Source organism: Chironomus tepperi, unplaced genomic scaffold (assembly GCF_022539635.2).
Source record: "Chironomus tepperi strain 1889 unplaced genomic scaffold, CSIRO-AGI_Ctep_v1 contig_137, whole genome shotgun sequence".
In the NCBI taxonomy this organism is placed as follows: domain Eukaryota; kingdom Metazoa; phylum Arthropoda; class Insecta; order Diptera; family Chironomidae; genus Chironomus; species Chironomus tepperi.
Window position 1 is genome coordinate 1,815,238 of NW_027226259.1, and position 144,179 is coordinate 1,959,416.

The 144,179-nt window shown below is 30.0% G+C and overlaps 6 protein-coding genes across 8 annotated transcripts; 3 read left to right on the forward strand and 3 right to left on the reverse strand.

Moving 5' to 3' along the window:
- Positions 1-209: 209 nt before the first annotated feature.
- LOC139087736 (putative uncharacterized protein DDB_G0282133) lies at positions 210-21,710 on the reverse strand. The gene is made up of 11 exons (XM_070636639.1): positions 21,595-21,710; positions 20,936-21,109; positions 19,432-20,492; positions 18,188-19,011; positions 15,479-16,742; positions 14,391-14,712; positions 13,415-14,190; positions 11,190-11,311; positions 9,279-10,121; positions 9,016-9,156; positions 210-7,938 (listed from the first exon to the last, which is right to left on the reverse strand). The coding sequence occupies exons 2-11, from the start codon at positions 20,965-20,967 to the stop codon at positions 7,867-7,869; spliced, it is 5,457 nt and encodes a 1,818-aa protein (XP_070492740.1). The 5' UTR covers positions 20,968-21,109; positions 21,595-21,710; the 3' UTR covers positions 210-7,866.
- A 7,447-nt stretch (positions 21,711-29,157) lies between these two features.
- On the reverse strand, positions 29,158-32,580 carry LOC139087918 (dynein regulatory complex subunit 3-like). Its single transcript, XM_070636887.1, has 6 exons — positions 32,391-32,580; positions 31,055-31,338; positions 30,592-30,983; positions 30,266-30,406; positions 29,407-29,994; positions 29,158-29,353 (listed from the first exon to the last, which is right to left on the reverse strand). The coding sequence occupies exons 1-6, from the start codon at positions 32,578-32,580 to the stop codon at positions 29,158-29,160; spliced, it is 1,791 nt and encodes a 596-aa protein (XP_070492988.1).
- Positions 32,581-39,287: 6,707 nt separating this feature from the next.
- On the forward strand, positions 39,288-41,967 carry LOC139087889 (paramyosin-like). The gene is made up of 6 exons (XM_070636855.1): positions 39,288-39,697; positions 40,481-40,628; positions 40,913-40,982; positions 41,114-41,166; positions 41,483-41,581; positions 41,674-41,967. The coding sequence occupies exons 1-6, from the start codon at positions 39,444-39,446 to the stop codon at positions 41,770-41,772; spliced, it is 723 nt and encodes a 240-aa protein (XP_070492956.1). The 5' UTR covers positions 39,288-39,443; the 3' UTR covers positions 41,773-41,967.
- Positions 41,968-56,757: 14,790 nt separating this feature from the next.
- On the reverse strand, positions 56,758-64,928 carry LOC139087926 (toll-like receptor Tollo). Its single transcript, XM_070636897.1, has one exon. The coding sequence runs from the start codon at positions 64,319-64,321 to the stop codon at positions 59,873-59,875; it is 4,449 nt and encodes a 1,482-aa protein (XP_070492998.1). The 5' UTR covers positions 64,322-64,928; the 3' UTR covers positions 56,758-59,872.
- A 42,157-nt stretch (positions 64,929-107,085) lies between these two features.
- LOC139087919 (hydroxysteroid dehydrogenase-like protein 1) lies at positions 107,086-108,461 on the forward strand. Its single transcript, XM_070636889.1, has 5 exons — positions 107,086-107,284; positions 107,353-107,475; positions 107,545-107,901; positions 107,957-108,159; positions 108,215-108,461. The coding sequence occupies exons 1-5, from the start codon at positions 107,086-107,088 to the stop codon at positions 108,326-108,328; spliced, it is 996 nt and encodes a 331-aa protein (XP_070492990.1). The 3' UTR covers positions 108,329-108,461.
- A 334-nt stretch (positions 108,462-108,795) lies between these two features.
- LOC139087930 (hydroxysteroid dehydrogenase-like protein 1) lies at positions 108,796-111,461 on the forward strand. 3 transcript variants are annotated; one of them, XM_070636903.1, is made up of 6 exons: positions 108,796-109,091; positions 110,312-110,434; positions 110,496-110,852; positions 110,908-111,110; positions 111,172-111,310; positions 111,370-111,461. In XM_070636903.1, the coding sequence occupies exons 1-5, from the start codon at positions 108,914-108,916 to the stop codon at positions 111,292-111,294; spliced, it is 984 nt and encodes a 327-aa protein (XP_070493004.1). In that variant the 5' UTR covers positions 108,796-108,913; the 3' UTR covers positions 111,295-111,310; positions 111,370-111,461. The 3 variants fall into 3 exon arrangements, with proteins under 3 accessions (XP_070493004.1, XP_070493002.1, XP_070493005.1); XM_070636901.1 differs by lacking the exon at positions 111,370-111,461 and having other exon boundaries at positions 111,172-111,363; XM_070636904.1 differs by lacking the exons at positions 110,496-110,852; positions 110,908-111,110; positions 111,172-111,310; positions 111,370-111,461 and adding exons at positions 109,257-109,379; positions 109,434-109,784; positions 109,849-110,051 and having other exon boundaries at positions 110,112-110,434.
- The last annotated feature ends 32,718 nt before the right edge of the window (positions 111,462-144,179 follow it).

The window sequence follows — 144,179 nt, forward strand, 5'->3', positions numbered from 1 at the left end:
ATGCTGCATAGATCTCATATCATCCTGTAAAAGCTGCAATAAATGTGTCATGTAAGGAACAAAAGGAAATGTGACAAATTAATATGAAAGGGGGCGAAAGTAAACTTCATATTCAGATGTCTAAGACAAATGAATATAAAGCTTAAGGATATATAGTCGTAGGTTGGGATGTTAGTAATAATTCAATAGACATACAAAAATCATTTCTTATACATCACAAAATTATATTTTTATTTTCATCTTCATGTATTTTTTCTGTCATTAAATATCATCATTTATCAGCGTCATTGAAGTGTTTCATCGCTTTTTTGCTCAATTTCCTGCCTTAACGTGCAATTTATTATGCTTGAGTTATTTTTTTATCATTAATTCATTTTTTCATTTTGTTTATTTTGAAGTGAAAATTATTAATTAAATCCCTTTCTCTTATACTTGTTTTCGTAGTTATTTTAATAGTTTTTTCATCTTTTTCTTCATTCATGCTTGATTCATAGGGACTAAGTGGTAGTAGATAATCTTACAATTGTAGCTCTTAATGCTATTTAAAGTGACAGCAAATGATGACTTTTATAATCCTCATTTTTTATATATATCTATATATATATATTGTATTCATTATGCAAAAATCTTTAGGAATGGGTACTAAATAGGGAATGGAGAGTGAGATTAAGAAGAAAGGGAAATTACATGAGTCGGGACAATCAAAAAACGTCGCAATGGTAATGTGTCACTTTATTTGTCTGTCGACAAAATTGTTCAAGCAATAAAATTAAGCAGTAAAAATTGTCGCAGTTTGAAGCTGTATTATCCTTCATGTTTAATGCTCAAACTGCTTTATCGACCTTCTTTCCTAATAAATTCTTCATTGTTTTCATAATTTTATCTCATGAACAATCAAATTAATTCGCTATGCTTGGAGACATCCAAAAACTCTTGTCTACAGTTTTGACGATGTAATTTGCATCTGTTCTTCTTAGTTTCATATATGCATTTTGTGTATATAATTTTTTTTATCTTATAATTGTTTTATCCTTAAGATTTAGTAGTAAATAAGTGTTTTCATACGCATGCAAAATATATGCAAAAATCTAAACAAAAAATATCGTTTTCCTAACTTTTTTTCTTTGTTAAACATTGATTTTTCTATAATTCAGTACTCTTCAATGGATGGACGTGTAGGTGAGAATTCATAATATTCTTTTGTATCAAATAAATTCGCTGTTAGCTACATTAAATAACATATTTCTTTGAGTTATGGATGAAATTCTATGCACTCATGGAATGATTTTCGATTGGAATGAACAATAATTTAAAATATTTACAGGGACAGCTAGACTATTGCTGATATCCTAGATGTAACATAAGCATTTTTGTAATGTAAGCATGGAATAGACCGACTTGTTCCTGTTGTATTAGTATTTTATGTGCTTTGAAATTCTAGCCAACAATGAGCTAGATCAATCTCAGATCTAGACATTTGGGGAAATTATAAATTGACATACGTTTCTCTAGTCTTCTAATTACTAGGAACTGTGCCAATACTTAAGAAGGTCTTTGAAAAATATCCATTTTAATTGGAAGATTAAAGCAATTAGATTCGATTAGAAATTATTTGATAAATCCTGAACTTGTCCTGAACATTTCATGAAACTTTAGCAATCAGTTGATGTGCCTATAAGCGAATTTAATCACTTTAATAATATTCATGTCAGCATAAAATAGTAGAGGATTAAAAAAGTAATTTAGCAATCACTGTTACTGTTCCTGTTTTTAACAATCATTGTATATCCGTCGACATAAAAGCTTCCTTATTTGCTCACGCGTTCGTCGAGGACAATAGATCATAAAACAATTTTATGGACAGAAAATGAATTTTTTGGTGAAAAATAATATTGACATAAAAAATATGACAAAAATGAGAAGCTCAAAGCATGATGTGACACACGAAGAAAAAAAAATCCTCATTTATTGAATTCACATCCAATTTTTTCTATTATTCTCTTATCTCAGGAAGTCGTGAATATATTTTTTAATATAAAAGTTCATTAAAATCGATAATATTTTAACCCCTTTGTGTCAATAGCTTTAGCTCCATTGAAGAGAATTTCCATTTAATTTTTGTTCCATTAAGTGATTGAGTACACAGTATAACTTTTTTTTTTGTTATTTTTTCATTAAGTTTAATTGAAAGCAGATTTTTTGTTGTTTTATTTTCAAATATATTTTTTGTTGTGTCTTATCATTTTAAGTAGATTTTGGGATCGTTCGTAAATAAGAGTCCAAAACAACTCAAATGACATATAAATATTGCAATTGGATAAATTCAATTAGAATATTTTTATGTCATTTAAGCAGAGTTGCGAAACGGCCTGATTTTATCGGCCGGCCAAAAACGGCGAGCGATAAAAACGGCGGGCCGATTGTTTTTTTAAAACGGCGGCCGATAAAAAACGGCGGCCGATAAAAACGGCGAGCGATAAAAACGGTGAGCCGTTTATTTTTTCAAAATGGCGGCCGATAAAAAACGGCGGCCGATAAAAACGGCGAACGATAAAAACGGCGGGCCGTTTATTTTTTCAAAACTGCGGCCGATAAAAAACGGCGTTTAAAAGTTTCAAATCAACGCATATATGCTATAATTAACAATTTTTCATTTTCATAAACAACAACAAACAAAAACAATAACACGAATTTTCATTGTTTTTCAGTGTTTTTCAATGTTTTCGATGTTTTTACAGTGTTTACTGATCAAAGTTTGAAGTGACTTAAATCTTACTGGATCTTGTTATTTAGGTCTGAAAGTGTACTGGATCCTACTGGATCATGTTTTTAAGGGTCTGGATGTTATATGGATCCTACTGGATCTTGGTTTTAGGTTTGAAAGTAAACTGGATCTTATATTTTAAGTCTGGAAGTGATCTGATTCCTACAGGATCTTGTTTTTAAGAATTGGAAGCTACCTGGATCCTACTGAATCTCGTTTTGTGGACCGGAAAGTGAACTGGATTTTACTGGATCTCGTTTTGTGAGTTAGGAAGTGACTTTGATCCTACTGAATCTCGTTTTGTAGATTTTAAAGTAACTTATTAATCAATTACTGATTGCTGGGATAAAAATGCGTTTAAGTCGCTCGATCAATAACACTAGGACTTTTGTAATTTTTAAAAACGTTAGCCAATAAAAAATGGTGAGCGATAAGAATGGCGGGCCGTTTATTTTTTCAAAACGGCGAGCGATAAAAACGGCGGGCCGTTTATTTTTTCAAAACGGCGGCCGATAAAAAACGGCGGCCGATAAAAACGGCGAGCGATAAAAACGGCGGGCCGTTTATTTTTTCAAAATGGCGGCCGATAAAAAACGGCGAGCGATAAAAAACGATGGCCGATAAAAACGGCGAACGACTGGCCGATTCTCTCGGCCGCCGACATCGGCCTTCGCAACTCTGCATTTAAGTGTAAAAGCAATTTTCATCTCAAAAAATTTGTAAGCTTAACGAATGAATAAATTTTGATTATCAGGCAAAAAGCATGTCAATAAAATAGAAGCTTTGATTTTTCATTTTTTCTTTACAATATAATTTTTTTTCGATTTTGATTAGATATATAAAATAGAAATTTATCTGCGTGTCGTCTGTTCTTTGTGTTATCATCATTTTTCTTAACTTTGATCATAAATTCATCATTCCAATAAATGTATGTGTGTGTGTGTATATATAATAAGAGTCAATGTTCATAATACTTGATTTTTTCGTCTTCATAGAATATCATTAATTAAATCTCAAGCTGGCTATTAGGGTAATAAGCCAGTAGCATCAATAAATATAAATAAATTAGCAATAAATATATATAATAATTAGAGGGAATGCAGTAGATTGTTGCTGATGAAGAGAAGACGAGCAATTAACAGATACACATATTAGAATAGGAATACTTGGAGATATTGAGCAATGAATGGGATTTTAATTAACAACATAATTGCAATTAATCAGGAACTGCTAATTAAATCATCTATCATAGACATTTCTATAAAGTCAGCTTTAAAACTATCAGATAGTTTTAAGAGCTAACAAGGTAATTAGCTATGAAGTAAGACTCGTGTAGAGTCACTAAAAATATAATTTCACAGATGTTTACATAATTACTTATTTATACATTGTATTTATTTTATGTTTTCCAGTAAAGGTCATCAGATGTTAAGGTAATTAATTAAATATTCAAAAGAAATTCCAGACTCCTTTTCATCAGCATCCTTCGACTACTTCCATACTCTATTTTTGCATATAATTTTTCCATCGTTAATAATAAAATAAATACTGCGCAACCTTTCACTCCTTTTTAATCTTAAGTTTTTCACAGGATGATAGCAACTTTCATTTGAGAAGTTAATACATCGGTATTTGCCAGCCATATCATTTATGCATGAGAAAGAGTGAATTTCCTAATTTATTTTTGCTGCTGTTTCTTCTCTAATTTGCAAAAGTTAAGAGAAGAAATCAATTAACAACATGATTTTTTTTTCACAAACATTTAAATTAGTTTTTAGCGCATTTTTGAAACTTGTTTTCAAAAAGGTAGCTTAATAAGACACTTTGTTCGTTCGGGCGTTCGTTCGTTCGTCTGTTCGTCTGTTCGTTCGTTCGGGCTAAGTTCTTATCTCAGCAATTAGACATCGTAGAGAGCTCAGGTTTGTTTTATTAGCTCCGTGTTATTGTTTTATTGCGGGCAAATGCATTTAAAAGTTTCAAATCAAACCATAAATACTATAATTAACAACTTTTCATTTTCATATACAAAAACAACAACACGTTTTTTCATTGTTTTACAGTGTTTTTCAATGTTTGTCGATGTTTTTACAGAGTTTACTGAACAATGTTTGAATTTTTTTTTGACCGTTATGAGGTTTGAATTATGAAAATCCGTTAAATGATGAAGTTCTTAAATTTGTGGAAGTTTTTTATGGATCATGTTTTCAAGATCTGAAATTGACCTGGATCTTACTGGATCTTGGTTTTTAGGTCTGGAAGTGACCTGGATCTTACTGGATCTTGTGTTTTAGGTCTGGAAGTGACCTGGATCTTACTGGATCTTGGTTTTTAGGTCTGGAAGTGAACTGGATCTTACTGGATCTTGTGTTTTAGTTCTGGAAGTGAACTGGATCTTACTGGATCTTGTGTTTTAGTTCTGGAAGTGAACTGGATCTTACTGGATCTCGTTTTGTAGATCTAGAAGTGACTATGTTATTAATCAATTACTGATCGCTGGGACAAAAATGCGCTTAAGTCCCTCGATCAATAACACGAGGACTTTTGTAATTTTTTTTTGTTTCTCGTTATATGTCCAGAACTGCCTATACAATTTCTTAGTTAGCATCTACACACAAATATTTTCACTTTTGACCATTTTTATTACCTAATTTATTTATATAATTTTTATCATTTTTTTTTCTTTCATATAGAAACAGTCTCGAGAAATTTTCTTACTTTCGTACACGCCTTTTCACTTTGGTTGTTGTTTCTAGAGATAAATAAATTAATTTTATCATATATATAATTCAATTAATATAATGACTAAGTTAATTAAAAATATAATATTTAATTCCTTATTCTCTTTCTTTTGTTATGCTCAATTCTCTATTCAGCAATTATCACACATCAGTTGTGAATTATTAAATCATTCAACTTAAATAAATTATATTGTGTACGTATATTATAGTTTCAATGAGAAGTAATTTTGAAGGAAATTGTTCAGCAGTGACGAAAATTTTATTGTTTTATTCGCATTAAATGGGTCAGAAATTTTAAACATCACTTAATACCCAATAGTGTCATCGTCATCACTACCGAACAATAGTCTCCAAAATTGAAAATCACTGAGAAACAAAATGACATTAAACAAGCATTTTGGTGAAATTATTTTTATAATAGGAAATTAGAGAAGATCCTTACACATATGTCTCAAATTAATTATCAATAAATTTCTCCAATAAATCATCAGAAAATAATTTTTTTTACCTCTCTTAAATTAATTAATTTATCAATTTTTCCCTCATCTTCAACACTTAACTAACTCATATCATGTCATTTTTTTCATGTTGTGCCATATAATGTATTAAAAATTAATTATTAGACATTGATTCATCACATTTCTTGTTCGAAAATGAGATAAATTTAGATGAAATTTTGGTATGGGATAAAGTAGGTGTGGAAAAAATTATCTCATTGATGCTCTCATCTGGAATAATAATTGAGTTCAATCGATGTGATTAAAACAGCGAGAATCTTGAAGCTTTAAGGATCTGGATCATGTATAGAGTTTTAGATTGTTTGCAAACTAACAAACACCAACTCTGACTCATGCATCATCATTGCTACCGCAAAATAGCGCAATCAAAACTTTAAGAATAAACCAAATGAATCTTTAATTCCGATTTCAATTTGTTTGACTATGAAAAACTTTTTTTACCCAGCATGAGAAGTTATTTCAATTAATCAATCGATCCAATAGCAAGAAGTCTTTTATGAAACTTTCGAGACGAAGAAATGAAAAACCTCAAGCTGTATTGAAATGAAATCCATAGCTTTAAAAGCGAGTTTGAAACAATTAAGGATCTCAAATGAAGCAAAATTTGTTCCATATTTCTAGAGTAATTTATATCTTGTGAGAACATCAACTACACTCGAGAGAGAGATAAGAGGAAAGTCATGTGAGAAGGATATAGATAGAGATAGATAGACGAACATAATTAAAAGCTTAAAATTTATTCAAAAAAGCGATATGTGAATGAATATAATGTTGTGGTGTTATTCTTTATAGTATCATCTTATATACTTGTTTTTTCTTATGCACTGTATTATGTTGATGAATATGACAGCATTACTTTTCATTAGTTTTAATGAGATATGCAAGCGTTTTTTTTATCATTTTTTTAATATTAAATTAAAATATTTTCGAGAATAGTGTAAGTGGCTGGCAACAATATCTTAAAAATTGTTTTATGGTTTTCATCATCGTCGTACAAAAAAGAATGTATCATTATTTTGCATTTTTTGTGCTTTTACTATTCAAAAAGTATAGTTTGATGAGAATTCTTTTTGAGAAACAACACTGAGCAATAAGTAGTAAAATAATTAACACACGTAATTTTTTTTTAATAGACATCAATCATATAATTAATCTTCATTTCATTTATATCTTCGTCATTACTTTTTATGTAAGGGAAAGGGGCATAAACAATTTTTATATCATTTTTTTAGATAAGTTTTTCACATTCTAATGTTCATTAATTCTTATTATACTTATTTAATTTAGTGAAAAAAATAATTTTTCATACTTTTTTTGTGTTATATTTCAGTGGAGAAAGGGCAATAATAAAAGTTTCATTCTTCTTCAAGTATCTATAAATGGATGTAATGCAAGGCCAAGGCGTGAATAATGTAAAGAACTTTCTCCTCTCTTTTTTTTTCATTCTACTACTTTTTTTTGGTTTAGCATCTTTCTTTCCTCATCATCATTGCTATTACTCCTTATTATTATCAACAACAACACAGTAATAATGGTAATATCAGCTTAAGTAACTTCACTTCACATCACTTTATTCGAATAAGGATTTTTTTATCATCTCTCTTATGTAAACTTAATAATATTAGTTCATTTCGAAATATAAAGACATGATTATTACCTAACATCTTAGTACTTAAATACTTGTGTCTGTAACATATTTATTACTATATCTTGTGTCTGTTTTGTGTGTACATCCTTCATGACAATGAGGAGAGTAAGATGCTCATCATTATTTCATATAAATAACATCCATCCTCATTTATTTATTTTTCTTTTTTTTCTTATGTTTTCACTACCACTAGCTTGTTTATATATAGATTGGATTCTCTTGTCCAGTCAGTAATCGAAACATTGAAGTAGGCATTGTCTTCATTAGTATCTAAAAATATTAAGAAATGAAGTAATAGAAAGGAAATATTAATAAGATTTCAAAATAAACAATTTAAGTAAGTAAAGTTAAATGTCATTGCATGTAGGCTTAAATTCCTAAGAATTTATTAAATTTATAAAAGCATTAACAGTTCCATGAAAATAATATTTTATTCCCGATCGACACAAATGAAGAAGGCTCCGCGATGGAGGCTCTGCATAAGGATCCGCATAAAACCAAATGGCAGCCTCCTATTTTTGAACTTAAAAGCTCGGTGACGGAGTCCTGATAATTTGTGTCGCTCGGGATGGAAACTGCGAGAATGATGACAAAATTTGAATGTTTTTTTAAATTATTTTCATACAGAATAAAGAAATCATATAAAAAATATGGTAAACTTCGAGATGAGAAAAATAATTTCAGGCAACAGCTTTCTACATTCTTATGAAACTCACAGGATTTTTATTATTACGCAGTTAATATTTCAGACTTTGAAAGTTATTCAATCATATCTTGAGAATGAGTCGAAAAAAAAGTAAATCATTTTTCGTTTATCAAACCCCATCTGAACATTTTGTCATTGATACAGCTTCTATCTTGTAGATAATAAATTGCATAGACATTAAAAATTTCTAAGAACATGTAAAGAATAAGGCTTAATTAACATCAGTCAATGACATCGAAAGGAATTAAAATTTTTATCTCAATTATAGTAAATCCTTTAAGCCCACAAATAAAATAAATAACGATAATAACAAGAATGATAAGATTTATATAAATAAATCATAATACCAATGTAGGTAGATGTTGAAACAACTGTGAAGATAAATGAGAATAAAATTCATAGCTTCGAATTAAAAGGTAATCATTCAAAATACAGATTCTCCCTTTTCAAGAGCGACGACAGACAAGAGAAAACCGAAAAAAGAAGTTGGATTCAACAATTGTCATCATAAATATTTCAAATAGAGTGAGATGTAAAAAATATGTATCTAGACATCTTTTTTTCAAGTCTTTTCCATTCAATTTGTTGTCTACCTTAGTATATATTACTTATACATGTCTATATAAATATCATTTATTTACCTCACCAACAGACGTTGCAAGTAAATTTACAATTTTCTCATGTGGAACGGCAACGACACTTTGATTATTGATTTCAATGATTCGATGACCGACACGAACGCCTCCACGTTCAGCAATGCCGCCACGTAAGAGACTGCATATCTATCATTATGAAATTATGAATGAAGGAAGCAAGAGAGAAAGAAAGAAAGAAGGTTGAAGAATATTAAAGTTATGAAGAATGTTTATTAAGTAACAGATTGCATGCAATTTATGCTACTTACCACACCATTTTGAACACTAAAACCTAATTGATACTTTGTGTTTGGTCGCTTAATTTTAACTTCAACAACGGGAGCACATGGAACGACAGTGAATTTTACAACAGTTTGATTTTTTGTGTTCTTAATGTACTGTTGACATTGAGAAAGAGGAAGTCCGACAAGACTTAGTCCGTTTATAGCTATAATTTGATCGCCAATATTAAGTTGACCGCATCGTGCGGCGGCACCATTTGAAGCGAGATTTGCTATTACAACTGTTGGAAGCATTGAGCCCCAACCTGATTCAACTATAACCACGCCTAAAATTTCACCTTTTGCTTTAGGTACAACAACTTCCTTTTGAAGTTCTTTCTTAGCGAATATTTCAAGTTCATCACCGAAAATTTCTTGACTATTAAGAACTTCCTGATAATCCATTTCCTTCATAAAACTATGATCCTCAATTCCATTTGCTTTTAGGAATTCCATGTAAGCAACTTGAAAAGCTTGTCCAATTGATTGGGCAATAAATTGTGCTTCTTCACTTTCAAATACATGACAAATCATTTTTGGTGTTCGATTAATCTTTCCACTTGTTGGAGGCGTTGGACCTCCACTGCCTCCGCTGACATTTCCACTACCACCAGTTCCTGTACCAGAATCACTATTTGCCTCATGATCCTGTGGAACAAATCTTCGTCTAGCCATCAGCACAACCAAATCTCCAATATCAGCAATATACGATATCGTTCTCAATGCATGATCCATCATAATTTCCTTTAAATCTGTATTCAACACCATAATTTTTTCAGTCGATATAAATAAGTCAACTTCTGTGCTTGGCTGATTTTCACCATCTGGAGCCTAAATATTATTAATTTATTTTTATGAAAAAAACATAAGTACCCATTTTGTAATACTTTCTCTACGTGCTACTGCTATTTTTTTGTTTAGCGTATTAAAAATTTATAAAGATAGCCAAACAATGGTCTCTATTCACATGACGTAATAGAATGAAAAATTGGAAAATTCTTGAATTGAGGACTACAGTTTAAATTAAAATGTATTAAACCTGGTTTTTAATAACAATAAAATGCTGCAGTGCATCTCAAAACACTTGTGAGTCGTTAATAAATCAAGAGACTTTTATGTCTAAAATTAGAATTCTTCATAAAAATTCATTTCACTTCTAATGAAGAATGATACTTGAATTACTGTGGAATAAATTATCTTAAACTTTGTTAATGGACTTAGACTTATGCTGATTGTGTGAATGACTTTACATTTCTTCATTTTTTCTTATCATTACTGCACTTAAATTTAATGTTTACACAACTGTTGAAAACAGCAAAAGTCTTGAAAAATCATTGAAAATTTTCCATTCATTAACAATTTATGATGCTGGAAAAACTTGCAATTATTAAAGTTTGAAGATTTAAGTTTGTTTAGCATTAAATCATTATAAAGGAAAGAAAACTTTAAATCCAGCATAATCTCATGAAAGCAAACGTCTTTAATGGAGTTTTAAGATTTATTTCCCTCCTTATTTCATTAAATTGCTATAAGGCAATTTTAAGAAGGTATAGAAATAGAATTTTAATCAACATAGAACAATTTGTAACTTATTAAATTAAGCATAATATAGGAAGCAATAATAGAATATAAAAACAAGCCTGTTAGATAAATTGCAGTAGATTTTCGTCGATAAGGAAATGTGCTGGGATAAGGACACATGAATGTATGTATAAAAAGATGAAAACTTACCAATGCCTACAATGTATTGTGAGAAAATTGAAAATTTGGGTAAAAAGAAAAAGAAAGAGAAAGAAGAGATAGATACAAATATTAGATTCGTCTAGCGATAAGGTTAAAGCAAGAAACTTTCTTATAAATTTTTTGTTTCTTCATTTTTTCAATTTTTCGCTCTTTTACCTTAATCCTTGAGACAGCTTCTTCAGCCTGCATCATTCTCGTTGATTTTGTTGGTTGACCTTCGCAAACCAACTGAGTTGATCCAAGATATCGCGCTCGAAATAGCACTCCTTCAATAAGCACTATATGTGTTCGTCTAAACAAGAATTTATAGGCGACAAGGGATGAATGAAAGAATATAGAGATAAAGAAATAAAAGGGTGAGTAAGTGAATAAGAGACATAAAAGTAGCATGAAAATTGCACGAAAGAATTAATTTTCGAGTCGTACAAAAATATAAAAATAGAAGAAAATTATATGGAAGGATAATGTGAATGGCATAAAAGAAAATTGAATGTCGATAAAGAAAAGAGTGTTTGTTGCTTGTTATGAAATTACTGTAGCATCAAGACTGAGGTTGATGTAAAAATCATTTGGGAATTGCTTAGAAAAAAGGCAATAAAAATTTTACGTGCGTTATTTGATTCTTTGGAGAATTTAACGCAAACATTGTAAATCCTATAAAATTCGACAGAGCTAACTTAATTAAGGATGAGATTGACTTGATGTTTGGACCCGATAATTAATATTTCGTTTAAATGAAACATTGATGAATTTATTACAAAAACGCATTTGCCATGACCTGATTATGTCAATTTTAAGTTTCATGACATTTAGATCAGGAATTAAGTTTTGTGTAAAGTTATTCAAAATGTAATTAACTTGAAAATATATATTTTTTACAAAATTATGGACAAGTTGACAGCAAATGGACACAATCACTCTTCGTTATTGAGTTAATGCGAGCAAAAAAGATTGAAGTGGAAACTTGAGATAAAATCGGTTGAATCGAATTTCATGTTATTGGAAAAATTAATTTATGCTATATATATTGAAAATTAAGATTGATTTACACATTTATGGGGAGCAATTAAAAATTTTCAAGCTGCGGATGTTGAAAATCCATTATCTCTTTTCTACCACGTGGTTTGTGTAATTTTAATTAAATTTATGACGCATTTTCGTATTTAATTATGGCTAAATTTCTCATATTAAATAAGAATATTATGGAATGACACCATAAATATTTTTATGTTCTAGAAATTATACTTATTGCTGATTGCCGTAATTGTAATTTACAGAAATTTTCTTTGTTTCAGAACTAATTACCGCATGCAGACATATTCGCCATGAAATATGTTCTATAATAAAATATTAAGCTCCTAATGATGTGTTTGTAATTTCTAAAAACTTATCGTCTGTATCTTTTTTTCGGTATAAAGTTTCCAATTACCAATCCCATTATGTAGTTCAAAGGTAACGATAAAGTTTGGACATTCAACTTAATTCTAATTGATAATTTATTTCATTAAATTCTCCCGGTAAGGTTATTCTCAGAGGATTGAAAACATGTCAAATGAAAATTAAATGAGATTCAATCGATAAAGTCATTAAACAATAAGAAAACCCATTTGCATCTTCAACTTGATTAGAATAAAAAATCCCAAAGCACGATGGAATAAAAACTTTATAAATAGTCAAGAGAGACACTCGACAAATTGCTGAGTAATTGAGAGAAGGGGTGAATAGTAGATGTAAAATTAAGTCGAAATTTTTCACGAGAATTTTTCTTGCTTCCTTTTCATTAAAAATTATCAAAAATGACATCGATGAACAATCTTTACGCTCTTGAATTTAAGGAAGAAGAAAGGTCAATTAAGAATGATTTGTCAATCTCACCCCATTTTAACATGGTCTTACTGGAAGTACTTTTTACGTCTTTAATTAAATTAATCAGCAACAAGTCATTCTCGGTGACAAATTTTCATTTTCAAGTGCGATTCATAATGATTTACAATTATAATTAAATTCCTTTGTAATCCATTACTTAAATTCTTTCAAAATCGTTTTTATTTTCATCACTTGCGTAATCAAATTACTTTTTTTTGGGGCCCATTAATTTCATTCATCCATTCCATTAATCCATCTACTTCAATAATTCAATTTTCATCAAAAAAACGACGACAAAACAAAAAATGAGGAACAACGACTGAGAAGCAATCGATTTGAATTTGTTAAATGGAATGAAAGAGAAACTTACTTGCAATTGTTGTATCCATAAGTAAATAATGTTTGTTGTGGAAGTATTTTTAATTATTGTTTGGGGATGAGAAGGAGAAAAAAATTATTAGAACCGTCAAGAAAATTTCAAGATATCACTGGCAATAGCAACTTTAATGACTTACCCTCTTTGTTTTTATTTTTCTTTTTCTTATCACCAGTTGACGTCATGTCCTTTGTTTTGGATTTATCGGAACTACTTCCGCCTGGACTGTCGACAAGTTCACTATCAAGATTACACAAGTCATTTGTTTCAGCAATATTACTATTGTTGCTATTATTAATATTCATGCTATTATTTTTGCTTTGTTGTGTATCTTCATGTTGCTCTGGCAAATCCTCTAATTTCCGTGGCGATGGATCATCACATCTTCGATCTGGTGATGTACCACTTTTCGAGTGAATTAAATTCATCATGTTATTTGCATTCAACGTCGATGGTGAAGTTTTGAGCGAATGTGACGATGATTGATGCTGTGACGTTGATGGTGCAAGTGATGCGGGACTATTGCTATTGTTTACACAACAATCAGATGAACTAGATGTAGGAAGCAATGTATTCAGTCCGTGTCGTAATAATGTCGATGAATTTGATTTTTGAATTGCCGAGTTTGATGATGTCGTTGAATTTTGATTAACCTTTGGTGATAATTTTGAAGCTAAACTCGAGCTCAATAACGTTGATGTTCTATGTTGTTGTTGTTGCTGCTGCTGCGGCTGTTGTTTCCTTTCCGTCCACGTTTTATCATCATAAAAGCCGTCATCTAACATTTGATGACCTAATAATCGATCGGTTTCCAAGTCTGTATCAATTTCTTCTTCATCCTCATCGTCACTATTTTTATGTTTTGACAATAACGACCCAGTTTCATTAGGTGAATGAGCATTTTTATCACGTGATCTGTTAAATAGTGTTGTGTCAATTTCAATAGATGCATAATAGAAAATGTAGGCGAGTGAGAAAGAGTTAAGAAATATAAGACATTAATTAGTTCGCATGCAGTCGTAGGATATGAAAAAATAATTGGAAAAATGTCTCATCGATTGAATAAATCGAGTAAAATGTAAGAAGTAAGGAACAAAAATTCGGAAAAAAATTACCTTGGAATCCAAACAGGCGAAAGCGACATAGCAGGTGATTCAATTTTCTCAGGTATAACTGGAGTCCTATCATAATAGCTATTATTATTGTTCATCATATTGCTAACATTATTTGTATTATAAAGCGGTGACGGTGAATTATTGGCAGTCATCACTTTGCTACGCTGAAGAGACGTTCGGATATCTTTAAGTGCCGCTTGTATTTCCGACTCTTGTTTCGACTGCTGCTGTTGTTGTGTTTGTGATGATGAAAATTGAGCATCATTTAGTATTTGCCTATGGGCTACAGGAGCTGGTGGTGGCGGTGTGAGCTGAATTGTATCTGTAATTGAATTAATTAAAAAAACACGTTTCATTCCTATCTGTCGTCTCATTTCTACAAAAATGTGAAAATTCTTGCCATTGCTGCCTCATATTCTTCTTCATTAGTATCTGTTATTCTATTAATAGGACTTTTATTTTCATTGGAAAAATGGGCAATCATTGAAAGGAGAAAAATGAAACGAGTAAGATAGAGAATATGGAGACTGAAAGATAGAGGGTGAAAGGCAATTACATGAAAGATTTGTTTATGTCATGACATGAAAAATAAAATGACAATTCCTTTACTTTCTCACATATAGTTTCATTTCTAATGATTAAGGGTATTTAGGTTCAGTTCTTTTTCATAAAGTGGCATAAAGTGGTGAGCTTTAATGGCGAGGAAATGGGGAAAAAATCTTTATCCGTAACGGAAATGATTTTAAATTTTGAACGAGAAACTTTCTTTTTGTTCCTTTTTCTCTTCATTTTTTTGATGTATCGATTTTCATTTTGGTATTGATTGCATCAAAAATAACTTTTGTATACAATGAAACAATTCTTTGTTCACATTGTCATTGATGATTTTTATGCATAAGAATAGGCGAAATGGACGAAAGTTTTTGATTGATTGGTGATTTGTAAGTTCTTTTCTTGGAATCAATCAATCCGTGTCTCTATCAAATATTTGATTTAAAGTTTTCTTTGACCTTCATTAGCAAAAGGCAATTCCGGCAAAATTCACATTAACTGCGTAATAAATTAAAAAAATATGGCGCAATACTCACTAATAGTATAAAGCGATTCGAGATCAGGATCACGATTCTTGAATATTTTATTACTATTCATTAATGACGTATGTGATGAATTCATCAGTGGCTCTTTAGTATCATATCGATTAATCATTTCCTTACTACCATTATCATATCTCAATGTCTCTTTGCTGCTGCTACTGTCATATCGCGTCATAGAATCCTTTGATGTGTTATCATATCGCATTGCATAATAGGGATGATAGTTGGGCGGTGATTGTGCAGATCGTACCTTTGTATCATGGATATCTCCATTATTTAATAAATGAGTATTGTTGCTATTGTTGTTATTAGTGAGATTTTTAGTTCCATTTAAGGTGGATGTTGTTGTTGTTGTTGTTGTATTATTTCCGCTACTACTATTGTTATTATTGTTACCGTTGTAAAAAATATTATTATTAGCATGTGTTTGTACTAGATTCTCTTGGTATTGTTTCTGTATGGTACTTATTGATGATGCAATGCTACTGCTATTACGCTTGTTTAAGTAAGTATTTAAATCATTAGATAATGAAACCGGATTATTAGTATTATTGTTTTCATTATCGGATGCGTGTCCACTTGACAGGCCATCTTCTAATACAGGCATACTTGTGCAATATCTAGTGTAATTAGTTGTAATAGGTCCCCCGCTCATTTCAACCGTAGCTGATGATGCATTAATTGTCGGAATGCTTGGATAATCAGATGATATAAAGCGCATTGAGCTTTCACTATCATAATCTGTCGTATCTGGTGAATAATTAAAGTTCTTTGATTGCCTACGTTGAAAACTAGTGCTATTACTATTACTATTGTTGTTGCTTAAATTATTACAGCTATTATTATTATCATTTTCTTTCGATGTCGATCTACTCATCCTACGTAGATTATTATGAGTATTATTTAAATTATCGAGGTCATTCTCTTGATCCATTGTGTCATCGCCGATACTACTGCGACTAACTGCATCAAGATAATAGTCAAAAGACTTTTGATTATCCTTGAAATCATTTGAATGATGATGATTTTGCTGTTGTTGCTGCATAAATCCATTCTGTTTTGCCTTCACATACGCTTCTTCCTCTTTATCATCTTCTTTATCATCTCTATTGTCATCATCAATATCCTCTTCAAGTTGCTGTGAATCGTCATCAAGTTGCTGCTTTAATGTCGGTGATAGGGATGCGGCTTGTTTGCTATTACCATATAGGCTTACCATTTCCTTTTCAATTTGTCCACGATAGTCGTATTGAATATCCTGTTGAGTTGAATAAGAGTGAGAGAAAAGACAATGAAAATAACAATAAGAATACCAATAATAAGCATAAGGAAAAAAGTGTAGAACACGAGAAGGAGGGAAGAATGATGAGAAGAGATGAATCAAAAAACTGAGAGTGGATGGAGTGATAGGAAGAAGCGACAAAGAGAGATGAAAACAACAAATCGTAAATGGATGGGAAGAAAGCGATAAAAGAAAATTGAAATGCATAAAGAATGGAGAAAATTGTTGTCGAGGGACATGCTTGTAGTAGTTGTATGGACACTTGCTGATGATTACTCGAATGAGATTTGCGGTTTTCTTTATTGAGGATGTAGATTATGATTTAAATTTTAAAAATGCTACTTTAAATGGGAAATCTGTGCTGGAAGTTAATTGAAAATCAATTTCTTATAGCTGCTGTGGATGTGCATGACTTTAAAATTCTGTCAATAATCTTCATCAGTAATTTCATTTTTAAGTCAAATCCGATTTTTGTGAATACGCAATGAATTTTTAATCGAGATATGTCTTCGTGCATGATACTCAATGAACATATAATCCAGAATTTAAATCATCACGGTTGCTTCATCTTGCGATTTTTCTTTTATATATTTTACTCATGAGTCATGTAGAAAATCTAAATTCATGATTTATTTAACAGAAAAAGACTCTAACGAAACCTTAAAATTTCATTTATTTGCTTTGTTCAGCAGATATTAAACAGAAGCGATTTCGTGAATGAATTCTCAAGTGAGAGACGCAGTTGCTACAATAAAACTAAATCAAAATGGATAAAATGTGTTCTAGATGGTCATGTTATTTGTAAACAAAGTCATTTGAAGATTATCTCGAAACTTTTGGGAATGTATCCTGAAAATGACACTTGGGATTTAAATCATTATTCTGAGTGTACTCCTACATACATACTAGGTAGGTGTCTTAAGAAAAATGATAAAATTCAAAGTAAGTGAATGTAGCATCCTGGAATGGATGATACGCTTGAGAACATATTCTCGGTAATGAGTCATTACTTAGTAATAAAATGTTTTATATCATGTCTAGTCTGGTTGTATAAGTAATGAGTCATTCGCTAATAAACATTCATTTTTTCTGTAGAACTTCTAAGTTGGTGAACATTTTGTTTACTCACGAAAAAAATGGAACTTTCTAAGACATGTCAATCGAATTAATACGTCTGGATCTACTAATTTTTTAGTATCAACTTATTGTAAAATCAATTCTCAACCAAAATATCTTCCAGTCTACACAAAAGTTTTATAATTCACATTTGAAGCCAGAAAAAAACGAAACATTGAGGAAGAAGAAGCAAAAACATTTCCTGTCTATTCATTCTTCGCTATTCCAACTTCCCCAATTATAGAATTGACAATAAATTAAATAAAAACATTAAAAGGGATGAAATAAAGAAATGTTAAACTTACCAAACTATCATCCGACTCATTAAAGTCACTGAACTTTTCAAATTCCTTAATCTTATCATCCGGACACTTGAAAAATTCTTCAAGAACTTTTCTCGTCTCGGAAAACTCGTACAAATAGTCGAATGTTGATGTAGGAAGATTCTCTGTCGGTGAAGTTATATCAAATGTGTTGCTGGTTGTATTATTAATCATATTAGAGGCATCAGTATGCATCTGCGGCTTATCCTCGTCATCATTGTCATCTACACAATCAACAGCAGTGGCAGTATTTGTAACTGTAATTGTATTGTTCATACTACATGTTGCAATTGTAGCTTCTGGCAAAACCATAATCATATTTGCACTTCCTTCCAATTCGTCGTCATCTTGTGGATCAACGATTATCTCAGGCTCTTCCTCAACAATTGTTGCTTGTTGAGTTTTCTCTTGCGAAGCTAAAAGCTCATATGCACTCATACTATTTTTGATGAATGTCGTTGGTATTAATGTTGACGTAGTTGTGAGATTTTGTTGCTGCTGTGGCTGCTGCTGACTACCATAAGACGATGATGTCAAAAGACTTTGGTGGTCGTCAAATGAGTAAGATTTTGGAATTTGCACAGCATTAGCGGCACTGGTGGAAGCTGAATGTGATAAAATTCTTTGCGGAAAGCCAGGACGTGGAGGTGATGATGATGAATAATTAATCAATGTCCCATTTGATGGAGCAGGAGGTGGTGGTGAATTTAATGGACCTCCATATTTGTAGCTAGATTGACTCGTCGTGTAATAATCGACATCATCATTTGATGCCATACCGAATCGTCTTGGACTACCATCGTACTCTACAGTTGTTCCAATTTTGTTGTTTTTGTTTTTGTTCATATATGAAAAATAGATTGGGAGGAGAGAATGTAATAAAGAATAAATTAGAAGACAATGGAACACTTCACATCCAAACACATTCACTCGTATACAATATATGTAATTGTTAGCACATTTTTCTCAATTATGCCTGAGAGCTTTATGTGTCCATTAACCTGATAATTTGCTTTTACCTTCAATTTCCTTTCATATCACCAAAAAAAGGATATAATTCTAATTTTTATGGGCAATAGCTTCAGCTACCTTACCAAAAAAAGTAAAATGCCAAGCCCGAAATCTATTTAATTTATTAAGCTATCAAGCAAGATAAAAATGCGCTATTGTAACTCACAGGCACACATACAATCACTATTTTAACTCATTTTCATTGTATGACTTACCCATTATTCCCGACCCAGATTTTGATTTTACCATTTTGTTGCTACTACGATGTTCATCCTTGCATCTATCCTTTCTCACTTCTGCATATATAACGTCACTAGTATCCGAATGTTTCATTTTAGATTTGCTAAAATACGATGATCTCGGTTTAATTTTTTCTGTTTCATGAATATCATTAAATGTCGCCGGCTCATTTGCTGAATCGCTATCAGTTTGTGGTGCCTGATAATATGGCTTTTTATTATTGTAATAATAATGTCCTGTTTCGAGATCCTCTTCAATTGGAACAGGCGATGCCAAAAGTTTTTTATACGATCCCCTATGTGGTCTCGAATAAATTGTCTGCGATGGCGATTGTGATTTAATTCTTGTCGGCGTTGTGCTTTTAATTGGTGACAAGTCCCATAAATTACGGCTACTGCCTAATGGCGACGAATCAACGGGAGTTGTGCATGGCTGCAGAGCTGGCGGAGTATCTGGTGGCGTTGTCTTTAATATTGACGATGGAATCGTGTTGGGAATTGATGTCGATGATGATTGTTGTGTTGTAGATTGCACCATATCAACCATGTATGGATTATGTTCAATCTCATCAGGCTCGAGGAAATAATTATGTCGTTCGAGTGATGGATAATAACCACCCGTAGCTGTAGAACCTGAGGCTGATCCTGTAGCTGACGAAGATGTTGTATTATAGTGATAATGATGCATCATTGAATTGTTTGAGGACGATGCAGTATTTGATGCTGTTGCCATTGCACTATTATTGTTATTATTATTAAAGAGTAATGAATCAGTTGTTTGATTTTGTTGTGCATAGAAATATCGATTATTACTGCCAATGCGAAATGGATTTGTCTCTACATAATTATTCTCATTATTCTGTTCATGTTTGCTATTGTTACTTATATTATTATTATTATTATTATTCAGTTTTGATAATTTTGCCTGCTCACTATTAATAAACGGATGATGCTGTTGTTTTTTATTATTATGATCGGGTGATGTTAATAATGGTGATTGTAATTTCATTTGTTTACTATTGTTGATGCTATTATTACTATTTAAATTTATTAAATTATTAATATTATTATTATTTTTATTATTTGATGCTTGTTGTGTTATATTGTTTGAATTATGTTGTAGCTGTTGTTGATGTATAATTGTATTAGATGATAATTTTGATTGTGATGAATTTGATGATGAGGAATCAATCGAAATAAGATCTGTTGTAAGAGTATCTTGTTGTAGTTGTGATGTTAATTGTCCGTGATGATAGTCCGAGCGCGGTCTACATTTTGGAAATAATAATTGAATTTTATCATCGGACGCCAGTGGAGAGTCTTTCTTATAATTCACCCCACCACCACTACTACTGTTTAAATTTAGATTATTATGACTACTATTGTTCACATTTATTGCACTTCCCGACTCATTTGGACTACCAGACGATGGGTCCTTTGCAAGTGCCTTTTTTATGCTCTTATCCAATGATGAACTCACCATATTCTACGAATCTCTTCTCTCGACTTCATTCACATAAATATTTAATAATTTTTTTCTCTTTTTTTTTACTTTTTTTTTCTTTGTAACTTATTCTTTTTTTTGCAATCTTTTCTCTTTTTTTCTTATATTTTTTGAACGTTGCACACGACAAAATTAAATAAAAAATCTATCCTGTAAAGTACACACACATATAGTATAAAATAGGAAGAAAAAGAATAAAATAAAAAATTTTTGTAGAAAAAATCACACAATAAATTATGGTCGGTGTTGCAATATTCCCAAAAAAAAAAATATTGAAAATTTTTTCTCCTTCGCAAATTTTTTTTTCTTTCTTCTTCCTTTTTTCACAACATTAAAGTTTCCCGATTTTATTCTTTTTATTCTTCTTTTTTTTTTTTTTGTTTCAATCTCACGCGAAAAAATATAGAAAAATTCTAAAAAATCCCACTTTACAGCGGAAAAAATACACGAAATAAAGGCAATACGGTGGCGAGCAGTGAGTGAGAGAGGAAAAACTTGTGGTTGAAAGGAAGAAGGGAATGTATGAAAAATCGATATTTGAACTTTTTAATTGAGTTCATTTTAGTTGCACAGAAAAGTTCGATTTTTAACACATTTCACAGACTATTTTATAGTAATTCGTATTGCACTCTCACCTCACGATAGTATTTCACATTTTTCAACAACTTTCTTCGTGAAACTTTGCTGAAATTCTTGATAAAATTAATTTTTTAGTTTTCACATACGAGGAAAAACACTTTTTATGTCGCAGAGAATTTTTCACAATGACTCAATTGCTGACACTCACCCTCTATATGACCGAGGCGTAGGAAATTTCGATATCGAATTTTCGTGGGTGTAAGGATAAAAGAGGGTTGAATTTCAATGTTCTGTTATGGTTGTAGTTGTTATGGTGAGCTTACAAATTCTTATTGGAATCAAGTTTTTGGCTCAAATTTATTCACTTTTTGAATTTTCAGAAGGAATCAATATTTATTCAAATTATTTTGAAATTCATTTTTAAGAAAATTCGCTATGTTTACTTAATTTTATTTTTTGTGCAAATAAAATACTCAAAATGTTCATAATGTTTTGTGAAAACATTTCTAATGTTTAAATGTTTCACTACAGCATTTGCAATGTTTTGAATGTTGAACTTCAACATTTCTAATGTTTTGAATGTTTTACTCGGACATTTGTAATGTTTTGAATGCTTAAACTCAACATCTGCCTAGTTTGAATGTTTGCATGAATCCTTATTATTGTTTTCAATGTTTTGTGCAAACATTTGTAAATCTTTAAATAATTTATCATTGCATGCTTCAGTAGAAACATTTGAAATGCTTTGAAAATATCTTGAGAAATTTGTTTTGGATCTTTTATTAATCACATGTAGCACAGAGAGGTGAATGAAATTCATTTCAACCTTATCTTAAGCTGTTAAAAGCAGCTTCACATCTGGGATGTTAAGAGATTATTTCATATTTTTAAATATAAAAGTTTTACAAAAGATGGAAGTTGTAGATTAATTTGTAGATAAAAACTCTTTTAAAATGAACTTCTTTTTATAACCTCTGAAATCCTTTGATATGAATCTTTGCTCTCAAAAACCACAGTGAAATAACATGCAAAAGCTCTAAACCACTACCTTCAAAACTTTTCTCTTTTCATTCTTGAACTTAATAAATTTTTAATTTCTTCTTTTATTATTAAATCTCGCTACTCCGCTAAATATGTTTGTGTGTTCCTTCATAACAAAAAGTGCTTGTAATGCTATTTACATGTGCATGCATGTAAAACTTTTTTTCCTTCTTCTCTCCCTTTATCCTTCATGAACAGAATAAGACGGAAGAAGAAGGAAAAAACATGAAACGAAAAAGAAAACTTTTTTAATTAAAAAACGCAACGGAATGAAGGCAGTTCTTATTTTTTAGTTTTGCTTATATTAAAAAAAAGACAGAAAATGGAGATGCAGGATGTGAATTTTTTTAAGTTTATATTCTTTTGTTCCTATCCAAAAAAATCATCATAAAGGAAGAAAAGGGAGCAAAAGTGATTTTCATTTCGTTATCATGACACGACTGATGATATTAAGATGCGAACATATACACATGTGATGCTCGCATAAGGCACATTACATATCCCGGCAATTTCTTCCTTCTTTTTCTTCTCTTTATTGCACATTATTCTTTTTTGTCTTCTTTTACTAAAAACCCATTCGATATGGTCTCTCCCATGGGAATAAAATGAAAGTAAATGTGTTTGAATTATGTTAGCTTACAGTAAATAACAATAAAATGATTTCTTTTTTTCATTTCTTTCTTGTGTTTTTTACTCTCTAATAGAAAATAGGAAAATGGAAGGAGATTAAAAGCATACAAAGTCTAGGAATGTAGCTTTAAATTGCGCATATTTGTTTCCATCAAGTACAACTTGACTTAAAGGCTTAGTACTCTTGAGCTATTGACAATCATCAATAATCAGAAAAATTTTATATCAAATCTGAAATTATCACATGACCACAAACATCACATGACTAGTCACTTGCTGACAAGCAGACAAAATAACTGCAAACTGCATGTCCATGGCAAACAAAAAGTCAACTAGTAAAGAGAATTTTGGAAAGCTTTCAATGGCCCTAATAGAGCAAGCTTCCCTCACTCTTTATGTGTGTATGTGTATTTTGTGTTATTTTGTAGGGCAATAAGACATAACATAATCTGTATTCTATTTTCTTACGAGACACATAAAAAAGCACTTTATTTATCTTTCTCTCATTTTTATAACATAAAGCATTTTAATGGCTGTACATTTTTTGTGTGTCTTCTTGTTAGCTTGCCTGGTACTTTACTTTAAATTTTATTTTCGCTTTCACTTTTAATTTCAATGTTTCGGAGTGTTTTTGATATTTAAGAATCTTTTATAAATCTCTTACTCAGCATAAATTTTTCATATCTTTTATGACGGTCTTAATGAAAATTTTCCATTTTATTATTTTTAATATTCATTTCAAATCTGTCTTATAATCTTATTAAAACCGCAAGCACTGCTCTTCTACATCTAGGACAATATTGTGATTTTCGTAAAATGTCATGGAAAAAAGCCAAGAATAAGTCATGTTTTTAGGTGACCTTAGGCATTTACGCTAGATTCATAATCTTCGCATTAATATTAGCTTTAATTGGTAAACAAAGTAATTAGCTTTATTAACAATATTATAATTGGTGTGATGATAAGTTATTGGCCAATACTGATTTGCATCATAAATAAAGTTAATTCTTGTTTATGAGTTTGCTGCCTTGTTAACATTGTCTATATTGAAACGAAATTGATGACTATGAATAAAATTATGTCGGATCAAATTTTTAATATTTTGAGAGCCGACTTCGAACTCTAGCTTGAAGAGCCCGATTAATACCGATTTTTTTCCTTTAAAAGTTAAATACTGTCAATGTTAATCTCTTGACAACAGTTGAAACTATAATGGTTGTTAATAATGTCAAACAGTGAAACCGCAGTTCGATACAAGCGATACAATTTCTGCATGTTAAACACAGGAAGGAAGTGCTTTCTATAGCTCATCGATTGTAAATTATAAAGCCACAGAAGCTAAAAAAAAGTTTGTTACATTTAAAACTAATGCGGCTAAAAGTTTTTGCTTGGTTTTTGCTATGGAAAATTGCGGACTTTTTTTGTGTTATTTAATTTGAATTCTTTTAGATTTTATACAAAAATTGTTTGAAACAATATTAACAGATTCAATAAAAAATAATAGAGTCATGTATGCTTTTAAGCTCTGAATATTGCTGGAATACATAGTTTCTGTTTCAAAAAATGTGGTCAAGTTTGTTTATTTGATTATTTTGTGTGGAATTTTTTCTCGCAAAAATTCACATGCTTTTAATTAAAATGAATATAGGAATTGGGTCAGAAGCTATTTTTAAAATATCTATTCCAGTGTAAAAATTCACCGAAGGAAAAATAAATCCAATTGAAAAGCCCAATTCAACAGAATTAATATCTCAATTTTTGTGTCAATCTATCCAATATACATTTTTCACTCAATTAGGCACACAAAAAAAAATGTTGAGCTGAAAATTTCATCGGATTTTGTCGTCGTTTAAAACTTCCATAAAGCATTCATCCATGCATTCGATCATAAGCTGAAGCATTATTGCATGTCATGTGTATTTTTCGGTTTCAATTATTTTTTGTTGTAATTACGATTCTATAGCATATCTATAGCAAATTTTCACTATTGATTGAGTTTTAATACCTACAAAATTCATATATTAAGCCAATGAAATAAAATTAAAAGCTCGATATATGATATTGATAATTGAAAGCTATCGCAAATGGATTCTACTGAGTGATGACAAAAAAATTTGATTTCATATACAATATTGCATTTTCAATTATTATAAAGTATTTATCACATGTGAGGAATCGGCAGATTATAGAGATTTTCAAATGAGTTTATAATATAAGTTCCAGATGAGACTTATCCGAGCGACATATAGATGTAAGGCTCCGTTAAAAAACCTTTAGCTATTCAGATCTTTAAGATCCAGAGCTGCGCTAGGGCGATTCGCGGCTAATGATTGTTTAACGAGTGAGGGTGCGCCAGACCACTGCACTCAAGGCTCCGTTAAACCTCTTTTATTAACATCACATAGAAGCTGCCTCTGTTTAACGTCCATATGGCTGCATGCATCATAGACAACTTCCATTTACTGCTACTAAAGAGGCATAGCGGAGTCTTCTTCAATTGTGTCTCTCGGGTTATGCATATGGCAATGAGGATTCACACATAAAAATTTTCAAGTCATTTAAAAATTAAAAATTTTCAAGTCATTTAAAAATTAATGTGTAAGCAGAAAAAACAGATACGAATTAAATTATATGAACATAGATTAACGATTACGTTATCACAATTCAAATTACCATTTTCATCTCCATTTATTCATTGTAATTTATATTTTATTTATATTTATTTATTCTTTGTCAATGTATCAATTGTGTATGCCATGAATGTATAAACTCCTGTGCAATATGTGTGTGTGTGTATTTGTGTCTGTTGTGATACGACTGAAAAAATTTGCGAAACATGCTGATATGAATGCGCCATAATAGAGATAAAAATAAATAACCCATATAAATGTTATCATTTCGAATTTTCGGTAATTTATTGTTGGGAAAATTTTTTTTCGTCAATAATACATTTGATTATGATTATCATTTATATTGCTTATTCAGCCATGATTTCGAAATTTCTTTTTCCTTATTCTTTTTGTTGTATTGCTGATGATATATACGCACACATGTCCCTTTCATCACATGCCTGCCTTTAACAAACAACAACAATACATTATAAATAAAGTCAGAGGAATTTTCATTCAGAGACTAGAGGAAAAATAGGAAGATGTGGATGAGAAGAAAAACAAGCTAAAACAGAAGCGTCATTGTGTCTTGTTTGTAAAAATTCTCTTCGCTTTTTTTCTATATGTGTAATTTTTGGGGCGAGGATGAAATTCTTAACACGAAAGACGAAGGAAAGGAGGAAAAGAAAATTTCTCGAGTCGGAAAAGTTATTTGATTTCCTTTTTCATCTTCTGCTCTTATATACATTTCATTAGTTTCTATAGTAACGAGCTACTTATAGAATTGCTTCCTTTATTTCTATCATCTCAACTCAATGCTACGGCTCATACATACGAACTGGTATGGAAGGTAAAAAGTACTTTATCGTTGAAAACTCAACTACATCTAACATTTCTTGAAGGTTTTCCTTATTCTTATACCTTTCTATATTTTTTAAGAACATGCACAAGGCATGAAAACTTTAGAAAATCTTAATTATCGACTACGTAACTGATGAATTTTTTATATTATTAATGAGATGAAAATTGGATCCAAAAAGTATTTATTGTATTTCATGATACAGCATGACTTTAAACATTCTTAAAGAGCCATCTTCCCTTGGCAGAAGCATGCTGTGTAAAGTTGATAAATAAGTCAGTATGAGAATCGTAGGTAGCATACACAGTAAATCTACACACAATTACCGTTGAAAAAAGTCACAGGCAGGTCGTTTGAAGTCACACAGAATAATTTTTGCCTGTACAACTTTATGTACTGTCTTGATGTTGTGAAATTTGATGCATAATTGAAGGAGAAAATTTTTCTTTTGTTTCTTGTCTTCTCCCATCTTAGTGCTTGAGAGTTCCTTTAATATTGTTTACTGAAAGACGACTCTTGTTTATTAAGAACTTTTCTGACAATTTCCTTGTAAATAATTGTTTCCCTTGTCATTACAAGTTCTTTGTACCAATTAATACCCTGTTTTATGCTGAATTTCATTTCCTGATTCTTTTGAGGCATTATTACTGTTTATTAATGAAAATTATTTGGGTTGTTTAAAGTTTAATTAACTTTTAAGAGACCTGACTAATCGGTTCTAAAGGAACAACAACAACATCTTCTCGCTGTCAAAATTTACATGGATAATTTATGTCAAACATACATACATCTCACTTACTTACAGAACCTTTCTTGACATAATAAACCACATGAAACCCCAACATGTTCAGCACCCCAAAATTAACCTTTAGAAAATCTTCTTACAAATTAATTTTCACAAAAGGAGTAGATCTTATTTCACAAACTCATAAAATAACAATTTCAATTAATTTCATCAGTGCTACATAAAGTTACATAAATAGTTTATTATCAATCAACATCTATAAAAGATTTTGGTAGAAAATTTCCTTCGCACTCATCAACACCTCCCTGCATGATATGTCAGAAAGACTACTTAATCTCTTCTAATATTTGATCACAGGTATTATAACGTAATCTCTAATCATTAAAGGTAAAAGCATATTTCATAGATGCACATAATGTATCAAGAACAAATTGTGTAATTCATCAGAAAATATAATCAATTTTCCATACGATTAAAACCGAAAAGAAGGAAAATCAATTTTCTTATGTTCAAACAAAAGGCATGAAAGCATACTTTATTTAGAGCATATTGAGAATGGAATGAGGAAAATAGAAAGCTGATTGTTTTCATTTAATTAAATCTATTGATAATTAATTAGTTTGGAGGCAATATCAATTATAGATTTTTCTCCCTACTTTTTCCTTCTTCCTCCTCCTCTATTAGCATCATTTCGCATTTGTTTGTAGAAAATTCAAAACTTTTTTCCTCATAGCAAGCAGATTTCAGCGCATTTCTTCGAAGCAACAACTTGGTATAGTCAAAATGCCATCAATGAGTGTTGATGTTTGGTTTAATGTTTCGCACTTTTGTATTACTTTAAAACCTTATCGAATGGAATTCCATAATTGGATGGTTGAAAATAATTTGCTTCCCAAACTCAAATTATGGGAGGTTCGGTGAGTTTTTCTTTAGCAAATTAATTAATTAATTAACTTCATTATTTTATTTTCTGACCTTTCTATGGCTCCACTCCTCCAATTTTTCAAATATTTTTTTCATCCTCAAAATATCTGATAAGCTAATCGAGATTAGATGATCCACATTAATATTCATAATCTATGTCTATCTTCATTTGTGCTATGAAGCACAAACAATGTCCTTCATTAAATCATCATCATTATATGTACGTTGAGATATCTCTATAATGTTTAGACTTCGTGTTAGCTTATAAATGGTGCATATCTATTGGATAGAGCTCGTTAATTGATTTTGCTGAAGATTAATTGGCTAAATAATTCAGATGAGATAGGCTAATAAGAAAGCAAGTGATTGAGGAAATGTTGAAAGGGAATAGACGGAACTAATATGAGTTGAGAGATTTTCATAAGTAGATAATGTAAGGACGCTTTTGATTAGAGCATTGCTTAATCATTCATGAAGTGTATGTCTTCAAATTACTCAGATATATGCAGATATTCTGAAATTAATACGATTTTCTGTTTGTCATGCTTTTTGACAAAGTCAAGATGCCTTAAAGACTGTTCTTAAAAGAAGCTAAATATCATGGGAGAGAGAGATAGAGAAATTGTAATTAATTTTGATGAGCATGAATATAGATACTTTCATGCTATGACGCTTTTGATATTTATGGCTCCAGCACAAAATTATAATCAATTAATCAATATTGATTTATTTGAAGTGTTGCGACATTTTTATGGTTAATTAACCATCATAAAAATGATAAAAATACATTTTTTGTTTGTTGCTGTTTATTTTATGTGTCTAGATTTGTTATAGTATAAATTTGTTCATTATAAGTCTCCATTGTTACTCCAGTCATCATTGCTGGGGAGCTGTCAAGATCTTCTTCATGATACAGTGTTTTTATAAGCTCATCAAATTCAGACCGCTTTGCGTCAAGAACATAATTAATTTCCATTACTTTAAGACGATTTCGATCGACTTCGTTTCTGTGAATGAAAATGATTATTATTTTGTTAAAGCTATTGTGTAGTGAACCTACTGTATTAATTTTTCACATAAATCAGCAACCCATTTCTTTCCACGATTAATCAGCATATCCTCACGTCCGTCGATTTTCGAGGTATGCATTTCCCTCATATCTGCTGCAAAATCAAGAATAATATCACGTTCCATAAGACTTTCACGCAATGCTTCTGGTATTTCATCCTCTCTTTCTTCCGATGCCATAGATGTAACATAACTTTGAACAGCTTCAGTCAGTCCATCAATGAAATTTCCTTCAATCTCACGCAACTGTACAAATTGAGTCTTACAGTTTTCTATGAAATCATTCATTATATCTTGTATTATGTGCTCGAATGTTGAATTTGTTTCGTTAATACATTCGTGTAGATGCATTTCATTATCCATTAGACTCTTCCATGTTACGTCATACAGCGAATGAAACTCATTCATCAATGCTGCGATGCGATTATCAATACATTCTCCAGTACTGCTTTCATCATCCATTTCTTTATTTTCATCTCCTTCTTCTGCTTTTTTCGAAGCTTTTTCCTGTATTTCATCACCAATAGCTTGTGTACGCTTAAAAATATCTTCACATTGCTCAAGGAAACTATTGACGGTGCTGAAAATGCCGTAAGAAGAATAATGAAAAGATTTTTCTTCATTTACTCACAATAATGAACATGAAACAATGTGAATATTTCATTGGAACTAACTATAGTAGCGCATTTTCCATTGTACTTATCATGGAATTTTCATAATAAGACTTCAAGTTGAATTACTTCACATGAAGTTGTGGCAAATTTAATTTAAGTATTAGGGTGAGGGATGAGGGAACAATAAGCAGATTGTTAATGAAAAAGGCGCCAAGAAACAATAATAACAACACCTACTTTTGTCCCAACACTTGAATTTTTTTCCTGCCAATAGCAACACAGTGGGCAAATATTTCCTCCTCTATTTTACGCTTTCCATATTCCTCAAGGCCTATATTGTAAATTTTTTGCGTAACTGCGAAGCTTTGCTCTCGGAATCTGTGCATGAAAGATTTTTCAGTCATCATATACACAAAGCATTTAACGAGAAGAAATGAATGAAAAGAAAAATCATAAAAATTGAAGAAATAAGAAGAATTTTCCATGAGGAAATGAAATTTTCATGCATAGTAAGCATTTTCATTTCAATGAAATAAATATCCAAGGGATGATGAATTACTTACTCTGATACTAGAATTTCAGCTTCTTCTCCTATCAGCAATAAAGCTTCGCCTTGTTCATCATTTTCAAATAAGAACAAGGAATCAAAAAGTTGATGATCATCAAGATGCTCAACGAAGCACGCCATATGATGAATGTTATCAGCCTTTGCCTGCTTCAGACGCTCACGTTCTTGCACTTCAAACTTCTCATTGTCCATGATTTCACGCAATTTGAATCTGAATCGGTCTTTTCCTTCCTCTCTTTCCTTCTTACTAATGTGTTTATATTCATAGTATGTTAGGTCAGGCAAAAGTCCAGCAATGTATTGACGAAAGTGTCGGTCATTCTTCTCGATTTCATTGCCTTTCAAATTTAGTGAGCGGAGATTCTTTAAGAATCTTAAACGTTCAAGCTATTCATGGAAATGTTGTTTTGTTAACAATCGAGACTGTTTGTTACACAAAAATATAGTTAAATCCTTACCCCATCTTTTGTATTGATCAAATTATTTCCAGCACTGAATATTATTAAATTTTCAAGGCATTCAATGTTTTCAATTCTCTTGATTTTATTGCCAAAAACATTTAAAATTTCTAAACTTTTAAGACCGTCAAAATTTTCAAGAATTTCAATTGAATTGAATGTTAGATTTAATTCCTTTAATTGTGTAAGAGATTCAAGATTCTCAATTTTATCGATTTTATTGAATGCCAGCGAGAGAATCTTTAAGTTTGGCAGTATCCAAAGATGATCGATTTTCAGTATATCTTTAAGGAGAAAAATAGAAGAAAAAAATTGGAAGCAAGATGAAAAATGATTGTGAGAAGCTTAAGGAAAGGAATGAATGAAGCTTGCAAATTGCGACTGTTACAGATTGATTTTCAACTGAATATGTAAAGATGCTTAGAAGGTTTTTTGTATCGTTCGAGATATTTCTGTACAGACAATTTTCTTGGTAATAAAGAAACGGTGACAATATGTATAATAAGACACCTCAAAATGTCTATTCACGTGACATTTTGTGTGGGTTTTAAAAAGCTACATTTGAATTATTTTCAGCATTAATGTTACAATTTGCATTCATAATTTATTATTTTTTCCCCCATAAGTTACTTTCTTTCTTATGCTATTTTCATGCTTGAACTTTAAATTTCACCTTTCTCTAATGAATTGTTAAGAGCATTAAGGTTTTACTAATTTGCTTGTAGAGTAGAAAAAAAGAAATGAGACAAAAATGTTATTGACGTCAATGCATGTTACACGATAGGCAGTTCAGAGAGGTAAATTAATTTTCGTAACGAAATATGATAATTGATTCCATCGTTGATACAATATCATGACTGGTTATTCAATTATTGATGACGTTTATGTAATTAATAATCAATTTTAATTCTGTTCATTACAGATTTTCGGATATGTAATATAATAGATTTGTGGATGGGTTTTCATACCTAAGCAACAGTGAAAATAATTAATTTGCTTTTGTGGATTTTAGGTAATGTAAAATTTAACATAATTTTTCACTGTAACTGCCAAGGGAACCAATTACATAAATAAATGTAAACAAGTATTGAAATGTATGTAATTTAGCATAAGATGTAGCCCTAAATGTGATTTATTGATTAATCTTGTGTTTTAATACACTGTAGCAATTACCATTAGTTACCTGCATGCACGTTTGCATGTAACATAAATTACACATATTTCGGATGACCTGTATTGAGTCAAGAGTAAATTCATTACAGTCATGGACGAGAATAACTCAATTCAAGTCACTATGCACTTTCAACAAGCATCTACAAATTTTTATTTGACTTACTTAAAAATTCTAGTCGCAACACCGTGACTTTCTCATATTGAACTTCCATTTCTTTAAACAGTCTTCCTGCTTCTCCGACTGGTCCTTGTTCGTAGACAGTTTCTCTGATAATCTCTTCATTTATAACACTTGGATCCAATTCCTTGAAGATTATTTTATTGAAAATTTTTTGAGGATCTAGTTCGTCCATTTTTACTGCAGGACAATCAAATACCACGATTATTGTTTAACTGAAATAATAAATATTCCATGGCAATCTTCGATCAGTATTTTATTTACATACATCCTTTAATTTGAAGTAATCACCATAGATACAAACATGCGATATACTCAAACTCAAGCAATATTCATGGTAACAAATGAATTAATTGAATTATGCATGTTAAAATATTAATCAAGATTATTAATCATTTTCGATTTTCCATTTCAATTGTAGCTTATCGCATGAGTTGATAATAATTTGTCATCATTTCCATTATTAATAACTTTATATATATTTTCTATTTTAGCACTCATAAATTTATTGTTATTATCTTGAGTGCATTAATTTACTTACCCGCAAGTGCTAATTTTATGTTAGCTTTATAATTATTAGTCATGCAAATTTTAACTATTTTTTCATATTGCTAACATAGTAAGGGGGTAACATGCAATCAATTTGTCCTGCTTGGTAATGTGTAGATGTGTTTGCTTAATTTTGATTAGATCAGAAACAATGCCTGTAAATGGATGTGTCAATAGCTTTCAACCATAAAACCCCGAAAATTCCTATTAAAATTTTATGGAGTGTATTGCGCTTTATTTACCCATAGAGAATATATCTAGCTATTCCAAAGTATTAACTCCCAAACGTACATTTTGTATGCCTGTACGCGATGAATGATTTATATTAAAAGCCATTTAAATTGCTAATTAAATTTTTTATGTATATTTTATGTGCTTGGATGTTGGAAAATATTTGCATTAAAATAATGAATTAAAGTGGTGGAATGTTTTACTATTATTATGGGATTATCTATGATATGTTAACTGTTGTAGCTTTTTTTGCGGTGGAATTATAAAACTTTTTATAGCTAATCTAGTTTTCCAAATGAGCATAAACAAAGTGTCAGAGCAATAAGCTTTCAAACTTTTTTTTTTGTTTTTTGGGATATAATGTAGTTCTGTGTGCTGTTAGTAAAATAAATTTGAAGAGGGACTTTGAGCGGTTAATGAATGAAGTGGTTATGTTCTAATCAAAATATTTCAGTCAGCATACCTAAACTGATTTTTGTAATTTTGATAAGGAAAGTCCAACTTTTATTTTCATTATAAATGAAACGATTAAGCATGTCTGTTAATTATAAGTATTATGAATAGTTCCATCAACCTTAGTTCTAGTATCAAAAATTTACAGAAACAGAAGAAATTTGCATAAAGGTTGGCATCGTCATAAAAACTGTAGTAAATTTTTAAGCATATAACCATTTATGTTATGTACAATATGCTTGACCTACCTCTATCTCTATGCTTCCCATTCAACTATCAAGAGTTAAGCTTGTTTTGTTTAATGAAACCAAAAAGACATCATCATTTATTTAAATCCCCCGATTTATCCTTCTAATAAAAGCAACTCATTTGTAAGCAATATGTTTGCTATTGTAATGGACTGTGGTTCTGTGAATTTGTTATTTTGGAGATGAAACAAACGTGCTCAATTGTAAATAATGAAATATTGGTGAATAGAGACGTGCCTTGTTTGCATATTGTATATAAGATGATCAATATGCACAAAACCTGATTAAGAAAGTGAAACTTTCCAAATTGGCACACAATAAATTATGTATCTTGAAATTTATTTCTAACGTCACGCTAAGATCCTATAAAGTCATTTAACAGTCAAAAAAGAGACTTTCTGTCAATCAATTATAAAAGTTCAATCCAATTACCGACCCTCGTTCTAGTACGAAAAGTACAAAACCAAAGTCAAAAGAAGAATGAAAAAATACGTACCAGATAAAAAAGGAGAATCCAAACAGTTTTTAATTGCCATTGGCGATCCTTTTTGCCGCAATTTATTTTAACGATAAAGCCATAAAAAATGGAATTTTAATGATAAAATCATTTTCCACTAAATAAATTTTCATTTAATCGAGAGCTATTTTTTCAGTTCTGTGTAAATTTTCTTCCTGTAATCATTTACGTTAATTTTTAAAGCTTCATCGCTTTTGTGATATTGTTGGTGATTTTGTGCATTTTTGGTGGCTGATTAAGATAATGAAAATAAAGCTTTTTGACGGAAAAATAATTAATTAAAAGTTAATTTACATTTACATTGTTCAATATTTTCATTTGATGTTTAAATACATCCATGCCTCGGTTACAATTGATGATAACCAAAAAATGCGCTGTAATATGATTTTAATTAAAAAAAGTTAATTTTCATACTGAGCTTCAGCTTTTATTTCTGCAATGAAAATTTAAAACAGTCTGAAATATTTCAATTAATCGTAGTAAACTGAACATTTAATTCCTTTATAAAATGGAACATAATATTATTTTTATGTGTTTGTTACAAAAATTACATAAAAAAGATTTGCACTCAAATTAAATGTGAAAAGGAAAGACGAAAAATATTTGGAATGAGTGAGATTTTGTGAGACAGCAGAGGGATAAAGGACGAAGTAAAGTCATTAAACTTAAGCAAAGGAAGAAAAAAAGTTCAAAATTTTTCTTTTTTCTGACATTTTGAAACATTCTGTTGCTTATTGCTGTTGGGTATGTGGAGGATGAGAAAAATATAAAAAAAAAATACTTCAATTTATTTAATTGCTCTTCACAGTTTTTAAGCACTTCCTAATTGCTGGACATTTTATTTTTAATTGCTGTAAAATTGAGTAAGAAATTTTTCCTATTTAAATTCCTTGAAAAATTTTCATTTCCAACATCAAAGATGAGATAACAAAAATTAAATTTACATAATTTTTTTGATGTGCTGGAAACATTTTTTCGACATAGACCTAAACAATTAATAGCATTTTTTAAAAGAGTAGAGCTCACATACCAGAACACACTTCGTTAAGCAGATGAAAAATACATAATCCGATTACACTTTTGCTAAACACTCATAGGTTTTCGTTAAATGGTTTCAATTAGGTTTAACATCAACTCTTGTAATAGATATGTCTGTTGAACATTTATGATGGATGGATTTATCATTTATTTTTTTGCTTTGAACTGACCACAATTCCCTTTCATTCTTTTGTGTACTTTTTCATCAAACGTTTTTAAAATCATTTTTCATCATGCAACTAGTTTGAATTTTTTTTTTGTTTTTGAATGTGATAACATGAACTAAACCCATGCAAAATGTTCATTATTTTCAGCTTTTATGTTCCCGCTAATCGCATTACAATGAAGGATTATTAAGGGAGGAGCATTGAAATAGAAATAAAAGGAAGCAAAAGTTGACCGTTACTGCTTTTAATGTTGTCAAGCTGCATTGTGCTCTTTAATTTTGTTTTTACAACTAGGGATGATGAATACATTTCAAAAAGTCTCATGCCATGGGAAACAGAATTGTTTTGATTATGTCTCATTATACGTGAGTAGTTGTTTGTTCTTTTTTTTATAACAAATATTCTTATTACAAATGGAAATGAGTTGTTCATGCAAGAATTGCATTTACTATAGATTAGCTAATAGATTCTTGTGCATAATAATCATTACATTTTCTTAAAATTTTCTGTTCATTTAAGTATAAATAGAATTAATTACAGAGCAACATCCTTTAAACATTCAATTCTGTAATGGAAAAAATTCTAATCTCAAAAAGTTTCACGAAGAGAAAAAAATCCATTTCCATTTAGTTGGAAAAAATCTGGGAACATCCTTTGTGTTTTTTCTCCTCTTTTTAATTTTTAATATACGTAAGTAAGTGAGGCAAAGTAAAGCGAAAGAAGCAAATCCCATAACCGGTAATTATCTACCCAACATCATTCATTATCTTCCATTATGAGAAATTTTTATTTCGAAATTTAAATTAAAAAAATCCATGCCTCGCACTTCCACCTTATAACAATCCTTTTCTCTCATCATTTTACTGCTGTGTTCTGCTTTTTAATTAGGCAAGCAACGTTTTGGAAACAAAAAAAAGAGGCAGCACAAAAAAAAGTGGATTGAAATGTTAAATTGTAAGCCCCACTCATTCATTTATACGTTAATGCTAATAACACTAGGATTACAGTTAAAAAGGCTTACGCAAATAGCAATTTTTTCTCATCATCCTTGTCTTTTTCATCTTCTCCTTACTCCCTTTTGTTATGTTAAATTCAATCTCAATCTCGTTTTTACACAACTTGTTCGTTTACTCATTCATTTACTTCTTTTTCGTGGTTTTCATTGGGAAGATAAAAGAGTCTGTTGGAGATTGTTAAGAGTATAGTGACTAAGGTGCTTTTGCACTAATTATGGAGAGACCATGACTAGAAGTTGACCCGGGTCGATGCGACCAAATATAAAATTCAAATTCTGGAAGAGACAAAGTGACTGAAATTGAATTTCAAATTTCAATGAAACCCGCAAAAAGCAGTCACTTCTACTATGCTCATTAAAAATGGTATACGCAAATGTCTTATTGTAAAAATTTCCTTCACTTTTTCCATTTACATCATCATGTATTGTATCTTATAATCTCATCACATCTTTCAGCTTCTAACTAACTATTATTGTGGTTTTTATAGTTGTTTAAAGGATGTTATTCCTTTGTTCTTTTTTAAAAAGAGAACGAGACATCAGTTGAATATTGAATGTATGAAAATTTTAGACATACAATAGAGAGAAAAATGGAAGAAAATTTTTTAATTAAATATTTACATAGGAGATTTTTAATTATATCCTCTGAATAAAATATATGTACATGTGCATGCACGAAGCACAAATGGAAATGTAGCGAGGGAGAAATAAAAATTCATGACATCTTCATGGAGTGGAAATTCAACATTTTTCTCGCTTTTATAGATAAGAGTTAGTGGCTGTTATTGTGGAATGGAAAAAGTAGGTTGAAAACTGTGTAATTACTAATTAGATGCCTTGAAACATTGCAACCAGGATTTGTAGTTATTTTTGAAAACTGTCAAGTTGAAATTGTTCCGTACGACGATGGTTTCATCTTTACAAGCACAAGTTGTACAAGATTTTATGTATTCAAAAAACTTTACCTAGTGCAGTAAACGTATGGAATATCTAAAGTTTAGTGATTTTACAAACTCCGACGATGAATTTTAATACTTTATTGTAGCACTTTTCAAATTATCGAGATCCAACGATGCTAGAATCTCTAAAATCATACCTATCCATAACTGAGATAATACTCTTCCTTTTTCATGAAATTTAATGCATTTTTTATTGCCACTATTCTCTTACTTACATTTTTTTATATACATTTGAAGAACCTCAAGCAATACCAGAACATACAATTTTATTTCACCAGAACATAGTCGTATCTACTTCCAAACATAGTAAGAAAAGAATTGAATTTCATTAAAAACTGAATAAACTTTAATCATTCCGGAATTAAATTTGTCTCAATTCACTTAAAGTAAATAAAATGAAATAAGGAAAAGTAAACTATTTGAACACACTGAAAGTTTTTCATTTCCTTTCTCTTTTCGAGCTTCCTTCATACATGCATTTGTGTATGTATGAACATATAGAAGTTACAAAAGAAGGATAAATATGACAAACTTTTTGTACATTCTGTCTTTCTTTCTCTTTGAATGTGGGAAAAAGTTTTTCTTTTTTAACTTAGTACAGTGGTGGTCAAACTGTGTCCCGCGACACACTCCTGTCCATGAAATGTCAGGAACTATACGCCGTGTATAGTTTCGACAGAGACTTACTACCAAGGTGTGTCATGGCTCAAAAATGGTTGTCCACCACTGGATTAGCAAGAAAAATCCTCTTTGAATGCTTTTTTATTTTTTCATGTTTTCTTTTTACGTCTGTAAGAAATCCATATTGCAAGTCAACAGTTTTCATTGCAGAAATTTATTCCCTTATTACAAAAGATTTACGAGTTTAAATTGCATTGACACATTGGATCCGTGTGGTATACGCTGAGTACCAAAAAGATCAACGAAGGAGTTTCTGTTTTCAGAAAATTGAAGCCGATGGGAATTTTGTTGACATTATAAACATATTCAGATTAATTTCATGTAGGAGATTAGCAAGAAGCTATGAAATTGATATTTAGCAACAACAATGACGCTGTTGGAGTTCCTTCTTGAATTTATTATAAGATATATTGCATTTCTAGAAATCAATAAAATTGATTTATTTCGTCATTGGAGAGCATCTCACACTTATTTTATATTAGTATCAATTTATGATGAATAGTTGGTTGTTGATAAGGGATTAAGTTTCACTGGTATGTCTTCACTTGATATCAATCAAAGCAATCTAAAGGTTTAATTTAATCAAATAAGTTTGGTGGAATGAGCGGATGCAGGAGTTCCAAGAAAACTTTATCACTTTGATGTAAATTGATCACGTTTATCAACCCTGAATTAATTTATTTTACATTAAAAAATACTTTTGGCTATTATAATTAAAATGTCTTATTGTACCTAAATTATTATGCTGTACCTTCCTTACATCTTCATTCATAAATTTTTGTCATCCCTTAATTGCATTATTTTTATTCCTGTAATTTTCCCTTGTACTGTCTCATTCATTTTTATTATTTTTCAGGAAGCAACAACAGCATCGTCATGACAACAAAATATTATGGTGTAATATTGCAACTAGGGCAACTTCACTTTGCTGTTGTTTGTTTTATCGAACACGTACGGAAGAAAAAAAAGTTTTTTGTAGTTTGCTTATAGTGAAAATTTTTCAAGAGATTAAAAAAATTCTTTATTGGAGTGGAAAAGAAGAAGAAGGAAGAATTTTGCCAGTTTCTTAGAACAATAACAAGTAGAAGACAGAAAATCTCATAAAGCGTGTAAGAAAAAAGCAAGCAAAAAAAAGTTTTTTAATCTTTGCGACAGTGTACGACAACAAGGAGGAATAAAAATGTCACTCGGCCGGAAGAAGAGCGATTGTAACGTGCAGCAGCAGCAGCATCAACAGCAGCAGCAGCCACAGCAACAACAACATCATCAACAGCATGAGAATCCAAGCGGAAGTAATGAGTGTCTGCTCCAAAAGCGTTCAACAAAACATCGTGACTCGTTATCGAAGAAAAGTGACCAAACTGTGCCGAGAATGTATTCAGGAGATGATGTTGAAGTACTGCGATTGGAATTGGAAAATGAAACGAGAAATCGGTAAGAACGGGTTGCAGAACTGCAATAAAATGAATGGGAAATGGTGAGAGAATGAAGCTCAGCATTTAATGATGCTTTTAAAAAGCAATTTTGTTATAAATGCACAGAGCACTTGCAACGGAGAAGGAAATAAGTTTGCAAAGAGACGGGAAAAAGATGGAAACAGATAAATTGAACACAAGAGATCATTTATATGTCTGGATATCGATACGAATTAAGTACTAAAATCTTATGAAATGAGGAACAAAGTCATATTAAGTGAATGTTGGCAATATGGATAAACTAAATATTGGAGCTAAAATTGCTTCCGTCAAAATTATTGATTATTGAGTCCTTCGGAAATGCCTTCATTGTCTTTCAAATAATTGAAAAATATTTTATAGTCATGCAACTGTTCCTTTTTAAATTTGACTTGTGCTGAAGTTTGTAATCCACAATTTTATTGGTTCATTCAATTTAAAACCCTTAAATCAACCATAATTCACCATTAACAATATTTGTTTATCCATTTCGAGTAATTTTTATGGGACAATCAAACCGAAAAATAACAGCATCCAATAAATAAGCTTTCTGTCCTTCTTCATGGAGATGAAAATCCCATTAAATTTTACCCACCATAACTTTAATCCTATAATTTGAGCCACTAAAGATTACTATTTTAGTATCATAAAACTCATTTACGACTTTCTTTAAATAGCACATCCTCTTCTCCTTTTTATACTTATAAATACAACCTCCTTAACATTTTCATTCATATTTTTTTGAACTCACGTATCACTGCAGCAATGAAGCTCAAAGAAAGTATTCAGAATTGCATCATAAAGTGGAGGCATTTATGCAGCATGTTGAAGAAGCAAAAAAGAATCCGGAATCAAAGTACGATGCATTGATTTACAAGCAAAACTGTGTAAACGATACAGTTGCCACACAGGTAAGTACATAAAACTTACAAGATATATGTAATAGCCTTTCTTTAGTGTAGAGAGTCCTTAGAGCTTCGATAAAACCTTTTTAACCTTTATTGCCATTTTTCTTTACTCCTTCCTCCTATTCCTAACTGCCTTCTTTTTCCTTTTCGCTTTTTTTCCACTTCTTGTATTTTATGGAATTATTGATTTTCCATTTTATTTTATATTATTTTTATTTTCATTCTCTTTTCCCATGTACATACATGTACAAACATACACACAAATTCACATAACATATCACATGCAGTTGAGTGAGGCAAAAGATAAACTCGCAAGCTTAACACATTCATTGAAGAGCGTTCAAGTGTGTGGCAAAGGTAAAATTGAATTATATATCGATTGTGGCCTGTTTGCCTCCTTTGTTTTAAATTTTTAAGATTTTTCCACCTCTTTTCTTCCATTTCCTCCTATACATAATATCGATGAATCTTATTTACTACGATTTTAGATTGTCAATTAACGTCAAAAGATCTTATGTTGAATTATGATTGCATGACTAAGGTTGGTGTATGAGAAAAATAATTTTTATTTTTCATTGCATTTTCCAATAACGTTGTTGATTGTAAATAAGAATCAGGCTTAATTTATAGGCTGAAAAGTCATTTGGATGGAATTTGTAGAATTAGTTCCCCTATTGATCCTCGTGTGATACTTTATAATTTGTTGGAAAATGCAAGTTTTCTTTGTTCCTCAATAAATTAAATCCAGAGCTCGAAGTCGACTTGACTGCACATAAATCTCGAGTCAACTTCAAGCTCTGATTAAATCAAAATTTATTTTCATTTTCTAAATTTCTCCTTTCTTTATCTTTTTAAAGAATGAAATTCTTAAGGAAATTAAAAAATTTGAGCGTATGCAAATTGACTTGAAATCAAATTTGGACCGTGTGCAATACAAAATTGATCATGAATCGAAGGTAAAACAAATTTTTATCACGTCTTTCTTATTTTTTCTTCGTTTCAGATGAAAAATTCTCTTTTTATTTCTTTATTTTTAAAAATACTTTAGGAATATTACAACCTAGTCGATCAATTTCAAAAGCTACAAATTGAACTTTACTACTTACAAAACTTGAATGATAAGCATTCATCGAAGGTTATTTGGTAAAAAAGGAAGACGAATTAATCAAGATGGATGGTGTCTTGAAAGGAATCTGAATGTTTGAAATGAAAAAGTTTTAGTTTCTGATGTGCATGATGGAAGGAAGCATAGCATCCAACTTATATTTTATTTACTTGAGTGAAAATTTATTAATTTAATTAGATTAAAAATGTTCTCGTTGGAGTTGCACAATTCTTTATAAATGAGCTAAGAATTATGTGAAACTTGATAGCATTTCTGTAATTAGCTTATTATGCTCACTATAGCAATACTTGAAAGCTTTTCATTGGAATGAAATGTATACTTTTATTTTGTTTCGATACTTTAAATTCGTTACTTGTTATTTGCAGATGTTGGTAACTATAGTTCATTATACGATACTGTTAGCAATTAGGTTTATAATTGTTGATCAAACATTTGATTGGAAGAGATGGTCGGTCTGCTATCATTAATGCTCTTCTTTTACATTAGTCTATCGGAAATGTGAGAAGTAACTTTCCATTTTTATTAGGAATTGCAAACATTCAGCAAAGTTTTGAGCACAAGCTTTATTGGAATTTCGTTTCTTTGGTCCCTTAAAATATTCATGAAATGCCCAAAATTTTTCTCATTTCTCATTCTTTTAGCTTTTTTTCAATCGAAAAATGTTTAAATATTAATACACTCGGAACTTCCAATTTAGGAAAGCACATTCTAACTTTAATTTATGGCAATTGAATTTTTTATAGTCCAAGAATTGTTTAGCAAATAAATCTAGTATGAATAAAAATTTCGGACATAAATTCATTTATGCACAATTAGCACTAGTATGATACAAAAATTTTCCTACTGGGAAAATGAACAGCAAGTAATACAAAAAAATAAATAAATATTTTCCACCGTAAAACTAAATTTCATTTTAATGTACCAACTGTAGCACTATAATACGATAGTGGAGAAAGAAATAATAATAAAAAAAGCTTTTAAATGAACTTTTAATTTCTCTTAATTCAATTTCATCTCATGAGTGGCTGTTGCTATTGCTGCTATTGTTACAAACAATTGTTGTTGATGATTGGCCAGATGAAATGAAGGGAAGAATAAAAATATTAATAAAAACCTCCTCAAAATCTGATGAACGTAGCGCATATTATCCCAACAAGTTCCAACATAATTGTAGACAAAGCTGACACTCAACTGGCATGCATCTCATCTAATATTGATACTAAAAAATATCAGAAATACAAAAACTATTTAAGTTGAATTGGCAATGTGCTGATAAAAGTCATGAACAATTTTTAATTGCAGGCATTTGCTACTGCTGTTCTGCCATTTTCCCTCCTCATTTACCTCATCTCGCCGCAATTTGTTTTTATGATAAAGCCATAAAAAACGGTATTTTAATGATAAAAATCATTTTCCACTAAATAAATTTTCATTTAATCGAGGGAATGGGAGAGTGAGATGTGGAAAGACTGAACGACCGGCAAAAGTCTTTAACTGAACGAGTCTGAGAATGGAAATTATTTTGTCACTTTTGCTACTGCTAATAGAAAACTTTCTTTCTTCCTGTAATTATTTTAATTTCTGTTGATATTTTTCGATTCTTTCTTCCTTATGTTCTGTTGAAAAAGTCTCGTTGAACAGAACGGAAGTGACTTTTCCATAAAAATTAGAAAACTTCCATTTCTTCATCTTCTATGCAAAAATGAAAAGTTCTAAAATTACTTTCAATTTATATTTAATTGGACTCTTTCAAGTGTATCATTTTAATTGCATAGATAATTTCAGTTCCGGTGTATTTAATGTCAATTGCAGGATCAATTGAAATTCTATCTCGAGTCGACAACTTGACATAACGTCTAGTTAATAACTTGACCTACGGTCGACCATTGACATTTTCTTTGGAATGTTCCATAAAATTTGTCATTGATCAACCTAAGGTCTTGTTAGTAACTAGACATTGTGTCAAGTTGTCCATTCGAGTATCTCCCGAGTTGTCCATTCAAGTATGTCTAGTCAGTGTGTCCTTCAAAATTTCGATGTACTTACTAATCTGAGTCGACTTCGAGATCTGGGTATAAAAATATCCTCAGCAAAATGGTTTTGCTCCATACACAAATATTCTAAAAAGAATTCGAAATTTCAATATCAATTTGCTAATGCAGACAAATAGAAATTTGAGAAGAATTTTAAAATGTCTGCATATGAAAAATTAAATGATAAACATTTTTATCCATGAGAACATGACTGCAAGAGCGTGTGTATCTTCATTAATGTCTGTAAACTGTTAGGCGACAATTTAAGTATTCAACATTCGTAGAGTATCAAAGTAAAGTGAATGTCTCATAACAAGTCATAGGAGTTTTTGCCTGAGAAACAAAAATTTATACTGTAATTATATTTTACGCTTATGTGTTTCGTGTCTTTTCATGATATCTACATTTTCTCTTCTGTATGTTCAACTTGAGATAAAAAGGATTTATTTTTTTTCTCTCTCTTGTTCGCTTTCGATGTAAATTTTTATTCTAGAGAAAAGAAAGTCATTCGCTTTGTGTTCCTTTGAAATTATCCTCACGTTCTTTATATATATTCACGCTATTACTTTTAAGCTATGCACAGCTTGCGATGCGTAATTTTCTTTTCCTGAACTTGAATGTGGCATGACATTACACATTCTTTTTATGCCATTTTTTTTGAAAAGGTTGTGCCTTCTTTACGCCTAAGTGTATATATGTAGAGTATTCTCCCAGTTGGGATTTTTTATGATGACGATGATTATGTGACTTAATATTTTCTTAACAACATGAAGGTTAAAATGGGATTTTGCGAGGAATGTTTATGGCTTATTTCATCCATTCTTCTTTCACGTCTTTTGCTTTATCACCATCAATGAATGGCTCAAATTCTTCTGATGATTTATTAAAATAAATTAAATCTAGCGAGAATGATAATAATTTGCAATTTGTCGAAATTATTTTGGTTCTCATGGCATGAAAAGGTAAATTGCTGTTGATGTCATTGTGAAGATAAATAAGTGGCTAATGAAAATTGAACCAAATAATAAAAAACAGTTTTAATGTTTCATAAACGATGATAAGAGATAAAGCTTTACTGCTGTATATGGTTCATATGCAGAATTGCTGTTTAATATTATTTGAATTTTTTAGTAAAAGATCGTATATTTCTTGTCGCTTCCATTTTATTACACTCAGCAAACTGACATCAGATCCAGTTTACAATTTTTATCACCTGTGCTTCTAATACAGCACCACATCGCATCAAACATTTCCTTCTTTAAATAAAAGTCGAATCATATCAGTTCCATATATGTGTAAGTAAATTGAAAATCTTCCATATTTTTTATTTCCCTCTCTGGGATCATCAAGTTTATTTATTCTTCTTATTCCTGAATGGAAAATATTGAATGTAAAAAAGGAAACGCTTTTTTAAGCTCATAATATTGGTTGTAAGTGCTTTTCATAAATAGCGTCAAATCTAATCAACTTTCAAGATGTTCTAAAATGCCATTTGTGGGATTTGACTAGAATTGTTTATGTATAAATGTAGATTTTCACAAAACACATTATAAACATGCTAGACACATTCGAATGCAGCTATGAACTCTAATATTATCATCATCGTCATCATCACGGATTGCGCTGTAAAGCTGAAAGCAAATAAGAGCAGAAATCCGATTGTTGGGGAAAAAAATAAGAGACGAGATGAAAAATTTCTAAAATTGCTTTCCTTTTTTTTCATTTCCAACCACTCAATGTTGCTACATTTTCAGATTTTTTTCCATCACCCGGCCACATGTACATATATGCAGACTGACAATGTGCATAGTGACGAGAATTGTAATTTTTCATGTTAGCACAATTTTCAATCTGCTTGCTCTCTGTATTAGAATTTAGACAGTTTGGACGTCAAGTTTCAATTAGTATTGAGTTTTTAATTTTCATCTGATAAGCTAATAATTTCGATTAAAGTCTTAAGTACCCAAAATGCGTTTCAACATTCTTCTTATAGAATATTACCTATTGCATGATATCTAGATATATAGTTATATGGAAATTGCAGGAAAAAAATCATATTTGCATAACAAATTGAATTGATTTTTCACATGCAGTTGTTATTATTATGATAAGAAGAAGATGTGCATGAAATAGAAGCGATTTCTTATTTGCACTGATGATGCATTCAGTGTGAGAAAATATGGAAAAGTAGTAAAAAAGGAATAAAATTTACTGACACACTATATGAAAATGAAGTGAGTGGAATTAGATGTAGGAATTGAAAAATTATACTCGTAGTTCTTATGGTTGGAAATTTGAAATAAAAAGTCGACAAATGAAAAGCAGAGATTGCATAAAAATATTCTTGAGATGGCAAAAGAAACTTTATGTCAATATGAGCACTAAGATTGATACTGTTGAAAACTTTTTGATGTGATTTTATGAAAAATTGCAACTTTTTAGTACTTAGTCACGTTGATGATTATTTAACGAATGATTGATATATTGAGAACAACTTGAAATGGATAGTAAATTTGAGGATTATAATCTTTAAAATGCAATAAATAAAGTCAACAATTTTATTACAAACTTCATTAAATTACAAACGATCCAACAGCATGACAATGTATAAATATAATAAAAATTGCGTAGGCATCAAGTGAGATCAGGTTACTTTCATTACATTTATACTATAAAGCTTGTATATTGTAAACAATATCATTACTAAAAAATGGATTGATTGAATATAAAAATATGGATTCATGTAATAATGAAAGCGAGCTCCAATTTCCAATTTTGAAGTGTGTTTTTGAAGTATTTTGACATTGTTCAGTTTGGTATACATGCATTTGAGCCCACATTTTTATATAATTAAAAAGAAGAAAGCATTCATTTTACTTAAAATCGATTTTTTTGAAGCAATGCAAATGCCATTTTACCAGAATTAATGACGATAAATTGAGGAAACTTGATCATACCCGTTTTTATCCCCTTTCATCCTTAAAAACAAAGAAAAAACTTTGATAAAAAATATTTTCATTCTCGACTAACTTCATCAAAACTTTTTTTGCGACTCAGACTTTTTTAATACTATTTAACCCCTTTTGAATGTCCCCAGAAACAATTTCCATTAATCACACCCTTTTAAAATTGCTTAAAGCCACTTTAAATTGCTTTAGAATTGATAATTTTTCTTCTCCATTCTCATTATTTTGTATGCTGTATGACATTACAAAGTAAACAAATTCCAAAATTTATACACTGCTCGTTACTTTTGCTTTTTTATGCTCCTTAAAATAATAAAATTATTCTGATTTATGTTCTTTCAATGTTTTGCTTTCTAGCTGCTATGCATGGCTCTACTCGAGACAGAGATGTAAAATATCGCAATTTAAATATTTTGAAATGCAAATTTTGCTCGTTTCATGTTAATTTTAATAGAAAAACGTTTATGAACAAATAAAAATGTAAAAAAAATTAGTATATATTTCTGCTTCCCTTATTTGTGAATAATTAAAGGAAATAAGTGTAAAATTATAGGGTATCGTAGTCAATCAAGCAACGCATTTTTGCTATTAAAGGATTTTAAATGCTTACAACCCTAGCTGGGAAAATGCGCGCTCTTAAGTGCAGGTTAAGCTGAGTGTTCAAGCTCTAGAGATCATACTCTTTAACTATTAGGACAATAGCTTCATATTTTACATCCAGACAGTCACTAAACATGAAATTAAAAGTCGACATGCTGAAAAATTAAGCTAAAAATTTATTATAATTTAAATTTTTTTGTGCCTTTCCCTATCGAAATTATATTTTACCTTCCATCGATTATATCTCGCTGAATGGATCTTCGAAATAGAATTTTAAAATTTATTCGTTTGTGTTGTGTTTTTATCCATCCACAAAAATTAAATTCAACTGTCTACGTTTATATGCATAGAAAATTAATGTAAAAATTAAAATCATGAGGGTGTATATTCACTACTTAACTTCACTACTATCCATTCATTCGTTTATCTACAATTGTATTGTGTTATATAATCAATGGATGAATGAATAATTTGCCAACAAATAAACAATTGCGTAGTCAAGCGTTAAAATGGAATTTATTTTTTCACTTTTATTTTGTTATCCATAATTTGACTTATGTTTCATAATACGTATATAAAACAGAAAAACCGCTACAATTGCTATAAGCGGTAATGTAATCCTCGAGAATAATTTTTTTTGTTCCTTCTCTCTCTTCATTTCACTATTGTACTTTAAATTATTGTTATTCGGAAGAAAGCATTTCCATTTTTAGAGTTTTAAAAGTCATAACTGCTGTGTACACATTTATGCATCCGCTGTGCTATTGTTATTGAACTGAGGTTTTTATGTGTTTAATTTAATTTTTTTTCAGCGTTGTGACTCGATGATGCAGATGAATGAACTGATGTAGATTAAATATTTGGATAATATATGTATTTCTGACGAATTTTGGTCGATAATGGGAAGTCAAAAATATATATGGATTTATCCATTAAAATTATTACAGAATTTGAAAAATTTATGAAGTATCTCCACAACAAATAAAGTACCCCATACATTCTCTCGACAAATTACACCAGAATGAACTCTTCAAATTCTCAACTAAAGAGCCATAAAACATGGGAAAAATCAGAACTCAATTTTTCATCGTCATAATAAATTGAATGCATATTTACAAAGTTGAATCTTTTATTTCAAACTGATTGCAACAATAACGGGAGTAAAATCCATTTGTAATCGCTCTTTTATATTCACTCATTCAAGTATCCAATAATTTGAATCCGCTCTTTTGATAGAAAAAATTTTCAAATTAAATTGATTTTTTTATCCTTTTTACTCTTAGCTGGTGAAGTCTCTCATAGAAACAACGTGATTGAAATAAAATAATAGCGAACGAGAGATTTACTTTTGTGTTATTTGATCATTCGATAGACATAGAATAACAATCATAATAGAAGAGTATGGAGGGAGTTTCCATTCATTTATCACCGAGCAAGAATAAAAAAATCCTTTTTTGTTGTTGCTTCACAGAATGAATTCGATATGTTTTGAGCTATTTCATTTATGACATTGTATTTTATATGAAAGAAAAATATTCAATCTTTTTTGATGCTTTTTATTTGAAGTTAAAGTCGCAAAGGCAAACAATAACAGTATCATGTTGTGTTAAAATAATAAAGGATTACGAGGAATATTTTTCTCATTTTTTATTTCAATAGTTTTGAAATATTAAGGAAGCACACATGAATTTGGAAATTGGGTTGAATGTAAGCGCATTTCATCTGCTGATTCGATTTTGATTGATATTCCTAGATGCGAGACTAATTTTCCCATCATAATTTATGTATTTTCTGTGGAATAACAAATTTGTAAACTTTTTGTTAGAGAATCAAGAAAGAACCACAATTAGTTGATATAAAGCAATCACACAATAACCAAAATAGTGGTTTTGTTCACAAATTTTCGAAGATTTTTAGAACGACTGTATAAAATTCACAAATGCTCGAAACAATTCAAAAGTTCAACCAAAATTGTAGCTCTGCAGACAAAATAAGGTACAGTCCGAAATTACAGGCTTACATCCCAAAGTGTATAGAAAGACTACAAATTTTAAGGCAACAATCCATTTTAAAATGTGAATAAAATATGATGATCTTCGATATTCCATCCTTTTGTTGACATTATATAATATCAAATTATGTTGGCAAAAGGATTTAAAAATAAAAAAATATGTGATATATATGGTAAACATTTTAGACAATAAAAATATGGAACCGAAACCCCAGCATAATGACATATTATTTTAAATCGTAAGTGATTTCAATAAAAAATTATATGCCACTATTACCATTATTGTTATTATTAGATGGGTTATAGACTATAGAAAGGGAAAATCTTTTTTATTATCCTTTATAAACCTTATGTTGAGGCACCAACAAGATGGTATCTTAACCTCCCATAAGCGATTTATTCTGGTCTTTACATTGTATCCATCTACTCCTCTAAATTTACTCTAGGGCATTCGGTAATAATAAAAAAAAAATGTTTTTTTGTTTCTTTTACTAACCATATGTATTAGATGGAATAGATATATTCTACGTTGTGTATATTTATGGATGTTTAAATGTTCTGTGAAGCGGAGTAAATAGAAAACAATAAAAAATAGTAGAATCCCATAAATTTCTTCAAAACATGCCTTAAACAAATATTGGCTTAAATGAAAACACAAAAAAGAGGAAAAAAATTCTCAGAAATAATTACAGTAAACATTTAGCCAAAAGAAGCAGAAATGTGCGGCACATATAAGTTACTTAACATCACAGGAGAAGAGAGAAAAGGAGAAAAAAAAAATTGAGCAAACAGGCACCGAAAAAATTACTTTGTCAGTGTACACATGGAAAAAAAAATCTCCAGGTTCGGTCTTTGAATGATTCTTAAAGGTAAACAGTTTCATTTTTCGATATTATTCGAAGGCACATATTTGCCTTTTCCGTAGAGTACAAATTGCACTTTAGCTTCTCCTTCATTAAGTATTGGCTGTGGCTGCAATCAGTTTGACTTGTAATTCTATGTTGTCTGTGGATGATTAGATTCCTTTTGTGCCTTGAGTGTTTAAAATTTAATTGCAAGCTATTTTATATAAAGTTTGCATGCCTTGTACTTGCATGTCTTATAGTAATTCATTCACAATATTCATACTAATCATGCCAAATGCGCTTCATTCTCTGAATTGATAGAAGAAGTCAAACTATTTTTTCGTGCAGACTTTTGACTGCCGCAAGTAAAATAATGCCAGGTAGTGGAACCAGCAGTTAGCAAACAATTGGCTTTTGAAAATTAAGGGCAAATTTTTAATTTTTGTTCTTTTCGGCACAAGCGATTCCCGATGTTGCTCATAAAACCACAAGAAAGAACTTTTTTTTTGATTCTTCTTCGATTCATCAACTTTATTCTCCTTACTTAATGTCTTATTGGGTAAAGGTTCAATGTTGTCTTTAGACCTTTTTTTTCTTTCGGTTTTAGCATACCGAAAAAAATTTGTAATTTTTATGTTTTGTTAGCAAAAAAAAGTTTCTTCTGCCTTTTCCTGTTTAACTTTTCGCTTTTATTTCTATTCTTGAATCTTGATGAAGCATTAAGTGAGTGGAATTAGGAATGTTTTAACTTTTTTTATGGTAAATGTTCGCATCAAGTTAAATTAACAAAAGCTTAATCAATAATCATTAAATTTTAGGGGAAACTAGAATCTTTATGTTTGTTATTTCCTCCTAGTTAAGAACTAAATAAGAAACGTAAACGAGATTAATTTAGTAAGACCCGAAATTGACCTTCATGCTGTCAACGGACTCAAAATTTAAATGAGGATTATATTATTACCTACTATGCGTTAGTCGATTGAGGAAGAGGCATAAAATTGATTTGATTTTTAGTTTATATGAGTAGTAAGAACATTTGTTGGTCGATGACTCAAAGTTGTTGTTTGCAGCATCTTTGCCTGTAATAAAAATTGAAATATAATATTCATTTTCACACCAACACCCGTCAGAGTGAGATTAATTTATAATTTTGCGCTCTCTGTCTTTGAAATCTGATGCGTCTTTGAAAGATATTCTATATCCAGAAAAGGAACATTTTTTTTATTTGAAAATGTTTTTAATATTTTTGCTGCAAGCTGTAAGAATGCCTTTGATCTTTATTCTCCTCCTTTAATACATCCAGTGCGAATCTCGGGATGAATATTTGATTTATTTTACTTTGGAACTTGGATTAAGGAAGAAAAAAAAATATTCTGTACAATGCACCCCTCCTATGACTTGATTATGAAAGCAGGAAAAAAGAAATTCCTATTTTTTGAACTTATGGAATTTGATTTATTTTTTAATTTCTTCAAACGTGATCTATTTTGCATAATCACCATGTTGCATATTGTGTGTTTGTTTATCCCCGATATGAGGGGAAGTAACGATAGAAATTCCATTTATCTCATATTTAAATTCAAATTACAAAAGTCCTTCGAGGAAGATTTCTTCTCATCTTCATTTCTATATGCTGTAAATATTTTGAGACTTACGAGATGTTACCAAAGATTTGTGTCTCTTTTCAGCCATCAATTGAATATATTTAAACATTAGAGATTCTCATTGATGTGAAGGGCTACAGGACATGATGATGCAAGATGTATCGTTTTTAAATTGCCTGCTAGGGATTGCTCTTTTTCAATCTATGTATGCGACAGAAAGAAAAATCCACATGAAGTGAATCAATAAGGATAATCATGCACGATCATCATCATCATCATCATGAAGGCATTTGAAGTTGATTCATTGAATGATTCTTATAAGCAGTTGTATCAACAATAGAAAGGATGAATTCCTCTTTTCAGTTCCCTTCTGACTGCGATATTGTATAGTACATGTATTTATATAAATCTCATAATAAGCATCATAATGTACATGAGACATTCAAATATCCATTCGGATTTTTTTCTCATCTTTATATGAGTATGCCTGAGAAATAGCTTAACATAAAAAATGATAAGGGATGACATGAAGAGAAAAGGAAAGAAATCAATCAAAAAATATTTTCTGCCTCGAATGTGTATAGCATGGCGACCCTTTCCGTTGGCAGTGAGTTCATTTTTTTAAGAGAATCTCATTTCAATGTTATTTTTTTTTCAGGACGTAAACGAGGAAAAGATTTAAGTAGCAAAACATTCCTCATTTTTTTTCATAAAAATGTGAGATCAAAAGAAGAAGAATTTGCCTTTGGAAGCACTTGTTGAATATTCTTCAGATTGGATGGATTTTACTCTGATGTTTGCTTTCTTAATCATTCATTGTCGGCTTTATGAGAAGAGGAAAGTAAAATATTTAAATGAAAGAAATTTGCACAAAAATTTTCTTATTATAATTAATTTCATTCCTTCTGCATAGACTCATAGCTCAAATAAATTTGCAATTTTTTTTCAATCTGAAGATGAGAAGCCATAAATAATTGAAGTTAAAAATATATACAGATAAAACCTTTTGAGAGCATAATGGCTCCATTGAATATGCAGTTTCCATTAAGCATGACCACTTCAAGATCTTTTTAATCATAATCTACCGACTTTGAAAATCTTCTTCACTTCCTTTTTGCAATTCTCTCTTTCAATTTCTTTAAGTGTTCACTACCTGCTTATTCCCATCATCATCATTATTATTATAAACTTCGATGCTCTCCATCACATCTTCGGAGATTGCAATCATTTTAATGCAAATTTGCAAATTAATTAGTCTTAATTGAAATGTCAATAGTGACTCTCTTTTGAGATATGAACGAGAATTTTCTTCTTCTATTTGCTTTTATGATTTCAATGCTTTGAATTTTGCTTCCTTTTCCACAGAACGCAATAAAAACTCTTTGATGGTCTTTGATGAGATTTTATTTTTTGAGGACTTTTCTTGACATAAATTCCATTTTCATGGAGGTAAACTATGAATAAATAGTAAACGTTTATTACATCACGTAATTATTAAAATTAGGTTCATTCCTGATGGTATGTGATGTTGCCATAACTACATTGATGTGTATGATGAGCGTTCAATAACTTTATGAAAATGACATGAAATTTATCATAAAATGTCTCGATAAATTTTTATGAAAATGAATACATGAGCTCATTTAAAGGATTTCCATCTCAGTACACAAATGTCTCATGAAAATTCATAAAAAAATTATACTGAAAGGATGAAAATGATTTTTTGTCCGACGAAATGATGGGAAAAAATCAATAAATTAAAGACTAAAAATCATTGCATGAAAAAAAGTTCACTTTTTCAGCTTCAACATTATTTATTGAACGAAATTATTTCAATAATGTTCAAGTATTTTTTATTCGAATTTTTATTTTTTCGTACCACACAAGTACAAGAGTCAGAATGTATACATATATATTTTTTGGATATGTAACATGAACTTAGGATGAAGATAATGTTACGAATTTTAAAGTGTATAAGAAGATGAAACATATGGTTAGTGCTTATATTGAAGATTTCGCATCGTTCACTTGATAGAAATATTGAATCCTTTCCAGTGCTCAATATCTTCCGCTGCCATCATATGTATGCATATATGAGTTTTTTTTTATAATATCGACTATCAATTTTAAGGATGTAAAAGGCATTTTATTATTAATAAAGCCTTCAAGGCATCGAATTTCAAGAGACATTTCATGTGAAAAATGTCTTCTATTTTCTGCTTCTGTCGCTACCGACCTTTCTCGTTCCACATCATCTAACATTGATGGCTGAATGACTTTTTAGTCCAATTAAACAGTCAGCAACTGTGAAAAATGTCCTAAAGTTATATTAATTATGAAGAAGCAAAGGAAAAAAATACTGAAACAGCAGCAGTTGCAGTAACAATGTAGAAATGTGAAAGTCTTAATGGCCATTTATCATGGGAGGATCTGAGCGAGAGCGAGAAAAAATGTGTCAAACATGAAAAAAAGTTAAAAAGTTGAAGTCATTAAATATATTTCCAGAGAAATTTTCAACTAAGTTTCTATAGCTCTTAATTATACTAGAAAATTTTTCGGCTTCCTACTTGACACATCCTGATTCATTCAGTTGATTGCTTATTCAACAGTGGTTGAAGTCTATTCTGATAATTAATGAATGAAATAATTAACATGAAAAATGTTGAAATTTTGTGACAGGACTTCTTTTTTATGTATCTAAATGAAAATGTGAATGGAATTGAAATATTTTAATGAAAAAAGTTTCATGCTGAATGAGAGATTTTTCTTCAATGTTAATGACTGTGCATGCAGTACAATAATGAGGAATTTTCTAGGCATATAAAAAAATCTAAAGCACATTCATAGCATAAAATTTGATTAAATAATTTCAAAAACATGAACAAATTTGATGAATACTTATCTACAAAAACTCCATTTTATCATTTTCAGCACTCTTCATGTATCTATTCAAAAAAAAAAAAATATACAGCACATTCAAGTCATAATAATACAAAAACAGTTGTGTCAGGCAATGTAACTGAAATGAAAAATTTCATCATATTTGTATGAAAAGGAAAGAAAACAATGGTAAAAAAACGGAAGACGAAAATACTCAACGTGTTATCATTATTTCTAGAAAAAATATCATGTGCTACATTGAAAAATTGAGAATTTCAACCTTACATCAAGTCACTTCTGTATGAACACATCAGAGCAAATGAAATTGAAAAACAAAAGATGAAAATATACAAAGGCTGGAAAATTCTTTCTGTCATCATTTGTTTGCCTGGTGACCCAGATTCTTATTTGAAGAGCACTTCATTTGCATCAACTGAAACTTTATTGTGCTTTGAGTGATTTCATTTTTTTTTGATTTGCTTTGCTCAATGTGCAGTGATGACAATTTTTCTGCATTTGCTTTTCTTTATATTCACATGACTTAATTACTGATAATTTATGTTATATCTCTTAAACCTACACGATTGCTTTAAATCTATATCTAAAGATATCTTAATACATTAGCAAAAAAAGAAGGCAGTTTCAGATAGAATAATACTTTAAAAATACCTACCATTAAGATAAATTTGCTACGAGTTTCAAATTCAATTTATTTATTCATCCACCTACTTAGTTCATTGAATCATCAAAATACCAATTTTCTTCTACTTTCTCGATGGAAATCTCAAAAGCTTATTCAGATTGAATTTCATGAATTGTAGCATGAAGAGTAGATAGCAATTTTATAGATGTATTACTGATATTGATCAACATTAGTGCTGAAATCTAAAAAAACTAAAACTTTACTTTAATATCAAATTTTCGTCGATATAAATCCATAGAAATTTCAATCTAAATTGGTTACTGCTTGAGTATAGAAACAGCAAAAAGCTGGCTATAAATTTTTGATGAAATCTCAGTAAAATTACTGACAGAATTGAAAATAAAATTTCATGCATAAAGCGATATTCAATTGTAAAGTCAGAAAACTCATCAACTTCTTAAAATAAATCCGTCTGCAACTGAGAAAAGTACAAAGCAAACTTGACTGTAAACAGCATTATAATTATCTTTAGCATCAGCATCACCAAGCATAAGCTGACATAAAGAAATTTCTTTATTTTTCTTATGAAATTAAATTTTTTCCACATGATTTGTAATCAACTCGACATTATCCGATCCGAGAGAAGAATAGACAAATGAAAAGAATAAAAAAAAAGTGAAATGAAAAGTCTGAAATATAATTTTCATAATCCCGAATTATTAACCTACGTTTGCTGTATAAAATGTAGATGTGAGTAAATCTGTCTCTAAAAAAAATCATCATACGATATATTGTTACAGAAGATGAAGAACTTTTCAGCAACTGAAATAACAAAAGAGAATAAAAAAAAAAGTTTTACGTCATTGTTGATTTTTTTCCGTTGCTGTGATACCCGTGAGCGGGTTAATCCTATTTAGCTAATCTCATTATGAGCACACTGAATGAAATCAAAATAAGAAGATAAAGAGGAAGAAGAGAGAAAAGCAAAGAATTGCTTTTTCATCTTTTTGAACAGCCGCACTATATCCAAGTTGATGAAATCTTAGCGGCGGTAACAAATTAATTAAAAAACACTCTAGAAACTGTCATCTTTTGGCAGCAATTGTGCTTTAACTATACAATTTATTTGCCAAGAATCATGTCTACTGCTTAATTTCTATTGTTAAGATAAGAAACTTTATGTTTAAAAAGTACTGTTGACACATCCAGTTGTGTTTTAAGTTATTAGTATAGTAATGTGCAACCATTTTTGTACCATGGCACATCTGGGTGTTTAGTATGCCATGGCACACAAGGTTGCCGAACACTGGATTACTGATTAGCTGAAACAAATAAGTGCTGAAAGTAAAGGAAGTAAAACTAAAAAAATATTTAATTTTGAAACAATTTTCTGATTTTTTATTTTAAACAAATTTTTTGTCCACTTTTTGTAATGTAGATTTTTTTCTTTATTTCATTTCAATAGGCTTACTATTTAACTTTTTTATTATAGATTTATTTTTTTACTTCATTATTCTTTTTTGGTTTCTTTTCTATTTATTGAAAGTTCTTCTCTTTTCAAATATGAGACTGTATTTACTCTCTATAGAATCTGTATGTTGCTGTATTCTATAATGGATTTAAATTTGTGTATGCCTATGCTAATGAGGTAAAAATTATACAAACTAGCAATAGAAAAAATATTTAAGTGAAGTCAAACAATTTTTACAATCAATATCTTACAAATTTATATTTGCTCAATTTATTCCTCAATTTCAGAAAGAAAAGCTTTTAGCTACTACACATTGCTACTATTTAATTTAACGTGAACAGAAAAGAAGAAATTTTTTCAACATAAATTCCAATTTTCAGTGAAATGAGAAGAAAAATTGCTGACCCGAGCAGTACGAAGATTTGGAATGTCTTCGCATTATGGTAGCTGATTTATAGTCTCTATTAAAACAACAATTTAATGCTACCTTTCTAGAATGAAAAATTGCTGAAACTCATCTCCAAATGTTCATAATGCTCGAGTTTTTGTTGAGCATAATTAAATTTACAAATGAAATTTCATCCTTAAAATTAAAATTATACAAGAACAAATTCTAATATCACGTGAGTCGACTCATTTTAAAATTCTATATCCTTTCTCATATTTCCTTACTTAAAAATTCATGAATTTAATCTTTTTTCATCTGTATTAAAATTATTTTACACGCATAAAGCCTTTTTTTCATTTTCGTACATTTTGTTGAATTTTTTTCATTTTTTCAACGTAATAAAAATTATATTTTTAGGTATGGCATTTTATTTGAACGGAAAATAAGACAAAGCGTATGAAATATTTAGCAAATGGACATGAAAAAAATTTTTCGTAATTTTTTTTTGCTGGCTATGGTAATTGTACCTAACAATTCATTCTGTATGTGAATGCACATTAAAGTAGTTTAAAAATCCCGAGAATAGAAGGAACAAAAAAATTTCCCTACGGCATGAGAAAATGAAATAATTAATAATGAAAATGTTGACTTTTTTAAGCGCTTTTTTAAACACAGCTATTTTTTTAATTATGAAAAACTGTAGTTACAGTCAGAGTTGTTAAACACCGGAGTAGACAAAAATACGTTATAACGAGTCATCAACTAGATATAAAGTATTTTGTTCCACTATGAAATAAACGTTTATGTTCCCTACAGGTCTACAATCTGCAAAATTATTGTTTGATATAATCTGACCAACTATAAATTAAATACTGATATCAACTCTGCTTTTCGGGCAATAAAAAAGTTTTTCCTCTGCTCTCTCTCATGTTTCTTTTAAATGCAATTTTAATATTCATTAAAAAGCGGCACAAACATATGTGTAAGTGGATTTATGTATAATATTTTTTATCAGCATAAATGTCTCTGTTATTGTTGTATGTTATGCATGTTTTTTTACTACTTTATGTACACAGTATTATGTATTTAAATGTATATTTTTTTCGACTATTGAATTACTATCAATGACTGTTCATTGTTACCGATTCTCATGAACTCATTATTCTGGCCTTTATATTTTTTTGAGTGTGATAAGAAGAGAAATGAGGAAGAGGAAGAAGACATACAAATAATATAAAATTTATGTAGATTATTTTTGGAAATATTCTTTTGGATGACATAAAAAATTATTTAAAATTCAAATTTATTTCATGAGACAGAATTTAATGGAAGTAGCGAAGGCTTTTCCTACGCATATTTAAGCTTGAATGATTAAAACATTCTTTCAAGCAGCAAGATTGATATAACATTTTTACGTTTTCCAAGTGTTCTGGCGTACATATTTGCGTCATGTCATTTTATTTTTGAGTTTGTAAACCGCACAAAAATGTGGAATAAACTTGAGAGATATCAAAAAATGAAAATTTAATCAAATAACATGATCTCTAAGGACAACAAAGTCAAATGTCACGAATGTGGGCTGTTCAATGTTTTTTCTTAAATCAAAATAATTCGAAAGTTCTCTGTTTTTTAAAGTTCATCAAACATGAATAATTAAAATATTTGCCCTTCCGGGAATAATTTTTAAAATCCCATCAATTCAAGCCCCAAAAATAAATAAAGAATTAATGAAAACATTAAAATTGCCGATGAAATGTTGTGCCCTATTAATGTTAATTTCCATCCATAAAGTAACTTAATTATAATGGCTCAATTATTTTATATTCCAATTAATAAATTAAATTTGCAATTAAAAGTTTATTTTCATCCTCATTTCCTCACTTCAATACCAATTCATTTTAATTTTCCTCTTCAACTTTGCCATGTCAATGTAAAAAAGAATCTTTTTTTTGGTTACAAAAACAACAACGAAAAAAGTTGGAAACATGAAACTGTAATTCATTTAATGGCATACAATTACATACGCATGAAACATGAAACCATCGAATGAAATTATGTTGAATGTGTAAAAATTTATAGTTGCATTGTTGTCAATTAACAGTTTCAATTTTATGCTGCATGTTTATACATAATTAATTCACAATCACATTGATATAAAGGAAAAAATTTATGTTCACTGGTTTTGCGTCTGTCACTGAACTTCCATAATTCATTAAAGCGCTCGACATCATTCAAAAATTGAAAACCGAAATATGAAAAATAGAATGGAGATGTGTATGTATGTATGTATGTGATAAAATTTATGCTGCCACCCTCTCCACCATCACCGCCATCATCATCATACACGACATAATTTTAAACAGTCATCATTTCATTCACATTTAAATTAATGACATTATACTCTATTTTATCCTATTTACATTATTTACATTAGATTTAAATCATTCATTTTTTCACAGTCTAGGATGATGGGGATGGATGACTTTAATACATACGACTATATTTACATTTAATCATACATGAATAAAATTGTTTGTTTTTTGGCTATCAATCGAATTTAATTTTTTGAGTCTTCTCAATTTTTTGTTTTTTTACTTCTAAAAGTCTTAATTTTTTTACGTTTTTTTAGTTACTCTTCTCACCATGAAGAAGCCTCCTTTCCATCTTAAAAGTTTTTCAATCAGACGAAATGATCGTTGTTGTTTGTTTTTGATAAATCACAGTTTTGCATTTGTTGTTGCTGTTGTTGTTGTTGATGTTCAATCAAACGAACTCCCTTAAGAGTATGGCCGTGCCGGTGTACTCTCTCGTTACCATTGTGTGACAATGTAGGCGATGATGAAGCATTTGATGAAGATGAAAGTGGTGGTGTTTCGGGAATTGTGGAGTAAACAGGCTGTTCATATTCATGACATGGTTCATTCTCATTCTCATACTGATTGATAGGCACAGAGTACCCACTGCAAACGACAGGCGATGAATTATACCAACTGGCAGGTTGATTATTGTATTGTGTCATCATGGGAGCATGTGCTGTTCGTGTCGATTGAAGGGTCGATGTTGGAGCGACAGAATATCGATGCGTCATTGTCCCATCAGCATAACTTGTGTTTATATATTTCTTATCGGATGATACATCCGGCAATGCATATCGTAATTTCGTCCAGAATCGTTTCTCACCCCAACAAATGACCGTGCATGTTCGAATAAGGAGTTGAAGCAGCGAATCCATTTGAATGATTTGTACTGGCACAGTGAGAATGAGAATTATGTTTTTATTTTTTCGTTGACTCATCATCAAATCGATGAGTGCCTGCATTGCACAACGGAAATTATTATCGCACCATTCCGTCTGAAGAAAGTTGAATGACAAGACGATAACAATCTTATGAGAAACATCAGTGCCTGCTTTCAGTGTGTCAATTAAATAATTTGCTACTTGAAAATTTTCTCGTGCCATGATTGGCTTGTTATGATGATTGAATAATGAGATGTTATATCCAAGATTTTGCAGCTCTGGTAATAGAATTTGTGTCAGAAGATCTGTGTCATTTACGCTGTATACAAAATATGCATCATAAACTTTTTCAGCATAATATTCTTCATCCGCAGCTCCATTGTTATATCGATGATGATGTGCTGCTAATGCAGATGTCTGTTTCTTACTACTGCTACTATTCTTTGTAGTTCCATCTCCACCAAATCTTAATCCGTATTTCGAAAATGCCCATAATTTTACATCTTGTCTAAATATGCAGACTAATGCAATTAATAATGCTGATGTGATAACAGTGACAAGAATTGCAGCAAATAATGGAATATAACCACCCGTTCCAATTCCTCCACTACCACCAAAAATATTATGTCTATAAATAGGATTTCCATTACCATTTCCTGCTACAATTGTTGAATGCTCTTGTTGTAATGAGTTTAATGATGATGGTGGTGTGGCGACTTCTCCGAAAATGTTCTTTAATAATTCACAATTATTAAGGACATCTCCGACGATACGATTATCATTACACAACATTCGTTGAACATTGAAATTATTGGAGCGATCTTTTATCCAGTTTATAAGCTGTACGAGAGACTTACAATCGCAATTCCATTTATTATCTCCATCGAGATATACTTGTTGAAGCATTCCGCTTCTACTTGATGTCGCAAGTTGTGTAATAGGATTGAAGTCAACTAATCGATTATCACTGAGATCAATTGTGCGTAAGAATTTCATATGATTGAATGTATTATCGCCAATATGACTGAGACGATTGTGATCAAGGTAAATTTCATTCAAAAGCATAAGTTCCTTGAATTCATTTCCATGAAGACGCTTGAGTTGATTACGATTGAGATGTAAAACTCTCAAACTCTTCAATTCATCAAATGTTCCATTTGCTATTGTATGAATGTTGCTGTCATTCAAATAAAGAACTTCAAGACGGTTTTTGCCAACAAATTGATGGTGTGATAAATGCGTTAAGTTATTTCCGTCGATATACAAAGTTGTTACATCGATGGGTATGCGTTGTGGAAATGATTGGATATTTGCATTACCGCAATCAACAATATTTTTATTCCATGTGTTGTCGTGATAACATGAACATTGATCTGGACATGTCATTTTACATTTGCATTCTGAACTAGGTGAATCATCATCGTCATCATCATCCTCACTACTTCCATTATTTTGATCATTTTGACAACATTGACATAACGTGTGACAGTGATTTTCATATTTGCAGAGAAAATCATTGGAACTTAATTCGTTAAATGACTTTATTGCGACATCATCATTGGAACTTCTTAACATCATAATCTCATGATTATGTTCCATTGTGCATTTGATTTTATTCATGTCTATAAGCTTTGGCAATTGTCGTCTTTGTTCTGATAATTCATTGATATTTCTTAGCCATTCTAAATGACAATCACAATGCAATGCATTTCCAGCAAGATAAATCTCTGGTGCCTCACGCAGAATATCAAATTTTGACACTATCAATGATGTTATTTGCAATTTCTTGATCATATTTCCATTGAGGAAAATTTTTCGAATATGCTTCTTATTCAAAAATGTTCCGGACGGAACGTCATCGATAAGGTTGTTACTCAAATTAATCGTAGTGATATTTTTAGGGATGAGATCATTCTTAATTTTTCTAATCTTGTTATTTGATACATCCAAATAATTTATTTTCAGTTGACTGGTCACGTCAAAGTAATTGCCCAATTCAGTGATGTTATTGTTGTGGATATCCATCCACTCTAATGACGACGGCAAATGACTAAAATCGAACCATTTGATATTATTGTTTGATACATTTAAGAGCACCAATGATGATAATGATGTGAAAGCACTCGAAATATCTTCTAAAGCATTGCTGTCGAGACGTATGGCACGCAATTTCTCATTCGTTAGAAATGATGATTGATCGATATGCTTGATTTTATTCGAAGCAAAATTGAGAACATGAATGGACTTTAGAGCAACAAATGCCCCTTTCGTGATGGTTGTAATTTGATTATCAGTTAACCTAAGACCCGCCAACTGCTCGAGTCCATCAAATGAATCACTCTCAATTTCTGTGATTTGATTCTTTCCTAAGTCGAGTGCTTGTAAATTTTTCAACTTTCTAATTGAATCTGGAATCCTTTTGAGCTTATTATCATTTAAACTCAAATCGACAAGAGCATTTGTAAGATTGTCGAAAGCATTTGGGTGGATATTTGAAATTTCATTTGATTCAAGAATCAACTGATTAAGACTGTAAAGACCAGCAAAATGCTTTGATTCGATGACTTTTAATTGATTATTTGAGAGGAGCAATTGATGAAGATTCCTCAAATCAATAAAAGCATTTTGTGCAATCATTTCAATTTGATTAAATTCTAAGTTCAGTGCTTGTAATTCATAAAGTTCACGGAACACAAATTGATCAACTTTTGTCATTTTATTATTATTTAACTTGAGCACAATTAGTCGATTTAGTCCAAGGAATGTATCACGATTAATCCACGATGATGTTAATTCATTGAAGGATAAATCAAGCACTTCTAATTGATCTAATTTTTCAAATAATCCTGGTGCAAGTACGGCTAATGAATTATTGGCGATGTACAGTCGTTTCAACTCTTTTGTCTTCTCAAATAATTCTGGTGGCAATGCAATCAGTCGATTATTTGTGAGATTCAAGAACTGCAACTTGTCAAGTCCTTGAAATGAATTATCATCTAGAATTGTCAATTGATTGCTATCCAAATGCATGAAATTGAGATTCTTGAGTGCATTGAAGCAATTATTTGGAATACTAATGAGATTATTGTATGACAAATCGAGCTGCTCAACTCCACCATTGCATGATTGTGTACTTGCTGCAGATGGTGGAGTGCCGGTAAATAAATCATTATCATTTCCACCTGATGGAGTTGCAGCATTTTTCAGACTAAAGCCGACTTGTGAGACATCATTTAGATGATTTTTACTCAAATTTAAATATTTGAGTGTAAAAAGTGGACAGAAAATGCCATTTGGCAATGTCCAAATGTTGTTATCAGCCAAGTTAAGTCTCCTTAATTCACTTAATCCACTGAATGTCTCTGAATGTAATTCTAAATTAATTGTCGACCAGTCGGCATTATGTGTCTGAAGTGTGAGACTTTTAAGGTTTTTTAGTGACTTGAATGTCATCGACGGTACATATTTAATTTTACAAAATTGAATTGTTAGCTCCTGCAAATGCTTATTAAAGGCACCATAATCTCCTATTCCATTATTTATATTATTCTCAACAACGAGAGAACTCTCAGCAAATAATACATCACTACATTCTAATTTTAATGCATTCACTATCTGATTTTGACTATTGTAGGTCGTAAGATTTTTTATGAGACCATCCAATCCACTTATCGTTTTCATACGGCACGATAAATATCGACTGTTATCACTACCTTCAATTACATTGTGTTGTGCAGCAGCTGAAGACGATCCTTGCCGCTTCCACATGCATTCAACCTTCTGTTGTTGCTGTGATGAGATTGATTCATATGAGCTATCTAATAATTTATTGGTGCTATTAACATAGCACAAGCAATGCAGTGCAAAATAAATTGTTATCCATTTTTCCATTTTCGCTAAAATTGATTTTTTTCCTTCCTTTTTTTATGTATGATATTATGTATATCTATTTATTTTACGTCGTCTGCGACTTTTATTCCTTTGGAACTTTTTTTTTATCTGCTGCTTCGGTGTTTCTTCGCAGTAACGTCCTCAAGATTTATTCACTCATTTGCGTTTACTGCTCACTAAAATTTTATTTTTATTTATTTTTTTTCTTTCTTTCTCGTTTTGCTCCTTTTTTTCAGACCTTTTTTATTATTCGAAACTTTTCAATTAAATTTTATATTTTTTTCACTTCTCTTATTTTTTTCTTTAACACAAAAAAATTAAATGATTTTTTTTCTTTCACTTTTTCTGTGTATTTTGAATTTTGAACTTTTCCTTCTTTTTCGCTTTGAATAGCCTTTTTTCTTCACAATCATTCTAAATTACTCATTTTGTGTATTTTTTTCATCTTTTTTGTGCTTTCTATACTTTTTCACTTTTTTTTTCTTTCTTATATTCTGAGATTATTCCTCAGGGTGTTTCTGTATAGAATAAATTTCTTTTATTTTCTATTCCTTTATATTTTTTTTACACATAAATAGACCGTTTGGGGTTCTAGGTCTTTACATTACGGAAGATGAACGCGTACTGAGAGAATTTTACAATGTTATTGCCTATACATATCTCAAATTTCTCAATGTTTTACTCACGTTTTATTAAAACATAGTTTAAATGTTACTCAATGTATCATCAGATTTTCTCACTTTACTCAATGTTTCTCTTTAATTTTTAATGTTGCATTATAAATTCTCATTGTGTCTCAATAATTTTGAATGTTTTTTAATGGTTTCCCAATGTTTCAATGCATCTGATGATACTTCCGTTTTGTTCTAACAAACATCTTTAATGTTTTTGAGAATTTGTTCGAGCATTGGCCATTACAACAATGTATGTTAGTCAATAAAAATTTGTGAGAGACAGCAGGGTGAAAAAAAATAGGCAACATTAATGCCGACAGTTCATATTTAGCACTCAATGTCTTAACATCAAAGAGAAATGGAAGGGAAAAAGGCTAAAAGACATAAAGATTAAATTTTATGTATATGAATTTCTCTATCTACATCATATGCCCTACAATATTATTGTTATTGCTACTTGCCATGATACAAATAAGCAACAATAATGGCATGAATGGAAAAAATTACAAATTCCAAAGACGTTGTGAGGTTAAAAAATGTTCCATCTGAAAAAATCGTAAGCATCTCATGCATATATTTCCCCCCTTCGTATAATTTCGCGCCTTGAATGAATTTTCTTCTCTTATCGCAATTATAATAAAAGCACATGCGAGTATAGTAAGATGTTGAAAAGTGTTTGTTTACTGATTGAATGTATTCATCAATATACAATACACAAAACGCATCCATATCATCGTATACAAAAAAAAAATTGGGAAAGAATAAAATTATTGTGAGGAGGAAGAAAAAAAATATTTGATTTGAATACAAAATACTCAATTTTCATATAAAGCGATTGTAACGAGTCCTTCCTTCCTCTTCTTCTCATTTATGCCATTGTTGGTATAGACACATTTTTCGTCTTTTCAGTTCGATGAAAATTTCAACTGACTGACATAAAAAATTTTCTCTCTCCATCCTCTTTTCTGTTTTACTGTGTGTAGAAGGGAGATTTGATGACTTGAATCTCTTTACGTCTTGCAAATATTTATTTTGCTTCTCTTTGCTGTGTCAAAAAATATTTTTTCTTTTTTATTGTGAAAATAAGATGTTCTCCCTTTCCACTTTTTGTCATTAGAGATTCTAAATGAGAGGATTTAGTTTGGTAATTTTTCATATTTTTTGACTTGGATGTCTTAGGGAATTCCAGATTATTATGAAATGATAGAAGTTCTGTATAAGAAAAAAAAATCTATTCACTCAATGGATTGTACGTGATCCATTCATTGTGCATGAAAACCGAATCACGTACAATTTCTTTTTTGCAAAAAAAGGTCAAAAAACGCATAAATCACACGATTTCTCAAAACAGCAAGACTCTTTATTAAGTGATAAATCGCAAAAAAAATTATTTCAAATTTGTATTTTTATTGGTTCATAAAAGACTTATATGCTTATAAGATTCTTTATCATTCTTCATTTCTTTCCGTTAGCTATAAAACTGCGACATTTCAGAACCCCCATTTGACAGCAAAAACCGAAAATAGCGATGATTCATGCACATCTCAATATCTCAACTGCCACATTCAATTACATTAAGTGACGATACTTGATTTCCATTTTATTCATAAAGAGGATGCATTTTGAGGCACTTTAATTTATTTCTTACAAAAACATAGGAAATTGCGAATAATAAAAATTTCTTTTGTTTTGCTGCTCATAAAAGGAAAGAAATAAAAATAAAATAATTTTTATCGGAATTGATTTTGATATTGAAGGGGAACCGACCACTTCGGGTCTATTTTTAATGCATACATGAAAATTACAGTTATTTTGTGTGTGTTCTAAAGAACATTTAATGATATGTATTGAATTAAGGATCAGTATTAATGTGCCATGACACACATTTAATAAGCATAGAGAGATATGTGCAAGTACTGTAAATATTTATGGATAAACATTGGGAATTAGTAATTTTTCATTTAGATGAAGATTTATGGGTCTATATTAGGGGTTGTATATTTCTTTTGTATACTGCATATACATAAGTACACAAATTTAGTATGAATTAGTGATGAAATTTATGGAAATTTTTCTTTATAGTCTTGATTAACATTTAGAATATATTCACTGACAGGAACATAATTTATTACAAGAAGCCGAGAATGCTGAGGTTATTTTATAAAGTTCCTTTGTCGATATTATCGACTTATATGAGCAAACATGAGATAATAATTTTTTTATTCAATACTAATTTTAATAAACAGCCTTTGTATTGGCCAACCCTTTGCTAAGATGAGTGTTCCTTCTCGAAATAATAATTAATGTTACCTGTGAAATCTGAAGACGACAGATTCACATTCATACCCTTAATGCTCAATCTGTATGAGAAATCCATCACAAATTCAGAACAAGGAGTTAATTTTGTTTCAGTTCCATTGTCTAAAATGATAAATGAAGTAAGTAATATTTCTATAATGAGAAATCCTTAACAATTGCATGAGCAAATTTGGAGAAATGTTCACAAAATCTGACAAGAACAAATTAGGATGTTCATTATTGTGATTCTGAAAATATGACAAGCAAACATGTACGTATAAGATTTAGAAATAGAAGTCGGTCACAAGAAATTATGTAACTAAGCTTGAAATTGTCTCTATAATCTATAAATACTGACATCTTCTACTGTCCAAATATAGCCTTCTGTACATTATTTAGAAGATTTAGTTACTTATCAGTAACACAAAAATTTCTGTATGACACTATGTGTATCGATTCTTATATGACATCATAAATTAGAAACTATGGTATACATGCATTGATTTTGAACATTTTCAATCAATTGTCTCTTGTTTTTCATTAGAAATGTTGTTAAATATTTAATTAGTTGATTGCTACTTGAAGAATTCATTACCCATTTCCTGTAAACATAATTAAACATTCTCTTCAAATTTATCAACAATCGTAAACTTAAGAGAGGACCTTAAAATATCAAAAAAAAAACTATTTTATTATCGATTTTTATTGATAGAATGGAAATATCTTATAGGAATAAGAATATTGATTTTTAGACACACTCTTTTTATAAAATACAATGGGTTGAATGCTCATAAAGACAACAAAGTTGAACAAACAAGTCATAAATTAATCATCATTTTGTAGCGTATAGCTATTATAAAATTATATTGAGCTCATGTAGAGTATTTAAAATTGAATATATTTGCCTCGAGTACCCTCAACGGTCCATCTATAGACTCTATACTTTTCCATATAGCAAAAAAACGAAATATTCTGACATTTTTCCATCTGTAAAAACATTACAGTCCATTAGAAGAGCATAATAGAAGATGAGTTGAAGCAAGAGAGTTGAATAACATTGTCTTGGTAATGGAAAACAGATCTCAATAATTTGTTGACCTAAAAATCAATTTCATAAGAAAAATTCTTGAGAAAATTTTCATATTCGATTGCATGGAAAAATTTCACTGCATGAATAAGCTTTAATTTAATTTTAAAGATATGAACTTGGACTTAATGTAAAAATTGCTTAATGGAAAAATATTGAAAATTAGATTTGACTTTTTCAAGTCTTTTCAAATGAATTTTCTAAGAAGATTTTATTAGGCAACTTTTGGGACGATAATTTGCGGGAGATGACTAAATCAATTTCAGAACACGAATTGAATTTTGAGAAGGATGGCAGGACAATTTATGTAACGGAACATTTCTAGAAATGCGTATTAAATGTTAATTGGTAAAAAGCCCATAATAAATTTATTTGTAAGAATTTCGACTTAAGTAATTTTAGGGAGGTCACTTTATAATGTTTTCTATGTCAAGTAATATGGACTAAATCAAAAACATGCTCTTAAAAAAATGCAATTAGCTTACGAAATCACTATTTCCCAAACATTAATCCAAATAATATTAAAAATGAAGAAAACACACAGGCCTATCTGCATAAAATATAGATTAAAATAGACATGTTAATCTAGCATGTAAGGCAGTCGGCTACTTAACAAAGTTAACTGTAAAAATACTAAAAATCAAATCATTTTTATCGTCAATCTGTTGTAAAAATAACAAGGACTATAATTAAAGTTACAAAAAACTTGATTAAGTCATTTAAGTTGTCTTTATACGAAAATTTCACAAAACACACTATAAATATTTCATAGTTCTGTGAAAATTTTCATTTTCATGAATAAATTACGATTGTTTCTTAATACTAGATTGTAAACCAATTCTTTTCTATGTTTGAGATTCAACAAGTCAAGAAACATGTAATTACGTAAATGAATTATTCATACATTTCATTCTTAATTTAAATCAGTCACACATTTTCAGTTTTGTGAATATTTTTTGACTAACAATTTGCTGCTATTTTGTCTATTTTTGTGATGAAAATTTAATCAAAAAGAGATGAAAATTTCCATCAGCACAACATCTCAATTAAAATTTTTTGTGTACTGGTATGACCCAAATACAGGATAATGACAAAGCACATCAAACATGACCTTTAATTTGCTCACTGTTGTCGACTTTGAATCTCAGGTTCCACATTGTATGTTGAAAACAGATTAAAACTATTTACTTGCTCGTTGAGCTCTCAGTAAGCAAATGAAAGGGAAATAAGTGTTGAAAAAATAAGTTAAAAAGTCACTGGATTAAGAGGAATCGCATGATAAATCTATTGAATTGAAAATTTTACTTGCCGTGATATCAAGACAAAATGGGAGTTATCCAACAGTCTCACAAAACGAATGTTCAAGTCGAAAACTTCATCAGACTTATAATAAATTAATTTCCTGAACTTTCTCAATCGATGATGAATTTGTTGAGAAGAAAAAGAAGAAAACAAAAAAATAAGCAGCAAGAGATGGGAGAAAAAAAATCAAACAACAAACAAATCAAAAGTAATCAACATCTATTCACCGAAAATCTTTCTTAATTGCAGGTTTTCGTCTGTGAGAAATAGGGCCTTTTTTCTACGTCACATTCGACATGATAAATATATGTATATCACAAAGTTAACAAACAAGAAGTCTTATGAATAGAAAGTATCTTTACCATGTGAACGTGTTTGCCTGCTATAAACCAAATGATTGTTAACAGCACAACAGTGTTTTTTTACTCAACAAGCATGTAATATTGTAATGTTTGAGTGAATCAAAGACAAGAGAGAGAAATACGAAAAAAAAAGTATAATTATAAGTGCGCACTTCAAAACATTTAATACATACAATTTTTAGAGGAGGCAAAAAAGTTTGTAGGTTAAGTAAATGCTCTCAAAAATCCACTGTCGGTAAATGATAAAAAATTTCATTTTTGTATAACTAAGATTATAACGATCATCATGATTGATGCTTCAGTTTAAGATGCTGATGTCTTTTTAGTTAAAAAGTGAAACTTAGGACCATTTTGAAATGAATATTAATTCTTTGCTGTTGGCAAATTACAGAATGGATAGGACCCGAATAGACAACATGACATAATGCCTAGTTATTAGCTAGACATACAGTCGACTAATAACATTTTCTCCTAAATGATTCTTAAAATGGGTCATTTGTCGCCCTTAGGTCTAGTTATTAACTAGACATTATGTCAAGTTGTCCACTTGAGGGAACCTCTAGGTAAAACTAACTAGCTAATTTCAAACACTCAAAAATTGTGGATCCTCCTCTTGTCAATTGGATATAAAATATTTGAAACAATTTAAATAATTTAAATTTAAAAGTACATTACTTCCAATTTCTTCTAATGCAAGCTGTCTCGTCTCACACCGTGTTGTTGTTATTATTATGATAAAATAAAATATCTCCCGTCATCATTGTCGTTAACATGTTAAATTCCAATTGTCAAAGAATGTTTTCTTTCTTCCTCATAAAAAGTGAAAAGTAAAATAAATAAATGAATTTTAAAATTTAAAGTCATGTTAATAAGCGACATTAATTTCAATGAGCATATACATCCAACACGACCAAAAACAATTCATTTTATTATATTTATTTCACTTATGCTCGGAACATTCTCTTTTAAGAAGTATTTTTTTGAAATTAAAAAGATGTGACAGAAAACAGCTCTAAGGCATCAAACATTAGTTCCATTTCATTAAGCAATGTCTTTCTTTTTAACTTTATTGTACTGATATTGTCATTCTGTCATATTTCTCGTTTCATGAAGCATGCAGTTTTTCACTTTCTTCCTTCTTTAAACGATCTGGTGTTGGCTGCTGGCTGAGCACATTCTGCAGTTAGATATCGGTAGGGAGAAAGATAGAAGAAGAGAAAAATTAATGACCGCGAGACACGTGTTCATCTTTATGAGTTCTCTATAAAGAAAAATTTTTATTTAAAATAAAAGAATGCGACGGAAAGAAATGTAAAGTAATAAGGAAGGAAAATCATTATGTCTGTTTATTTTTGTTCCCTTCATTTCACTTTCAATGTGTTTGTAAAGTGTCTCTAGCTCATGTGAAGATGGTAAATGAGATGTAATCACTGGAAAAATTTAATCAATTTAGAACTTTCCTTTAAAATTTTTTTCTTTTATGCTCTATGCGGGTCTTATGCAATTTGAAGGGGAATTCCTGAGTGTTTATTCTTGTCTCTTTATTAATTTTGTAATGCAAGGTTGAATGTAGTCTTCAATTGCTAGAGGCACTCTTCAACGAATAAATAAATTGAATCTGTTGCCATTCGAGATATCTTTCTTTATAAATTTCTTGGATTGCTGAGTGATGTTAGGTAGTTATTGAAATGATTTATGCTTCATTTGATAGAAGAGAAAATTCTTAGAAAATTTTAATGAGAACAGGGAATTAGTGGATGCTTTCAGTCTTTTTGTGGGAGTGTAAAGTAATTTCCATATCTTAAGTACACCGGAAACGACGTCAATTAGCAAATGAAATAAATTTCATAAAATAATCAATAAATGTATATTTCCAAGAATAATACTTAATAATTCAGTCATAAATTTCAAGGATTTTTCCCACTTCGTTAGTTAGAGACAAAAGATACGAGTACATGCCCAGTTGGAAGTGACGAATGAATTTTTCCCCCAAACAATAATAAAGTCCTAACGCAATCATCATCCATCCTCACACATAAAAACACGTAAAATCCCACAAGAATTTCATGACTCTTCCATTTCCATCACTTGAATGAGATTAACTGAGGTTATCATTTATCATCGAAATTCCGATGTGCATGAAACCAATCAATCTCAAATTCATAAAAAATGATACGCAAAGTATTAAGTTGATATCGTTATGCAATTTATACCTACAAGCAATCTATTTCACATACAAAGTCATAAAAAACCCTTTTTTCAACATCATCATCATCTTCGTTGAACAGCGATATTAAAATCGTGATAAAATGTCAATCTATTTTATCCTCCCCACCGAAAAGCGTATATTATACATGTCGTTATACATATTTTAAAATGCCAACTCATTCGACTTCATTTTCGTACTATTTTTACTTTTTATAGAACAATTATAGTCTTAGTTTATAAGTAGTTTGTCATTATGTCCATCTTCCTATCTGATTGAGCAAATCGCTGACAGTACCAATCTTCTGTGATCCATGACCTCCCCCAGTTGACGTCCAAAATTGTCTTTATTGCAAATTATCAATATCAAATGCTTTAATATCACTAAAGAGTTCCCCTTTCTTATGGATCGTAAATTAAGAATTTTATTTAGGACTAAAAAGTGCGCCTCTAAGCAATTCTATTATCAATTTGTGACTTGAATACAATTTTTTAATAGAATAAGAAAAGACGAAATAAACTGTACGTCATTGTATGTATTCGATGCGATGAAAAGAAATAAGATAGTGAAGGAGATAGAAGAGGAATGAAAAGAATGACTGCACATCATCGATGCATAACACGTATCGCTCTCTTTTGAAGAAACTTTTTTTCTCCCTTTTATATCGTTCGCTCGTTAGCGACTTTCGAATAAATTTGTAAACTTAATGTGCAATGAGCTGTTTTGCATTTTTTTTCTTTGAAAATTTTTGTACTAAAATTTTTTTTTCTCATAAATGAAGATGAAAATTTATGTGACCATAAATGGGAATCTTGAGCGTGGCAATAATTTGCAATTTTCAAAGTTTTTTTACTTCTTCTTCTATATTGCTGTTGCCGTTGATGTTATATCACTATATGATCTTAAGTATCGTGCAATGCAGAGCATCCGTAATGAAGGAAGAGAAAAAATAAATTTCTGTCGTTATTTGAAGATGAGAATAGAGAGTTTAGAGTAGATTGGAATGGGATAATAAAAGTTTTGTCTTCTTAACTCCTGACTTTTTTTTTCACCGTTCATGATTGCATTAGACCGATAATGCACCTGTTACTTGAATATTTCTGCAAAGACCGATGCTAATGCTGTTGCTGCAACTTCATGAGAAACTTTTCTTCTTTCCTCCTCGTTTTTAATTGCTCAACAAATTATCTACTATCTTGACTGCTAAATGTCGCTTCAACTTTGTCTCTTTCACTGCTTTTTTCCTCATTCTCAGACTCATTTCTTAATATACGTAGGTACACATAATATTAAAATAAAATAAAATTAAGAAAAAAGAAGACGAAGAAAATTGAAATGAATTAAATTAAGTAAGTGACAAAGTATCCTTAACCAGGAGGAAATTGATGTTGGTTAGCAGTACTTTGCACAATGAACATTTCTTGAAGTTTGCAAACTAATTCAAAGTGATAAGTGCTGGAAGTAGAAAAGTTTTGTGTTATAGTTTTAAATTATAGTCATGACTAAAAATTATAATCTAAATAAGGATGCTTGATGTTATGGGTTGGAGTTTGAGAGAACCAGATAAACAGATGATGATTAATGCTATTTTCAATTAGGCCAGTTGTGGGATGAATTAATTTCATTATAAGCTGACAAATATTTAAAAATATGGATATTATGCTTGTCAAGTTGAAATACAACCCCTAGATTGTTTCTCCTATCTCTACCTCAAGTCAATCAATCATTTTTTATCAATCATCTATGAAAGTTTCAGTTACACCTGAACCTGCTTTACTGCTACACTTTAAGATACAATTTCGAGGTAAATCAATAAAAAACTTTACATAAGAAAATTTAAACTTCTGCAGCTATGACACTTTTTATCTTATTTTCATTTCATGCCACAGTCAAGTCAAGTTTAAATTCTTTTAAATCTAGGTATTTACGAATTCATAACACGACAAGGCTGCAAAGAAACAAAAGAATAAAAGTGAAATAAAAGAAAAAAAACTTGTCGTAAAAGGAGAGAAGAAAAAGTCGAGCAACAATTGAATGAGAGTGAGTTTTTAAGTAGACATAGCGAGCTGGTGTAAAGAAATAAGAAGAGGAATGAGCGACTAAGGATGGATGGATGGATAAATGATAATAACAAAAACATCAAAAAACGAAAAGATTTTTTTTTAAAAAGTTTTTTAATCAACTCGAATGGTGATGAAAATACAAGAGAACAGAAAGATAAACAAGATCGAGTGTAACGAGAAAGTGAGATGGAGAGACAAAAATACCATAATATTCAAAGGAGAAAGACACTGTGAAACAGAGGAATGGAAATAAAGCAATAAAAATTAATCAAATTGTCAAATGATTTTCAACGGAGGAAAGAGAAAAAAAAAGAATTCAAGCACGGCACAGGGAAATTTCATGTCTCCAGTGCCATTCATCGTCATTACTGTTTTGTTGTTGTTTACATTTACACAAGCTGAAAATTTCATTCTCTTGTTTTTGTGCGTAGATTTTCTACTTTCTAAAATACTGGGGATACATAATTAATTTATTTCTCCCTTAAGGCATTTAAACATCACAATGTCGAGAGTCGAATGCTACGTTCGCGTATCTGTCTGAGTCTCATGTGAGTTTATATGAGACGGTGTATTACAACGTTCAATAAAATATGAAGTATTAGGCTGTTGACTATGATCACATATATTTCATAGATGGATAGAGATGATGATACTTTAAACGACTAAAAGAGATGAAAGATTTGTTGAGGTAGATTACAATTTTTACTCTTTCGAAGCTATTTACAGCGATGAATGTTTTTTTTTTCTTCTCTTTTTTCCTAGAAGCATAAAAAAAGACAAGATCGATGACATTTTTAAACAGAATCTAAAAGCAGGTTCTTAAAGTTTTGATTGCTTCGGATACATTTTGTCTGGATGTCATTAATATTCTACTTAAAGACTATCTATGCATGCAAACTTGAATATATTTCGAGTATAACAGCACATGGCACAAAGGTTATCCACTACCTTTGAACTTTTAAATCACAATACCTCATTCAAATGCTCCACTTTTCCTTACTACAACCCTGCAGCTGTGCATCAGAAGCGTTTAGTATATCTGAAATGACGAAATGTTTATTTTGTCTTAGAACGTTGAAAATTCAGCGATCAATGGAGTTCTAAAACATAAATTACCACACTTGATAGTCCCATAAAATTAATTAATTGCTTTATATTTTTAGAAACAACTGAAAACTTCTACTAAGCGTTAGTCTACCTAAAATTTATTTCTTCTCATTCTAATTCTCATGTGATCCATATAAAATTAAGAATTTGTGTATCGAGTTACAAATTTTTCATAGAATTAGTGACATTTAAAGTTGAAAAATAATAATAGGAAAAAATTAAAATAGTTTGTTAATTTAAATAAATTTGATTTTAAATGAGAATAAAAATTTAAATTAGTTTCTTTTCCTTTGTCTCTATCGCGTAATATTAGAAGGCTTTTACGTGCTTTTTCAAATTAATTGGTGAAATTTTTCTTTTAATTGTTTGCTTTTATTAAGACAAATGAGTTTGATATTTGATATATTTTCTTAATATAATTTGAGATATTTAAATCTATTTAGTTGAGAATTTTAAACCTAATTTATAGACAATCCTAATATTAATCATGAGAACCTACCTACATAAATAAATTGTTGCGATACAGAATATTCTGAGAGATCGATGAATAAATTATATCCTTTGAGTCTATAAAATATTAATTTATTTCATCCAATGTATACATCCTTTCTCTAGCTCAAGCATGTAATCTTCAAAGGAACCAAAAATCAACTGCGAAATTAGCAAAAAGCAAACAATTCACAGAGGAACTAAAAATAAATTATCGTGAATAATTCAACATCAAATAGAACCAACCAACTTTCAAGCCATTGAACGTGAAATTCATAAAAAAAGGCACAAGTAATTTTATTTCTGTCCTTATAATATTCATCATTTGATTGTTAATTTGTTTATTTTTGTGAAAATTTTTCAATTTTTTGTTTCTGCCTTACAGCATGCTTCAAACATAGCGTAAATAAAAAGTCTGATCGTTATCATTATCATCATCATCAATTTTGCAGAAATTGTAAAGAGGAAAAAGAAACTTTTTACTTTAGAAAAAGAAAAACAAAAGCCGAGCAAAAGTTTTTCCTTTTTATCGCTTCATTTCCTTTTTATTTTCTGCTCGCGTCTTTTTTACTTCCTTTGGAAATCAACAAAGCATTTAAATTGTATCAACTCTACTCTGATGTTATTATATACAGCAATAATAATAATAAATTACCGAGAAATTTTCTCTGTTGGAATCAACGACTTCAAAACCATCGTAAGTGATTGATATGAGCGCATTTTTCTCAGAAATACAAAAACTCATCAAATATTCCTTATATCAACATTGTATGAACAATCATTTCATCTGAAAATGATCATTATCAGACAGTCAGACTTGCTATGTCTCGCATTCCACTTTGCCAAAGATGGAACGCGAATAAAAAAAAATTTCATCAAACTCAATTCGCCAATTTGCGTTTACACGACTCATTGAAATGCTAAATGCGAAAATCAGACAGCTCGTGTAACTGTGGCTGTTTTCGTTATTGCTTTCATACCGTATAAAGTGTGTGTTCAATCGATAAGATAAAATGAATGTGAATTTCAAGCGCACATGTCGATAGCTTGATTGCGATTGAAATAAAATATTTAAAAAAATGTTCTCGATATACAAAAAAGCAAAAAAGAAGAAGAAGAAGCGCGATGAAAACGAGAAGATTGCAGAAAATTTGCATTTAAATGCATTTGCTTGTCTTTCCACTTCTGCTCTTTTGCTACGGCAATTCGGGCAATTTGCAGGCGATGACGATGTCTCAATGTCAAAGCAATAAAGCATGATTGTGGAATGGAATCGCTCCTTCTTATTCTCATTCTTGTTGTCTTCTTTCTATAATTGCCGTTGACATTTCAGACTTCTTTTCTTTTTCCATCCAAGATGAATAGAATTTTCAGAAGGGAAGCAAAAAATCACTAGCCGTAACAGCCTTGAAAAATTTGATCCGATCCCTTTTTCTTCTCTCCATTTCCTCGATGAGCTTTACTCAAATTCTTCTCGTCATTCACAATTTTTCCATTTCGTCCTCACGTAATGCACAATAGATACACATAGATCCATAGATAGAGAGCACATTTTGTCATTTGTAAATATTTGCGAAACGACTTGCACAGATGAAATTTCAAACGCGCCTTTTCACTGAATTCATAAATTGTTCTATTTGAAGGGAAAATCAAGAAAACAAGGAAATTTCCTCTTCATCTTCTTCACCCTATAATGGCATTGTACTTGCTCTTTTATTCACTGTTTGCAAGGTTCTTGTGTTGTATTTGCATTGTCTTCTAATATTAACTACTAGAGTTTGGATGAATGAATGTGCAATTTAAGACTGAGAGCAAGACCGCTGTTCATGCTTTCTTTAAATTGTCGTAATTTAGCCTATCACACGTTGTCTTATCGCAATTTCATCTCAACAAATTCATAAAATGCATATCAAAAACTTAACCACTGAGATTTCTTCTACTCAATTTCTGTTTCCGTTCCTTATCTCGCCTCATACTGTATTCCATAAGAGTACACAATCCTCATCTAGGCATACACATATTGTAATGTAATGTAATGTGCCTAACAGGCTTAAAAACATTTATGCTTCAGTAAATACATTCAAATTCAAACGCATTTTAATTTGCTATGAGTGAAATTTTTTTCGAAATGGGTAACATTGAGGATTGGAACATGTACATGAGAGTTTGAATGTGTACAAATAAGAAAGAGGAATGAAAATTTTATTTTGAAGTTTAGAAATGAAAAGGAGTAAATTGTTGAAAAATTTAATTTTATATTCAAATCAACATCCATGTAGACGAGATGACTGTACCGTATGCAAGCATGAATATTTTTCCGAGTGCAAAGAAGGGAAGAATGGAAACAGAAGCAGAAAATGCAAATAGTCAAATAACATTTCAGTATGTTTAATTGTAATTTATTTAATCGAGTTGCCGCATTCCATTCCATTATGTACATTCTATAAATTCATTTACACATGTGATGATGCTTTATATTCCAAAAACTCCATAAATGCAATTTTCTATAAATTTGCCTATTATTATGTGAGTTTAATTATCAGGAATTTTGAAATTTATTGTTATATGCAAATGGATGAGATGCCTATAAATCGATTTAATAGGAAACATGAAAAAAATTACTGTAATAACATAAAATTAATTGAAAATCCACAATGTCTATAATGCAGTCACATACATTAGTTATGAAATTATAATGATAACAACATCTAATGATCTAAAATCATAGAGGAAACTTTTTGTCATCAAAATGCTGTTGGAGATATTTATGAGGAGCGGAAAAGGCTTAACATATGGAAAATTCATTGCTATTGAATGGGAAACTTCCTTACTTGAGTTTTATTTACTTAAATAATTGAGATGTTTGATGATGTGATGTAATTAATTTATGTTCTATTAGTTTCGGTTTCCTAAACAAATGAATAAATTTGTAATTGATGACAAGATGATTTCGTATTCTCATAAGAATTGGAACCAAAGACATTTTGAAATAATATTATTTAGTGAATTTTATTGTTCGAAATGTCGATTTGCGGGGGTGTGGATAGGGTCAATTAACTTATTACGTAATCAACTTTTTGGCTCTCCTTCCTTCCATAACAAAATTTGTAAGAAAAATTTTCTTCACTGTTTGGATGACCCCCCTTAAATGCGTTACGTAATAAGTGAACGGCCGCCAATAATGTCTTGGAAATATTTGAAACTCCACACCTAGCGACTGAGTCTCCACTAGAGACTTTTGACAAAATAAGAAAACCATAAAATCATAAACATTTTCCAGCAAATAGATTCATTCAGACATAAAAATCAACAAATTCACTGAAGTAGAAGAAAATTTTAGAATTTCCTTGAGCATGTACATAGCTTCTATTGTGTTGTTCTCCTTTTTTTCTTGATTTAACAATTGAATCAAGAATATGAATTTAAATTTTTTTATTCGTTTCATTTTTCATTTTCAAAAAGTTTATTTATAATAAGAAATTGCAAATTTTTTTAGACAAACTTTTGTTCGTTTTGTTGTTTCTTTGATTCTTTTGTTTTATTTTGTTCATCGACTTCATTAAAAGTTTAAAAATTATTTATAAGGAAAACAAGTCAAGGGAAGCTAAACAATATACTTTTTGTGTAGATTTGTTGCTTTCATGCTTGAGATTGCTTCTTTTAAAGTTCTTTGGAAAATAATTTATTTTTCATCAACTAACTTTTAATGTACTTAAGCTACGTATTTTGATTTTGAGAATAATTGAGTTTAGATTCCATTGGAATAGAATGTTAGCTTTGCAGTTTAAACTGAAAACTGTCACAAACCATCTTATAATGTCGTCAAACTTCATAATGTAAAGTTTTTATCATGCAGTCACGATTTCCTAAAACAAAGAACATAAAAAATCTCTTTTCAATATAAAAAAAATCAGAATTAAATTGTTATAGAAAGTGTCAGCACAAACAATGGCAATCAAATGCTCTGTTTTCCAGAGTCAATGTGTGATTTTCTCTCCATTCTTGATTTTTCATAGGAAATTTTCCTATTCTTTAATAAAAGTTAAGCACAAACAATAGAACGACTATTTATAGAGATTCTCCATTGTGTAGCTTAAAGGGAAATGGATATGCAAGGATTCTCAATTGTAAATTCCACATATGTACGAATAGAAAAATGAAAGGCAATGCAGGAAAAAAAAGTTAATAGTAAAGGCCAAGGCATTATGAAAATGGTCAATTGGACAAAAAGAGAGCATGACCGGAAAAGGAACTGGAAGGAAGAGTCCATTGTGTCACATATTGAACATATCCGATTTCTCTCTACGGTTTATTTATACAGTATGGAAAATGCATTAAAAATAGTAAGGGAAGATTTTTATTATAAAAAGGAACAACAGTTGCTGTCGTTCACAGCACAAAATTATTATTAAATTTCTTTTGCTTTTATTTACTTTTCTTTCTATCTTTATTCAATCCTGTCCTCCCGACAACAACTTAATCCTTTTTCATTGCCAAGTAGAGGAAAAAAAATCATGGCATTCGTATCCTCTCATCTGTGATATTTAACAGTAGTTGCTGGAAGCAGATGAAAATTCGTACATAGAATAAAAAGTTTTATCATACGAAAATTCGGAATGGTCTGTGTCATGCTGCATGTATTTAGATATTTTGTTGTTGTTTCAATAGAAAGGGTGATGCGTGCGTTAATGATGGTGTAATGGGATGCGACATTCAATGGAATTATGTTTTAATGTAATTTAATCACATTTTCAAATTACAGCGGGATATGAATAAGAAGACAATAAAGTCACTGAAGTGACAATTAATGGTGAAAATGTGATATTTTGAAGGGAAAAGTGCTAAGGGGTTAAAATGTTGATCCATTATCTGTAAATTGCAAGATGAGATGCACATAAAATTTTTAATTTTGGGTGGTTAAGACTTAATGGCATTTTGTGGTGTCATATCACTCAGATTGACTTTTATTTGTAGACTGACGATTGTGTACACTTGACTATATTTAGTTAGGGAAGAAGATTTTCTTATCAATTTTTCAATTAAGTTTTACTGAATGAAAGTTAATTTTCATAATCCCTAAAGGCCACTATCATCTAGGTTAATGATAATAACATCATTGTCACACAAATCCAAACTAGTCTGTACTTAAAAGTATATACAATTTCATTCATTCAAAAAATGCTTTTCACTCCTCTGCAGTCACTATGGAATAATTTCCACAAAAGCACTTGGCCACAATGACAATTTTCCTCTGTTCTATCTTTAATTTCCTCTCTTTTTCCCCATCTCATTCTTATCATCATACTCATTTCTTTTAACTACCAGTACTGTAGTTGTAAATATACTCTGCAAATGTAACTACTCGTTTCCTGTACAACTTGATGTTATTATTCTCTCTTTGTACCTAAAATGAGAAAATGTAGAAATAAATGAACAGAGTGGAAGTTAATGGAATAAATTGCAATTAAAGGAGACATGACAACAAAATAAAAAAATTTCTTCTATTTTTTGTGTTTTTTTATTTTAACGAAAAAAAAGAAGATTTCATTTGAATTTAATTGAGAAAAATATGAAATCTCAACACAACATTCACTGCTTACTGAAGCATATTTTCATGCTCTGTGCAATATTAGTCAGGGTTGTTAGAGCTGTGTCATTATATTAATTTTTCAAACAGTCATAGGAATCATGTTGTTTCAACCCTGATTCTAAAATCAGACATACATTCACAAAACACAAACATTCCTGTTAAATAGGATGAATAGAAAATTTCTTTTTTGTTGCTATTGCTGTCGGGGGATGAAAAAGTCTTTCAACACTCAAAGAAAAGCTGAGAGAAAGAATTATGGAGACATACATATAAGTGAGAGCTGCATTAAATACAGAATAGACAGCGGAGGAAATTTTCTTTCACTTGTTTAAGTGAAAATTGTCTCTATGTTGACAATGTTAAAGGAGACATAAAATAGAAAAGTTTAAGATGCTTTTGATGAGGGGACACATTAAAAAGAAAGAGAAAAGGGAAAAGAAAAATGGAGTCATTGGAATGCGTAACATGTTTTTAGAATAATGAAATGAAAAGAAATAAAAAATCTCATTTTTGCTTGGTTGCTTTCATAGAAGATGAAGCTGTCCCTTTTTGTGTCTAATGCTATCCAGTAGAAAATTTTTTTATGTTTTGGTTTTTGATTCAAAATTATGTGACTCATACGTAGAGTCACAATCTTATTTTAGAAGCTTTTTGGAGCCCACATTGATATGACCAATAATGACATTCGCTAAAAATATCAAAGCTCTAAAGTTAGGTATATAAAATCGATATTGATTTGAGTGGATACAGTTCTTGAACTTTTCGAATCCATTTATAAAGTTCATCTGTAGGTGTAGGAAGGTGCAATTCTATTTTTATTTTTAACAAAGAATTTTCGCCGAAATGCTTATCGTAAAGGCTTCACGCCTATTTGAAGCAGAACATAAACAAGAAAATAAACATACCACTCAATCCCCAAAATACCTTCGAGCACTTCCAATTTTAGCCTGTTTAGTATGAACAATTTGCGAAAAATGATCAAATATTGATAATAGAATCTTCAAGCATTAAGTGGAATTCATTCTAAGCTTTCTGTTTTTGCTTGGATTTTCTGTAACTCAATTTACACTCCAAAAATACATACATCGTGTTGACATTAATATTTTATCAACAATTCTCCACTGGCTTAAAACCAACGCTTTTGTGTCTAAGAATTTAAATTCTTTTGAAAACTACCTAAAAGGACACTTTTGAAACTCTGAAAAGAGCTTGGAATTGAATTGTCTCAATTCTCTTTCATCCTAATATGTTCAGTATATATCTTTTAAAACCAAAATGAAGTAAGTTCAACAGCTATAACAAAAGAAAAACTTTTCAATTTCAGTAAATGAAAAACTTTTTGTTGCTAGAATCAAAACCACTTATGATCACAAGGATGTGTAAAATAAATGTGAATTTAAAGGAGTAAGAAGTAAACAGAATTTTGCGGTCGAGACATCACGAAGGTTTACAAAATTAAAGAATACATTTTGTCATGCTTATAATTTTGAGAAACTTTAATTGAATTTCTAAAGAAATTTAAAGACATTCAGATAGAGATTATGATTAAATCCATGCAACCATAACACAAATTGTCAATAATTAATTATCACTTCCCCATAAAAATTCCAACATGCTCATTAAACCCACAATCGCAATCAAGGAATCTTAATTCTATTATCTCAGACATAACAGATCATTCACTATACTTACTTTGACCTAAACCATAACCATTTATTCATTATCATAATGGACTTTAATTATCAATCGATTCAAGCAACATCTTCATTATTAGATGTTCAACCTCAACTGGAGAAAATCAATATGAGAGGATATACTGGCTTATACAAAGAATAAAGAGAAAGAGCAATAAAAGTTAATTTCCAAGAACACGCCACATTGTCCCAACATCCAATCATTAACATTGGCAATTTAGCTTATTTTTATCATCATACTCGGCATATAAATTTCAGTTTTGTTTTTCCTTTTGTATTCTAGGGATTTTGACTAAGGAGAAAGTTCTCAATTATTTAAAAATTGCGTCACTTAATACCCGAAATTGTGGCCACATTAAGCAATGAAATTGTGCTCTATCACGCTCAATAAAATCAGTGAAAAATCCTCTTCCCTTTCAACTGTGTAGATTGTGGATTCAGTTCAGTATAATTTGCTCTTAGTTCATGTCATTTTGACGCCATAAGGCAATGAAAAATATCTACTATGAAGCCAAAAAAAAATCTTTTTTTTTCTCTTCTACCGCAGACGACGACCATAATCGTCATTATAATAAAAGATTTTGATGAGGAAGATGGAGATGAGACAAAAAGAAAGAAAATTATTTGTCATAAACACACACATAAAATGTGACTTGATTTTACTTAACAACTGCAACAATTTTCCGCAATAAATCCACACAGAATAACAAAGCCTAATGAATGAATGAATGAAATGAAATGAATAGATGGTTAAATGTGACGTGATGTTTAACATAATGCTTTAAGCAACTGCAATAATTTTGCAATTAAATAAATTTGCATCAGCTTAAGTGGAAAGAATCATTAAAAGAAATTATCTTTATGCAAATTAATTGACTGTGAATTTCTGAGTTAATTGGTCATAAATCATAAGGGAGGGAATATAAACAGCAGCACATTATGTATGTTTGTATAAAAAATTATAAATATGGAGATAAAATATGAGACACTACTGAGAGTTTTCCTCAGAGGAACTTTATGACTTTTTGCACTGATGGAATAACTTTTGTCATAGACATTTTAATGAGCTATTACAATGGCTATTTCAATTTTCTAGAAATTTTGAGGTTATGATTTTATAAAACTTTTACTATCCTACATATGATGAAAAACTGTTAAAAAATCTCCCAAGTGTTCCTAGAAAATCACATCTATTTTCATAATTTCGCCTTAAGAGTATTTTATATCCTATTCCCTCCCCAAAATTTTATATAATTCCATTTTAATGCAGATGATGATGGAATCTTTTCGAATAGCACAGACTGGAGATATTCTTTTTTGTAGCAAATTTTCACAAGGCATTCTATGCTAGATATAATTTTCGTATGATGTATTTACAACAACAACACCACTCGACTCTTAATAATTAATTATGAAAATAATTTTTTGAATGTGTTAGCTGAAGCATAAATTTACGCCTTGCACAAATTTTCATTATTCAGTTATGAGATTCTCTTTATTTTCAAAAAAATTTATTTATGCATTGGGCAAAAAAATAGAAAAGTGATGGCAAACAAAGATGGGAAAAATTCTATTTTAATAGGATGATGATGATGATGAGTCATAAAGGGATATACTGTCTGCAATCAGAAAATACTCTTGGATCTTACAATCAACATTTAACTTATTGTAAAGACTAGGAAATCTTTTTAGGCATTTTCCTGTATTTTTAAAAGAATAAGAAGGAAGTATGGAAAGGAATGAAATTGAAATGCGAGGAGGATGAACAAGAAAGGCAAAAATAATTTAAATTCTCTGTGTAAATAAGCATCAGCATCTACAGTTCTCCAAGTTAAATTATATTAAATATAAGGGTATATAATATTATAATAAAGGCATGCCTTTGCCTCTCTGCACCCCGTGATAAATTCTATAACAAATAATTTTAATAAAATTGCAAGCTCGAAAATGCCAAAAGCAATTTTTCTCTTTTTTAGCGTAATTCTTAGTAAAATGTGGCTTTATATTCGCGTTTTATCTTGTCACGATTTGCCAATAGATGCATGGAATTCAATTTGTTCACAAGCCTTACAGATTAAATTTCAAGTTCATTCATTGCATTGCTGAAGACTTTTTCAGAGCATGTGCAAATATTCATGTTATCATTAAATTATTTTTGTTATTATTTAGATAGATGCATGGAAAATATGTTATTTATATTTTGCGGACATGAAAATATTGTGCGAGCAACCCTAACTGAATCGAATAAATTCATTAAAATTTCAAAATGCATCGCAAAAACATAATTTGGTGGAAAGTATGAGAATATATGTAGTGTTGATGATGATGACGATGATGGGTTGTACATTTTTTAGTAATTTTTGAAGAAAAAAAGTTTTGTGTATGCAATTTACATACTATTCGATGGATATGGCTTCAATACACACATATATAGACTGGGATAACATGCTAATGTTTGTTAAACGATTTCCGTAAAACGTGATGTACTATTATTATGTTACCTATCCATCCATCCATTCACATCATCGTCATTTTTTTCTATACGTGCTGTTACTGCTGCTGCCAGCTACTGCTGTCGTCGTTCAACAAATTGGCAGTTTATGCTGCACTGCATTTTGATATATGTTATTGTGAGTTTTTTTTTTTTTCAAAAAAATATTTTCATACTCATGTTTTACCTCACCCGCTAACACTGTAGAATCACTTTTTTCTCTTCCTTCATACCCTCAACATTATAGACATATGAACATTGCGTGATTAGAATTTTTTGATACAATATTTATGTGCATGTGTAGAAATTTTATTTAGAACAAAAAAGTAGATATAAATTTTAAAGGAAATACTTTTGTATGAATAAAAGTTCAAACGATGAGTTGCGAATGGAGGAACTTTAAACGTGAATTTTTTTAATAATGAATGTATGCATAAATATTTTAAAGTTTCAGTCAAAAGGAATGTGTAAAAATATTCAACCTCAACCATTTGAACTTTATCACTTTGAGGCGTTGAATATTTAATAACTGTAAAGTTCAGGAACGAAAATGTTCATTGAAAATTTAATAAAAAAGCCTTTAGATTTCTAATTATATTTGTTTCCAAGAGTCGTTATAAATAATTTGGGATACATTGAAAACATGTATCCCAAAGCATATTTTATCCAAAGGGTAAACTTTAACAAATCGATTCTTAATTTTTCTTTAAGAAAGTTTAAATTCTTTCCGATAGCAATAAAAATGTTTTACCCAAATTCTATTTTAAAGACATTCGTATCCCTTTTTCCATAAATTATCCAAAAGCAATAAACAATTTTCGCCTTGCAATAGCTTAAATTCTTTCAATTTTTCCTGATCTAAAATTTTCACATTTTTTCTCTGTCAGAAAATCCTTTCGCCTCTAACCAAAATCTGTCCAATAAATTAAAGTCAATATCAATTTCAACATTTTTGTTCCCCTCATTTAAAAATATAATATGCGCAAAAAAATTCGAAATGAAATTCTTTTCTTGTTGTTTAAAGACATCCGAAAAGAAAAAAAAAGGTTTGTAGAAAGAAATTTCGTAAAGAACACAAATAGCAGCACTGAATTGACATCTTTATGATGATATTTACTGTCTCATAAATAAATTCTCTCTCCAATGTTTTCTTTTTATCGCTTAATATGCAACCTACGGTCAATATAAATATTTAGATAAATCAAATTGCCTAATAATCGCTGGAATGTGTGAGAAGAATTTAAAAATGATGATGATGGTCTCACATGCGCTTTAATTTGGTTGTTGTCATTTTGTTGTGTGTGTTTTTTTTGATAAAATTTATTATATGTTTTCCTTTGAGATTTCATCTTGGAAGAATTTTTTTCAATTTTCTCAATGCATACATATTTCATTCCTGAATGTATCCATCTAGCATGTGAGCAATATAAATTCTTCAAGATTGTCATAACATGGGAAGCCGAAGAAGACAAGAAAGATGAAAAAAGTTATTTTATGAAATGAAAAAACAAAACGAAACTGTTGCCATTGCCCTCGCTCGATTTCTGTGGTTCCATTCATTTTCTACAAAACATCCCGATGCAGAAGCTACACCAAACAGCTCATATTGGCTATGTAATTTATTTGGAATAAAAAATTAATGCAATGAATGTTAAAATAAAGCTGCTGCTGGATATGGATATGTTGTAGCCCATAGAATCATACAAAAAATATTCGATTTTGGCATGGATTCAAAAGATGTAATTTCGCTTGATTATCAATAAAAAGACATTCATGTTTTTGTCATGAGCTGCAATCACATTTTTTATTTAGTCCAATATAAGGTTGGCCAGAAATTCGCTCAGATTTCACATCTGAATCCAAATTTTTATACGTTCAGTCACGGAAATGAAAGCTCGTTGCAAGTCATCAAAATAATTTGTTTTTTCAAATTTTGTCAATAAATTTTTATGAATCCTTCCATTTCTTTGTAATCAGTTCTCTTTAATCAAACCATAATTAAAGCAGAAAATCAAATAGAATGCCGGAATAAACATAACACGACATAACATGAAACAACAATAATCAATTGATATAAAAAATAATAAAAATTTGTTGCCAATTCAAATATAATTTTTAGAGCGTAGAAATTGAATGCATGATGCAATTGAAATAATTTTTTATATGCGCTCATGCAGTTTCATTTGAATTTTTATCTCAATAACCTCTCACATGCAGAAAAAAATTTGAAAAAAAAAAATACAAAAACAAATTGAATGAAGCATAAATGCAGCAGAAATGTGTTTGTAGAGAAGGCAAAAAAATCTCGACAGCTACTGATACCATCAATTTCAAAATGTATAATAATAATAAAATAAAAAATCAACTCAATTGAAAAAAGAGCAGCCACGGCAAAGCGAAAAGTAAAACTCGATTCGGAGATGAAAAAAGAAGTTTTATATTTTGAAATTATAAAAAATGAACAAACATGACAAGAGTCTGACACAAAAGTCAATTGATTCAATTGCGGTCTGCCTTTATGTTTGGACATCAACTTGCGTTTAATCATGCGAGACGGGGGTAATTTATTTTTTTATATGGAACATTGTGAAAGAGAGATAGATAGTAGAGTAGCAATCCAATCAATAAAAAACAACATATGAATGTGATTAAATATCTGCGATAATTTGAATGCATGTGAATAATTTTTTATCGCTGCTTTCTCAGGAAGATAACAGATGTTTGTACATCATCGATTTTTGAGTCAACAATTCGACCAAATATGCTTCTGATGAGATTTCATTTACAACCTTATCTACAACTTAATAAAAATATTATTAATCCATATTTAGACTAGATTACTGTACTTATTTCGGTGGCCTCAAAGAAGAAGCTTTACATCCAGAAACCGCAAAAAACAGCGCTAAGAGCTTAAAGAGATTACAAATTTAAACTTGTTCGTTCATGCTGCGCACTTTATGGAAGCCCTTTGGTGAAATGGAAGAAAAAAATATTTGCAAAGAGTGAGCGTAAGCCGACCACAACTTGATACTTGATATTCCTCTTTATGAAAACCACAAGACAGCACGAGAGACAATAAATTGCGCACCACAATCACTTTGCGGCTCACCGCATATAATTTATGTATGACATTTGTTACGCTTTTCCTTGAAATTTTTCTTTCCATTTTTTTTACTTCTACTTTATTTAATTTTTCTCTGTTGATATTTCGTCGTTACTCTTCCGCATGATTGAAAGAAATTGTCACATGGGTATGGAAGAAGTTTGTTATAATTAAATTAAACTAATTAATTATCATGATTGTAAAATTATTCATCAACATTGAGACAAGGCAGCATAGATAATTAATGTGTTTACATATTCTAATGTGTCAAATGTACCTCCTCGAGATAATTTTAAGTTCCATCGTTCCTGCCGCATCCATTAAAACTAAAATATTGTATTTGGAATAATAATAATAATAAGTTAAAATATCACCAACAACTATTTTCAGTGACTTTCTTTCCGTATTTTCCCAAGCGAGGAAAATTTGCCTTAAAATATTTATCAGCTTTGAGAATAGCATTGGTATAATGAGAATGGAGGGTAAATAAACATTAGAAAAATATAAAGTCATGAATGTGGTTAGAAAAACAACAGAAACAGAAACTGTTGAGCATTTTATTTCATTAAAAGAAGAAAGTTTCAACTAAAAATAAATTTTCAGATTAAAAGGAAAATTTTTCTTTAACGACAAACGTAGTTTAACGTTAAGTGGATGTAAAAAATGAAGAAAGAAAAAAAGATTAGAACTGCGAGTAGTTCTTTGTGATAATATTTGATTCAGTGCTATTAGGAACGCAATTTTGAGCTATTAATAATGTTCTATTTATGGAATATGAATTATTTAAATAAATCCAAACGTCCTTTACCTCATAAATGCTTTAAAATGTTTACTTTTAATGATTATGGATGCTAATTACTATCCTTAGTCTCCTTTTCCAAAACTTCCTAGCCCTTTCCATTGAAAATTCAATATTTTCATACTGTTGCGTATGTTTGAAGTACGTAAGGCACAACCAATAATTATATAAGATTGTAATAAGTAAAATTACGTAAATTACCCCCAAAAAATTGTTCATTTTATTCAATTATACTTTTCAAAGTTTTCTATAACATGTCAATATGGAACTTCACGTAAAATTTTCGTTTTCCTTTATTCACCAAAGAAGCCATTCTAATTGTTATTCAACCGAGTTTCACTTCCTCAAAATAAACAGTATTTAAAGTAGAAGAGATGACGAAGAAAATGTTGGTGAAAAAGTTTCAAATGGAAAATCGCTTCGGGGGAGCTTGCGGTTGACTATGAAAAAGAGAAGAAAAGAAGAGAGAAAGGCAATGAAATACAAAGGAAGCTACACAAAAAAAGGGTTTAAGCTTTGTGTGTTTTCCTCTTCCTTTGCGAAAGCCTTTTTTATTCTGACTAAAATTCCTTTACATTGTTCCTCTACCATAAAATATTTCTCATCTTTTACTCGATTATGCAAATGAAATTTTCTTTTTTCTTACGTAAAGTTTGGAGAGGAAAGCGAAGAAGAAATTAAATATTTTCATCACATTTTCGGCAATATTATCATTATCATCATCATGGTGTAGGCAGAGAAAAGAGAGACATTGAGAGATAATGAGTAACATTTTAATTTAATTCCAGAATATTTTTACATATTAACATTCACTTACAGGCATATAAATTCAAAAGAATGAACATTTTAATTATTCATAGAGATGGAATGCTACAATCAATCAACGATGTTTGGTATTTCAATTGTAACTTTTTTTTGTTCATAAAGCACAATTTTTCGTTACAAGTTATGTATTGAGAAAACGACAGCTGATGTCAGTAATGAAATTAATTTGTATTCGGGAATTAATTTACGTGTATTTCTGGTGGTCATTCTTCTTTACCCTTACTCTTACTACAGACCATTTTTTTGTTTTATTCGAATAACTCTACTCGATCACAGTCATAAAAAATTAATGAATTAATCGATGTGTATTGTTGATTGAAAATTCATATTTTGCTCCACTTTTTTGTTGAGTTTATTCTCCCGTACTGGTGTCTAAATGGAAAATAGGGATGGTATGCTGACCGCATGTCTATTTCATGAAACATAAAGTTCAACATTTACTGGATCTCTAAGGAGAAATTGAATTAAGAAAACTCCGATTAGACGCGTTCGTGACAGCGATTTTGTTACTTGTTCCATCACATTGTTGTTCTACAGCACTTGTTATTGAATGCCAGAAGGCTGCTAAATTTATGAAAACTCGATCAAAAACTCTTTTGTATTTATGTACTGCTGGCGTTTGGGAATGAAAACTTGTGTTGTTTTAGAATTTATTTTCATATGTTCATGTTCAATTTTCAATTGTTGAACAAGAAAAAAGAGCTTTGGTTCTTATATCAGCTTATAGCTAAAATGAAGTCAAATGTAAAAAATTGACTTTGCAACAAGTATTGTCGATGAGTTCAATGCATTAAAAGCTTATAAAGTTTTAAAAAAGCACAAAGTTAAATCCCCTTTTTAATAAAAGTTATTGCAAAATTTCGATAAATAAATTAACACATATTCATTTAATCATAGCTGTAAATGGGAATGGAATGGATTTGTTAATCATAAAATCGATCAATTATAATTAATTATGAAAATGGAACTATGATTACCATTTACCATAATCTCTGTATGAATATTTAACAAACTTATGAGGAAATGCTTTTATTTTATCAATTTAAATGTGCTGCAATAAATAATAAATTTATTCGAGTCACTTTTAATTAATTAAGTTTAATTAACACATTGGGGAATAATAAAAACTTTAAAATCTGTATTTACTTTAAATCCTGCTGCTATTATCACAACTACAATTTAAATTTTATTTTAATGAAGATTTAAAAGGGATTTCTCGCTTTACTAAGGAACTACCAACACAAGATTCTTCACTTTTTATATCTACTCTATAAATTGTAATTACTCCCAAGTGATTTACATCCTTGCTTTCCTTTTTTATCACATTTTTATTCCAACTATTTCGAACAATGTTTGCTGTTTTGTCTGTAATGGAGAAGAAACTTGAAATAATATTTTTTTAAAAGTGCGCCAACATCCTTGGTTTAACTTATTTATTATGCTATACTTCATTTTTTTTTGTTAAGAGCTGCATATCTCAGCTCTATTATAATGCTCTTGCTTATGTTTAAATAGTAAAGCTGAAGACAATGGAGCAAGAAAAGAAGAATCAACTAAATACACACAATTGTTATGTGGCACTTTATGTGTTATTTTGTAGATAATTTTAAACAATGCAGGATGATTTAATGCAAGTTTTTTATAGCTCCATTAATTTATTATGAATAAAAGGGAGAATATAGTAGTCCATGTATCATGATGTATTTATGTGGAGGGTATCATCAGGTGATTTAATAAGTCACTAAATTATGTGATAATGAAGATAAAATACTTTACAATATACAGTCTAATCTTATGCTCAGAATAAACAATTTTGAAGCTTTAAAAAAGCTCGAATCTTTAAAGTTAACAAACTTAAGTTAAATATTCATCTGACTTTTCATGTAGTCTGTCAGTATTAGCTTTCACAGTTGGACAGTTGGTAAATTTGTTATAGAAAGTTCTTCTTGTACTAAAATATAATAAAATATTCAATACCTTTCGAAAAGTCAAAACTTTTTCGAGATTAAAATTTAACCAGAATTTTATTCATCTGTTGGTTACTTCAATATTTCATCACATTGTACACAACATACTCACAGCAAATAGCAAAGCTATAGTAACCAAAAGAACCCTTCGGAGAGCAAAAATCAACAAAGACTCTCAACCATAATAAAAAAGGAATTATGTATAGATTTTTATGTGTGGCTCAAAAAGAGGTTTCATCACCCGAAAGGAAATAATTTCGAAGACCATAGAGACATACAGCATAAAACATATTTTTTCTTCTTTTTTTCGACAACAAGAGCAGTATCATTTTGGTCAAATCCAATTTTCAGTTGCTTATGTTTCTTCTTTTCCTTTTTTCGGGGGGGTTTGTGACCTTAATCCTTCCTTCTTTACAGCTCATATAAGGCTCTGCATGTATTTATGCGAATAGTGATGGCATGAAAAGGAGTAACTGGTAAGTGAGTCTTTCATTATAGTCTCCTCGAAATGATTCTCATGAATGGCATTTACAGAATACGAAAGCTCCTTATGTAATGATATTAAAGGCTTTCTTTTGTTTATATCATTCGCATGCTTCCACTGAATAAATGTATTCAGAATTGTATGCAATGAAGTGCCATTATTTCCATTTGCGTTCTCGATGATACTCTAACCACCATAATACAATATTCAGCATATACGATTAACTCTAATAGCATTGTGATCATGGCAGCATCACATTTCCAAATGATGTATGTCATAATTTGCAAATGGCTCCATTACTCCACTTTCGACCTTTTTCATGTTTTCATTGGAACCCCTTTCAATTCTATTGCCTATGCTATTTATTTGCGTTCAGTTTTATTACATGAAGAGTCACTTCCCTTTCCATACAAATTTCGTTCTTGAAATTTTTTGACTTTATGTTGTATAAAGGAACTAACTTAAAGCGCATTTTAATCCAAGCAATTAAATTTTGATCCTAAAGGATTTTAAGTAAAGTCAGAAAGTTTAACTGAATAATCCCGTGCTTTGAGAAAACTCAATTACTACTTATACAGATAGTTAAACAGAAAAATCTGATTGCTACATTCCAGTATACCACGCATAAAGGAAGTCGAAACAAATGCTGCTATTTTATGAGTATGCACAAGTGGAAAATTTTTTTTCTCAAAAACTTCAATAATAGGATTGAATATGAAAAAAAAATCTCAGTAGGAGGGTGTTGCTGTAAAGTGTATCAGCAAGTACTCTTCTGCTGTGTATTATTTAATAAATAAAGTGCAGTTGTTGTTCTTTTGTTTTAAATACATCCCCCTCTATCTCTCTCTTGTATACACATTCACACATATGCTGTTAATTACTCTTAATTACTTTTATGCTCTTTATTTTTAAAGACTCTTGACTATGATGTTATGAAGTCATTGATGGTGTAACATGAATATTTGCAAGTTTAATTGTTTTTTGGTGAAATTTAGGTTAAATTATGTACTTTTGTGTATTTTAATTAAAAATATTAATATTTTGCACGTGTCAGGTAAAGTTGGTATGAAAATATTCCAAAGCTTAATACCGAGATAATATTAAAAGCAATTATTTTTGCAATAAAGCGAATATATTGTCTGTAAACCGAAGCCGAGAACAACGTAAAATGTCATATTCATCAAAATCGAAATTTTCATCAATTAGTTAACGACTCAATTAAGTGAATATGCATCACTATTGTGTACGAAAAGACAGATCATTTAATTGAGCACAATGAAATAATTTCCCGAAAACCTCCCATATAGCTCTTTTAGTTAAATGCCATTATACCAAGAAACAAAAGAATTGCTCATCAAATGATGATCCATAATCGAAGTCATGATTAAACATAATAAGAAGAATGGCAATCCCTCGTTCATTATCATCATCATTATAACATATTATATCATCATCTATAAGCGGAATTAATTTCTTTTAATATGAAAGGGAAGACAAATCAACCGAAAGGAGAAGAAGAAGAAGATGAACACAAAAAAATTCGCTAAGCAAAACATAAATCATAAAGGAAGGCAAAAAAAGACTAAAAGAAATTTGATTAATTTCGGCAAATGTTTTTGAGCATTATGCATTCTCATTTCATTTCCTCGCCTTTTTTGCTCTCTTTCCATCCATTTCGCTCCTTAGCGCGCCTTGAAACTTCATTGAAATTCACAAAAAATATTTTTTCATATATAAAAAACATTCAAGATATGAAATTATATTTCTCATCTGTCTCGTTGAATATCTGTTGTTTGTTGCCTCCACTTATGTCTATAGCTTGAGCATATTATGATTCTATTGTTGTTTGTGTAGACTCTTCTTCCGCACATACAGCAGAATATAATTTTATTACTTAAAGAAATCTTCATCGCTCTTGTAAGAAGAAAGACGGAAAAAGAGCAGAAAAGGTGGAATAATCTCGACGCAATTTAGCCTCGTTGAGTTAATTTACAGATACCTCCCATTTCTCCTTCTCTCTGCCATACTATCTCTCCTTTCGTCACACTGAAATATATGTAAACAATCTTGTTTTAAATTAATAACATTAGCGCATTTTGAATGCAATTTTGGGGAACTTGCGAGAAAAAAATTCACTGACTTAATGTACAGCACGAGAAACTTGATAATAAGATGGTAGTTATATGGACTTATGATGATTATAGGACACAAAATGCTGACAGCAGCACCATTTCAATTCTGAAAAGTCGCTATAAAATGAAATTTAAACTGAAGGTGGGATCATAACATTTATTTTATTTTATGGTACGAAAATTATTATTATATTTTATTTTTTTACTTTTCGCTTCTTTCCTTGAGGCGGTGTTTCATCATGTTATGCTCATTCATTTCACTGATGCTAACGAGATTCTCGTTATGAATGATTTTAATTTTGTTGAGTTTTATTCTTCTCTGCTCTCCATTTATTGGCAAAATCTGCAATTTCTCTGAAAGAAATCAAATTGAATTGAATATATCAAGCATCTCTCTTTTCCTCGTAAAATGGATCAATGCGGGTTTTTGGTGCTTTAAAATTAGAAGTCATCAATATGTTTGTGTGCTCATTTTAAAATGGCTTGTGGCAGATGTGAAATGGCATATATAAAAGAATTTTATTTTCTTATTATTGGCAAAATTCCATAGAATCGAAATCGTTTCTTGCTGCTACTTACTGGAAACAACTTTTGATATGTAAAGACTTGAGTCAAAAGTCAATATATATTGAAATTTTTAAGGATGAAGGAGGAAATTGTAGAGAATGGCTTGTGCTGGAAGCATGAAAATAAATGTATATATGAATTTAATACCTGAAATTTATGTTATTGTGTGAAACCTTGCATCATGTAGAAGATCTTATAATTGTATAAGCACAATATATTGATTCCTTACAGAACAGATTGTAAGCATCAGTTTGACCAAATGCAATGTTTGTTGATAAGAAGAAAAACAAATTTCCGAGAAATTTTTTATCGAAATTCTAAGCCCAGAAATTCCATTGTGTATCTTATCTGAACATATTAATATATTGTAATATGATTCATAAAAAACAAAAGTTTATTACAAAACAGTATCTTCTTTCTAAATGTCAAGTCCAATTTTATCAGCATCGAATAGGTTATTTGATCCTTCAAAGAAAAAGCTCTTGAGGAGACTGAAAAGTGGAGCAGAATGAACAAAATGCTTAATTTATTTTGGGGCTTTATATTGAATAAAGAATTTTGAGATAACGAGTATGTTGAAATGCAAAGTGCTTAACATTTTATTGAATAAAAATTGAGAAGAAGGCTTTCGTATCATGGTGACCTGAAGAATTCACCAAAAGAATAAAATATAAGGTTTATCATCCAAAAGGTTCAAGATCATTCAAGACTTAAATTTTTGAAGCTGATTTTTAATGTTTTCATTATTATTCTCAAGAGGATGTTCAAGCAATAACTCATCTCTTTTCAAATGTCTATTTTGAAATTGAATAGTTCTTTTAGATAATTAATATTTAGCTTCTGGATTTAAAATCTCAAGCGTATTGAAAATATATTTCATTTTATTTTATTATATATTTTTTCCTATATAAATGCAAATGCATTTAACTTTATTACCTTACTCATAAATTTTATTCTATTTTACACAAAAATATTTTTATTTAAATAACAAAAGAAATAGAGAACTCTTGAAAACTTACAATATTGTTCGTCACAGTCGACGGAAAGAAAAGAGAAGTCACAAAAATCTTGACTATTGTGAAAAAAGAGTTTAAAGTCATTTAAATTTGTCATGGTTCTTGTAAAACGAAATAATATTTTTTTTTCTTTCTTTTCAATGCGTACCTAAAGTAGCATATAGCATATTTCTGTTACATTTCCTTTGATCTCATGTCGTCTATTGCAAACGGATCTTCAGAATTTTTTTCTATGCGTATGTTTTCATATTTTTACGCATTATCCGTGAATTCTCAAAAAAGAAACCTTCGATGTTGGAGCGTAGAAAATGAGAAATGCATGAAATTTTAATTTTATGTTTTGAAACTTCAATTTGTCATTGAAAACATATTTTTCATTGTAGACAACAAATCCCTCAACAATATTTTTTCTGGTTCTATTGTGCGGGTGCAAGGGTTTACCTTTAAAAAAAATTAAATTCCAATTCTATTCACATTTCCTAAAGATTTCCTTTTCTGCAATGTCATGATTCTAAGAGCGAGCACTCTGCAGAGCGACAGTAGGATGAAACGGGAAAAAAATCAATACATTGAGCCTGACAGAATAAAAGAGATGAAAAAAAAGTGCAATCAAAAACGAATTGTCAAAGGCAAAGGCGACGTGACATCTGATGGGGTCGACAGCAGCAGCACACAAAAAAAGGAGAAAAAGAAAAGAAAAATGAGAAAATCATCATCAGCTGAGGATTAGGTCTCGTAACATGTTGATGCTCACTTCAAGCCCAGAGACAATCGTTTTGTGACACATACTAAGCTAATTTATTTTTCTCGCTTTGGTCTTTTTACGTTTTTTATTCAATGTTCTGCTCATTTCTGCAACATACATTTCAGATGTAATGTAAAAATTTCATCTACGATTGCTACTGCTGTTTGCTGCTGCTGTTGCTGCTGCTATTCTTTTATAATATTTGATCCTATGCCGACATATATTGTATGGAAGAAATAAAAAAAGTTGTGACAAAGAAATGAAAGAAAAAAGCCGACAAGGATCAACACGCATACAAGCGTAGTAAAATGAAATCTGTCAAAAATCTTTTATACACTTAAATTGCTTTAATATTGTCCGAATGTATTGCAATATTTCTCTAAAAGTGTCATTTCTTCTTAAATAATAAAAGAAGATTTGCAATAAAATTCAAATTGAAGCACAAAAAGGGAAAGGCAGTCAAAACATACACATGCTGGAAGGGAAAGAATGAAGGACAAATGTGAAAGGCAATTTAACGCACAATGTGCATCTTTATAAAGTAACATTACACAAAGCAACATAAAATATTGAAAGATTTTACAAATTCTTTTAAATTTGTTCTAGTTCCTTGCAATTTTTTGTGTGTTTTGCGAAAGGGTTGGAAATAGAATTAAATTTATGGCTTCTCTATAAAGCGATGTAAAAGTTTTATTAGCTAATAAAAATGATAGAGGGAGCAGTAATTTGTTCTGTGTAACTTATGGTATAACACAAACAAACCAGCAGTTTTAAAATAGTTAAATCCTTTCTTCCTTAAAATGACTACAATTGTATATTTTATAGGACTTCCGCCATTTTGTACTGAGTCCATAAAAATTGAAATTTTAAAATGACTAGAATTAAAATCAAAATTTATTGTAGATAAGTAAAATTGCATGAAGATATATTAGGCACTAAAAATTTAACAAGTATATCCAAAAAGAAATCATGATGTCATAAATATTAACGATTTTACACATATTTTTATGATTTTACTGAGCAATAAATTAGAAAGTAATTTTTCCTGTCCTTAAAAAAATGAAGCAAAAAGGAAACCTCGAAAGGAGGCCACATAAGTCCTTCGTTTTTGTGTGTTTTAAAGTCTCATATAGTAATAAACTTCAATTGCCTTCACCATCACCACAATATTTACATTTATGATGTACGTTGAATTTGTTCTTTTTCTATCATAAATCGTTCTTCTGTTTAAAATTATTGCCAATCCCCCTGAGCCATAAAAAAATGTATGTACAATTTTAAAAGAGATTTATTAATGACTTTGAATAGCTTCAACATGTCCCAGCAGAGAAACATTTTCTTTACCTTTTTTTTCTCCTATGGTATGACATTTTTCTCTCTCCTTCTCTTCATCTATCTCCAGTACATCATAAAATTTTATCCTTTTTATAGGGTTCGGAAAAAGACTAACTGATAATCTACAGTTATTAACATGTAGATTATCTACAGAAAATCTACAGTTATCTACAGTTTGCAAACTGTTTGCAAACTGTAGATAATTTTCAAATGAAAAAAATCAGTTGACTAAATTGGAAAATTTTGTAAACAAACAAATTTTTTTATTCTTTTTTTCGCATCAAATACACTAATTTGTTGTAGGTTTTCATCACCAACAGTGTATTTAGGCTATAAATATGGTTTCATATTCCTTTTCTTCTTGATGTTAATTAATTTAATTGGTTTAAATTCTAAAAATGATTTTGTGATTAATTTGTATGAAAAAGAGAGAAAAGGAGCAACAGAAGCTGTTTAAAAGATTGTTTAGCCAGTGTAGAATGATCTCATGCAACAATTGCAAGTCACAAGCAATTCAAAAGACTCAGTAACGAAAAAATCGAAAAATTCATATTAATTAACGAATTTTTTTGATTTTAGAGATTGTTGATACCAACAATAAGATTTGTGATGTGCTTCTCTTTAGTGCTATTAAAATCAATTCATAAGTTGGTAAAATTGATATAAATTCATCAAAATAAATGAATTTTGAACAAAAATTTTAACGATTATTTTTGTTTTGAACAAAAAATCTACAGTTAGTTATCTACAGTTTGTTACTGTAGATAAGTGTAGATAACTGTAGATAACTGTTAATAACTGTAGACTTCCGAACCCTACCTTTTTATCGATAACAACAATAACAAGCAAGAGAGTGAGATGGAAAGATATATATAGAAAGAGCAAATTTTTATGACTTGAGCAATAAATATATTTTTTCCTACCAATATTATGGCATTTTCTTTTACATGATACAAAAAAAATTCCTTTTTCTGTCGTTAGATAAAGGAGATATCCATGAGGGAGTTCTTACTTTCGCATGTACAGATGAACAATATTATGGAACCACAGAGTATAACATAAAAAATTATAGTTTTTTGTCAGCAAATAGAAAATGCCAAAGTTTAAATGTTAAAACTGTCTTTTATGACATATTTTTGTGGATTTAAAGTAAGGAGGAAATGACATTAAATTTTTTGTGTATTTTTTCTCCCATAATAAAATTGATTTAAGTTATGAGGTATTTTTGGATGCATGAAAATTCTTTCTGAATTTTTCGGATCAGAAATTTGTGAAACTGAAATGTGTAAGGAAACTTTTCCTTTCTAAAAGAGTGCTAAAAACAGCCATAAACACAGAAAATGTTCACAAGGGAAAAATTTAGAATTCGTGGCTTAAGGCCATAAGACCATTGTGAAGTTTCTCAAAAAATACTCAAAAATACCTTCAGTACCTACAAAAACATATACATGAAATGGCTTTTATATGCAAATTACTTCATGCGAATGATAAGAGATGAAGGAATAAATGGCAATAAAGTTGAGTAAATGATTGGATCATTTAAATGACTTTTATGTATGCGTATATATTCATTGCACGTGTCTTCTACATCTCTTCGTTCCCATCTCATATACATAAATATTCATTCCTTGCTCCTTCCTGCGGGATTTTTCACTTCATTAAACGAATGTTTATTTTTATATTACATTGAAAAAATATTTTTATTATTTGTAGGATGAGAAAAATTATTATTTTGCATAGAAAAATGTCAACAACATCCTAAACAATTTTTTCCCTATAATATGCATGCATCCCATAGACACATTAGATGTATGTGTGTACATGAACATCAGCATGACATTATAAAATAAAAAAATATATTGTATACATATGTGAATATATGCAAACAGGATGCATGCAGTTATGCACTGCAAAATATGTCACAACAACACAATAACAACAGAATGTTCTGTCGCTATGTCTACGTCTTCCTATTTCTCCATAGTTGATGATTTTATATATGTATAAATAGAGACAAATTCCATATAGAATTACACTGGAGGAATTTTTGATGTTTTCGATGATTAAAGTGCTGCTTTTGTTTAATTTAATTATTTGCTTATTGAATTTAGAAATATTGAATCTAATTTGATATTAATAAGGATATTGTTGACATTACATTACGGAATTTTGAAATGCTTTGTCGGAAAATTTAATTAAATATTTAACAATAATTTTAAGAAAATCGAATTAGCATCTATAATTCATAAATCAATATTACATTAATGTTAGTTATCAGCTTTGCTTGCCATTATTTTATTCAAGCTAGTTAGTTTTGTCATTTTTTTAATCAGTCATATTTCGTTAAAAGTAAACATCACTCACCACCGCTGAATGGCAATGACATGAAAAATTATCCTTTGTGTTTTTCGTGTCCTTTACCTTGACAGTAAAATATGTTAGCCAAACTACCCTGTCACTCTCCTTTCACATGAAATATTCAGAAAATTATTTTTAAAAATTAATAATTCAGATTATTCCCACAAAAATTCCATGTGTTTGTTGAACAAAATCGATTATTCGCTTGTTAGTTTTGTAATTGGACATAGCTAAGGAGAATATTCAAGGACACTATAGTTTGTTTTATATGACGAAACATGTAACGATTCATTTACTATTTTCCCATAACTCAACACGATCTGATTGATCTACATTTTTTTAAATTACTTGATTATAAAATTATATCTAAAAATTTAGGAATAACCGAAAATTTTACCGTAGTATGTCAATGGAACTAGGGGTCCGAAAATTACCGGTAATCGAGATTTGACGGTAACGGATATTTACCGGTAATTACCGGTGTTACCGGTAATATCCGTATATTCCGACTATATATATCCGAATATTTAGGGTACAAAAAAATTTTTTTTTGGTCACTTTTTTTTGGTCATTTTTTAAAAAAAAAGCCATATATAATCGTTTTTAAAGGATGGCTTGTATAGAAGAGTTTTAAAACATCCATAAGCAAAATTTTTTGCATTAAAAACTTTGACTATTGGACTTCGTGCAAATTAAAATTTGAAAAAAAGCGTTTAAAAATGACCCAAATTTGGTCAGTTTTCGATTCTGCCGTTTGCGCTAAATAACTAGTTTTTCATGACCCAATAAGTACCTGAAAAGTTACCTTTCTCATCCCTCTATCATTCCTGATATTACGTTTTCAAATAAATAAAGCACTTTTTCAGGATTCATCATAAAAAATGACTGATTTTTAGATGTGACCAAAAATAACATTTTTTTGACCAAAAATTACATTTAACTTTGATATATATCTTGGAATTGACAAGTCTAAAAATTCTTTTGGAAATTTCCACATTAAAAGTTTTCAAAAATGAAAAATGTCTAAAAATAAAGTTTTTACCCTAAACAAAAAAATAAACTGCGGTCTTAATATTTGAATTTTTGAAAAATTCGTTAAAAATCTGTTACCGATGGATAATCCATAGAAATGAACGGTAACGGTAATGGATATTACCGGTAATTACCGGTAACGGACGGTACGGATATCCGTCATTCGGACCCCTAAATGGAACTCAATAATGAGGGTAGTTCTTGGTATATTAAAAATGTTGACCCAATATTAAAGTCACATTTATTATGTCAAAAGCTTTTCATCAATTTTTAATCTTAAATAAAATGTATGCAATTTAAACTTTACCATTAATCCTCTCAGTTCTTCCATTTTTCTCATTTTCTGCTATCATGCACTTATGCAATTCGTATGTAACATAGAACGTTTTATCACTGTAGCTTATGTTATGCAACAAAGCATATTAAAATAAAATAATGGACATAAAACTAGAGAAGGAGAAAGAGATGGAGAGAAAAATGATAATAAAAAATCGGGGCAGTGGAAAGCATTTAAAATGACACAACAAATTTACAATCTGCAGTTTTGTGGCGACACACAACCAGCAAAGATATTCATAGAAGTCCATAAAGTTGGAAGTTAGATAACAACTTTCGAATAATATAAATTGTATTTTCCTATTTTGTTTGTTGTGCCCTTTTTCTGTATGCTACATATACATATAAAATTTTCTGTATTTTCCCGTAATTTTCATACTTCTTTTTGTTGCAATTGCAACAGCACAAACAAAACTGCTTACACAATTCATTAAAATTAATTTACTTTTTGCTGAAAATTTTGTGCTTCGTTCTCTACTCATTTCAAGCATTAAATTAGTGCTTTTGTTGTTATGTATGACTTATGTTGTTTCAACTGCTGCTGTTGCTGTTTCATGTGGCAAAAAATTAATTCATTATTTTCTTATAAAGGAGGAGGAGATGGGTAGCTTAAAAATTATTTATATGAACACACAAAAAATGAATTTTCTGAATGAGGCAAAAAAGAGAACAAATTAGTTTTGCCATAAATATATGTACATTGTTTTTATTTTGTGGTATGAAATTTTCGTTGTATGATATTAATAAATGTGAAATGCAATTTGTCATGTGATGTAATTATATGTAATGTTCATAAATTATTTTATTTTACTCATTTATGACTACAAGCTTGAAACTTTATCCTTTTCAGGTTTTTTGACAGAAAATAAAATGTTGCTTATCATATTTCCAGAATAAAGTTTTTTCTATTGTTTTAATTGAATTATGTTGAGTTTGTTTAAAGATAATTATGGTATAAAGTTATTCTCTCCATTAATTAACTTAAATAATTTTTCTTACTGAAACATGACAAAAAATAAATGTCAAAAACCTTCATTTTAAATTTTAATTCTCAGCAAAATCTTAAGATTAATGTGCATCCATTTATCCTGAAAAACAGAAATTGATAGCTTTACAGATAAAATTGGCAACATAAAATCTCAATTTTTTATGAAGGGTTAAAAAGAGTTGAAACTTTGCATACATCAGGGCATTAAAAAGGATATCTGTCCCATTGACCTTTTGAGACTCCCTAAAGGATCATTTGTAGTTCATTAAAATACAGGAAATGAACTAAAGTTACAACGATTGGGGAAATGGGCATGGAAAATTGGGTAAAATGTCAAATAAGAGAAAGGTTGGAGGCAAATTTTTAAAGCCCATTTGAATTTTAAAGCTTAAAGATACAGAACAGAAACTCAGGTGATACTAAAATAAATACTAATATGTTTGAAAAGTTTAATTGAGGGAAAGGAGAATAAAAAAGGACTTCCGAGTTTCTATATAATTTCAAAAATATTCAATTTGCTGAATTAAATTTCACATACCTAGTTTTCATATTACGAAGCATTACATCATGTAATCTCTTCCCTCACATGAAAAACTTTACATTTTCCTGAAAAATCATTTAAAATGTTAACTTTTACTGAGCAAGTGCTGTGCATCAATGATTTTTTATATTGAAACTTTTATGCTCCATTTCTAGATTTTGAAAAAGACCAGAAATACCATATCCAATTAAAATTATAAAAATGTCAAGTGACAAAAGAGCAAGGAATAAAAAATATTCCCTAAATCCATCTAAGTCTTAAAATTATAAGTCGACATTACAAATGGGATTCGAAGAAACTTATTTGATTGTCTTATTATCTTCAATGAACGTATGTAAGTCTTTATAAAGTGACAATATGCTTATCAAAAAAGATTTTATTTCCAATTATGCAAAGACATTTTAAAGCAGGAAGGGAAGTGTTTTAATCTTTACAAGAGACATGATTTAATCCTGTAAAATAAATATTTACGAGCGGGAAAAATCATTCCTTTAAATGTGATGGTTAAACGAAATGGAAATAGAAGCTTAAAACTTTAAATCTATTGAGTCATTTCCCCCGAACTAAAAATCTCAGACTTGTATACTCAAAATATTCTAAATGAGTAACATAATATAATTACTGAATACGTCGAAAAGTTTAAAAATTCTGGATGGAGGGCTTAATATAAAATTTCAATTATATATCAAATTCCTCTGACTCATCCTTCATTTCACTTTAAAGTATCTATAGCCAACAATGTAACAATAGCATCAGCAAATTTTCAAAATATTTCAATATTTAGCTTCCGAGAAGTATGCGCGTACACATATATGCAAACGGGCGTCATCACAAAGAGATATAAATTTTAAAATAAATTTACTGGAAGGAAAATTAAGCAAATTGAACATAAATAACACAAAAAATGATATTAAATCCCCTCAAACTCCATTCATGGCTTCATTTTTAGTATATTTTCCCTTTCACATCCCTTAAATATAATTTATGGCAAAAAATTGCTCCTTCTTCTTATTCTTCTTTTGTTGCAAATAAAAAGTTATTTTAGCATTATTATTGTTATTATCATGCGATATGGTGTGAAAGAAGTGGTGTCTATCCATATAAAGGAAAATAAAAGGCTTGAATATGCTGCTCTATGGAATTTTTCATGCATTTTTATTTGAGACGATATCATAAAAGTTGTAATTAATTGCTTTTGTCTGGAGAAATGAGAGCAGTCTTGTTATTGCCTTACAAAAATGTTTTTATCTTGATAATGCTTCCTCATATTTGCTGAGTGTGGATTTCCCAAAACTATTAATTTTGAATAACTGAATTATTACTGCTAATAAGCTTCCTGCAAGCTTAAGTTCATCAGGGGTACTTGCAATATTCAAGTAATTTTCATGTTTTTGAATACTTGATGGAATGTGCTCGCTATTTGAACTCAAGACATTATTTATCAGCTGCACGTTTTAAAATTTATTCTCAACTTATGTCGTTTGGATGGTTTTCTTTATAGGAATATTTATTTCAGCTTTTTTACCCCTCAATGCAAATAAAGAAATTTAAAAAGTAGAAAAGATTATTTAATGCTTCATCTTTTTCATGCTTCCTTTTATCTTTTTTCTTTCGTTCTACACATTACTCTATGCATACCCGAGCGGCACAAATTAATAAGGCTCCGCCATGGAGCTTTTAAGGCACAGCTAAATTCCTTTCATAAATGCCAAATCGAAGCCGACCTTGTTTTGGCAGCACTATGAACGCCAAAATGTAGCCTTAGACGTCAAACGGAGGTGGCTTCGTTTGGTGTCAATAAATAAGGTTAAGCGCAATCTTAAAAGTTCCGTGGCAGAGCCATTTTTAATTGTGTCGCTCGGGATAGAGTATAAAAAGTACAAATAATGAACATGAATAAGAAAATTTTTCATCTTTCTTTACATTTCCATCCATCTCAAATCTCTCGGAAATAATTCGAATGATATTTTTTGGCAGAATAAGAGCGAATAAAAAAATAAATGAAAAGGTGAAAAATTAAAGGATCCATGAAACGAAATATTTCTTCCACTTGATTTCCCTCGAGAGTGCAGAAAGTGCAAAAAATGGGATATTCTTCTTTTTTCCTACTTTTTATTCTCATTCCTTCCATCATCAATTTTTCATGTCGATGAAATTCATGAATAAAAGTTGAAGTGTGATTTAAATTGAGTTGAGTTCAATATTTATTGGATTTTTTCCGTTCGCTGGTTGTGAAAGCAACAAAACAACATACAAAAGCTTTTTTCATGAATTTCATTTTTCGGAATGGAATAAAAAGCTTTGCCTTGCTTTGCATTATGGTATTTTCCATTCCTTTTTCTTCCTGATAAATGTTTAATGCCTCTTATTTTGATATATACTATTTGTATTGTAAATGTGCATCACGAATAATACCAGTAAGTAAGAAAAAGTTTCTAAACTTTGAGTGTCAGAATCCAATGAAAAGTCTGACTTTACCCACTGGCATTGTGAAAAGTGAATAAGATTTTCATGAATTTCTTATTTTTCCAGCTGAAGAATTTTGTATAAAAATAGAGAAGCACTCGAATGCTCAAAAGAATGAGAAAAATAAATAAGGAGATCAAAAAATCTTTTTAGCTTAGATTACGTCCATCGAGAAAAAAGCAGTTAGAAATGAATTCTCTTGCAAAGTTATACAAACCGCAGCCAAATCAACAAACAAACAAATTATAACAGTAGTAATACAAACGAGTTCAAATATATCATTACAAAAGTAAATAAAGAATTAGTTGTGTGTAATTATGAGAAATATATATTCATCATGTTAGCAATAATAACAATTAACTCATGCTTCGTGCAGACGAGAAGAAGTCAAACGAATTCACTCACAAACATGATGATATATTATAAATCTTTATGTATCTCATGACGTATGAAGGTCGCGTTCTTCATTTGTTTTCATTTTCTTGTATTTTTATACTAATATTAAGAACATCACCGGAATCACAATTTTTTTTTGTTATTGTGAAATTCTTGAGCGTACTTGAAATTTATTTTTTATTCTTGACCAGTCGTTCTTATTAGTATGATATAAGTCAATCTCGTTAGACATTTGACAACATTGTATTTAGACCACGAATCAAGTTTATTGCCGATATTTAACAGTAAAGTGATATATTCATTTATAAATAATGGAAAGCTTCGCGGAATCTATCCAGAAAATCGTTTCAATTTCTACAATATTTATTGCGGTCTATGCAATTTTTTGGTGGTGCACAGATCACTTGACATCTCTTTGGGATTATGCAGCAAACATTTCTTCGTGTCTTGATAAAATCTTGAATTCCAAAGCTCCGCAATCATTTCAAGAAAAGTATGGACACTGGGCAGGTAAGATGTTACACTAATCTACAAAGATCTGAAATTACAATAAGCTAGTCAAATTCTTATTATTAAAGTGGTTACTGGTGCAACCGATGGAATTGGGAAACAATATGCTATCGAACTAGCAAAGAAAGGAATGAATATTTGTTTGATATCACGATCGGAGACAAAATTAATTGAAGTTGCAAACTATATTGGTATGAAAATGCGACTCGAGATCAAAATGAAAATTCTGAATTAATTATCCAATGACAATTAATTTCCAGAACAAAATCATCAAGTAATCACAAAGTTCATCGTAGCTGATTTTTCCAAAGGGAAAATAATTTACGATAAGATTAAAATGCATCTTGATAAAATCGATGTTGGGATTTTGGTAAATAATGTTGGCGTCATGCACGAATGTCCAGATGAATTCGATGAACTATCAGAAGATTCAATTTGGGAGATGATCAGTATTAACATTGGAGCTGTTACAATGATGACGAAAATAATCATTTCAAAAATGAAACATAAAAATCGTGGATTAATTTTAAATGTGTCTTCAGGAGCACATTGTCAGCCAATGCCATTAGCAGCTGTTTATGGAGCTACAAAAAGTTATACGAAAACTTTTACAATTGGTAAAATTGAATTAAAAATTCTGAAGTCATAAAAATCATTATTATGCTTTTATAGCTCTTAGACGAGAGCTTGTGGAATATAATGTGAAAGCTCACTTATTAATCCCAATGTTTGTAAGGACTAAAATGACCGATTTTGCTACAACACCCAAAAGTGGAAATATTTTCTTTCCTAATGCCGAAAATTACGTAAAAGCTTCAATAAACACATTGGGATATTATTCTCAAACATGTGGATATTGGAACCATAATATTCAGGTATTTATTGAGCAATCATATTCTATCTAAATAATAAAAATTTATGTTTCTCTAGTACATATTACTTAACTTAATTCCGGAATTTGTTCGAGTATTTATCGCGCACAAAGTCAACAAAATATTTAGGCAACAATACTACAATCAACAGAAGGTGAAGCAAATTATTTAATGTGTGAATAAAGATACAAGTCGATTTGTCTTAATTGTAAGCATGAAATTTAATATTTTTTGTGATATGTCATTAGTTTATTATTGTTTGTTATGGGATGTTTAAACAGAAGCTTGTATGTAAAGTTTGAAGATGCAGGTCTTTTCTGAATATAATTTATTACTTATTATTTAGTTTTTAAGTGTTGGTTATGTAACTTGTTGAATAATTATTATGAACTTAGAGCACAAGTCTTGATGACAATGAACCAAGAGCAAGATGACAATGAAGCTGCTCTTGTGGTATCAATAGAAAAAATAAAAAACTAAAATAACCTGATTTACTGGTTTATGCGAAAATGATACAAATCAGTGTTGGAGAAATGTGTGCCTGCTTTGCATTTTATTGGCAAATGAGATGTAATTTATAAAAAATTTCTATACAACACTGGAAATATTCATTTTAGAAATCAGCAGTTTAGTAAAATTTTGGAAACAGTTATCATTTCTTACAGCTGATGAATAGATCTACATTGTTTTAAGAAAAGAAGCATTTATGTGAAGTTATTGAGTAATTTTATTTTGTGTATCAATCCGTAACTTGACAATGGAATTGTTTAGTGAAAATATTAAACTATTCACGTCTATCATTGGAATTTATGCAATAATTTGGTGGAGCATTGAACATTTCACATCATTATTTGAATTTATTATCAATTCAATTAAGCCTTATATAAAATGCCAATGCAAAAGAACATTACAAAGTCAATATGGACAATGGGCAGGTAAATATGATAAAAACTTGTATTTTAAGATCCATAAGACTATGCAGTGTTTCGAAATTTTACCTTGACCTCGATTATTAAAGAGTCATGATGATTAATTTGCAAATTGAATTAACTTAGTAGTATCAAATATACAAAACATGAACCTTGCTTATCTTACAACAGTCGTGACGGGTGCAACTAGTGGAATCGGAAAGTATTACGCAATTGAACTTGCAAAAAAAGGCATGGATGTTTGTTTAATTTCAAGGTCAGAAGATAATCTGATTTCGCTTGCTCATGATTTAGGTAAATCCTGGTTAATTTAATCAAAATAAATACTTAGAATATTCTGTATCTTAGGAAGATTTGGTGTTTCCACAAAAATCATTGTTGCTGACTTTTCTCAAGGCGAATTAATTTATAACAATATCGAATTACAACTCCGTGACCTTGATATTGGAATATTAGTAAATAATGTTGGTACTCATGAAGATCCGGATCAATTCGATAAATTGTCTCATGAATCTTTATGGAGAATGATCAATGTTAATGTTGGGGCTATAACATTCATGTCTAAAATTGTCATACCAAAAATGAAGATCAAAAATAAAGGATTAATTTTAAATGTCTCATCTGGAAGTCAATATCAGCCAACACCTTTATTGGCCCTTTATGGTGCTACAAAAAGTTATACTAGAAACTTGTCTCTTGGTAATTTTATTTTATATTTTGCACTTTTCTATTGGAATGGTTATATTCACTTTATTGTTCACAGCTTTAAACAGAGAACTTGTTAATTTCAATGTAAAAGTTCATTTGATAATCCCATTCTATGTGAAAACTAACATGACACGCTACTTAAATGTGCCAGATAAAGGAAGTCTATTTTCTCCAAATGCAAAAGTTTATATTAAATCCGCAATCAAAACTCTTGGAAATTGTGCACATACAAGTGGATATTGGTGCCACAGTATTCAGGTAATCTATCTTCTGACTAAAAGAGCGTTAAGTTTTTAAAACTTTATATTTTTTTCACAGTTCACACTATTCACTACACTTCCTGAGTTTGTTAGAGTTTTTTTGACGCAAAATTTTCACAGTAAATTAAGGCGACAAAAGCAAAAACTTTTAAAATCTCAAATAAAATCAAGATTATAATATACACTGCATAGTCCTATATATTTAAGTTACTTAACATTTTTGTACTATGATAATTTTTTTCTATCGAACATATTAAGTGGTGACTGGGGCAACAGATGGTATTGGAAAATCTTACGCACTTGAGCTTGCTAAAAGAGGAATGAATATTTGCCTTGTTTCCAGAACTGAATCTAAATTAGTCGCAGTTGCAAATGAAATCGGTAGCTAAAACAAACCAGATAAAACATCACAAGAATCAAAACATTTTATTTTATTATTTAGAAAAAACACACAAGGTTCTTACAAAATATATAATAGCTGATTTTTCCAAAGGAGAATCAATTTATGAGAATATAGATAGACAGTTAAAAGACATCGATATAGGAATTTTAGTAAATAATGTTGGTGTCTCGAATTATATTCCCGAGAGATTTGAGAAAATATCAGATGAATTTCTATGGGAGATGATCAATGTCAATATTGGTGCTGTTACTTTCATGTCACAAATTGTGATACCAAAGATGAAATTGAATAGACGCGGATTGATTCTAAATGTGTCATCAGGAAGTCAATATCAACCTCAACCGTTAATGGCTGTTTATGCTTCAACAAAAAGCTTTGTGAGAAGCTTATCTGTTGGTATGTTACAAGTATTGCCATTATTATTTCCGTTTAAATATTTTTCATTATTTAGCATTAAGTAAGGAGCTTAGGAGATACAATGTAAAAGTTCATCTTATCATTCCATCATTTGTACGAACAAAGGCATTGCAAAATCCCATGATATGTAAATATGGAGGTAATATCTTTCCGGATGCAGAAACTTATGTAAAGGGAGCAATAAAAACTCTTGGTAAATGCTCACATACAAGTGGATATTTATATCACATGATTCAGGTACAATGTTTGCTATTTGTCTATTAAAGCTTAAATAATGACTTTGTCTTGTGTTTTAAAGTTTACACTTAACGATTTGGTTCCCGAATGTATCAGAATTTATATTTCTCATATGGTTTTCCGCAATGCTAGACAGCAATATCTTAACGAGCAAAAAGCTAAGGAATCTAAGAAAGGAGAATAATTTCTTTAATTATGTGGTATTGAAGTTGTTATATATAAAATTAGATGCTTCAAATAAATGATAATTTATTCCTAGCTTAAGGAATCATTAGCAGTAATAATTATGTCTAGACAGTTTAACAGCCAATTAATTGTGTGAATTAATTTTTGTCTAATGCTTTGAGAAAGGTAAGTTATCATGTGTCTACAGATTTTAAGAGTCATTCTATGATCAGCGTTTTCTAGCATATATGTAGCTTCATCATTCTTCTAAAATTACGAAAGCAAATGTGAGACATTATGTCAACTCACTTTACACTCATCTGAAAAAGACAAAAGTGTATGTAAGGAGTCATCATTACACCACAAGGAAGTAGTTATCATGAATATTCCCATAACATTTATAAAACGTGAGAGAAGTATGAAATATTTTACAAAATATGACTGAAATTAGTTCATGGTAAGAGCGATAACTTGCATGTTAAAAGTTTTTCAACAAAGCTACAAGAGCATAAACTCTGCGATGCATAATTGATATTACTTTCTATTAACTTACACTATATGTGTGTGAACGATGGAACCTTATACAAAATAAAGGAAAAACTTTCTTCAACAAAAGGAAAACTTTTTCCTATAAAAATTGAAACAGATACACTGGATGTAGTCTGAATGAAAAATTAATCATGAAACAGTGAAACAATTAAGTTTCATGTTAAAAGTAATTTTTGTGCTTACACAAGTGAACTATTAATAGTTGATACGGGGAAAAAGTTTAAGCGTACCTAAAATTAAGCGAGCATTGATGTGAAGGATTTGTAGCATCTAATTAAAAGCAAACAGAATGATGAAGAAAAAAATTAATTACTTCTTTGTAATAAATTCTATAACAGCAAAAATCTTCTGTTTAACTTAAAAAAATATGCATTAACATTAAGGATTTCATAAGACACGCTAGAAAATTGGTATAAAGTTTCATCAAAAATTAAGGGAAAACTTTTGGTAATGAGCTTTCATAAATTTTCCAACTCACAAATCTCTATTGAGGTAATAATGTGATTTGATGATTGATATCTCGTACTTAATCTTATTAAGTAAAATTTACATGAATTAAGTTTCTGAATCACAAATTTTCAAAAACAAGTCGAATTTCTGAACCCTTCAATACTGATAAATAAGGAGGTTTAACTCAATTATTCTGAAAAAGTGTGAAGTTTCTTGAAGTATTTAAGACCTTTCTTAATTTTTGGATGCATGAATAAAGTCAAAATTGAATTAACATAAACTCGAAAGTTCCTCTTTTCAGTCACCATTTTCATAAAAAATTATTCGTGCGTATCTTTGAGTTGTTCTCTGATCATCTCATTAAGCAATAAATAATTGAATTATCTACCAAGAGAATATTAATACAGGTGCTATAAATGTCATTGAGGTGTTATTGAACCTATCAAAAATATTACATAATTACTCATCATGTTTCAAGGTCAAATATTCTAACCACATGTATGCAAATATCAAAAAAGCTCTTGGGGTTTGAATGATTTAACTTGCAAATTCATTCGAGCGATTTTTATAAATAAAGATTGAAAGTAAAATGATGCGGGTGTGGCCCATAAAATGCCATTTTAATAACAATAATAGCCGTATATAATATAAACGATCAATATATTTCTTTTGAAGGAAAATAAAACTTTGTTCCGATTGCAGGGCTCATATTTTATTTATTTTATTGAATTGATTGACACTTTCACATTATGTCTCTATTCAGTGTTATCTGAGAGATTTATCATTTGATCGTTATGCAACAAATAGAAATGGAAGAAATCTCATCTTATTAGGAACCACAGTCACCGTATTTTAAATGAAATAAAAATTTGTATAAAGCAGAGTTGGCAGGACTTTGGAGTCCGGACTTTAAAAGTCCCAAAAGTCCCAAAAGTCCGGACTTTGAAAGTCCGGACTCCACTAAAGTCCGGACTTTGAAAGTCCGGACTCCACTAAAGTCCGGACTATGAAAGTCCGGACTTTTGGGACTTTGGGACTTTGACTTTGGGACTTTGGGAATTTTTTGACATTTTTTTCGGTTACACTGCGTAACCCGAGCTAAAAAATTGATTTTTTTGACATTTTTTTTCGGTTACACTGGGTAACCCGAGCTAAAAAATTGATTTTTTTGACATTTTTTTCGGTTACACTGCGTAACCCGAGCTAAAAAATTGAATTTTTTGACATTTTTTTCGGTTACACTGCGTAACCCGAGCTAAAAAATTGATTTTTTTGACATTTTTTTCGGTTACACTGGGTAACCCGAGCTAAAAAATTGATTTTTTTGACATTTTTTTCGGTTACACTGCGTAACCCGTCGCAACAAAGTCCAAAGTCCAAAGTCCAAAGTCCAAAGTCCAAAGTCCAAAGTCCAAAGTCCAAAGTCCAAAGTCCAAAGTCCAAAGTCCAAAGTCCAAAGTCCAAAGTCCAAAGTCCAAAGTCCAAAGTCCAAAATCCAAAGTCCAAAGTCCAAAGTCCAAAGTCCAACCCGTCGCGTAACAAAGTCCAAAAAACCACTTTTTCAAGTCATGTTACGCAGTGTGACCGAAAAAAATGTCAAAAAATTCACTTTTTTAGCTCGGGTTACGCAGTGTAACCGAAAAAAATGTCAAAAAATTCACTTTTTTAGCTCGGGTTACGCAGTGTAACCGAAAAAAATGTCAAAAAATTCACTTTTTTAGCTCGGGTTACGCAGTGTAACCGAAAAAAATGTCAAAAAATTCACTTTTTTAGCTCGGGTTACGCAGTGTAACCGAAAAAAATGTCAAAAAATTCACTTTTTCAAGTCATGTTACGGAGTGTAACCGAAAAAAATGTCAAAAAATTCACTTTTTTAGCTCGGGTTACGCAGTGTAATCGAAAAAAAAAATATTAAAATACTTTAAAAAAAAAAAAAATTTGTATGGGACTTTTCGGACTCCCAAAGTCCCAAAGTCCGGACTTTCAAAGTCCGGACTTTTCTAAAGTCCGGACTCCACTAAAGTCCGGACTTTGAAAGTCCGGACTTCACTTTTTTTTTTCAAAGTCCGGACTTTGAAAGTCCGGACTTTCAAAGTCTGGACTCCACTTTAAAGTCCTGCCAACTCTGGTATAAAGTTTCATGGGAATTAACATGGAACTTGTAGGTGTGGGAAATATACCATAAATCGTTATCATTTCAATAATAAAAATAGACCTCAAATTAGATATGTCTTAATGATTTACTCAAATGTCCATGCATGTCAAAAAATGTTTGAAGCTAAAAATAGCTGTAATGTCGTTCATTATAGACGTAACTGTAGTCGAAACTTGTATTCTACTAATGAACTTGTTTGGCAAAATCGTGAGGACAATTATCGCAATTCTGCCTAAAAAATAGTTAAGCTTCAGAATAGAACATCACAAAGAAGCAATTTACGATTTAAATCAACGTCAGGTGGCACACCTATATAGGAAAAAAGGCAGCAAATGCCATCATAATGGCATCAAATATATTTTCATGTTCTTCAATTTAGTTTGACTATTCAGCTTTGCAGTCATCTGTACACAACACGCATATTAAGTTGTTATAGATTAGTTACGTCTCGCGTCCATTTATAGTCATTTGTAAGACTATTTCGCACTGTATGGCACTACTATTCATCACTAATGAATATTTTTGTAGCTATTATGAACACTCGGCACGTTTACTTCCTCGTTTTCCGTGCTTTAGTATATGCTCTTTGTATGCCATTTTCATTTCTCGTCCTGTGCCAAAATATTCAATGTTTTATTGTCGCTCGTTAACGCGAATGTTTCGGAATATTTTGCGACTGCACAAAAAAATTGCCACAGGTTTTAACTACATTCACAATGTGATATTCCTGCACTCTAAAATTTATGCATTGAATATTTTATGCAGCATGAAATAAAAATGTTAAAGGGTTTTCAGAATATGAAATTTGATATCATTTACCATCACTTGCTGATTAATGTTGCCCGCCGAGTAAAAGAAATAAAATTTTTAAAATTTCAAAGACTCTTTCATGTGTGTGCGTGTCATAATAGAGTTATGGAAAGTCCCTAATGCAATATTACCAACTCAACATCAAAAAATATCATCATAATCGTAATCGTTTCTGTTGTTGTCGCATTTATTCAAAAAAACAAATCCAAAAACCATTTGTGATGGAGAGTTGAGAGGAAAGAAGATGAGAAAATAACGAAATTAATTTTAATCTAATATTTCACATATGTCAAGATCATTAAAAAAGATAAAATCAAAAATGTGAAAATTTTCGGAATATTTCTTTTGATGTTGAGTTTTTGTTTGACTGTACATTTAACGAATAAAATATGTATTCATACCCTTAATCTTTATTTCATTCCCTTTGTTATAACATGAGAAGTTAAATTCTTGTTTTGAATTATTTATTTTGGATGATTCTTTGATCAAATTATGATTCTTCATCTCTGTAAATGACAAATTTTATTTCTTCTATCCTCCTTCACTCGTTATATTTATTATTGAGATAATAAGAACCGAAATGATTAGATGACATGATCAAAATCACATTTCATGTTGTTAAGTTAGATGAATAGAATGGAACAAAATGATTTTAACAAATTGTGACACTTCTATAGGGCAATTAATGTATTATTTGTGCGTTCAATCGTGAAAAATATTTCGGTTTTAATTGTTCTTTTTGAAACTTTTTATATAAATCTAGACAGTTTTAGATAAGAGGAATGTACTTATAACATGATATTCTAAAGCTTGAGCACAATTCTGATCGTATCTGAAATTTTGTTCAGTTTTAGTAGTGCCTTTGAAAACAAAAATCAATATTCAGCGCTTACCAATCCCATCAGATTTGAATTTGATAAGATATGAATATTTTGTTCAACAACCTAAAGATATTTGAATTTTTTAAGAACACCTTAAGTCCCGTTCTCTAATATTTCAACATAAGTGGCTTAAAAGAATTTTTATATAGTTTTGATTATGCAGTTGATTTAAAAATTCAAGGTTTTAATTTTTTTAAATTAATTTTTCATGTATTGTTAAACTTTATTGGTCTCATTATGTTACCGTACCCTTTCAAATATTCTCTTTCATCCTCCTCTATAAAGTTCTCATTTACTTAATTAATTTATATGAGGAATTCATTGTTACATCCAAATATGTCTTATTTATTAAACAGAATATTATTTAGTCAATAAATGTAAATAAAGAACCTTAAAATATGTTCCTAAATTACCAAAACTTTTATAATATCTAATCATTTTTCTTTTATCATCCCATGCACCTATTATCTTCCCATTTTCTTATTTATTTTATCCAAACAAATCACATTTTTAACAGATTTTTTTCTTCTTCTTTATCTTCATTCTTTGTCATTTTAAATACATATTATGCACGAGTATTAAAGAAATAAAATTGATAATAAAATTTCAATAAAACATGAAAATTCGATATCAACTTGAGTTGAGGAGAGAGTAAGCAGAATAGATTGAAAACAGCAAAAAAGATGTTATTTTATATTACTTAAAGAGATGAGATTTCATCTTTTGTTTAGATTGTTTGAAGAGATTCATATCAAGAAGAGAAAAGAAATATTGACGATAAAAAATTTCCATCGAAAAGCTATCGAAGAATCATAAAATTATTAAAGAACAACATAAGTGAAAAAGAAGAGTTAAGAAGAAGATGAGACAACATATTCAAGTATCATTTGCATACACACAATGTATGATAGAAAAACATACATAAATAATCCGTCACAACATGTAAAACTGAAGGAACATTAACTTTTTTCTTTAGAAAAGCTATAAAGGCACAAGATTTTTTAAGATTTTCCAAAGAATTTCAATATTAAAACAAAATTAAATAAATAAATTCATAAGTTAAAATCTAAAGTTTAATGTAAATATTCATTTGATTTTGAAGATGTTTGATACTACTGTACTAAAGTAATTGAAGGTTTCTAAGAATCCTAGAATATCTCGATGAGAAAACTTCTGATTTTATATTTATTTGTTGACCAAATAAAAGATTTAATAAGAATTTACTTAGTTTTTAAGATTATCAGATTTAAGAAGTTGCCGTCTTCATATTCAACGGAACTATTCAGAGGATAACTTTTCACAATCAGAATATTTTAGTAATCGAAAAATTAATATCAAATCATTTGGAAATACTTGTAAATTGCTTCCGCCACATATCAATATTATCTTACATGTAACACTTTGGGTATCATTCTATAACTTCCACATCATGATTTCCGTGTTAACTCATTTTATTCGTTATGAAGCAATTTACAATCCATTTAGAACTTTATGAAATTTATGGCTCAAAATAAGATTTCATGAAATCGATACCTTTATAAAAATCAATGTAAGATTTTGTATAAATTGTCGACTTCGTCTTAAAACATGATAAAGGCAGGAACAATATTTTTCTACAAATTCAATAGTCATCAATAAATGCACGATTTTTCAATAAGGTGTGGTTCCATTGTATATTATTTGTCAACCGCTCGATTGTGATTTGATCTTGCTGTGAGAATTTTAATGAATTTTGCAATATTCTAGAATATTTAATGAGTTTTATAGACAGATTTCACAGTATTGATATAAAATTGTCAAAAATACCTACGAGGTTCTTGAACTTTTTGTTGTTATGAAATATTAAGTATGATTTGAAGTTTTACTGGATTTCGATTTTAAGAGATTTTAAATAATTTCTAGCGTATCTCAAAAAATTTCAAAAATTCTTCTTTCGTTTTATTTTTATGAAATTAAACCATCTTTCCTGAATTAACTGACGTATCCAAACTTAATAAGAAAACTATAAATTTTATATATGTCTCAGAAGGAAGAGATCTAAAATTAGTAGCGATCAGGGCACCTTTATAGCTTTATTGACCTTGAAAATCCAACAATAATAAACTATCTTAAAATAAATGGTGATACATTTTTGAATAGAGCAACTGAAGTGTTTTATTAGTTTTAAGGTGGAGAGGCTAATACCTGATTTTCCAGATTAATACCGGATATAATATTTTTGAGCCAATCCTAAAATCGGATAAAAAAAACATAATTGAAAGCATTTTATATATTATGCATGATCGCTTTTATTCAAATTGTTGTTAATGCCCGTAATTAAATGCCTATTAATTCACATTGATTTGATTATTAATCTCTCACGAACTGTTTTCCCGTGTCATTTTTCTGTCATCAATTTTCATCACAATGAAATTATTTCATCATCATTCTCGACATCGACTTATATTCTTAGTTAAGTCTATCCCGCAAGTGTTTACATTAATGACATCGACATTGTCTCTTATTAATATAATTTTTGTATGGAAAGAGTAAAGTGTTATTAGAAGAACATTTTTGATGTTGAGCTTAGATGACACCTATGCCTCCCTCTACAACATGATACAATAAATTCACATCGTGGGTGTTTTTTTTTATATTTTCGCTTAAATCTCTTAAAAATGTTATGCCGTTATTACCGAATGTGAATATAGAGTAACAGAGAAAGAGCTATACGTTAAGTAAATGTGTGTATGTCATTTTAAGACATTTTAGCTTCCTCCTCTAATGCTTTCTTTCTGTCGAGTCATGTTACGAAGAGATTTTCGTGTCGCTCTCAATACTTTTATATTCTTACAAGTCATTTGTCTTCCGCCGTAGATCTCAGATGCTTTTAAGGCACATATACATACATTGTACATTAGATACAATTTTTCCTTCTCTCCAAGTTATTTTTTTCGACTTCTTCTTCTTCATTCAATGAATTTCAAATTAAATGTTTTGAATCTATCATTATTCCATCACCGTATATTTTATTGTGTCACGATCTTTCACTCAACTTCAGGCTCTTGTTATCATGCTGCGTTGCCAGAACATTATACTCGATGCTTCTGCTCATGGTGATGTCTCATCTATACACTAAGTTCTTCAATTCAATCGATTGAGGTTCTTCCAAAATAGAAGAGAGAATCTATCTATTCATATATTTGATGAAATTACACATTCTCTTTTTCTTGATGTGTCATTATTATTAATGTTCATCGGAATTGAAGTGAAATCTATTAACGAGATCTCGCGCATTTGATGCGGAAAAAGATTGTGTCTGTCTATTTTTATTGTATATTCTTTAATTTTGAGATTCGTTTTTAAAGGTTTGGCTTATGCCAATGGTTGTGTTTATAGAGCATTTTCAATCGATTTTTTTTTATTTCTCTTTCGTTTCAATCATTTTCATTATATCTTATATGATGATTTCGTGAATCTATCAATGCTAATTTTAATATACTTTTGACAAAGCTTTTTGTAATTTGACGTTCGCTTTGTCCAACAAATTTTTTTGTGAATATTTTAACTTAATAAAGCACGTCAAGTATAAAATGCGCTACAAAACAATATGCTAGAATCGATATATTTTCTATAGCTGTTCAGCGATAGATTTTCTTCTCATGGGCTCGCCAAAAGGTAATCAAGATTAGGTTGAAATAGAAGTGTAATCATGAGGTATCAAAAAATGGCATTGAACTGTGAATGCCTTAAATTAGATTGGATTTTGGTGAAGCTTCAAGGAATAATGAAGGAGATTCTTGTGAAATTTCAAGCAACTGAACGATATCAAAGAATAAAAATCATTGAAATGTCACTGAACTCATAAATTACACTTCTAAAAGAATTTTACGTCTCCCCTCCTTCTTGATCTTCGTCGATTACAATGCTTAATTTTATGCATCAAAGTCCCTCATTTTGACAATGATTTCTCCTGCTACCTTCATTATTTATCTCAATATTCTCTCTTTTTGACACTCTTAATCTTCGAGTCAGCCAAAAAAGGTAACTGTCGTAAATTAGTTAATGCATGTGTCTCTGACAGGGCACTGAAAATGTGTCACATAGTGAAATCAATTTGTCAAATAAGTTTATAGCTTAATGACAATGGATATGTCGTGAAGAAATCGTTAGAATATAAACATTCAAAATAAAATAGACGAAAATAATTAGTTTATTGTCTAAATTTTTTACAATCGGATTTAGGCAGAGCTAAAAAGAAATAAGAAATGTAAGTTGTTTAATCCATCGTGGGTTGATGACAACGTTTGTTTGATGCTGAGCAAGAAATTAATTAAAATAATGTTATTTTGGATTATATCCATCTACATTTCGGATGTAGATTGAATTTCACAAAATTAGCTAGTTTGATCATAATTACGAGTATCATAGTCACTCAATTAGAGCGCATTTAAAAAAGAAAAGTTTTGGGCAAGCAAAGCTTAAATTTAAATAAGTTAGATAAAGCCAGCAGCAAAATTGAATGGGAGTCCTGAAAATACTATTTTATGTCAATGCTTAAAAGTAGTTTTTGGCATAATACAATGAACTAGCTATCCCTATTATACAGAACATTGACGCTTATTTTAAACAAAATTTGAAAATAGAAATTTCAACACACAGTGACACCGCAAGCAAGATTGATGTCACATTTGCTCACTCGCGACACAAAAATATAAAATGTGCCAACATAGGAGGAAAAAAGAAAAATATAAAAAAGTGTAAATTAATCTTCGCTACATTAACTTGTTGATTTTGATCGATTTTGTCGCTCTTTCCTCTTATCTTTCATCGTTTCAATGTTCGATACTTACTCAAGGAATATATTAAATGAGAAATGTGTATTATAAAAATATATTTAAGCACATCTTGTATTTATAGTCGATTCGAAAATAATGTTTGAAATCGACAGCTCCGGAAATCTTTCGGCAATCTTTCTTTCTTTTGCATAATTCCAATTTTTGTCCTCGATCGGTTATTTGATATCGAAAATTGGATTTTTTTCTTGCCTTTTTCATATTTTTTTAATAGAACTTGGAAAATTAGATGAAAACGAGCTGAAACAGTCGTAAACAAAAAGGGGTTCTCGATAAGATTCATCTAGCAATTGACAAATACAATTCCGACTCTTAAATTGCTTTGAAGTTTAATTAAACTTTTTCCTTTATCAATTGATTTGTGATGAGAAAAATTGCTTTTGTGATATTAACAATAGATTAAAGAATTGAAACATTGAAGCATTAATAGTCGAATATTATCTATGAAAGAATACTTGTCAGACGTTTAAATGATTTTCGCAAAATTAATTGCTTTTTTTTTGGTAGACACTTTTTTCTAATGAATGAAAATCTGGTCTGTTCAATAAATTTAAGTCACTTAGGAGGAAGGATTCATCTTGTGTCTTTACTTTTTTTTAATGAAAAATAAAATCAACGATATTGGATATCAGAGAAAGTAAACAAGTGAAAATTGATGATTTAAGAGACTTGAGGAGGCAGAATATCCTTAACAAAATGACAAAAATAAAATCCTGTGCCACTTCTTCCACGAATTGTTTGCTAAACTCTCTGATTGATATATTGTGTTGTTAGTTCTCCAAAAATTCATTATAAAGAAGAAAAGACTTGCAAAAAGTATAAAATATGATGAAAATATCACGAGTTATTTACGAGTTTCGTCAAATATATTTATCAAGTTGTGAGAATTTATGATATAGCATTTATTTGCTTGGTATTTTTGTAGTCGTAAATTTGTTCTATTTTTATCGCTTTTGTCAAATTAATCCTTCATAATTTGCATAATAAGTTTCCATTACAAGATTGAAAAAATACCAAAAAGATCTAGCAGCTACTATCCTTGACCTGGGAATTGCAATCTTAAGTAGCATACAATGAAGATAAGATTGTATTTAGTCGTAACTTTCGCAATCGATTTTTTGTTATTTCTCATTTTTTTATGTCTTAAAGGCGTCTCATTGCATGATGGAAAGAACAAGAAGTAATAAAAAAATATCCTCTTACCTTTTTCTATTTTTGTACTTACTCAATGTAAATAAATCTTGTAATTCAATATCCAAAATAGTAACTAGGGCAGTAATATCAAAAGTTGTATATATCTGATTTAATAGTGTCCTTCAATTTTGTTGCCGATTGCCATTTATGCTTTTGATAGCAATTTCACACTACATTAATTCACTTACACGGCAAGTATTTTTTATGATTCTTTCATTTTTTCTGCTTTACAAAAGCGAAGAAAGTTCAGAAAGTAAAATGTGATGGAAAAATAATCGGCTTACTATGTTTTCTTCATAGAAATAAAACTTATTTTGTTGTTAATTTTATTTGGCGGAAGTTGCGAGCGCGTACTCATAAACGATAGAAATAAATTTCTGTATCGCTACAAAAGCATGAAGCAGCTAAAAATGGAAATGAATGAGTGAGGAAAAAGTCGCGTCAATTAAGCTGATTATCAATAATGTTGGACAGAGTTATTATATTGAGATACATATAATAAGCCTTCTATGCTACAAAGCTATAGATGAATTATGTTGCATTTATTACATTAAATATGGAAATAATGTGTGCTTTTTTCAATTCAAGCTTTCCATAATTATATAATTTCTAAATTCAAAAATCACTGACATCAGTAACAATCTCATTTAATTCCATCAATAAATCTTAATATTGACTTACGTAATTATAAGCATCTCCTACCTTTAAATTGACTAAGTTTTTAGACAAATACACAAATAGAATTTCCAAAATTTCTAAGGAGCAATAAGAAAAAATTAATTATAAATGAAGCTTAATTAGTAAGCCTACTATTTATAATTCTACTTGCCTACGTTCAAAAGCTTTTAATTAATTTCTTTTGTTGGTTTTTCAGAATTACAGAATTTTTAGAATTTCAATAGGTGTATTTATAACAATAAATTAATTTTATAGATAAATGAAGCATTAAATGGAAAATGAGAAAAACCAGAAAGCTTTCTAATTATGGAAATTCCATATGAGCAATGCAGTAAAATTACTAAATTTAATTATTTCTGTCCACTTTATGTGCTTTTTTCCTTATTTCGATAATTTTAATTATCTCGGTAAGCTTTTGCTGTATTTTTAGCATTTTTTGGTGAAGCCATTGGATGTTGTGTTTGGTGGTTAGAATGTCCAACGAAATTCAATAAACTGCGCTGTTGATAGTCCTGCTTCAAATCAACTTCAAACTCAGTTATTTGATTATTTTTTAGTAATGGAATTTTACCCGAAAGAAACTAAATTAGGACAGTATTTCATTATTATACAAAAAGGATATGGTAAGTGTCTAAAATACAAAATACAATAGGAATTGGACTGCGAGAAGGCATTTACGAGATGTGAAAATGAGAAGAAATGATAAGGAAAAGCAGTAAACATACGAGAATCGATTTAAAATTCTCTATGAGAGAAGCGAAAAAGGAACAATTGACATTGAATGGGAGGAGAAGGAAGAAGAATTTCCTGCAATTTACACATATTGAGATGGAATGCATAGATAGATAGATAGATGGATAAAGTAGGAGAAATCCAATTTACAATTTTCCTCTTCTTCAGTAAAATGTGAAGCCAGTGTGAAACGTTTTTCGATTAAATCGATTTAATTTCGACATTATTGAGGTAAAAAGAAAGGCAAAAAGTTGTATGCTGTGCTCATTGTGTGGTAACATCACGAAATTCGTATTATCTATTCCTATTGACAATTCAACATACAATTGTCCTGATGACGACGAGGACATTCTCATTATATTTGCGAGATTGCTGTTGATGCTCGTTAGCACTTTTGTTTCTAACCATCTCATGTTCATGCATAGATATATGCATACAGAATATTGTGCAATCGAGTGCATGCAATCTTCGATGGATAACTTTATGATGGTTTATGCATAGATGATCTCGTGTTTTGTTCTATTTACAATCATGATGAAACTTTATTCATCGATATCAATATCCTCAACTAAAGATACTTGTAACACTTGAGATCAATATGAATTGAAGTTTCAATTCCAGAATGAAAATTTCCTTCATTATTATCGCAACTTAGCATTTGAGTACGACAATCATCATATGTAAGACTAACAATTGTTACGAGGTGCATCATCGAAACAATAATGGAAGAAAATGAAAATAATCATTGAGTACAATATGTGGACATTAGTAATGGACGTGATTTTATTACAAATATCGCAAAACAGTAGAACAACAATGAAAATAGATTTGATTTGAACAATATAATTAAAATCCTTTCATTATTTTTACATCGCAATTGAGAGTGCTGCAGGATATTCCTTCTTGCTTTCCAATTATCATCAATCATAGACATCTGCAGCCTGGATAGCTACTGTCTGACTATCCTTTTCCACAAATAATGACAATAGGAAAAATAACTGCTCTCCACTGCACTCGATGTACACATTTTAAACATTTTACAACGACTATGAAAAATTATCGCATTAAATGACATATTGTGACATAGTTTTATACATCCCATACTTAGTCTAGAGGGATTTCTGTGATTTAATCTAGTTTATTAGATTAATTAGAAAGGAAAAACGACAATAAGTCTGACGCTTAGTAGTTTCATAACTCGTGCAATAAGATATGACATGTTTCGATTCACTGTGCTGATTGCGAAGTTGTATAATCATATAAGTTCCGTGATTAAGGAATATGACTTCCATATTTTTATTTAAATTTATCAAATCTAAATCAATTGTTGGTTCATTGATACGAATATCAAGCTCAAAGCTCTGTGAAAGTACTGAATAAATGAATTATTTATGTCCATAAAAAAAGTCACATGAACACATGCAATTGTGTCAACATAAAATCTATGAAATATAAATGTTTGCAATTTAGGAAAGTTCCAGTTGAATAATATTTTCAGAAGTCACCAACCTGTGAAAATTCACATCCCCATCCAGTTTTCCCCTCTAGGCTGTTTCAATATGCATGAGCCCATAAAAATTTCCATTAAATTTTTCTCACATATAAATTGCCTCCAACACTCATCACTGCATGCACAGAGTTGCATGTTGAGGTCATTTTTACTGCCTAACTCATTTGCAAATAAAAATTAAATTTCATAAATCATGTAGTCTTGTTCAAAATTGCCTATTTAGACTAGGCAGTATGCTAGTCAGCATTTACACAGTCATTCATTTTTGCCAACCTCATTCTACTATGATTTTATGCTTCACAACCCCTTCTTTTACCATAGCAATTGGCCATTGTACACTCTATCTCCATCTCTCCTCTTTCTCTATATTCTGTGTGTATCATTTTTCAAAGCCATCGAAATAATCTGCTGCACAAGAAAATTGCCATTTACGATTCCTCATGTTCATGTTTCATATACACATGTGTAAGTGTCTATGAATGTATATGTTTGAATATTTTGGCACATAAAGAGCATGTTATGACAAGCCTTGCTTGTTAAGAGGGACAAAATTGGACATCATCAGGCCATAGTAGGAATGAGGACATATTCACATGTGCACAGAATGTTCATTTTTACATGCTCATACCATTTGACGTATTGTGTACAGAGGTTGGATGAGATGATTTGGTCGTTTGACTGGTTGCTGTGTATGATATCACATTACAATGACAAACAATTTATTGAATTTTGAGAATGTCACATGCTTTGATACTACAAAATGTGTGTGTGTGTGTGTCTGTATAAGTACGGTGGGTTAAGGAAAGGATAATAAAATTTTGAGGAAAATTCTTCAAAATATGTCTAGGAATGGGAGATAATTAATGATGTAATTTCATGATCCTATATATTGCCAACAATTTTTCATTCTATAAATTAATTGAGGAAAATTTTCAAATTCAATTAGAGCATTTTGTGGACATTCTGATAATTTTATCGAGTAAACGTACTCCCTTAAATGCCTATAAAAAGATACATATTCGTGACACACCTATGAACATTGTCTCCAATTTCCACAAAAACCGACAATAAACTCCAATGACAGGTTGGTTAGATTCTTTTTTCTTTTGGTTTACCTTGCTCGTAGCAACCCTCGACCTTTAAACCTTCATATAAAGAAAATTCTTGTAGATTTATATATTTGTGCATGTAATATTACACTAACATAAAGAATGGTCATTTTATAGACCTTATTAGTGATAATCATAGACTTCCGTGTGGGTTCATGCTAAATATTTATAAGAAATAAATAAGACTTTGCCACTTGAATTTTGTTTATTTGAAAGCATAAAATTGCATAGAAGAAGAATCTGAATAATACAAGCACCTACATCATCTCCTAGAAGTTTAGAAAAAGAGTAACAGCAAAAAAATTTATATCTACTATAAAAGCAATATTAAACGATCTTTGTGTGTGCGTTGGCTTACAGTTTTATATACTCAATGTGACCTTTCTGCATAGAATTGCCATATATATTTCCCTATCATTATAACTACTGTGCACAAGCTATTCCATGATAATGAAGTGTGATATTAATGACCAGGATTTGTGATGAAAAGGATAGAAAAAGGAAAAATATAAAAATATACAAAAGGGAGGATTTTTTGCACATTTAAATGGCATCACATTCACTGTCAAACAAATAAATGAAATGATTTTGCTTATTTATTCATAATAATGGTAATAATAGTACAGTAGAGGACCATTGTGACAGTCAATAATTCGCATAACGAATTTGTTTATCATTGCAGTCTTTTAAAGGAGATGAATAGAAATGTGAGAAGGAGAAATACGAATGTTTATGATGCAGATTAATTTAATCCACGTAATTCGCTATGGATCTGTAAATGTTTGTTGATTACTTATTACTGCATGAAATGACAAAATAGACAGTCGTATTAATGACAAATGAAATTTATTTTTTGCATGGATTAATTCGTGCATGTGAAATAGGGTGTGGGAAAAATTGAAATTAGGATAAAATAAAAATTTCATTTGTTGATTTAATTTAATTTATTGGAAGGCAGTCGCATGTGAAAAATAAAAATCACATGCTAAAATTTAAATGTGAAATAAATCTCATTCATCTGCTCTGATTTTCTATGCTCATAAAAATTAACAGTGTCATTAAAATATTCGATTGTTTAAAAAGATTCTTAGCTAATTTCCATACTTTAAGTCGGAAAATTTTCAAATCTAATGAAAATATATTTTATCATCCTAATACAGCGTTCATAATTGAAGTTAATTAGTTTTTCTTTTTCTTCAAAAATATAAACGTGACATATAAATGAAATAGATATAAAGTATTAAAAAGATATTTCAAGGATCCTTATTTCTTATGGTTTAATGCCATAATAATTATAAATAGTCGAAAATATACGCACGTATACAATAGGGGTTGCAACACAAGTAAAATATTCTATATAAATCTGGTAAATTTGTAGGCAATATAATGCAATAATAAATTTTATTTATATAAATATTTCATGATCATCATAAAAGCCATTTTCACAAAGAAGCGACAAGCAAAAAAAAGAAATCAAATGAAATGAAAATTGGGAAAATTTTCTACGCCCATTGAATTTATTTATTTGAAACCACTTCATTGCTAGACAGTAAGCAAACGAGGAGAGGAAGAAAAGGTCACAGCAACGAAAAAAAATTTCCATTTTTTCTCATTTTCACAATACATAATAAATCGTGACTTTGCTTGATGATCTGGAACGAATCAACGACTGCTGCTTTGCTACTATTCTTATTTTTCCCAGTCAAGGCAAATGAACATAATAAGAGAGAAGCATGAAAAGCGTAAAAAATGGAATTTACTGTAAGAATTTTCCCAAATCTCCGTTTTCTCTATTTTACGTATCATTCCTTATTTTTAGCCATAGCAAGCGCATTTTTGGCATTCAAATGAAATGTCTTTATGAATTATTTATACGCATATGCTAGCTAGGATAAGTGAGTTAGTTTATCCAATTCACTAGTGGGTTGAATTGATACCCTGATTTAACTTATGAATGAATTTATGATATAGAATAGACACAATACTTATAATATCTAACAAAATATATCAGTTAGCATTAAAGATTCATAAAATCAAGAAGTCATTAATGCATTTGCTCTGCTGAAGTTATTGGAATCAAAGAAACATATTAAGTCTAGATTTGGACAATTTTTTTTTTTGACTACATTTGAACTATATTTAGAATTTTTGACTATAAGACATTATTCTCGTCATCCTCAAGTGAATTTTGCTACTCATTGTGCATCCTGTTGAATATTTTATACACAAACTAAATTTCATTCTATTAATTTTTCATGCAGTCTCTAATGCACATTCGTCTATATGGAATATTAATTAAAGAGGCTGTAAGACACGAATGAACCAAGTTGAGTCGTCGTTAACTTTATTTATTTCATTATGAAAAAGTAGTAAGTTATGTTTATAATCTAAGAATGTAGTGAGAAGAAGATGAAACCCTTCATCATCCTCGAATGAAGATCCATAAATCTTCTCGCACATCCTTTTTCATGATTTATGCTTTATTCGTAAACCTAATTCTCATGTTCCTCTCACTCACTATGTTCATGTTTTTAGTACAATTTCTCGGAAAATGAGGAATTTATTGGCATTTTGTCTTATGATGATGCTAAATCAAGGACTGAATCATAAAATATAATAATAAGCTATTGACAGTAGTTTAACTTTAAACTATTTACTATGATTCTGGTGTGCAAAGTAAGCATTAATTCAATTATCTGCTTATTTTTGCTTCGTTCGCTTCTTCAATTGTTCATTGCACCTTTCCTACTTAATACTTTTAGCTTCATTCCTTCTTTGTACACAATATTATGGAAATGAAAATGAAATGACTGTTGACGAAGGGATTAACTACAAATTATGCAATGCAGACAACAACAGTGCAAGCATGGAAGGGCAAGAGTGGATACAAATTGAAAATGAGATGAGTTTTAATGAAGCGTCAACGGATGCCGTCAGTGAGGCTCATCGCCACGCATGGATGCATAGAAAATAAACATCACATATGCTTTAGTTGGCTGACTGCTGATGCTACTGCTCTTATGAGGAGGAATATAAAATAATAATAAAATCTTCATCTCATCATTGCACAGCCCTTGAAATAATATTTTTAGTTTAAAAATCCATTTGACCTACTTGAGACATGCTTACTGTGGATGTGTGATTTTAAACCCTCGTAGTTTTTTGAAGAGAAACATGAATAAGAAGAAGAATTAAATCCTTAGAATGTGTGACGGCAAATGATTGAAATGAGAACAAACATCATTGCATTATGTCGTTAAGATAAATTGCCTTCATTCTCCTCGTCTTCATCTCACTGCATTCATGGATTTAATCTAATCATTTGATGCATTTGTTGGTGCATGTTTCAGTTTTATTTTTATTGTTCACATTTTTTAATATTATTTTACTGAGCAGCTGTCACAAGCCATATCCGACAATTCTTCTTCTTTCCTTCTAAACTTTTTCTTTACTACTCAGATGATCATCTCATTTTGTTGGTGTTCAATGTTCATTGAATTTCGTAAAAATGTTACGTAACTCTCTGAAAACTGATAACAAATTTGTCGTCGTTTCCTTTTCTCACTGGAGACGCCACACGTTTCCTATTTCAAATAATGAAAATATTATTTTGACACAAGAAACTGTTGTATTTATGTTTCTTATGGACAAACAAGATGATGATGATGAAAATTTTGTGACAAGTGGTTGATACATAATTTTGTATTTTCTTTATCAGAAATTTGTGGTAAAACGGATGTTGAGGATAATTTTGTTAAAAATTTTATAACTTGATAATGGTTTTTGAAAACCTTTTCGATGACATAAGGAATTCGGATGTTGTTAGTAATTTGTTTTAGACAGTTTTCAATTTGTCGCATTTAAGAGGAAGTTTGAATTGAGTATTTTTAACTCATTGAATTAGAAAATGCTGAGTATACTTGAAATTATGAACAGTAATCCATCATGTTGTCCCTTAATTCTTTTCAAAATTCTTTGCATGTGGTAATTTTCAAGTATGGTAAATAATTGAAGCATTTAAGGATACTCAAAATATTTTAGGATCTAAAGTTCATTTAAATTCATCTTTCTAAATCATCATATCCTGCAATGCAATTATTATTTTCAAGGAATTCCTTTTGAGATACCCACCTATGTCCTTTCCAAATGTTTCCTTCATACATAACAGCATCTCATTAAATGTTTCCCAAAAATTAATATTGTGACACTTCCAAATTGATTTATGCATTAAGGAAGATGCAGCTGCAAATTATTTTGTGTTAAAATCTTCACAAATGTCCTTCCTCTTGATCTAGATGGTTGCTTTTAAAATATGCATTCATGGATGACCTAGTATGAGAGAATTTCTGACCATAGTTCTTCTATATCCAGACTTACATAAGATGAATTTCAGGATTTCTTCTACAGAATTTGTTAAGTTAATTATCATGATGATGATGTTGTAGCACTCAGTGACATTCAATACTCATTTTTAAGGCAAAAATGTGTTAAAAAGTTTATGTATTTCTTCTTCTCAGAATTTTTTTTGTTTCTCTTACTTGTCATTAAGAGGATGGAAAAGAAACATGTTGGAACATAAATTTTTAGCGATGCTTCAATCCTCTAGATAAAAATTTGGTGTAAAATTACACGAAAGAAAGATGAATGCAACATAAATAGAATACAAAATGTAAGTAAAGTAGAAGACGCTAATGGATTTCAATTTTTATACTTTTTTTGATACATGAGGAGCTGAAGTGACACACTCGAAATAGAAGAAAGGCACTTGAAGAAGATTTTTCATTACAATTCAAACCAGCAAAAGAAAGAGAAAAAAAAAGTTTAAACAAGAAAAAAGTGAATTGTTAATGGATTTCATGTCAAAAGATTATCTTGTTACTCACTAATCGTCTTTTTATTGAAAATTTGTGTTTTTTAAGGTTTTCTTCTCTATTTCTCTTTTTTTACTTGAAATTTGAAACCTAAATCACTTTACAGATAAATAAAAGTAATATTGAGAAATGAAAGAAAAAGTTTGTGTTATTTTCTGTGTGTGAAAAAAGTCATCATCATGATTGTTAACCTTTTTCACTCCATACTCAACTCATCTATTTCATTTCCATATCTGTTATACATAATCATATTCATAACACTAAGTGGTAACACTTAAAGGAAAAATATGAACAAATTTATTCACTGACTTTTTAAGTCTTGATCGTTTTTGTCTAATGCTCAATCAATTATGTTCATCCTACATCCAGTTTGACGAGTTAATGTCAATTTGTAAGCAAAAAATCTTGAATTAATTCGAATAATTTCTAAAATGTTATGTAAGCATAAGATCAACGTGAATCCATAGATTATTGAATCCAATCAAGATTTCTTTAATCGGAAATGAGATAAGTCTACGTGTGAGGTATGAACATTACTGTTGGAGATTCTCAAATCGATAACGATACATCTTCGAATGAATTAAAATCATGTAAGAGAGAAAGATGTGTTGATGAGGCAACATATAAATTACATGATCATGCTTCGAAATGCTTTCCAATTAATTACAAAATCAATCTCATTTCCAAATAGTTCGCACAGCAAAAAATCCAAAAATTAAAACTCATTTCCCATGCATTAAAAATCCTAAAATCAAACGTAAGCATAAATGGATTAACATTTGCAATGAACTCACTTGAAAATATGAACAATGCAATGAAGTAAAGGAAGAGAAAAATTTTCATTCGTTAGACTATTTCCGTTTAAAAGTTATGCATGAAGGCAAGTTGGAGGAAAAGAGAAAGAAAAAAAAATTCTCTTTATGAACATCCGATAGCCTTTTGGCAACGGTTCTTAAATTAACAGTTTACCAACTGCAAAAATGTGTTCATAGTTAAAATGTCTTTTGCAAAAGTTTTTTTGTGTTGTAGTTTTTAACATTGAATGAGTGGGAGAGGAAAAATAAATATTTAAATATCCCTACGGGTGTGAATGTAGTTTCTGCTGTGCCATTTGCTTTTTTTTTCTTCCTTCGTTAGACACATATCCTATAGACCGTACAGATTTGATAAGGGAAAATTTAATGGGTGTATAAAAATAAAACAGAAAAGGTATTTAACATATATGGAGAGAAATTCTTTTACTTTTGCTGAAAAAAGCTGAAGCCAAGCCAAGCCAAGCCGCGACAAAGTCATTTTTCATAACCCAAACCCATTTTCTCTATCCCAATAGCTATTTTTGCATTCACTGAACTATTCATCATTAATGAAAATTTTCCCTTTTCTGTAGCTATTATAAACACACGGCACGTCTCTTCCTCTCACTCTTCTTATCGCTATTCCGTTCTACGAATATATGTTTTTTGTTGTGCCATTTTTTACATTTACGTCCTATACCAAACCAGTCAATGTTTTATTGTCGCTCGTTAACGCCAATGTTTCAGAATAATTTTTTTTCGGTGACTACAAAAAAAATTACCACAGGTTTTTGACTATATGCACAATGTGTTGTCCCTGCTCATTTGAAAAATGTGCACTTATGCAGCATAAAAAATATTGAAAGGGCTTTGGCATATGAAATTTGATATCATTTTATATCACTTGCTGATTAATGTTGTCAGACGGCGAAGAATTTAATTTTATAATTTTTAAAACTGCATCTGTGTGTGTGGTGACTAAGGCTTTGAAGGTCCCTATTGCAACATTTTTTTTATCGTACATCAAAAAGTATCATCATAGTCATAATCGTTTATGTTGTTGTCGCATTTATTCAAAAAAAAACAAATTCAAAAACCATTTAAGATATGGATGAAAGAAAAATTGGAGAGAAAAATGAAATTAATTTTAATCTAATATTTCACATATGTCAAGATCATTAAATTGATAAAATCAAAAAACGTTAAATCAAATTTACGGAACTTTTCTTTTGTGTCTGTTTGATGTTGTTTGTGTTTTGCCTTCCCTTAATCTCCTTTCTCTCATTCTCTCTGCATACTATTTCTCTATAAAAGTTAAAATCATTTAAAATTGAAAAAGAATTCCCTTTGATCAAATCATGAAGATAAAACTGCATCAGACAGGGTTAATCTCGTGAAACAAATTATGTGAAATAAAATAAAAAGATTCAACATAGAGGAGGGGGACATAAATATATCGGCAGGTAAAAAGGCAAGAGATGAGCAAATTGAGATTATTAACTGGTAAAGAAATTGCCTGAAAAAGATTTATGACAGGAATTAAAAAAGTTTTGATTGATTTTGAATTAGTTTTTTTAGTTCGAGAGGGTTCTTGAGAACTGTCTTGAAGTTGATACTGAAATTTCTTTTGAGTGCCGTAAGGATTAAGAGGTAAAAATGTTACAAATTAGATTTTATGTTTATGGGTTTTATGTTTATAAAGCTGTTGAGCTAATTTTGTGGGATTTAATATATTTTCGAGTACCTGAAAAAGATTTTATGCAACTGGTAAATTTAAATTTAATATCCGAGACATTAATATCAAATACTGAAAGTTAATGATCATCAGAAGTAACGTAGTCTATTAAAATTAAATAAATTTGTAATTTGATATTCACCATCTATTTTAAGCTCCTTTATTACTTTTCATAATCTATTTTTGCAAAACAACTCCATTCAAATCAATTTGCAATATTTTTCATCTCATTTTTCCCCAGTTCTCATATTTATCGTGCTTACGTATTTTTCAAATAATACATAAAAAATGTAAATGACATGACACCTTTTCAGCACAGCAGAAAAAAAAATATTTTTATGCTGTTGTTGTTAGTTATGCTGTCTGCATTAATGAAACATGAAACATGACATTGAATGAAAGCGACAACTCCTCAGGGAGTCTATATCCACTATCCATTGTGTGCAAGTACATGATTGGTAAGCATTGCAATAAACAATTTTATACTTTTTTATTTCTTTGAAAAACAGCAACTGCTTAAAATTCCGCATGCAAAAGTGCTGAATCACGACAATGTAGATTACCATATAGAGTGAGATGAAAACATTGAGGAAGAATTTTAAGAAGGGCAAAGATTCAAAACAACTTATGTAAGCTGTAGTTCATGATGATTTACTTGGACATACTGCAATTTTATTGGAATTGTAAGAAAGACTAAAATGAAACAAAATGTAATTATGCTGAGACTAGTATTAAAAGCAATAGATTTCAATTCTACCTAAATAGATTGTACATCTGAATAAGTATAAGTTGAGAATGAGAAGATTCCACGAGTTTAGAATTGTTCAAGCAGACGCTCATTATAATCGCAATATTGTACAATATTTTTCTTCTTAATTTTTCTAAATACCACGCTTGAAGCCATCATCCGAAAAACATTCAATTAAACCTCCTTCGAGTAAATAAATTAAATGTTTCAAAATCTATCATTATTTCTTCGCTGTCTATCATGTCGATGTCTTGTTATATTGTTATCATGCTACGTTGCCAGAACATTACACCATTTATCCATCCACATTATATTTTCTACACTTTTAACTCATTATATCTTCACTTTAATTTCTTCTTCCTTTCAATTCTCTTTTTTATTTCATTCAATTTCAATTCCTTTTAATCTATGAGATGAATTGAATAAAAAAAAAGTTCTCTTCTTTTTTTTGATTTGTCATTGTTATTAATGTTTCATCAATCCGTCTATCCATCTGTGAATCTATTAACAAGATCTCTAACATGAGTACGGAAAAGATTGTCTATTCGTAGTTTCTTTCCATTGTACGTGAGGTTCTATTTGAGGGTAATTAATTAATGGAGGCCTTACACCTTAACTTTGTAGAAAATTTAATTCTTTTTTCTCTCTTTCACTCGTTCACTTGATTCAGAGAAATTAAGGAGATTGAATGGAACAATTTTTCTATTTCTTTCCAATTAAATTTACGTTTGATTCTTAAGTGCGCGCGTGAGAAGATTCAGAAGTGTTAATTTGGTGTTTTATGATAATGACGATGATGATGATGATGATTTTTTGGGATGTGAAGTGTGAAGACGATACGCGATTAATTGGAAAGGAAATTGCTCAAGTGCATTCGTGCATACAGTAATGATTCTTTTCGATTATTCTGGTTCTGTTTTATTGAAAGTAATCATAAATCGGAGATGGAAATTGAAGCAAAAATCATTAATTAGTGATAAATGAAAATTTATGGACGATACAAAACGTTCGTGAGAAATTTTATGAGTTTAAATATTTCTTTTATTTTAAGGCAATGATTTTTCCACGCCCAGACAGATTGTAAGAGCAATCTGCTATTGATTAAAACCAAATAAGAACTTTAGAACTGGATTTGTTATATTGCAAAATGAAAAGCATAAATATTGCGAATATATACATTTACGATCCAATTATGAAGATACAGAAAACACATTAATGCTGCTTATTGAAAAAATATCAGTAAACTTCCAATTAGCACACAGAACAGCATTATTTTCAGTCAGATTATTTCCATTATTGAGCATTGCATTATAAAAAGGTGCATAAGAATCTAAATGGATCTATTATGTTTTCAAATTTCACATTTTGCCATTGTGAGTGGAAGATTGTTTCCTGCTAATGTGATGATTATATCAATCAGCCTCATTTAATAACGTAATGTTGGAAAATTTTACAAGATTAAGATAAATTCTTGAGCAATTTTAATATAATTTTTTCTTCTTTCATTCTACCATAATTCAAACCTCATTAAGCTTAATTTTCCGAAATTTCATCTCATAAATTTCTTTCAAACAATAATAATAAAAAGTTATTTACTTCCATTTGAAATTCGAATGCATTCGAGTGTGTACAAAAGAACATTCATCAATTTTAAATTAAATTGCTTCTGCATTTTCAACTTTTTTGGTGGAAAAAGAAATCTTTTTTAATTTCAGTTGCATTTCTGCTTTTTTTTCATTTTCCTGCATTCATTCCCATTCAGCATATAAAGCCGAACGGCAAACCCGCATAGCAATTCTAATTACATGCTTGCCAAACAGTTGTTATCACATTTCTTTGCGCGTATCTTTCGCGATTATACAAGCTCCTTTCATCACCTGCAAATTTGCACCTCTTTAATTTACAATCATGTGTTAAATTTGCCGCCGACGTTATGACGATGAAATGAGAGAATGGCAATTTACAAATTGGATGATGGGTTTTTAGTGCAAATTTTTGGAAGATACATTACTTGGTAAATTGTGAAAATTTAAATTTTGATAGTCAGACTGTCCCTCAAAGCATCTTTTGTGCTACATTCGTTTGTATCTGCATTTCATACTTGTTAATTTCTCTACTCCTCATATATTTTTGTTCTCATTGCTTACTTGAGAGCACCTGTTGGTTTATTTGCACTGTTTTTAATGCAATTTTCACATTAGAATTGTGTGTAATTTATGAGCTGTCATCACCGCATCCTATTATTTATATTTTTTCATGCACGTACGTATACATCTTGTTAACTAACAGATTACTTACATCCTCTTACTCTACCGCTGTGATGTGTTAGACTCTCTCGTCGAGTTATTTGAAAATGATAAGCAAAAAAAGGGAGAGCAATTTGCAGTTCCATAATGGATGCTCATAAAAGTGATAACGCTTTTTTGGTATGTAAAAGGAAATGACGGTGAACATTTTCTTTTCAACACTATCTGTATTGTGACTGGCTTGGATATATTCATGGCCACTCATTTATACAAATGACAATCCATCTATTTTACTATTATCTATCTATAAAACATTTATAACAAAACAAATAGCATACAAAAAAAGTGTTGTAATAGAAATGGCACAAAATGGCATAAAAAAATTATTTCGGAAGTTGTGAAAAGTTTTCGGAAATTTCCTGACCTAAATAAATGTCATGCTCATGAATCAAAAGTTTACTTTTCCTCTATTTCTATTATTTCTCCTAGTATTATTGCTACTGTTTTGGTGAACAACTTACATCATATTGCTGTACCAAATATCCATCAAATATTGAATGATAAAACTTTATCGATTTATTTGATGGTTATGGAATGTGTGGATGTGCTTTATGATATGATTTGATGAATTTTATGTGATTTTTGGTTTTTGTGCAAATTTAAGCACTTTTCTTACTGAAATTCATAAAAGAAAGCCTCACTTGATTTATAATACTTCACTTTTGAAGGAAGAGTGGTGAATTCTGACTACGTGAAATTATTATAATACCAGAATAATTTATGTTAAGAATATTTCTATAGAGTTTTTGAATTTAGATGATTAAGTAAATTCGGAAATGAGACAAATTTATAACATTGTCATGATTTACATCCTTTTCCTTCATGCTTGAGTTATAAAGAACGAAATATAAATGAAGAAGCATTAAAAATCAACAATCTGCTCTACTAGAACCTACAACAAGAACGATGTTAGAAAATTCTACGAACTTGTCGTTGAACTACCAAGAAATATAATAGAAGTATTGAATTTCCCAAATGAACTGCATTCTGTGACAAGTGTCTGCCCATTACATAATGGTTTATAGCTTGAAATATGAGATTAAAAAGTTTATCTTGATGAGACGATAGAAATATTTTGAACAAATAAATCAAAGACCGCAAGAATCTAGTATAATCCTGTATCAAGATCAAAAGTCCATTAGAAATATTAAAAAAGTTAAAATGAATTTTCAAGATTCCAGATACGGAACTAAGTATCATCGGTGCTTCAAAAGAGCTGTTCTAGAAATAAAAAGTAACAATCTAATGAAAATTATTGTTGAAACAAAACTAAGAGAGACTCTTATTTACTAAAAATTCATGAGGCATTAATAAGCACCTTCAGTGATGAAATAAGCGAACAAAATTGATTTTTTCAGCCTAATTATAAACAAACAAAGTAGGAGCAAACAAAACGAAATTCTCATGGAAGTCATAAAAGATATTTATGAAATGTTCGTGAAGAATTTTGTGTTTTCTTATTTAACTTATAGTCGACTTGAGATGAGATGCTTACGCGATGGCATTACATGTTTATTATCAGCATATTTTCCAACTGGGAAATAATGGTGTACATTAAAACATTAACATTCAAGTCTATATCTCACAAGTCACAATCTTTAAAAGTCTTGTCTCAAATATAAATTCATTTTGATTACTTTATGAAGCTTTAAGAATCCGAGCGACTTGTAGACTATTTCATTTGCCAAAATCACACGACAATATGAATACAAGTAATGATGAAATTATACTTGATGACTAAATTTAATTTGGAAGCAACAGGATTTTTTCATTAGCCTGTACTGTGAATGATGCGTAACTTATTGTTATGAACAAGCATTTCGTATTATTGTTGTTGAGTTTGCATAATCAGATTGATATGAAAATACAAAATACTAGAGGATATTTTGAGAAAATTTAGTTGCTGTATTATTCATAATGAACATACTTTAGTCTAGATAATGAAATCCAATTAGATGTTCATGAGATTATACATGTGTATTAGAATAAAAGCGCTGTTATGTCTATCAATTTTCATTGCATAATGTAGTTATCTCTTAGATGTAGATTATATATATCGGCTTTTAATTGCGAATATGTACATGAGCTTAGTCAATCACGAGATTACTAGAAATTCATTAAATGCAGCACACAATAAAATCCTTTAATCAATAAATTTTGTGTCATGCTTGTTAATACCAAATTACTAGTAATAACCGTGTAAAGTATATTAATTTACGATCATGATACACACTTATATTCACAAAGCATTCTCTTCACTAATTTGCGAAAATCATATCCGCACACATTGTATAATCATAATCAACAATAGTTCCATTTCGAAATGGAATCGCAATCATATACGATGATGATGATGATGCTCATTTTCTCGCTTATTCCTTTTCCTTTTTCTCTGTGAAAGCATTTTTCTATGATTCATGCGTTCCGCTTTTCTATGAATACAGATCATTTTTTGCTGCTTTATAAAGTCACTGCACGTTTCGAACATAATAATGTATAAATAAATTTTAGATATATAAATCAAAACAAACAAAAATAAAGGAGAGAAAAAATATCAAAAAAGATTTTTTTTCTCGTCTTTCGATCCTTTTCTTCTTATTCTACTTCAAAGCAAAAAGGCTATAAAAAAAGATGAAAACGCACAAAGAGAGCTGTTTGATTGAAGAACTGGTTTCATTGCGTCGCATTCCGTCAGAATTTATTTATTTTATTTATGTTTTGTGTGTACATTTGTAATTTATGAAATCCACATGATTTTTTTTTCTGTTGTTTCACTCTGCGCTTCTACTTGCTTCATACATTCAATCGCTCAATGAGCAATAACAGCGACGGAGAGTAAAACAAGTGAATCTTCATGAACCGTGAGTAAAAGGAAGCGCATTTAATTAGTTATTGCAAATCTAACTCGAAATATCATTTTTTAATCGAAATCTTTAAGGAATACTTAAGTTCCATGAGTGATATCATCAGACAAAGTGAGGATATACAACCGCATTTATATTAAAAACGATTACTAAAGAACAAGTAGAGAATAAAGAGGAATGAAAATCGTAAATCGGAGCCAAAAAGCCATCAATCATTTCATCTCACTCGTTTGCCCATTTTTTCGTACATCTCTACATATTATTATTATTTTTATTATGTGTGTATCAGAAAAAAATGGACCGATTATGGAGAGTAAATAAAGAACATTGGAAGAGAAATAATTTTTTTTTCAGAAATGAATGATGCATGTTATGATGATGATGCGGGATGAAAAATGTAAACATGTGTATCGACTTTATAATTTTCTTTCAGCTCAACTGCTGGTCAGTTCGTACATTTATAATATATGTAACATACTGAATGGGGATCAAAAATCAACATTTTGTTTCTTTTTTTCTCAGATTTGCCATAGGGCAACTGATGATGATGATGATGAAAGGTTTCAACTTTGCGTTCAGCGTCTCGTCGGTCCATCAAAATTTTTTGACATATTTTTAATAATTTTTGTGAGTGAGCAAGAGAGAGATCAACATAAAATGATGGCAACTTCATTAACAAGAGCAAGGTCAAGTGTCAGTAATCAGTTTTATACTGGCTGACTGCTTGACTCGTTTGCTATATAAAATATATTTCTTATATTATTATTTTAACATTTTCATGATGAAACATTTTTCTTTCTGACAGCTCATAAACATGGGTTCAGTTCAGACGCACACTTCGTCTGTTGCCGCCACTTAATCAGCAGCTGGTCAATCATGTTTCTAATTGAAACTATATACTTTTAAGCTATTTGAATATATTTTAAAACATTGTTGACTTCTCATTTATTTACGGTTGATTCTGATGATGGGTATGGCAAATTGAAAAAGATTTAGTCATCAATGAATTAGTGCTATATATTTGTGAATGTTACTTTAAGGTTTGTTACACAATTAGTATAGAAAAATTAATTATCATCATAATAAACTATATTTGATCGCAGCAATATTTTCTAGGCTCAACACCGAATGGCGTCTGAAAATTGTTCAGTTTTAAATTCCATGAGTGATATGAAATCATGTTTCCGGATCACGTCAGATTGCATAAATGGGTATCTGAATCATTGATGCATTCTCGTATCAAAGTCGTAGCAGTCATGTACTTCCGTAATGTCTCATCAATGCCACACTCGAGATATTTCATCAAATAGGCAACAAATTATTATTGATTCCGACGTTTCTAGTGATGCTATAAGAAATATTTACTAATGCTTGTGCTGAAATTTCATTTTAAGTTAATTTTTTTAAAATTTTGCTGATTCACATTCAACTCATTTGAATTTTCATTTTTATCTGCCGATATGTAGGCTTGATTTTTCAGTTGTATCAATAAATTTATAAAATCATTCCATTTAAAATAGCTACGTTCACGATAATCAACAGTCTTGTGAATTGTGTTCTGAATTGCTCTACATCATACTTAAATACTTTCATAAATTTAGGTGAGATCATGAATGTTGAATTGCGAATTGTAGTTGATAATGATGGCTGGAATGCTTTCATTCAAAAATGAAAGAATAGATTTGGACCATCAATGCAATCATTCTCAATGCCGAATGCAACTGATGAAATGGCATTGGTATTTTATCATCTGAATTTTATATTAACAGTGTTTTTTTTAAGTGTGGCCACTTAATAGATCACAATCTTAATTAATTAGCTCTCCTCGATTATGAAAATTCTTGATACCTTTAATCAACATATGCTGTATTTTTCTTTAATGTAAGTATATTTTCCATAAAAGTATATTTACGGCTAGTTTTCTTTTGAAAAGCATTATTTAAATATATGAGAAATTCTCAGGTGACGCCAATAAACACGCACGAGTGATAGATTTTGATAAAACCAAGCACGTTACACTAATTAAATATTATCAGCAATTCAATCTAAAATGTAAATATTGACTATAGTCAATCAGTATATGTGCTAATATTGAATGGAACATTTTTTTCACATAAAATTTCAATAATTTTCAATTCACTGCTCGTCATAATTGACGATCTCGCACGTAAATTTATTTTACTCGTTCATTTATTTCCATTATCAGTCAATGACAATAATTTGTGATTTAAAAAATTTTCTACGCTTGGTGACATCGCGACATTAATTTTCATAATTTCTATAAAAAGTCTTTCATACGATTTCATTAAGTCTTTATTATGCAAAATGGGAAACCTCAATGGTATACACCAAAAAAAAGGTAACAGAAATGTAAATTGTATCCTTTTTATATTGCTTTGATTTTTTTTATATGTACAATATACTTTACAACCCCTAAACAGACAGAACGTGATCTGTTTTACATAATCACCAGTGTTATTCAATGATGAACCTTATTTGAAATATTCTCATTTTTTATGTGAGCATTCATTTTTGTTAGCACCCTGACTAGCTGCTACGTGAAATTTACTTTCCTTTATTCAATTTTTCGAATATTTTTGAATATCATCGGAGGTTTGTTTGTGCTCATCTTTTTTTTTTTATTCCTGAAAATCCTCAAACCCTCAAAATTACAATTTTTTTTCATGTTCACAAACAAATTCTACCTCTTTCCATATCATTTCGCACATTTTCTAGTCTTACACACATGCATGTTCATTCAGTGAACCTTAAAATTTAAATGAGATTTATAATAATAGCAGATGATGGAAAAATAATATTAAAGGAATCTCATTACATATGTATAAATTCGAGAGTATTTAAAATTCGTATCTTGACGATCTAGCAGAAAGCCTTAAAAATCAAAAACCGCAAGCTAATTTTGTGAGTAAAAACTTTTCATTTCGAACATGCCATAATCTTGGTGTACACAAATCCTCACTTAACATAACAAGATGAGCTGAATCAATTATGAATGAAAGAATTCATTAGGGATGACTCGAAGGAAAAGAAGGAATTTTTTTGCAAATGAAAAGAAAAATCAAGAATTTAAATAAATTAGACTACACAACAAGACGAAGCAAGTAAAAGAATGGAAAAACTTTTCAATTCTCCTACCCCACTTTACTCAAATATAAGAAATTATTAAGTGGAAATTGTAGAAAAAAAGTCCTCGTCGTGCATAGTCTTCACTATTAACGATGCGATGAATTTTAATTTAGTCCACTTTTGCAATTCCTTGTAATTTTCACATTTTATTTAATTTGCATTAAAAATTAAGACTTGCTTCTTGTTATCAGAGAAAATGAATGTCTTTTGTTGCCCTTGCAAACGCCAGTGACGCAAGACTTTGTTGGAATATTCCGTCCCGCTTACAGTTGAGATGATAAGATTTCCTCACTGGATTTCAAATCAAGTAGTAAATTAAAATGACAATTTATTCCTTTAATTTGTCATTCACATTATTCCGAGATGGACTTTGTAAGAAGAAGAAAATTCATCAGTAAAAGTAATCAGTACAAGAAGTAATGAAATATTCAAGAAATTTTGTTTGAACGAGACTGAGACATAAAATGAGGAAGAAGGAAAAAAAACTTTTCCACTTGACTGTGAAATTAATGAAAATATAATTAAAAGTTTTATGGGCTGTTTCCGCGAAACAACAAGAATAAAAAAATAATTAATTAACTTCCTTATGAATAATTTTTCTGTCGCAATACAGCCGAAAACCTCATTAGGAAATCTTTCTGTCTTCAAATTTTTTCAATGCAAAAACTTTTGGCTGCGTTTCTTCATTTTTTCTTTATTTTTAAATCTCCTACCACAAATCTTTTGGATAGAAAATTGTTTTCATTGTTGTTGCTATTCATTTCACAATTTTTGTTGTGCTGAATGAAAGGAAAAACACTTGAGTCGAATGAGTGAATCAATAAATCAGGCGTGCTCGACAACAATATTCAACTAACTTAAAAATAATACAAGAAAAACAGTAGAAAGAGGAATTTAATTAAAAGACTTTAATACTTCTTCATTCGTGTCCCTTACAAAGATTTCTAGTTGACTTTTCGTCATAATCTTAGTTGGTGTCTAAAGCTGGCTCTATTGCTTTGGTACGAGAGTTCTTTGGCCACCCTTGTCTTTTGTCATCTACAAAAGCGGACCACCAAGACTCTAGCAACCTAATTTAGTCCATATAAATCTGATTGAGTCATCGCAAGAACAGAGCACTTTTACATACACAGTTTTGCAGAATAGAAAAATAATGAAAATGGAAAATAAAAGCAATGAAAAATGTTGATAAGAAATTAAAATGAAACAAAAAAAAAAAAAGAAGCACAATCAAATGAGGGTAAATTTGTATTTTACATCTTTCTATAGCTGTGTTAATGGTTGAGGGATTTAAAAAAAAGTTATACACAAAGAATAAAGCGAAGATAAATCTATTGTCTCTCTTGCAAAATAGAAAATAAAGTCTATAAAGGGAAGGCACCATCTCACTCCTTATACAATGAGGCCAATAATGAACTTAAACGACAAATGATAAAAATAAACCTAGAGCGACTGGAGAGGCAGAGAGCGGGAGTTTATAAGAGATTGTTGAACATATGACAACATGTAATCTCACTTCAGTGGATGGAAAGACAG

Excerpts from the sequence above, each read along its gene's own strand:
- LOC139087736 (XM_070636639.1), bottom strand. The coding sequence starts at position 20,967 with ATGAAGTCGAGAGAAGAGATTCGTAGAATATG. Across the intron at positions 14,713-15,478 it reads CGAATCGCTTTATACTATTA|ATACAATTCAGCTCACACCG; the intron begins GTGAGTATTGCG and ends ATTCAATTACAG. Across the intron at positions 11,312-13,414 it reads GAAAAATAAAAACAAAGAGG|TGCTTATTGAAGGAGTGCTA; the intron begins GTAAGTCATTAA and ends GAACACATATAG.
- LOC139087918 (XM_070636887.1), bottom strand. The coding sequence starts at position 32,580 with ATGGACGAACTAGATCCTCAAAAAATTTTCAATAAAATAATCTTCAAG. Across the intron at positions 30,984-31,054 it reads TGATCAATACAAAAGATGGG|CTTGAACGTTTAAGATTCTT; the intron begins GTAAGGATTTAA and ends TTCCATGAATAG. Across the intron at positions 29,354-29,406 it reads TTATGTGAAAAATTAATACA|AAACGAAGTCGATCGAAATC; the intron begins GTAGGTTCACTA and ends TTTCATTCACAG.
- LOC139087889 (XM_070636855.1), top strand. The coding sequence starts at position 39,444 with ATGTCACTCGGCCGGAAGAAGAGCGATTGTAACGTGCAGCAGCAGCAG. Across the intron at positions 39,698-40,480 it reads GAAAATGAAACGAGAAATCG|CAATGAAGCTCAAAGAAAGT; the intron begins GTAAGAACGGGT and ends GTATCACTGCAG. Across the intron at positions 40,629-40,912 it reads ACGATACAGTTGCCACACAG|TTGAGTGAGGCAAAAGATAA; the intron begins GTAAGTACATAA and ends TATCACATGCAG.
- LOC139087926 (XM_070636897.1), bottom strand. The coding sequence starts at position 64,321 with ATGGAAAAATGGATAACAATTTATTTTGCACTGCATTGCTTGTGCTAT.
- LOC139087919 (XM_070636889.1), top strand. The coding sequence starts at position 107,086 with ATGGAAAGCTTCGCGGAATCTATCCAGAAAATCGTTTCAATTTCTACA. Across the intron at positions 107,285-107,352 it reads AAAGTATGGACACTGGGCAG|TGGTTACTGGTGCAACCGAT; the intron begins GTAAGATGTTAC and ends TTATTATTAAAG. Across the intron at positions 107,476-107,544 it reads TGAAGTTGCAAACTATATTG|AACAAAATCATCAAGTAATC; the intron begins GTATGAAAATGC and ends ATTAATTTCCAG.
- LOC139087930 (XM_070636903.1), top strand. The coding sequence starts at position 108,914 with ATGGAATTGTTTAGTGAAAATATTAAACTATTCACGTCTATCATTGGA. Across the intron at positions 110,435-110,495 it reads CGCAGTTGCAAATGAAATCG|AAAAAACACACAAGGTTCTT; the intron begins GTAGCTAAAACA and ends TTTATTATTTAG. Across the intron at positions 110,853-110,907 it reads TGTGAGAAGCTTATCTGTTG|CATTAAGTAAGGAGCTTAGG; the intron begins GTATGTTACAAG and ends TTCATTATTTAG.